The sequence below is a fragment of the Hyperoodon ampullatus genome, assembly GCF_949752795.1.
Source record: "Hyperoodon ampullatus genome assembly, chromosome: 3".
NCBI classification, from domain to species: Eukaryota; Metazoa; Chordata; class Mammalia; order Artiodactyla; family Ziphiidae; genus Hyperoodon; species Hyperoodon ampullatus.
Window position 1 is genome coordinate 143,472,380 of NC_136916.1, and position 144,179 is coordinate 143,616,558.

The following is a 144,179-nucleotide window of genomic DNA, read 5'->3' on the forward strand; positions in this document are numbered from 1 at the left end:
TAAACATTGTGTGTGCTACAGGAAATAAGAATGAAAATAGAATTTCACAATTTCCACATTCTAATGTAATCATCTAAAAATCTTTACCAGAGAATATTTACTCTATTGAAACTATTACTAAACACAAGTGTTATATATTAAAAGACCATCTTTGGGGGCTTCCCTGGTGGCGCAGTGGTTGAGAGTCCGCCTGCCGATGCAGGGGACACGGGTTCGTGCCCCGGTCCGGGAAGATCCCACATGCCGCGGAGCAGCTGGGCCCGTGAGCCATGGCCACTGAGCCTGCACGTCCGGAGCCTGTGCTCCACAATGGGAGAGGCCACAACAGTGAGAGGCCCGCGTACCGCAAAAAAAAAAAAAAAAAAAAAAAAAAAGACCATCTTTGGGAATTCCCTGGCGGTCCAGTGGTTAGGACTCCGGGCTTCCACTGCAGGGGACCCGGGTTCAATCCCTGGTCAGGGAAATAAGATCCCACAAGCCGCACAGTGCTGCCAAAAAAAAAAAAGCTATCTTCATTAATAGATTAGAATGAATTATTCCTTTCCTATTTTCTCCCACTATATTTTGTGTGTGTATTATGTCTTATTTTATGTCTATCTCTATTTATTATTTTATATTTACATTTTGTATGTTTACTTTATTTATATTTATACAGTTTCTGTATTTATTAGCTAGTAAGCTCCTGAAGGGTAAGGCTAGTATTACGTTCATTGTCATCATCTTCTACAGTATGTTACACAAACAAGCACTCAAATGTTTATTACAGGGACTGGAAATCATTTGAGTCATTTAACTTATTCAGTGCCTATTATGTGCCAGAGAATAAGTGATGAACAATACAAAATACAGCTTTCCCTGAGAGCTTACAGTCTAGTGGGAGGAAGACAGACAGTAAACAAAATAAATACGTAAGGTATAAAGTCTGTCAGCTGGTGGTAAGTGCTGTGGAGAAAAAGAAAGCAGGGGAGTGGGACAGAGTATTAAAATCTGAGTAGAGACTTCAAGAAACGGGAGGGCAGGCCTGTCTACATGCGGGGCAGGCAGAGCATTGCTGGGGAGGGGACAGCAAGCATGACCGCTCTGAGGCTGGCACACGCCTAGGGTGGACACAGGACAGCCGGAGGCCAGTGTGGTGGACAGAGTGAACTAGCTGGCAAGTGCAAGGAGAAAAGGCCAGGTCGTGGGGCCTTCTAGGCCAGGGTAAGGACCTTGAGGTTGACTCTGAGATGATAAGAGGGCTTCATTTGCTTACACTGAAGAAGTTCAGTCTGGCTTTTGGGTTTGTATTAGGCTATAGGAGGACAAGAGTGGAAACGGGGAGCATAGTTAAGAGATGAGTGTAAGAATCCAAGTGACAGATGGTGGTGGCTTGGACCAGGACCTCAGCAGTGGAATTGGTAAGCAGGGGTTAAATTCTGGATGTATTTTCACCAAGATTTATGAGAGAGAGCAAGAGAGCCATCAAGGATGGCTCCAAGGTATTTGGAGGAAAGTGGGAGGATGGAGTTAACTGAGGGAGGAAGGCTGAGGGCACAGGTTTGGAAGAGATACCGGCAGCTCTGTTGTGGACACACTTACCACATGAAGACCCCTACATACGAACCTTCAAGTTGTGAACTTTCAAAGACGCGAACATGCTATTCGCACGTCCAATCACGTATTAGTTCATGTGTCTGGTGTACATTGCCACGTGTAGCTCGCCCTCCATCTCCTATTGCTGACGATCCTTCAGCTCTACCATCTCCCACCTTCTCTCCCTCCTCCAGTCAGTAACTCTTCTTGCCTGTTCACTCGATGCCAGCCCCTGTATGCCAGCTGTTGTACTGTACTACTGTACTTTTCAAGGTACTGTACTGTAAGATTAAAAGTGTTTTCTTTATTTTTTGTGTTTGTTTTTTATGTATTATTTGTGTGAAAAGTATTATAAACCTTTTACAGTATAGTACTATATAGCTGATTGTGTTAGGTGGGTACCTAGGCTAACTTTGTTGGACTTAACGAACAGGCACTCAGAACGGAACTCGTTCGTATGTAGGGGACTGATTGTATTAGATATCTAAGTGGAAATGCAAATAGGATATGAGAGATGAACTCGAGTTCAGAAGAGAGATCCAGTTTGGAGATATAAATGAGGGGGTTTTCAATCTACTGGTGGTATTTGAAATATTGGGACTGTCTGAGCTACAGGTGAGTGATTGTAGACAGAGAACCCTGAGGGACTCCAAAGTTACAGTGTGAGGGAGATGAGGAAATAGCAAAGGTCGGTGCCAGACACTATAAGAAGAAGGTATTTCAAGGGGAAGGGAATGATCAACCCTGTCACATGCTGCTAGGAGGTCAGGTAGGAAGATGAGACAAAGGCTGAGACTGGCCCTTGGATTTAGCAATTAGAAGTTTAACAGGGACTTGACACAAGCCGATGGGGAAGCCAGTTTGGAATGGGTTCAAGAGAGTGGGAGGAGAGGAACTGGAGCGACTGGTAGAGAGGGAATGGGAAATGGGGAGGTAGCTGAAGAAGGAGTGGAATCAAGAGCGTTAAAACTGTCTTTTTTTCCCCATGAGTGGAGAAGTAGCCTGTTTGTGGGTGATGAGCATGATCAAGTACAGGAACAATTTGATGTCTTAAGAGAGTCAAGGGAGCATGGGCATGAGGGGGAGGGAGGGATTGGCCCTAGGTAAGAGCTGGGTAACACTTGTATCCAGGAGACAGGAGGGACTGGGACTGGGAAGGCAAAGTAGGAGACCACAGATGCAGGGAGAGAAGTAATTGTGGGGGAGAAAAATTAATTACCTAGCAGGATAATGCATGAGTTCTTTCCATTTTCCAAACTCTCCAAAATATGTATTGTTACATAGATTTGCAAGATATTAAAGGAAACAATCCTTGCTGACCTATGGACTTGTGTGAGTAATGCAGTGAGAGCAGTTTTAAAGCTTACTCTAGAAGCTACTCTAGGGTCAGAAGTGCCCTCTAGTGGTTCATTTAGATCTTTACTTTTTTTTCTTATTTTCTTGCTCTAGATAGAAGTGCAAAATAACACTATCCACATTTTATATTATTTTTTAAAAAAACAATTACAGTTCACAGTTTAATTTAGAAAAATATCATACATTGGGTAAAATATACCCAAACCATCTGCAGTCCAAGCTGGAGTGACTATTAATTAATTATCATTGCTAAGACTTTCTCTTGTAAATACATCATTCTCTGCCATACTGCCAGTATTTATGTACATTCTGCTTCTTGAATGAGTCATTTTATTAAACTCAGAGGAAGGACGACTGGTGGGCCGCCGCCGATCCAAGGCTGAAAAATCTTCGTGATGCTACGAAGAGTATAAATTCCTCATATTTTCCATTCCTTGTTGCACTTGGTTTTGTTGTCATTGGGTTTCTACTGCCTGGTATGTTCTCTCAACCTGGGTGAGTTAACTCATTTCCTCATGATCTTCCAGACTACCTTCAGTCTCCCCTGCTATGCAATCTCACAGTGTGCTGTGCTTCTTTCTCCCTCATGCCATTTCCCTCAACTGCAATAAAGCAGTCAATTCTGTAATGATTGTTTAATGTCTGTTTCTTCTGGTAAATCACGAGACCGGTAAGGGCTGAGAATGTGTGTGGCTTGTTCACCACTCTCTCCTCAGCACTTAGTTCAGTGCCCAGCACATGAACAGACACTATCCTGCAGGAGACTCTTGCCACGCCCCCATTAACATGGTTCAGATCCTACTGTGGAGGAGATTGCATTTCAGAAATAGAATTCTATTTCCTGAATACAATTGGCAATTGCTTTAGGTGTACCAGTAACAGATGTAATAATCTGTTACAAAACTGTTCCAGCTACTCTTTCAGTAGTTCAATTTAAATTTCTAGCCGGCAAAGCAATGCTTTACAAAGAAGGCAGAATCCTTAGATATGACCCAGACCTTAACAGATCATTTTTTCCAAAATAGAACTAAGGGAAAGACAATAAGATGCCAATGCAGAGGAAATAATAATGAGACTATTTCACATTGTACAGCCATATCTGTGACCCTAACCCACACAGTCCTACTTATTCCCAGATTTAGAAATATTCCGGCACCTCTAGGACTTAACTCAGCAATGGTATCTCTAAAATGGACAGGGCAATAGTGTTTATCTACCTGAGGCCCGTAGGCCATCCCAGCCTCATCCTTAGACACTGGAGTCTGAGAACAGGGGAATGGCTGGTTGTGAAGGATCGCACCACGGTTCCCTGGGTCCTGGACATGTGGCTTGGAATTTAGTGGGAACAGAGTAAAATGCTCCGAGCAGGAAGTTGGGTTTGTGTCTATCTAGAAAGTCTGTTATTATCTTATCTTCTCCCACCCCCAAAACCCTCACCCACACTCTAAATAGTTTAACCTCTTGGTGTTATAATTTTGGTGCAGTCTTTTTGTTGTGGGCCCTGAAAGAGGTCCTCTTCTATTGCTTGTCCAAAGGTAGCAGGGTTTTCCTAAAATCACTACTTGTACATTTAATGGAGGCATATATGATGATTAACCCCACTCAACAGGAATTTCTTTTATTCAGAACACCTTCAGATTAAACATCAGAATGAATACAAACACATGTCAGTATATTTATGGCGTGTTCTGTCAGGCTTGCTGGCCTTTCCCTCATGAGGCTCTTCCCCATGTTGTTCACACGGATGGCTCCTTGTCATCCTTCAGGTCTCAGCTTACATGTCACTTACCCAGAGAGGCTTGGCCAGACCACCCAATCTAGTTAGTCCCCTCCTCCTTTACTTTCTCTCATAGACCCTGTTATTTTTCTTCATACAATTCATCACAAGTGTTCACAGATTTTTTTGTGTTCGTTCACTTAATTCTATCAATTCCATTAGGCTGTTAAGTTTCTCAAAGGGGGGGGACCTTGTTTGTTTTGTTCACTTTGGTATTCTTGAGGCCTAGCACGGGTGCCTGACATGTAGTAGGTGCTCTATAAAAAAAATTGCTGAATAAATGAGTGAATACTTTCTTGGTTGTTTCACTTACAATTGTCCCTTCTACTGAGTTTTAGCTCCTGCTACTGCACTGTAACCCCTAAATTGATAGGAGAGAATTGCAGTGCCACTTCCCTCCATCACTGACTACTGAGATGGCAATTCCTTTGTGGAGAAGCTGCTGGCTTCTCCTGGGCGGTTGTCATGTACCCAAAGGTGCGCAATAATTCTGTTCATAATAGTATGACTGAGGCAATCAGGAGAGCTGTCAGAAATGCCTTTTTAAAAGTTACCCTCATTGGGTTCTTGGGCACCCAAGACTGTGAACTACTGACATAAGTGAGAATGTTGAAAAGGTGTGTGTGTGGGAAATGAAATTCAGATGTACACGTCCTTCCTTGCGCGCCAGGAAACTGAGCCTCTTGCAGCAGCTCCTCTGCCCAATGGGGGGCGGCAGCATTCCAGCAACTCACTCCCTGAGGTTGTGTAGGCGGCAGGAGCGATTCGCGTTCAAAATCTTTTGACTCTACCCGCTCTCCGTAGCGCCTTAGCCCGCTAGAGTTTCAAGGCGCGTTGTTCTTTGACGAAGCTGAGTCCTATACACCGCCTGCTGCTTTCCAGAGCATGGCTTCTCCGAGTTCCTTCACCTACTGTTGCCCTCCATCTTCCTCCCCTGTCTGGTCAGAGCCGCTGTACAGTTTGAGGCCCGAGCACGCGCGGGAGCGGTTGCAGGACGACTCGGTAGAAACAGTCACGTCCATGGAACAGGTGAGCTGGCTTGACTGGGCGAGGCGCCCGCGCGGGGGCTTCTGGGAGCGGGAGTCTGGTCCTCAGGGCCGCCGGGGTACGGAACCCACCCGGGAACTACAGCTCCCACAGTGCACCGCGGCGCCCCACCCCCACGCCGGGAAGCTCCCGGCGCCCAGGCTTGGGCTGGAGCGTGGAATGCTTGTGGGGCCGGGTTGGGGAGGGTCGTTGTCAAGGTTGGAGGGAGAGGACAGTACCTGGGCCCCCTCTGCCTTAGGGAGCGGAGAGAATCTTGTTCTGTGCCTGGAGGACTGAAGCAGCCCGTGTGGGTCGGACAGCCCACTCCATTTTGCCAGACATCGGGAGGTTCTCGTATGGATAATGCACTTTCCCCACCCTGCTTGTAGTTTTGGGACATAGAGGGGAAAAGAAGTGGCCAGACTGCGGTCATGCTATTCCATGATGTTTAATTTATGACCCACAGTGCCAGGTTTGATGCCTGCCTCGTGAGGAGACATTTTAGTAGCCATTCAATCATTTGAGCACCAGCAGTGTGTTGGTCACAATGTCGAACTCTGGAAATGCAAAGAAATAAAACAGCCCCTGATCAGGAGCATGGCACAGCCTGGTTGGGGAAGACAGAGAGGAAAACAGCACAGTTTGGGAAGTGCTGTAATAAGAGTGTGAATTTTGTACCACTTGCCATTCGCCGAGGCCTCGAAGTAGATGGGACCTATCACTTTGAAACGTGTTTGCGGAATGAGTAGTGAATTATAGTTTTGTTTTTTCTTCTCGTTCCTCAGTTGGAATTGGTCCCAAGTTAGTTATTGTGGAAATGGTTACCCATCTGTCACTAGGAGAAGTGATCAGAATGATTTTTTTTAGCACTAACAAGTCAGCATCAGGCTGCTTACTAAAATAAGATCTCTTAGTAAGATCAATCCCTAGACTTAATCTTGGAGGGACCTGCTTTGATTTTCATGCCTGAGGTTGGAAGCCTCAATTTTGGCAAAAATTAGTAATGATAATTATTATATTGTATATTTATGACTAAAATAACAAAAACAAGGGCTTGAATACACACGTATACACATAGTAGCAGAGGGAATATTTTAACTGGAGATTTAAGTTTCATGGGTTTTAGGGTAGAAAGGAAACTTACCTTTTGAATCTAGCTTCCCAGGTTAGTTAGCCCACCAGTGTGTCCTTCTACAGAAATCTTCTGCAAAAAATTGCAAAGAAATCTCCCATCAGTGAAAAAGCTACTACAGGATCTTTGCAGTATTCCTAAATGATGGATTGTTGAGTGGATTCAGGTCAAGCCTTTTTCTTTCTATCTGACCTAAGACTATAGGGTCACCTTTTGAGTAGTTAACTGAATTGACCCAGCAGATAAGGCTACAGATAAATAAAATGTTAGTGGAGAAAAGGGAATCAGAATTTGGTCTAATTTACACACCAGAACAGAGACTTCCATGGTTAGAGGGGTAAGTCAAAAACAAGAGCATCACCAGGAGCTTTACTGATCTGCTCTTTCTCTTTTGCTTACACTGTTTTTTCAGTCACATGCCCTGCTTAGTTCCTATGAGGGAAAAACCAGCACTTATCTTCTAAGTGCTTAGATATAATGAGCGATGGAGAAATGGATGCAACAAGGTACTGGCCTGCAAAAGGGTTGGCCAAGGTCTGGGCCAGTTGTGGAAACTAGGTTCTGATATGGAGCACTGGTACTGTAGGATGTCTTTCAGATCTAGGCCCAACTGTGCGGTGGATAGTAAAGCATCTTATACTTCTTTTCCGTGTCATTATTCCAGCTCACATTTTAAAAGTCTAGGAGAAACAGTTCCAGATCATAGGAAGATAACATAGTATCTCATTCTCATGGCTTCCTCAATGTTTTAATAATCATTATAGTGTCCACTTATTGGGTTCCATACCCAATAAATGCTCTCCATACATTGTATCATTCAATCCTTACACATTTTACAGATGAGAAAACTGAGTCTTATAGAAGGACTAGGTTGGTAGGTTAATGATGATATAGTCATAAGAAAAAACAACCTTGCTAGGAGTTGTTTGCAGAAGACACTGCTGTTATTCCTTTGGTTCTGACTGAAGATTCCATTTATTCTTAGGGGTTTACTGACAGCACTCAATTTTGTGCCATTGCCAATAAAAAATGCTTGTCACCTGCTTCCTATCTGATTATCAGGAGCCTATTTATTTGCTTAACAATGATTTGATAGTAGGAGTTAAACCTCTGAACAGTGGAAAGAGTCCTTAGCTATGGGTTCTTCTGTTCCATTCATTCATTTGCATTCATCCAACAAATACGTGAGTGCCTTCTTTGTGCCAGGCACTGTTCTAGACACTGGGCATAAGGGAGTGAACAAAAGAGGCCAAGTGGACGCCTTTACGAAACTTTTGTTCTAGGCCAGAGAGGCAGTCAATTAAAAAGGAGAAAAAATATCTAACCATCCATCTATCTATCTAATGTTAGAGAGAAGTGCTGTGGAGAAAAATAAAGCAAGATAAGGGAGATACATGGGTGGGATAGGAGCAAGGGAGGTTTTTATATAAGGTGGTAAAGGAAACCTCTGCTGATGTAATGTTTTAGCTGAGAGCTGAAGTAGGTGAGAGGACAAGCCATGTGTGTATCTGGGGGAAAAGCATTCTGGGCAGAGAAGGCAGCAAGTACAAAGGACCTGAGGCAGGGGGGTGCCTGGTGAGTGGAGAGCCACTGAGTAGAGAGGTTAGCAAACAGAACAGGCGATAAGGTTGGATCTCGTACTTTCAGATACCCTGATTGAGATGGGAAGGCATTTGGCTGAATAGCTTCCATTTACCTCCCCAGATTCACTCTACCCTTTTCTACCCTGCTCTGTAGATGTGCCCCAGGAGGTGGACCTGCACTGACAGGCAACCTTGCTTTCTGCCTTCTCTTTGCATTTGGCCATGGGGAGTATTGATAGGGGATGAGAGTGAGGGAGAAGGATGAGATTGGCGTATATATTCCCTTCCCGCAGGATTGTGTGGGCTGGAGTGTCTCTAGACTTAAGGTCACATCTCCAATTAGGTGCCTTCTCCGTGGAGCTCTCTGTCTCCCTCTCTACCCCTTCTCTTCACATTTCAGGTCTAGAAGGGCATGAAGTACCCTTGTGTTGCTAGCCCCTGTGTTATGATATGAACTCCCCTCAAATCACCCACTTTGAATGTGCCATCTGTTTCCTACCAGGAGTCAGACTGATCTATGATTGGAGGGTTTTGACACAATCTGTTGAGCATTTCAGCAGGCTCATTTAGGTCACTGTTGAGAGTAGATTGTGAGGAGGCCAGCGTAGGTGCAGGGAAACCAGTTAGTGGCTGTTGCAGTACTGCAGGTGACACGTGATGGCAGCTTCGCTCAGGGCTGTGGTAGTAGAGGTAATGAGCAGTGGTGAGATTCTGGGTATCTTTTGAAGGTCTCTGTTGTGACAGGCTGTTTTATTTCTTGACAAGCTGATGAATTTGATGCTCGGAGAACCTTTTATGACTCCAGAAAGCAAGATGTGGTTGTATTATTAGCGATTGTCTTCCTTTTTTGTGCCACCTGCAGTCACCCCATTGCAAATGCTGTGGGATTCAGGCCGGTAGGGTAATACTGGTACAATCTCAGAGGTAGCAGGTTTGCCAACAACAGTTGTTACTGAAGGTACTACTTTTGTTTTCCCTTTAGACTGCCCTTGAACAGGGGCAGAAACATTCTCCATTTGAAATGGCATGATGTCATTAGACGACATTCAGTCAAGTGCCAGTCAACTCTGAGGGGAATCTAGAAGAATTATTTGTCTCAGTCAAAATTCTTTTCTCTTAGAGGGGAAAAAAAAAAAGAATATGCCGGAAGCAATCACAGAATGACTCAGCAGAGCATGTAATGAAGTGCTAAATTATGACTGCATTGCATGAGGATTTCAGGGAGTGGAAGCCGATCTGGTGTGGGGTGAGGCGGTCAGGACAACTTCATGGAGGATGTGGGACTCGGGTTAGGCTGTAAAGGATAGAGTTGGGGCGGCAGCCATGCCAGTGGGAGGAGCCATTACGAGGGAAAGACCAGGTTGGCTGTGGTAGGGAATTAGGTCAGCTGGATGGGTGGGGCTGACCTGATGATGAATGAGTGCTGGTGGCCGGTGGGGACAGGATGGGGAGCCAGGCTAAAGAGCTGGCTGCAAGTGACGGGCATTGCACCACTGCAGATCCTGCAGGAGGGAACATTAGGGATCCAGGAATGAATCCCGACCTCCTGCTGTTGACTTGTTTCAAGTTCTAGTATCTGAAAGATTATTAAACAGAGGTGGAGAAAGTCCCTAAATATAGTCACACTAACTAGATTTTTATGCTTCTGATAGACGGGACCAGACCTCTGCTTGTTAAGTGGTCAGTAGGCTAGCTATGTGAATCAATTTTATCTTATTGAAATTCAGCATATACCATGTTACCCAGCTATTAGAAAGTGCAAATATCAAAATTTCCCCATTTTCCCTATGAATAAGTCCCCTAAAGTGTTTTTTGGTCAACTCTAGAATACACATACTATTAGGTATGTAGGTAAACAAACCAAATGCTTCTTTACACGATTTGCATTTTAAATTTAGGTACCTGTGCCTATTTAAAATCACATACTTTATAAAATCACACTAATTTAGAAATATTGTTCTTTCTCCTCCTCATATTCATAAAACATTTGTCTTCAAACTCTTCACATCCATCTTCGACCTTTGCGTTTATATCATCACTGGAGCTATACTTTGGATCAGTGAATACGTTTTTGCAGACCACACTTTCAGTTTTTTGAGATACATCCCTTTTAAATATGGGGAAGATATTGAATATTTTATCACAAGTTACAATTATAATTCTTTTACAGTGTGTCCAGTTGGTACATATCTTTGATCACCGCAACTTAAACACTTTATTAACTTTTAAAGTGATCTTTAAAAGGGTTTACAGTGGCAGTTTGCACATGCAAGTGTGAGTTCATATCCCCAGGAATTAAATCTGTGTTTAATTTGTCTCCTTTCATTGATACCATCAGCTGACTTCTGTAGGCAGCCAACACCAGACCTTGACTGAGGTTGTTTCAGGATGATGTGTCAACCCCAACTCATATTTTGTATTCAAAATAAGGAATTGAAAGAACTCCCCACAGCAAGAGTTACTTTGTAAGGATTTCTTATAAGGTGACTTGTTTTTTCTGAGGGATAATTTTTTTTTAGGAAGAATCCTTTTCTTATAGTTAATCTATTAATGATTCTTTTACCACATCTTCAGCATTAGCATGAGTCTCAGGCAGCAAATCTGCTTTCTGGAAGGGTCCTCCTCTGGGAGAGAGGGGGAGATGTAGGGAGAAGGGAAGGTCTGTGATACGGAAGTTGGTGCATCATGAGATTTGCTTTGGATAGAAGCTGTGAAGGAGAAAATTCCAAATGCATTTGTTGTTTTTTACCACTCAGCTATGAATGGATATTATTCTGTGCTTCCGATTGGATTTCTAGAAGAATTCCAGGAGCTATGTTTTAAACAGAGCTGTCAAGAATGCGGGCAGATGGTTAGATCTGCATCTATGTTGCCATGGCACCTAAGTCTTGGGGACGTGGGTGCAGTCACTTCATCTCTGACCCCTAGATTCTCACACGATCTCTCCATCGTTGAAAACCACAAAGTAATATACATACTAGTTTATATCATGTACACAGACTATACACACACACAAATATATATTTATTAGTTTATATTATATAAAGATACATGTGCATATACATCCATATACATATATAGTAGGGGAGGAAAAAACCTTTTCCTCTACCCAGCTTAGGTTCTCTAGCTGGGGCCCTGTAAATTAGACTGACCAAAGACAGATTAACAAGAGAAAAATAAACAGAAATTTATTAACATGTGCATTGTTGTGTACACATGGGAGCACCTATCGATGAGTCACCCAAAGGGGTAGTTAGAACTTGAGTTTATATGCCATTTTAGACTAAAACAAAGAAAAGGGTTTGGGGCTTCTGGGTTGGGGAGACAACTTATGTTTCCCCTAAGTCCAGGAAAAGTATGGTAAACAAGAGTTCTTTAGTGAGGTTTGTTATTCAGATTTAAGTCCGTGCCTTCTCCATAGATAAGAGTTGTTAGGAGTCCTCCACTTCTTGGTGTGGAGAGGGAGACATCTTTACGAAAGGAAACTTAATGCCCTGTTTTTAGAGCTTTTCCTTCACCTCCTGGTTATCAATGGCCTTTAGCTCAAAATAATCCATATGCCAACGAGGCATATTTTGGGATGGCATATTCCCAATATGTATAATCTTACTTCAGCAAACGTAAAACCATTCTGTACGTAGCAACACCTAGCCTGTGCCCCGTCAGAAGCAGGGGTAAACTTCTGACAAACTAGTAGGCTTACCTCTGAACTCTTGTGTTCCCCTTTCGCCATACCCTAAGTGATCAAGTGCCTCATGACTGGAAAAATGAGAGATGTACTGTTAGGACTAAGTTATGTTATAAAGAGGCTTGGGAGGGCAAGCAAGGGTTTTCTAGGTATGTCTCTACTGAAGTGTTAGAATTGCTGGGTTGTAGGGTCTGTGCCTTTTTATTACCTGCTACCATGTTGCCCTCCATAGTGACTCTAGTAATTTAAGTACTAGTTAGTGGTGTACTGGAGATCTATTTTGTCCACATCCTCTCTAAGACTTGATATTGTTAGTGGTCAGCGGTCTTAATTTGGGAAAAATAGTATCTTTTACATGTGTTCCAAGTATCTTCCCCTAGGCTCTTGTTTGCCTTTAACCTTGCTTATATTTATGTTCTTCTTTGTCTTTTTCCTTATAGTTTGAGCTTTTTGAAGAAATCTTTCTCTATCCCAAGAATATAAAGATATTCTCCTATATGCTGTTTTAATGACTTGACTCAAGTTTTTCATGTTCAAATTTAATCAACCTGGAATTTATTTATTTATTTTTAGGATGAGAGGTAGGCAGTAATTTTTATACTAGCAACACTTACTGTCCATGTTTTTTCCTTTGATATTAGATTTTCCCATCTCTGCCTTAAACCAAGTTTTCATATATGCATAGGCTTTTAGGAATTCTTTAATGAAAAATGCTGTTAGATGAGGATTATTGAATATTATAGCATAGTGATGATAAGCACCTGTCCTTTGAATGAGGCAGGTTACTGCTGATAACATAGCCTGTGGATCTGTAGGCCATTGGGAACTTTTTTCTAGTGTTCATTTTGGTTTATGATTTAAACTTAGTTTTCCTTCGTTACTTCTGGAACACCTGATGTTAAAACAAGGTTTTTTAAGGGAATTGGCAGTGAGGGCAGTGGGTCTCAAACCTGGCTGACCATTAGAATCACCCGGGGAGCTTTTGGTCTTCCCAACCACCCCGGGTTGTACCCTAGACCACTTAAAACAGAACCTTTAAGGGTGGGACCCAGGCATCAGTATTTTTTAAGCTCCTCAGGTAATTCTAATATGCAGCCAGGGTTGAGAACCCATGGTTCATAAAGGATCTCAGCCTTGATAGAGAGGAATGCCAGCTGGTTAAGGAGACTAGGTCAACTCTGACCTCCCTCTGAATTTTGTACTCAAAGTATTAGGATATTTGTTCAGAGGAACGTTTTACCTTCTCACCTTCGTTTATCCTTTGCTAATTAAGAAGAAGAAAAGTGTGGTGAGCAGGTTAAAAAAAAAAAACAGCAATAATTATAAGTTAAGAAAGTCCTATTTGAAGTCAAACTCAAGCATCAGCCTCTGAGCTGAAATCCAGTGACTGTTACCACTACTAAAAAAAAAAAAAAAACCTTTGATCCATCAAACATCAGCATGCATCAGAATCCTCTGGAGGAGGAATCCTCTGGGTGGGCCCCATCCCAGTAGTTTCTGATTCTATACGTCTATGACCTGAGAGTTTACATTTTTAACAAGATCAGCTTGGCTGCGGTTAAACTGCCTCTGAGCTACTAGATCTAATGGTTGCTGTTGCTGGTTTTTTAATCCATTCTCCTATTGATGGACAACTGAGCTGTTGCCAGATTTTGGATATAATGAATAATGCTGCTATAAACATTCTTGTAGAAGTCTTTTTATGATCATGTGTTTTCATGGGTAAAAACCTACAGGTGGAATTGTTGGATCACAGGGTAGGTGTATGTTTAGTTTTAAACGAAACTGCTGGCCTTTTCCAGAGTGATCAGACATGTTACACTCTCACCAGCAATGTGTGAGGGCTCTGGTTCCTCTACATCCTTGCCAACATTTGGTGTTTTCCCTCTTTTCAACTTTAGTCATTCTGCTGGTGGGTGTGGAGAGGTATTGTTAAAGAAAAAATTATTCATGACACTTGTTAAAGGAAGACTTTGTTCAAGGAGGACTGCTGTGATGGGGTTTTGCAGTAGGGGAGAGAGATTGGGCTCAAGTCTGAAAACAGCAAGGAAAGGTGGGAATTTATAGCCAAGGAGCAAGGTGGGGGGATTGGTGGATGGTAGATTAGTAAGAGGAATCATCAAAGGTAGGTGGGGAATCTGGCTAAACTGACTTAAAAGGATTCCTTGTGAAGGCAGGCCAAGGTGGTCAGACATCACTGGGGGATGGTGGAGGATGAGGAACCTGATCAGATAGTGGGGATGGGGGATTCTGGCTAAACCAACTTAGCAGGATTCTTGCTAAAAATAGGTGATACGATGATGGACACAGAAGTATAAAAGTCGAGGCCTAGGGCTTCCCTGGTGGCGCAGTGGTTGAGAGTCCGCCTGCCGATGCAGGGGACACGGGTTCGTGCCCCGGTCCGGGAAGATCCCACATGCCGCGGAGCGGCTAGGCCCGTGAGCCATGGCCGCTGAGCCTGCGTGTCCGGAGCCTGTGCTCCGCAACGGGAGAGGCCACAACAGTGAGAGGCCCGCGTACCGCAAAAAAAAAAAAAAGTCAAGGCCTAGTTGGGAGGAGGATTCAGAGGAGCCTGACTAAAGTTTGGTCAAGGAAAGTCTCTGCTGGTGTCACACTGTAGAGTATTTGCTTTTAAATTGACAGAAACACTCTCTAATTGGTTTAACATTTATTTAGCTACTATACATATAAAGTACTGGTGTGTGTGTGTGCAGATGTATTTGACTTTTCAAAAATCTTTCTTATACCTAGATAAAGTAGTTGTGATGGAATCTTGGTTCCTCCAACTTTTTATTACAAAAAATGTCAAATATACAGAAAAATTGACAGTATCTGTTTGCCCTCCACCTAATCCCCCCCCACCATATAAACTGTTCAAGGATAAATTTTAAAAGAAGATAAAATCATGACTCACACAACTATAAAATGAACACATGTCCAAGATTTTATTTGACTCATGGACCCAGTAAGATATTACAACTAGTTCAGACAGGAACTCAACATACCACCTTTAAAGTCAGATAGGGATGCTGAAGTAAATTTGCAAATGGATGCAAAACTGGGCAATATTCATTATTACTTGCATTTACAAGTACTTGCATTTTACTAGATACAATTTGTATTTCTGTGGACAGAAATTATTTGCATTACTATCAGTTTTCTGCAAATTCTACCTCTACAGAATTGTGAGATAGTCTTGTCAAGGATAAAAGTGGAGGGACTTCCCTGGCGGTCCAGTGGTTAAAGACTTCTTGCTTCCACCACAGGGGACATGGGTTCCATCCCTGGTCGGGGGAACTAAGATCTCACATGCTGTGCAGCTTGCCCCCTCCCTGCCAAAAAAAGGACAAAGGTGGAGATAACCCAGTTGAAACCATGCAACTCAGATTGGGACTCAAACCCAGCCAAAACTCGGATTGGGACTTGAACCCACGAGGCTGGGACTTGAACCTGGCCAAAACCCACAGTCTTCCAACTGAGATCACACACCTGGTTTCAGAACTTAATGAAGCTCAGGTTCTTGATGTCTCATCGTAGAAAGAATTCAGTGAGAGACAAAGTGATAGATAAGAAGTGGATTTATTTAGAGAGAAACATATTCCACAGACAGAATGTGGGCCATCTCAGAAGGCCAGAGTGGCACCAGGGTAAGGAGTTGTCAGTTTTTATAGGGGTGGGTAATTTCATAGGCTGATGAGTGGGAGGAGTATTTCAGCTATTTGGGGAAGGGGCGGGGATTTCCAGGAATTGGGCCACCGCCCACTTTTTTTTTTTTAATTTTTAAAAATATTTATAGTGGCTGCGTTATCTTCATTGCTGCGCTCAGGCTTTTCTCTAGTTGCGGCGAGCGAGCTGGGGCTACGCTTCGTTGCGTTGCTTGGGCTTCTCATTGCGGTGGCTTCTCTTGTTGTGGAGCACGGGCTCTAGGCGCAGGGGCTTCAGTAGTTGTGGCTCGCAGGCCTAATTGCTCTGCGGCATGTGGGATCTTCCAGAACAGGGCTCGAACCCATGACCCCTGCATTGGCAGGCGGATTCTTAACCACTGCACCACCAGGGAAGCCCCCGCCCACTTTTTGACCCTTATGGTCAGTCTTAGAACTGTCTTGGTGCCTGTGGGTGTGTCATTTAGCTTCCTGATGTGTTAACAGTGAGTGTATACTGAGGCTCAAGGTCTAGTGGAAGTTGACTTGTCTGCCATCTTGGACCCATTTGGTTCTAATCAGTTTATGTCATGTCCTCCGGCTATGTCATTCTTTCAAGGGTAGTGCCTTGCCCCCTTCCCTCCTGTTTCATTCCCCCCTCAGAGATTTTATCCCATATTTTTTGCGGTACGTGGGCCTCTCACTGTTGTGGCCTCTCCCGTTGCAGAGCACAGGCTCCAGACGCACAGGCTCAGCGGCCACGGCTCAAGGGCATGTGGGATCCTCCTGGACCGGGGCACGAACCCGTGTCCCCTGCATCGGCAGGCGGACTCTCAACCACTGCGCCACCAGGGAAGCCCCTATCCCATATTCTTATGGGAAGCAGAAGGGCGATGGTCCATCTTCTGTAACTGCTTCAGTAGGGGCGTTGACCCTGCCTGTCAGGGAGTAAAAATCTCTGGATGCCTGATCTAGGGGCCCCAGGGGCAAGACAGCTCCTTGTTCTAAGTCAGTATGGGCTGGAATCCTCACATAGCCATCATCTTGGTGTGGAACTGTTGTAACTGCTTCCAAGGCCTTTCTGTGAATCTCCTTGATGATGAAGCACTTTTTGTAACAGCATCAGAGTACAAAAATATCTGTAAATGACAAAAGGCTCAAAAGGCATGGTTAAACATCTGATAACAGTGTAATCGATAAAGAAACATGGTTATAATAACCAGAATTATCAATGATTACATTTAATTTAACATACCAAATAATCCTAGTTAAATATTTCTCTTTAAGATACCTCAGGGGCCCTCTAAAGTACCCCAAAGTTAGCTGGAAATCAAAAGAAACTTAATTAAAATTTGACATTTGGGAAGCTTGTCAAAAAGTTTCAAAACACTTGCTCAAATAAGATCATAGGTCACTGTGAGACAATACTTATTCCCTAACTAAAGTTACAGAAGATCTCAAAAACAAATACAGATCACTTAAAAGGCAAAGAAACATACCAAATCCAGTCTTGTCCCAGCCTATTCCCAGCAAAATCCATTTACCCAACTAAATTTAATCCAGTCTTAGAAAATCCTGATCATGTATAACTCTTTTCAGTATTCTTCATTCTTCACACCTAATTTTACTAAAAACACTTATCTTACTTTTCTTAAAAGTTTTTTTCACATTGAGTTACTTTTCTTGTTGACAAAGTTGTAACAGAAAAAGGTCTTATTTGACCTCTAATAAACCTAGGTACAACAGAAGGATTATACTTGACATTGATCATTGATGACTCTAACAGGTCTGTGTTAATCAAACCAACAAGCTTAAGCCACCTTCAATACCAGATATCAGTTTAGTACTGAATGTTTTTCAGATGACATGAACCTGAAATGCATTCTGGCCAGATTATTTTCTATTTCTGAGTATTTATATAAGCACTTAATTTTTTTTTTAAGCCAATTACGTAGAGCTCTTTTACGAATTCATTTTTGGCAATATCACACGCCTACAACACACATATAGATACATATGAACACACAAACAAACACAGAGGCCTTATAGTTCCCATTCCAAAATTTCAGTCCTGAGTCAGATACAGCATAAAACCTATCAGTTACAAGGGGTTGGATTCAAATTGGGCTTCTGGCAGATGGAACAAATCAAGGTCACCCATCTAGATGGCTAAACCCTTTTTACTAGTGTTTACAGAAAAGACACTTAGGATTTCTATTTATCCTTGACAAGTCAAGTTCTAAATTACTTTACCCTCTTTTTTAAAATTTGCGTTTAAAAAGGTGGCAGAGATAAGGGTTCCTGAGAAGACCAGATAGGACACTTGCATCTCAAAGATACGGGCAAGTTCCTCCTAGGATGACTGTTTCCCCTTTGTTTAATACTTACAAGTCTCTTAAGATAAATAGGGAAGGTTTGGGGAGTGGTAAAAGGATTGGTGGGTTTTGGATTATTTTTGGAGCCACACCTCTGGTCCTGTAAAGACTACATTTGTAAAACAAGGAGAGTTTTGTTTTCTTTTTCAAAGAATTGGGTGGTTACCTCAATGATATTGAAGGACTGACATACCCATTCATTTAAGTTGGAAAGTTTTACTTTTCCTCATTTAGCTTAGGGGAGAAGGCCTCTTCCAAAATTCCTATCAGGCTCTGAATATCAGCTATGGTTAGTTTAGTCAGACCCGTGGCCTCCTGTTTTGGTAATCTATTTACAAACATTTTTTAGGATCTTCCCTAGGTTTAAGAAATTTGTACCTTATATTTAGACACTATATAACCCTTTTTACTTAATAACCACTGGCTGGATACCTTTGGCCAAGCCCAGAACCTCGATAGTCCACATTCCAGGGTCTACTAAGTCTTCTATTTTAGCTTCAGATTATCTGTTCCTTTTTGCTTTTTGTTAGAACCATTTGGTGATGAGGGTGGTTCCCTTGGCCCTCAAGAAACAGAGTGGCCCCTACCTTAGTTAATAAATCCCTTCCCATTAAAGGGATGGGACAGTCAGGCACAAACAGGAAGGAATGTAAAAACAGCTGGCCATTGATCTTGCACAAAAGGGGTTCCAGGAAGGTGTGCCCCTGTCTCTTCCCTAACAACCCCATTACGTATTCCTTATGATTGCTAAGGTTTCCAATCCTTTGGGTTAAGACCAAGGTTGCACCAGTGTCTTTAAGAAATTCTGTCAAGTGGCCCACCACATCAGTGACCACCCAAGGCTCTCCATTTAGTTATGTAGATGGTATCTCTAGGCAGAGCCACTTGGGCCCCTTCAGTCTTCTGATTGCAAAACCATCAATGGCTGAGGGGCCCCCCCGTAGCTCTCTGGCGTATGGGGCATTCCCTCTTCCAATGCCCTGGCTGTTTGCAAAGGGCACATTGATCACAATCCTCCCTCCAGTCCGTTGTATCCACACAGGGTACACTGGCCTTGTATGGCTACCCGTGGGCCTTGTGGTCTGCCAGGGCCAGGTTGGCCCAGAAAAGCCAACTTCCCTTTTGGTGGTCTCTGAGTGGACAAAGCCACTGCCGTCATCTGGGCCTTTTGCATATTTCTCTGGGTGCGTTCAGCCTTTTCGACCATATCCCTATTACCGAAAACCAAATAAGCCAATTGGAACAAATTGTTCATCAGAGTCTGAGGACCAGCAGTTGTTTTCTGAATTTTGCTCCTGATGTCTGGGTCAGACTGGGCTATGAAATGCATAGCCAAAAAGGCCTGTACCTCGGGGGAGGAGGGATCCACGTTCCTTCGGGATCCATGACCCTGTAGGATGGGTCAGTTAAAAGGTACTCAGTGTACTCCCTAGAGGTATCCCTCCAAGCTACACATGCCTTAAATTCCTTTTGTGTTCCATTGCCTAGATACAAGGCCATGGAAATTTGAACATAGGGTACTTGACTCAATTTTAAATTTCCTAACTCATATTGTGGCCAAACCTGATTACATAACCTACTAAGTTTTTTTCCGTTTAATTCCTGTTGTCCAAATCTTTCCCAATCCCAGAGTATATGGCCCAAAGGGGTATTGGTTGGGATTGATGCAGCCTGACCCATTTTAGACAAGCTTCTGAGCTGTCCAAAACTCCACTCTTAAGTAAAATCCACCATGCAATTTGGTGAAGATTTGCACTTAAGATTTTAGATGCTGTCCCTTCCAGGGTAGTCTCCCAACCAGGTGTTAGTGCCCAAAAAGTTGTCACAAAGAAACAGCATAGAAGACATCCCCAATGGTGTTGATGATGAGTGGGAGTTGGTCTAGCTATAAGTTGGGAATAAAGGGTCAGCACTTATGGGGCTTCCCTGGTGGTGCAGTGGTTGGGAGTCCGCCTGCCGATGCAGGGGACACGGGTTCGTGTCCCGGTCCGGGAAGATACCACATGCTGCAGAGCGGCTGGGCCCATGGGCCATGGCCGCTGAGCCTAAGCATCCGGAGCCTGTGCTCCGCAGCGGGAGAGGCCACAACAGTGAGAGGCCCGTGTACCGCAAAAAAAAAAAAAAAAAAAAAAAAAAAAAAAAAGCGTCAGCACTTGTAAGGGTCAGAGGGAGGGGAGTAAAAGCAATAAAAAGTACACCTTGGTGGTCACACAGGTTTTCTGGGGTTAACAGAAGGAAGAAAGAAAGAAATAGAGTAGGAATGAACAAGAATGCAAGAATGTAGGAGAAAAACCTCAGAGTCAGGGAGATGAGTATAGAGATTAACAATTCTGTCCTGGATCTGCTGTTGCATGTGCACAAGCAACAGGATTGACCTACCGGTCAAAAATGAGCAGACGTTGGCAGAGCGTCCTCCCCAGTATACCTGCCTCGCAGCATCGCACAGGCCTCTTTAGGACCAAAACCTAACTTTCAACATTCTTACCTTATCACCATCCCTTCATGGTCGACAGCTGAAACCATGCACCTCAGATTGGGCCTTGAACCCACATGGCGGGACTCGAACCCGGCCAAAACCCTGATTGGGACTTGAACCCACGAGGCTGGGACTTGAACCTGGCCAAAACCCACAATTTTCCAACTGAGATCACACACCTGGTTTTAGGACTTAATGAACCTCAGGTTCTTGATGTCTCATTGCAGAAAGAATTCAGTGAGAAACAAAGTGATAGGTAAGAAGTGGATTTAGGGACTTCCCTGGTGGCGCAGTGGTTAAAAATCCGCCTGCCAATGTAGGAGACACGGGTTCAATCCCTGGTCCGGGAAGATCCCATATGCCGTGGAGCAACTAAGCCTGTGTGCCACAACTACTGAGCCTGTGCTCTAGAGCCCGCGAGCCACAGCTACTGAGCCCACGTGCCACAACTACTGCAGCCCGCGTGCCTAGAGCCTGTGCTCTGCGACAAAGAGAAGCCACCGCAATGAGAAGCCTGCACACCGCAACAAAGACTAGCCCCCCGCTTACTACAACTAGAGAAAGCCCCAGGCACAGCAACAAAGACCCAATGCAGCCAAAACATAATAAATAATTTATTAAAAAAAAAAAGAAGTAGATTTATTTAGAGAGAAACACACTCCACAGACAGAGTGTGGGCTATCTCAGAAGGCGAGAGTGGCCCTGGGAGAAACACACTCCACAGAGTGTGGGCCATCTCAGAAGGTGAGAAAGGCACCAGGGTAAAGGGTTGTCAGTTTTTATAGGGTTGTGTAATTTCATAGGCTAATGAGTGGGAGGAGTATTTCAGCTATTTTGGGAAGGGGTGGGGATTTCCAGGAATTGGGCCACCACCCACTTTTTTTTTTAAAGAAGATATTGGGGGTAGGAGTTTATTAATTAATTTATTTATTTTTGCTGTGTTCTTCGTTTCTGTGCGAGGGCTTTCTCTAGTTGTGGCAAGCGGGGGCCACTCTTCATCGCGGTGCGCGGGCTTCTCACTATCGCGGCCTCTCTTGTTGCAGAGCACAGGCTCTAGACGCGCAGGCTCAGTAGTTGTGGCTCACGGGCCAAGTTGCTCCGCGGCATGTGGGATGTTCCCAGACCAGGGCTCGAACCCGTGGCCCGTGCATTAGCAGGCAGATTCTCAACCACTGCGCCACCAGGGAAGCCCCACTGCCCACTTTTTGATCCTTATGGTTAGTCTTAGAACTGTCTTGGTGCCTGTGGGTGTGTCATTTAGCTTCCTGATGTGTTACAGCGAGTGTATACTGAGGCTCAAGGTCTAGTGGAAGTTGACTTGTCTGCCATCTTGGACCCATTTGGTTCTAATCAGTTTATGTCATGTCCTCTGGCTATGTCACTCTTTCAAGGGTAGTGCCCTGCCCCCTTCCCTCCTGTTTCACAGTGATGGGCACAACTTTTCCTTTGGGGGTGTGTGTGTGTATGTTTATATGTGTGTGTATGTACACACATGTATATATGTATATGACTGTTCTTTTTCCCCGAATCTTTGAAAGTAAGATGAAGATATTATGACACTTTACCCCTAAATAATAAAGCATGCATCTCTTAAGAATAATGTTCTTCTACATCAGCACAATAATGTCACATATAAGAAAATTAAAAGTAATTGTATAATATCATCTAATATCCAATTTATTTTTATTTTTTATTTATTTTTGTTTTGTTTTGTTTTCTTTTCTTTTTTGGCCAAGCTATGTGGCTTGTGAGATCTTAGTTCCCTGACCAGGGATTGAACTCTGGCCCTTGGCAGTGAAAGCACAGAGTCCTAACCACTACACCACCAGGGAATTCCCTCCAATTTATTTTTAAATTTCCCCAATTGTCTCAAGATTCTTTTTATATCTTTTTGGTGTGTGTTTTGAATCAGGAGCCAATCAAGGTTCCTTTATTTCAGGCTGTTTAAAATTTTTGAAGAGCTAATCCCTTGGGACTGAATTTTTTGGTGACTAGTCCTGATGGCATTTCTTATAACATTTCATGTAACAATGTTTCTGAAACCGAACAGATGCTTTAGGATGTCATCCTCCTCCCAAGAGAGCCATATCACTTTCATTAACATGGTCACAAACTGTGTGCTTTGTGCTCAAGGGAAATGAACCTATGGGCTTTTTGCTGTTTATGCAAGAGTAAATTATCTGCTATTGTAGGGCGGCTGTTAATAATCCTTTGTATTGTACTCAGTTGGTAACTGCCTTGCCTGTGGGAGCTCTCATGCGGAAAAGAGAAATTAACTAAAATAGAATAGTCCCTTCCTTCGGGATGGAAAGGAAACATGGAAATTCAAGATAAAATGAAAGGCCAGGGAAAGCAGACATGCTTTAGCATCCCTGTGTTGAAGCCGATCCCTCCCTCCTTCCTTCCTTCCTCCCTCCCTCCCTCCCTCCCTCCTTCTCGCCCTCCCTCCCTCCCTTCCTCCCTCCCTCCCTCCTTCTCGCCCTCCCTCCCTCCCTTCCTCCCTCCCTCCCTCCTTCTCGCCCTCCCTCCCTCCCTTCCTCCCTTCCTAATTCTGATTTGAGAGCTGTGTAGTGTTAGAGTTCTTCATGACTTAGGTAACTTTGTTTTTTAATAGTTACCCCCAATTCTCCTATATTTAAAGTGAGAATTTCGATAAAATTTTAAAAAGGAATTTAATTATAGATCTTGCTTCATAGACATTATGCAATTGTTGTGACTGCTTCTCTTAATTCTGTCCCAAAGGCTAAATTTCTAATTCTACTAATGTTTTGGAGGTCCCCAAGACCACTCCTAGGTTCACTGATTCACTACTAGTGTTACCTGAAAACTGGTTTGCCTCTTGGTGAGTGTTGAGCCAAAAGACACGACCGAGCCAAAGATAGGGAGAAGGAAGGATTTATTACTTGCAGCAAGTAAGGAGAACACTGGGGATCCTTCCCAAAGCAGTGTCTCTCCCAACAGCAAAATTGGGGAAGTTTTAAGTTAAGGGTACATGCATATTCATGATGGGGCTTGAGTGGTCTACAGAGTCCAAGCTTTAGTTGATTGAAGTCAGAAGTTCAGAAAAGGTCAACATCATCAGCCCTTAGGTTCCAGTACATCTGGTGGTTGAGGCTTCAGGCTACTCTTTACCATCGAAAGAGAACTCGGAGTCTTTATAACTAATATATTATCTTTGCTATTGTTATTTCTCTCGCCTGATAACAGTCAGTGTCTGCATTCTTTCTTCTCTTAAGATCATTGATTTCTAAGACCTATTAAAGGGCAAGCATTGTGGCCAGGCTTAGATCCCAGAATGGCTTAGGCCAAAATGGCCTCTCTTATGTCAAGAAAACCATGCCTGTTTTTCTTTCTCCGGGGTTTCCTTTCTCTTTCTTTTCTCTCTTTCTTTTCTCTCTACCTTAACTGCTTACACAAAGATTCAGAGAACTCAGCATATAGCTGTACTCATGGTTATGATTTATTACAACAACAGGCTACGGAACAAAATCAGCCAAGGGAAAAGGCTCATGGGGTGAAGTCTGCAGGAAACGAGGCACAAGCTTCCAAGAGTTCTCTCCCAGTGGAGTCACAGAGGACGTGTTTAATTTCTCCAGCATTGAATTGTGACCACACATGCAGAGCTACCAGGGCAGCTCATTAGAGATTTGGTGCTCATGGTTTTTACTGGGGCTGGTCACATAGGGACCCACTTTCTAGCATAATTCCAGACTCGCAGAAGGAAAAGAGCTGTTCACCATAAACCTCGTTGTTTATACAGTTTAGGCTCAGTGAGCCTCTCTAATCAGTTCTGGGAATGGTGAGAGCCCTCCCGAGATCCAGGCTCCCAGACTCCAGCCAGGGTCTACCTTTCAAGTAGGCCTTTCTAAGGATAGTAGTCTCAGGCCTGCTGTGTTAACTCTTTTGTATACAACTAGCTTTCTTCCTTTCCTTTCACTATGCAAATCAGAACATTCAAAGAATGCTTACATCTTCCCAGTGACAAAATTACTACGATTTATATCACACTGGCAGACTGTATGTGGAGAAGGAGAGGCAAAAAAGGCTGTTGCATATTTTGGGGATTACTTTCATTTTCTTATCCTCAGATGACTATTTTTTAATTTCTATATTAATCCATTACTATTTGTCAAAAAAATTACAGGCTTATTGCTAGTATTATTTTAAAAGTTGTACTCTAAAAATCATACTTTGTGCTCTGAAGTGATCTTTTTCTATTAAAAAATACACTAGTTCCTAAAGACAACCCACAGAATGGGAATATGACAAGGAACTTGTATCTATTGATAGAATATTTAAGGACTTATTACAATTCATTAATAAAAAGACAACCCAATATAAAAAATGAACAAAGAGATTAGATCACTCCCTAACACCATACACAAAAATAAGCTCAAAATGGATCAAAGACCTAAATGTAAGGCCAGAAACTGTCAAACTCTTGGAGGAAAACATAGGCAGAACACTCTATGACATAAATCACAGCAAGATCCTTTTTGACCCACCTCCTAGAGAAATGGAAATAAAAACAAAAATAAACAAATGGGACCTAATGAAACTTCAAAGCTTTTGCACAGCAAAGGAAACCATAAACAAGACCAAAAGACAACCCTCAGAATGGGAGAAAATATTTGCAAATGAAGCAACTGACAAAGGATTAATCTCCAAAATTTATAAGCAGCTCATGCAGCTCAATAACAAAAAAACATACAACCCAATCCAAAAATGGGCAGAAGACCTAAATAGACATTTCTCCAAAGAAGATATACAGACTGCCAACAAACACATGAAAGGATGCTCAACATCATTAATCATTAGAGAAATGCAAATCAAAACTACAATGAGATGTCATCTCACACCAATCAGAATGGCCATCATCAAAAAATCTACAAACAATAAATGCTGGAGAGGGTGTGGAGAAAAGGGAACACTCTTGCACTGGTGGTGGGAATGTGAATTGGTACAGCCGCTATGGAGAACAGTATGGAGGTTCCTTTAAAAACTACAAATAGAACTACCATATGACCCAGCAATCCCACTACTGGGCATATACCCTGAGAAAACCATAATTCAAAAAGAGTCATGTGCCAAAATGTTCATTGCAGCTCTATTTACAATAGCCGGGAGATGGAAACAACCTAAGTGTCCATCATCGGATGAATGGATAAAGAAGATGTGGCACATATATACAATGGAATATTACTCAGCCATAAAAAGAAACGAAATTAAGCTATTTGTAAAGAGGTGGATAGACATAGAGTCTGTCATACAGAGTGAAGTAAGTCAGAAAGAGAAAGACAAATACTGTATGCTAACACATATATATGGAATTTAAGGAAAAAAAATGTCATGAAGAACCTAGTGGTAAGACAGGAATAAAGACACAGACCTACTAGAGAATGGACTTGAGGATATGGGGAGGGGGAAGGGTAAGCTGTGACAAAGTGAGAGAGTGTCATGGACATATATACACTACCAAACGTAGAATAGATAGCTAGTGGGAAGCAGCCGCATAGCACAGGGAGATCAGCTCGGTGCTTTGTGACCACCTAGAGGGGTGGGATAGGGAGGGTGGGAGGGAGGGAGATGCAAGAGGGAAGAGATATGGGAACATATGTATATGTATAACTGACTCACTTTGTTATAAAGCAGAAACTAACACACCATTGTAAAGCAATTATACTCCAATAAAGATGTAAAAAAAATAAAGAAAATTTTAAAAAATAAAAAATGAACAAAGATCTGAATAGACATTTCTCCGAAGAATATCTACAAATGGCCAATAAGCCTGTAAAAAGATGCTCAACATCATTAGTCATCAGGGAAAGGCAATCAAAACTATAGTGAGGGCTTCCCTGGTGGCTCAGTGGTTAAGAATCCACCTGCCAATGCAGGGGACATGGGTTCGAGCCCTGGTCTGGGAAAATCCCACATGCCACGGAGCAGTTAAACCCATGTGCCACAACTACTGAGCCTGCACTCTGGAGCCCGCGAGCCACAACTACTGAGCCCATGTGCTGCAACTACTGAAGCCCGCACGCCTAGAACCCATGTTCCGCAACAAGAGAAGCCACCGCAGTGAGAAGCCCGTGCACCGCAACGGAGAGAGTAGCCCCCTCTCGCTGCAACTAGGAAGAAGCCCACGCGCAGCAACGAAGACCCAACGCAGCCAAAAATAAATAAATAAAATAAATAAATTTATTAAAAAAACAACTAGTGAGATACTACTTGACACACACTAGGATGGCTATGATCAGAAACATAGATAATAATGTGTTGCTAGGATGTGAAGAAATTGGAGCTCTCATATACTGCTGATGGGAATATAAAATGGTACAACTGCTCTGGAAAACAGTCTGGCAGCTCCTCAAATGATTAAACATAAAGTTATCATAATGATCCAGCAGTTCCACTCCTAGTGATGCCGAAAACTCGACCTCTGTGCACTGGGGCTGAATCGAATCTTGGAGATAGAGTTTCGGGTGAAGTAGAAAAGAATAGCTTTACTGCTTTGGCAGGCAAAGGGGGAAACAGCGGGGTCCTGCCCAGAAAAACTGTATGTCCAAACCTGGTAGGCAAATCCTTTTATTTAATGATCTTCCTGACATATGTTTCTCGTATTTTTTTTTTTTATCCCTTTCAATGTATAGCCAAGGAAGGCACGTCTGAAAAATGCAGTCTGTGTTTCATTTAGGCTGGTGCTTTGTATTAGTCCCACATCGGTGTCTGGCATGGAGAAAGCATCGTGAGGGGTCTGGGAGAACTTTCTTACTTCTTCTGAGTCGAATTCTCACAGTGACTTCAGTCTGTTTTTTGAAGTATTATAAATTCTTGGCCAGATAATCCCTGAAACTCATGTTCAAAGGCAAATACCAAAGCATATCCTAAAACCAAATATAAATGAATTTTAGATGGGCTGCCATTTTAGCTGATTCACATCACTGCTCCCCTCATCGTGATTTTTGCACACTTGTCAAAGGGACTGGAAGCTCTAACTCAGGTGTTTCAGAAACAAATAATGCATTTTTGATATTTCCCAGAGAGGACATTATTATATATCTTGAAATCTCAGCAAGGACTTGCCTCACCACAAAGCAGGGATGGCCGTGAAGGTGAAACCCTGTATCCCGTTGACCAGCCCCCTCCTGCACTGCCGTACCCCTTCCTTACAGAAGCTGTGCTGTGTGACCACATCATGGTGTGATCTTCAGAGGAGACAGGTCATCTCATTCCTTTTGTGACCTGACTTTCCGAGATCCTTTGTTTTATGGGACTGTGGAGTCTGGTGTGTGACACAGGTCCAATGACCAGATGTGCTATTTCTTTGGTGTTTCCATGATTGATGTTCCTATAAATCCCTTTGGGGATTTTAATACTGTTCAATCTATATTTAAACCATTAAATTTGACAATAAGAAGTAGGACCCTTGGCGGAAATTAATTGCATATTTGAGAATGGCCGGTTAACGAACACCTAAACAATGTCATAGAGCAGGCAAGAACAGGTCTTTCAAGCAAAAGGGGTCCATCTTCACCTGCTCCCTGAGTAACTGGTGCCAGGGTCCCAAACTCCAGAATCGCCATTAGTTTGGATATCATGGATTCGTTTACCGGAGAAGTCGGTTGTGATGCTAATGTGGTACAGGGCATTGTTTCTCTCTCTGTCCTTGTCCCAAGCCTGTCATCCTGCCCAGCCCCTGAATGCAGTCTTGTTATGCTGTGAGGTACAAAGTCACACCAAGGAACTCTAGCCAGTAGGCATTTGTGACAATAGGAACGTAAAGTTGATAAAGGTCTCATCTGTATTTGTTTTCTCTCTCCCATCTCCTGCATCCTTACCAGGCAAAAGTAGAAGAAAAGATCCAAGAGGTCTTCAGTTCTTACAGGTTCAACCACCTTGTACCAAGGTAAGCTGTGGTTAAGTGTTTGAGGGGATCTGGGAAATACCATCTCCCATGGGAGCCTTTCTTCTTTCCTCCTTGAGCTTGTCCAACCTCAGGGGATGAGCCCGCTGTGAGGCTCGTGTTCCCTGACCTTCTGGCTCCCTGGAGATGCTCCTGACCCCAGCTCCTGCCACTATTGGAATAGTGTCTAGAGGAGCTGCTCACTTGAACTGAGCCATCAGGTGTTACATGGGGATGCCCTCAGGGCCTGAACTCTGAGCTCTGAAGGTGGAGAGAGGAAGTTCATGATCTTGAAGCTTAGTTCTGACCTGCTGCACTGGTGTTCAGAACTCTCAAGTTTTTCATATAACACTTTGAAACAGATGTAGGGTCCAGGGGGATGGCAAAGGATGGATTCCTTTGATGTATATTATGACTTGACTGGGAAAATGTGAGAAGTTTGAGCTTCTCCCAGCCTGGCCTTTACTGGTGATTGTGCAGCAGATTCCCAAGGGCGACATTGCAAGTGAGAAATAAAATGCCTTTTGTTTTCCTTGGTGCTTAGTAAGTTGAAGCCTTCTGAGCTCTTTGATGTCAGAAATTCCAAAAGAAGAATTATAAGCAGAAACTTATTAATTTGAACCTTCATTTTCTCTTTTTTCCCCCAATTTTGTAATGTATCACACTAGAATTTCATAAGGTTATTTCATTTATTAGCATTTCTCTTCTAATCACAGATTGCTTCTCTGAAACTGTCCTGTGTTATCTTTCCTGATCAGTAGTCCAAATTGTGTTTGGTCATTATTTTATCTTAATGTTATAGCACTTTTCCTTGACAGTCTCTGGACGTAGTCTAGTTGGGCTGCTGGCTGATTCTCTCTGGATGGGAAGCTGAAGGGTCTGAGGTCCAGCCTGACCTCCTTTATCATGTCTCCCAATTTCCTGAGGCCTCCTAACACATTAACTCCTGGCAAGTCAGTCTCGGGGTACTTCTGCTTACTGGAGCATTACAGATATTTCTAGCCTGAGTTAACTTTGTGTCTTTTTATGCCACCATTCCATTTTGCCCTTATTTCCATGAGAAGAAATTTAGTTAAAATATTCTGATTAGCCAAGGCAGAAAACAGTTGGAAAAATGGAAAGACAGGTGGAAAAGTTCTCTTCATCTTTCTTCCCTGGAGCAGAAAAGGAAAGCATCAACTAACCAGAGGAGTCTTCTTCCAAACTGCTAACCTAAATTTTTACTTTAATCCATAGCCCAGACCTCAATAAATGAATTATTGCTCTTGTCGTGAGCCACAGTTGGAGCTTAGCAAATGACACCATTTGTGTAAACAGCTCTGGGAGAAGGAGCTCTCTGCCCAGTACAGGCTGTTTCCCCAGAGGTGGTAGGACTTGGTGATGGTGAGGGGCATGGTGGCTTCAGGAGGGGTTTGTGGTTAGAGTTGCATCGCGATGACTCACCTGATTGTGCTCTGAGTCACTATGCCCTGTCTCCAGCTCTGTGGACACATATCCTCTGTATTTCCAAAGGGACCTTTGATCATTTGACATTCCTTTTTCACCCACCATCAGAACAGAGCCCTTGGACTTTCCTTTTATTCTTACTGAGATGGGAAGGAGAATAGGAGGTTACAATCTGGGAGGAAGCTGTGTTTTGGGAGTGGTGGTAGAGGACAGTAAAGGAGTAAAATCCCCTGATTCATAGGTCTTAGGTCAGGTGTGGGTGGCAAACAAAAATGTTTCTGTTGGGTTTGTATCCTTTGTGGAAATAGAATATACCAGGGCTCTGGGTTTATGTCAGGAATCTGACATTTCCCATTTTGTCATTGTTGCCTATGAAAATGAGTGTTTTAAAGGATGCTAATTAGCATCTTATGTCACAGCAGGCTAATTAATATTAGAGATATTACACACTGTGGCCAATTGGCTGAGAATGTAAATCAACTTATCAATATAAGGCTGGAGCCAAACATCTTCACCATAGAATGAACTTCTGGGGTTTAAGAATAAATATGAAAATTTATCAGCATTTTAAATTACTATCGCAATTATACTATTTAACATTTTAGTAGTCAAATTTTAAAAGTCTAGTATTATATTGCAGGAACAGAACTTCCTTGTTAGCTAAAGTGAATATTCAGATAGAGCAGTTAATCTAGGTGACATGGCTTGTTTGTGTTTCTGAGGTCATGCTGTTGATCAGATGTGGCAGAATCACACACACTCCCAGGATCACTGACCATGCCCAGGTCCAGGGATGCCAGGAATGATGCTGAGCGAGGCATCCATCTCTTCAGCCTTTCAGAGCCACTGCCAAATAGAAGATTGGGCTGAAATTCAAGGCTGAAGCTGAATGCTGTTACATTCTACAGTTTATTCCCCATTTTCCTCATTCTCAGACTGTGAAACATGCATTCTCTCCTGGAGTGAGGTGGTCCCTCCCAAGGAGCTTTTGGACCATGTTTTGAACAGTTTTGTTTATCAGTATCCTGCTTTCCCATAAAAGTTAATTTTTCTTTCCCTGTGCTTAGTCATTCTCACAGTTTCACATGCTTATGAATTTACCCTTTTCCATGTATTATATTAGCTTTAGTAAGACACCTGAAATGCATAAACCACACACACACACACACACACACACACACTCACACACTCACACAAAAGTTTTAAATTGTCGGGGAGTTCCCTGGTGACCTAGTGGTTAGGATTCCGGGCTTTCGCTGCTGTAACCCAGGTTCAGTTCCTGGTCTGGGAACTGAGATCCCTCAAGCTGTGCAGCGTGGCCAAAAAACAAACAAACAAAAAATTGTTTTTTTCTTGGGAAAAAGTAGACTGGTGCTCCTTGTAAGGGGGAAATATTGATAATGCTAATAGAGCACTAACGGTTAAGTGTTGGCAGTTGCTCTGAAGCCAAAATGCTCTGAGTTAAGCTCTCAAAGCAGTTTTCATACGGGCACCTGCTCAGCTTCCATGTTTTCTGCCATTTCTGTATGTGATGATGCTTTGGCGTTTTCCAAATCCTGAGCAGTTAAAAGATGTGGTCCTTCATACTGTTGTTCTGTCCAAGGTTCATACAAGTAAGTTCATCTTCCCTCCCACCCTCTCTCAAGTGACTTACTGCTTATGTGCCAGAGGCTTACTTTTTTTTTTTTTTTTTTTTTTTTTTTGCGGTACGCGGGCCTCTCACTGTTGTGGCCTCTCCTGTTGCGGAGCACAGGCTCCGGACGCGCAGGCTCAGCGGCCATGGCTCACGGGCCCAGCCGCTCCGCGGCATGTGGGATCTCCCCAGACCGGGGCACGAACCCGTGTCCCCTGCATCGGCAGGCGGACTCTCAACCACTGCGCTACCAGGGAAGCCCCAGAGGCTTACTTTTTGACTGGAGAAGCCCCTGGCTTTAGTGGGTTTAAAACCCTCCCAGCAGCCAACAATGGACTGAATCCCTGTTCTCTCATCTGTCACAAACAAAGGCATGAGTCTCAGGGATGGTCCACGTTTAGGGGGAGGGAGTGTGTTTGCTGTCATTCGGTCTGCTGTGTTCCTTTAAAGTCATTCATTCCTTCACCCATTTGGCAGCAGTATCTAGGGGCTCAGGCACTGCTGGGAACAGGGTGAGCAAGGCTGACCCAGGTCCTGCTCCTGCTGGGCTCTCAGTCTCATGGGGAAAGTAGTTGTTAAACAAATGAATTCAAAGAACATAGTTACCAAGGGGTGACTGTCTCTCTCTGTCTTTTTTTAAAATAAATTTCTTTCTTTTATTTATTTTTGGCTGCGTTGGGTCTTCGTTGCTGCACGTGGGCTTCTCCCTAGTTGCCGCGAGCGGGGGCTACTCTTCGTTGCAATGCACGGACTTCTCACTGCGGTGGCTTCTCTTGTTGCGGAACACGGGCTGTAGGTGCGCGGGCTTCAGTAGTTGTGGCTTGCGGGCTCTAGAGCTCAGGCTCAGTAGTTGTGGCGCACGGGCTTAGTTGCTCCGCAGCATGTGGGATCTTCCCGGACCAGGGCTCAAACCCGTGTCCTCTGCATTGGCAGGCGGATTCTCAACCACTGCGCCACCAGGAAAGCCCGGGGGTAACTGTCTGAAGAAGGGAACGTGGCGCTCCGAGAGAGAGTAACAGGGAGGGTATAAATTAGGTTGGATGTAAATTAGGGAAGGTGTCTCCGTCTATTTGGGCTGCTGTAGCAACTTCCTGTAGATCGGGTGACTTAACGTTTGTTTCTCACAGTTCTGGAGCCTGGGAAGTCCAAGATCAAGGCACCAGCAGATCTGGTGTGTGGTGAGGACCCGCCCCTCTGGTTCATAGATGGCATCTTCTCACTGTATTCTCACCTGGCGGAAGAAGCGCTCTGGGGTCTCTTTTGTAAGAGCACTAATCCCTTCATGAGAACTCTACCCTCACCACCTAATCACCATGCAGAGAGGTCCCCACCTCCTAATACCGTCACACTGGGGATTAGGATTTCAACATAAGAGTTTTGGAGGCACGTAGACATGAAGTCTGTAGCAGAGGCCTCTCAGAGAAAGTGACTCTTAGGCTGAGACCCGGAGGGTGAGTAGGAATTGGCCAGTTTAGGAGGTGGTGGGGCTTTTCCAGGCAGAGGGAAAACATGAGCTACAGCTCTGAGACTGAAAAGAGCAGAGTGCACCCAAGGCAGTGTGACTGGAGCTTGGTGAGGGCATGGGACTGTACTGTACATGCTGCACGGTGCACAAGTATTTCTGAGTTACTTCTCCAACAGTGGAACCAGACTGCCCATATCCTAAATATATGTATTTATTTGGTCATTCCTGTGTGTCCCAATCTCCCACCCCTCTCTCCACAGCCACACAGATGCCCTCCTCAGCCAGTTGAGCACTCGTGCCTGGCAGTGTGCCCTGCCACCCCACTCCTGTGCAGAGCCTGGCTTGTTCTGCTCCACCTAGTTGAATGGCTTTGGGGCTGAATTATTCAGAAAGGAAAGGGAAAGAGCTCTAGCTTTTCTTTTCTAACGCCCTACACAGAAAAGAGTTTTAGATCTAGAGGTGACTTTAGAATAAAAGAATGGTAAGAGTATTAGTTTGCTAGGGCTGCTGTAATCAAATACCACTGATGGGGTGGCTTAAACAACAGAAATTTGTTTTATCACAGTTTGGGAGGCTGGAATTCCAAGATCAGGGTGCTGGCAGGGTTGGTTTCTCCTGAGGTCTCTCTCCTTGGCTTGCAGAGGCCGCCTTCTCACTGTGTGTTCACATGGCCTTTTCTCTGTGTGGATTCCTCCCCAGTGTCACTTACTCTTTTTATAGGATCACCAGGTCCCATTTAACCTTAAATACCTCTTTAAAGGTCCTATCTTCAAATGCAGTCACACTGGGGGTTAGGGCTTCAACATATGAAATTTGGGGTTGGGGGGAGACACAATTTAGTCCATAACAGTCAGGCTTTTAGTACAGTCTCTGGTGGACCAAAAGAAACTGGATATATGTCCCTTCAATTTAAAAGAATCATAAACCTCAAAGAAGAAGTTAAAATTCAATCAGCATTGTGGCCCTTGAAGCTCTAGATAAACAAACATTTCCCGAGATTTATGATTAAGTGGATGAAAGTGAAAGGACAGTTTCCCTTGTGGAAAAAGTCACTGAAAGAAATTTCTCTTCCCCTGCTTGTGGCTAAAGTTGGTCTTCAGATGAAACCAGCTAAAGGAATTCGCTAGTTCCCTCTTAGCAGGGCTCCCAGGGCCTGGCTATCTGTGAGGGAGGTTCGGGGTGGGAGGAGAGCTGTTGGGGAGCCCCCTTTGGGCTGCCTCAGGTCCCACCTCTAGGGACCAACTCAGAGCTGCAGAAAAGGTGCCTGAAGCTTCTTTCAGTTAGATGTTTCTGGTCAGGTGAGGCTTCAGGTAGCTTCTTGTCACTTCAGGATCCTGAGGAGTAGCCAGAGTCTCTTCCTCCCTACACACAGAAAACCCTTTGCCTCTGAGGTCTTTCATTTCCTAGGACTGACAAGCCCCTTGTCAAATGAGAGGAGTGAGAAGACAAGGGAAAGGGTTCATTCTCCGGGGTTGGTTTTTTCTTTTCCCCACAAAAAGGGGAAGGATTTGTTTGTGGCTTAATTCAGCTCTCTAGAAATACTGAGTCCTCCAGGGAAATTTAACCCCTGGCTGACGGGTCTCCTGCAGTGTGGCATGTGTGACCCCCTGAGAGACTGATAGGAAGCACCCCTGAGCCAGAGTGGATGCCATCTGCAATCTAACCAACCCCTCCTTGCCCTCTCTGCTTGCTCACATTTTAACTTTCCCTTTGAGGTTTGTCATTCTTTTTAATTGACAGGACACATACCCAGGGAGAAGTCTCTTTTGGCTAGTCAGAAACTGACGCTACCATTCCTCTATTCTTTCTCTTGTTCATTCGACAGTACATGTTGAGAGCCTGCTCTGTGCTGGGCCCAGGTGCTGAAGCTAGATGTGCGCTCCCTTCACGGGGTTATAGGGTATGCAGTAGGCAGGCAGACCCAACAGGGAATTCCAGTCAATACCTGGTCCCTTTCCCCAGCATTACACTTAGGATCACAAAATTTTATTCACAAGAAACCTTTAATGCTGTCTTGCCCGACATTTTAAATGAGGTGGAAAGTGTTCTCTTTATTGGAACAGAGTATTTTCCCTTCTCTCCTCTGTGGCTTAGCATCCCAGGGTATTTGGCGTTTTCAAATTCCTCTGACTATTTTTCAGACTGCCAAGAACTGACCTGTAGAAAACCCTCTGGGACTTGATCCTGTCATAGTTAGAAGTCAGGAGTTCTGCCTCCAAATTCTGTGCTTGCCCTCACCTGGATTGGGTTTCTCAGCTTCCTCTCACTTCTTGAGTGGGTCCCTGCCTGCCCTGTTAACGGTCTCCTGCGCCCTCCTGGCTTTTCTCGTCCATCACACCTATGCTGGCCACACTCAGCCTGCCCATCCGGAGCCAGGCCGCGCGGTGTGCTCTCTTCAGCTGTGCGCTGATCTCATTCCGTTCCCTCACACCTCAGCCTTTCTGCTCTTCCCATCTTACGAACCCTGACCGCAGTACCCCTGTCGCTGCTTCTGCTAAAGGGTCCTAGCAAGATTGCCAAGAAAAAAAATCGTACAACTGTGCCTTCTGAATGGCTTCATCAAAAGTTTATACTCCTCAGCTTCAGCTGGGCCTTCACTCCGGTTTATCATCCTTCATTCATCTTGTGTAGATTTCCTAACATATTCCCCATTACGGCCAACGCACACTCTCCCAGGTCTTGCTTCCTAATTCCTGAGAAAACCGAGGCCGTCCCACGTTTCCCTGGTTTCCCTCTTCCCCACTTCAGAGTCCTCTGTTTGTCTAACTTCACACTGTCCCATTGTTTCTGTCTCTGAGAATGTAGACTCATTCATTATTTTCAGACTCACCTCTCCTCCTGACGCCCTCACCTGAATACACCTCCAGTGCTTAAAGCCCGCCTGTCCCTGTGCTCACTGAGCCCTGACCCCTGGACCTCCTTGAAAGAGAAGTTGAGTCTGACCATCTCTTCTTTATGATCTGGAATCTGCTCTCCTCACTCCCTGAACTCTCTTGAAGGTCACCAGCCACTTTGTAGTTTGTCCTCTTTTTCCTCACTCCTACTGCACTGTTTGCCGCTGTTAAAAACCTCCGTGAGGGCTTCCCTGGTGGCGCAGTGGTTGAGAGTCCGCCTGCCGATGCAGGGGACACGGGTTCGTGCCCCGGCCGGGAAGATCCCACATGCCGCGGAGCGGCTGGGCCCGTGAGCCATGGTCGCTGAGCCTGCGCATCCAGAGCCTGTGCTCCACAACAGGAGAGGCCACGACAGTGAGAGGCCCGCGTACCGGAAAAACAAAAACAAACAAACAAAAACCTCCGTGAAATTCTCTCCTCCTGCTCTGCCTGTGAGGCGACACTGCCTTTGGCCTTCCTCTGCTTGTGCACTGCTCTTTACCTCTCTCCTCTGGCTCCTGGTCCTCCAAGCCCTTACAGATGGGACTTCCCTCAGTTCTGCCTTCAAACTTTGCTCTCTGCTCTGTCCTCTACTCCTGCAGCTTCACCTGTCACCTGCTTGCAGATAAATGATTCCCAGTTCGTCTGTGTCACCTGGATCCCTCTCCAGGGTCTCACATGGGTTTCCAGAGATGTGACTGACATCCCCACCTGAATACACTTCCAGTGCTTTAGAGTCCACCTGTCCACAGTCAGCTTGTCTTGGGCACCGTGCTAGGTGGAGCCCTCAGAACTCTAATTCTTCCCACCTGGTTGACTCTCTTTTTTTTTTTTTTTTTTTTTGGTACGTGGGCCTCTCACCATTGTGGCCTCTCCCGTTGCGGAGCACAGGCTCCGGTCGCGCAGGCTCAGCGGCTATGGCTCACGGGCCCAGCTGCTCCGCGGCATGTGGGATCTTCCCAGACCGGGGCACAAACCCGTGTCCCCTGCATTGGCAGGCGGACTCTCAACCACTGCGCCACCAGGGAAGCCCCACCTGGTTGACTCTTAACAGCATCTTACCCTGTCTACCCACCTCATCTCTCTCCCCACTTAGTGCTTTCATCAGTACAGTTTGTAAACACATATTGAATACCTACTGTGGTCAGATAATTTTTCTAAATTACAGTTCTGGTCATTTTTTCTCAGCTGAAAACCCTCAGGATTTTCCTTTGCCTATTTTTTTAAATTGAGGTATAACTGACATAACATTATATTCATTTCAGGTGTGCAACGTAATGATTCAATATTTGTATGTATTGCAAAATGGTCACCACAGTAAGTCCAGTTAACATTCAGCACCATATATAGTTATAAATTCTTTTTCTTGTGTTGAGAACTTTTGAGATCCACTCTCCTAGCTACTTTTAAGTACGCAGTACAGTATTATTAACTATATCACTGTGCTGTACGTTACATTTTCATGACTTATTTATTTTTATTTATTTATTTATTTATTTTTTGTGTGTAACGCGGGCCCCTCACTGTTGTGGCCTCTCCCGTTGCGGAGCACAGGCTCTGGACGCGCAGGCTTAGCGGCCATGGATCATGGGCCCAGCCGCTCCGCGGCATGTGGGATCCTCCCGGACCGGGGCACGAACCCGCGTCCCCTGCATCGGCAGGCAGACTCTCAACCACTGCGCCACCAGGGAAGCCCAGACTTATTTATTTTATAACTGGAGGTTTGTACCTTTTGACCCCCTTCACCCATTTCACTGCCCTCCCCCTCCACTTCTCACTTCAGGCAACCACCAGTCTGTTTTCTGTATCCACAAGCTCAGGGCTTTTGTTTGTTTTTTGTTTTTTTGGTGGAAACCCTAGAGTGCCACATATGAGTGAGATCGTGTAGTATTTATCTTTTTCTATCTGACTTATTTCATGTAGCATAATGTCCTCAAGTTCCATCCATGTTGTCTCAAATTCCCTTTGCGTATTAAATTGAGTTAAATTCCTCAGCTGGCATCCCAGATCCCTGTAAAAAGGGCCTCAGCTGCCTTCTTGACCATTCCTCTTTCATTCCTAATAGCCAGGCCAAATCCCCGACCTGCACTCCCTCTGCACGCTTTATACCTGTCTGCATGATATAGTAGCCGTTAGCCACTTGTACCTGTTTAAACGTAAATTAATTAAAATTAAATAAAGTTTTAAATTCAGTTGCTCAGTCACACTAGCCATATTTCAAGTGCTCAGTACGCACATGTGGCTCGTGGCTACCTATTGGACAGCACAGACAAAGACACTTCCATCATCACTGGAAGTTCTTTTGGACGGCCCTGGTCGGTTCCTTTTGTCTTTGTTCCTTCTGGCTAAACTGTCCTCCCACCAACTCCTCACGTCCTCTGCCTGTTAAAATATTCTCCTTCTTCCAGGGCCCCTACCTCAACTTCCACCTGTTCACACAACCTTCCCTGATCGTTGTTTTCTGAATGAGATGCCCTCCCCCAAACCCTTTAGAGCCTCTAGTATTTTATCTGTTTTCCCTTTATGAAAACTACCCAGTTTTCCTCATTTTGTAGCCGCTTATGTCCTTATCTCATTTCCAGTACTGAATTAGAAGACTTTTTGAAGTAAAGACTCCTTCTTCTGGGCACAGTACAGTGGGAGTTCAATAAACAATTGTTGAATTGAATACCTAGGAAAGAGAGTGGTTCTTCTTTCATTTTATTTCTGGAATCAGCAAGCACAGTGAATGTCTTAAATTCTTTACTTTTTTCTTTCCTTCCGTAATCACACAGACCCCTTCTGTAAGACCCAGCGAGAAGCGCAGCCCCTGTCCTCTGCCTGCCTGTGCAGGTGGCCATGGCCAGCACAGTCCATCTTAGAGCCAGTGTTGCTGACATCAGGGCTGAGGAGAGCGACTGGTTGCAGAATACAGACATGATCCTCAGGCCAGGGCTGTGGGTCAGCATGTGGGAGGTGGAATTTCGGGGAGGGAACACTAGACGGATGAGTGAGGGGCAGGCAGGGTACAAACCACAGACTTCAGAGAAGTGACCCCATAAGAAATGACCAGAACGACAGAGGCTAACCAAATCAGGGAAGTGGCGAGGCTCAGATTTAAATTGCTTACAGGATGGGGAGCTGCAAGGTATCTGTTCTCAGCTAGACCCTGGAGGAACTTTCTGGGTGGTTTGTTACTGCCTGGCTAAGTGTGCTCACAGTGGCATTTCTAGCCCAAAGCTACCGGCCACGAAGGAGAGTTTGTTTTTAACATTTTATTTATTTATTTATTTATTTATTTTTTGGCTGCACGAATTTATTTATTTATTTTTTTTGCAGTACGCGGGCCTCTCACTATTGTGGCCTCTCCTGTTGCGGAGCGCAGGCTCAGCGGCCATGGCTCATGGGCCTAGCCGCTCTGCGGCATGTGGGATCTTCCCAGACCGGGGCACGTACCCGTGTCCCCTGCATCGGCAGGCGGAATCTCAACCACTGCGCCACCAGGGAAGCCCTAATTTTTTTTTTTTAACATTTTGTTTGTTTATTTATTTATTTATTTTTTGGCTGCGCCGTGTGTTTGTTTCGGCACGCCGGATCTTCGTTGAGGCATGCAGGATCTTTCGTTGCAGCGCACGGGCTCTTTGTTGGGGCCCAGAGGGCGTGGGCTCCACAGTTGGCAGCACGCAGGCTGGCTCTCATTGAGGCGCGTGAGCTCGGTAGTTGTGGCGCGCGTGCTTAGTTGCCCCGCAGCATGTGGGATCCTAGCTCCCCGACCAGGGCTCGAACCCGTGTTCCCTGTATTGGAAAGCGGATTCTTAACCACTGCCACCAGGGAAGCCCCGCCCCAAACATTTGCCAGCGCCATTTCCAGACACATTAAGGACGGTCAGAGGCTGGCCTCTCTTCTCTGGTTTAGCCGCCCTGGGGAGCTAAAGAAGTTGCTGTTTTCTACTCATTGACTGTAGGGGGATGACCAGAAGGTGTGAGTGAGTGTGTGCGTGTGCATACCGTGTTCTGTAGTGGGGGAAGCCGAGGCTGTTAGAGTAGGTTTACAAAGCTCTTTATCTTTCCAGGCTTATTTTGCAGAGGGAGAAGCACTTCCATTATCTGAAGAGAGGCCTCCGACAGCTGACAGATGCCTACGAGGTAAACACCTTGCCCAGGAGCTTTCTCTATCAAATTATCAGTCAGATCTTTCTCCTTTTTTACTGTTTGGATGTAAAAGACACTATGGGCTTGCCCTGTCGCAGATTCACTCACCGTCCTGTGTGGCTCTGGTGGGCACCGGCTCTGCAGCAGCTCTGCCCCACAGAGCCGGGACTCCTGCTTCCGAAAGGACAGAACCCAGTCTCTAGTCTTGTCCTCCCTCAGAGCTAGTGGAGGCCCCAGATGGGGTGGGGCTTTCACCCCCATCGTGGCTGAGGGGGGTTCACATGCTGTTCTTCTAGACACTCCTTGACCACTAAAAGGTGGTCTAGATACCTGTTCATCCCCACCCCTTGGCCCTGTAAGCTGATCTAATTTCTCTACTGGCCAAAGGACCAGTATATAAGTCCCAGAGGGTAGTCCTGCAGTTTAACACTGAAAAAAATGCCCAAACGTGGAGTGGATCTTAAATCAATATACCTGAGAGCCCTAGGGGTCCAGAGAGGGGCTCAGGGGAGGGCAGCGGAGGTGGAGGGGAGGGGTGTTGGGAATAGGGGTGAGTAGCAGCCAGAGGGTAAATGTGAACCAGAGGCCGCCAGTTTCCCTGCCCCACTTTACATACAGCAGCTCTGCTTTTAGTTTGCTTTTATTGGGGGGTTCTACATTTGATTATTTACATCAGGAATTTGAGCCTATAGACCCAAGCGGGTAGCATAAACGAGAGATGCGGGCTTGGTTGGGGGAGGGTGTGCGGGGTGGAACTGAGGCAAAGCAGAGGACCCAGTTGCTGCCAAACAGCAGTGCAGACCCAGGGTTGCCAGATCTCTTGTTTTTTCAGATGAAGCCAGAAATTCAGATTTCTCTGTGGATCTCTCAACATGTAAATGTTACAACCAATTCTAATTAAACAAACAAAACACTACAGGGAACAAGCAGGACACATCCCTGGGTTACGTTTGGCCTGTGGACTTTCAGTATTCAATCCTCAACGATTAGGGTCCAGGCAACCCTGATACAGTTAATACCATGACAGCTAACAATTCACTGAAAAGTGCGCTAAAAGCTTGCTGTTCATTGTCTCATTTAATCCTCACAGCTATCCAGGGGGTAGGTAAGTCTTTATTTCTTCATAGATAAGGAAATAAGCATGGCAAGATTAAGTATTTGCTCAAAGGCACATAGCTAGTGAGAGGAGGAGCTGGCACTGAAACCCATAGCAGTGTCTTCTGTCACCACACCAGCTGCCCCCAGGTGGGGAGCTAGCACATTTATGTGCACATTTATGAAGAGGGCAGTTTGGGCCAATGGAAAGAGCACTGGACTGAGAGTCTAGAAACCGGCAGTCTTGTCTTATCTCTGACATTTACTCTCTGTAATCTGGAAAAAGTTCATCTCTCTGGATCTCATTTATACACTTTGGATGTGTAAAACTGGGGCAGTAATACTGCCTGCCCGCCTAGCCTTGAATGCTTGAATATTTATGGCTTGAGTTAGGATCAAGACCTGCTCACATGTCACCTTTGGAAACCTTTCCCAGCTCCCCAGGCAGAGGTAGTCAGTTTCTTCCATGTGCCCATTATTAGCGTTTATCCAGGTATATGTGTGCATTAGTTTTGTTCTGCCGTGTTCCAGAGAGGCACTTGTACTTACATGTCTTTTTTTTTTTTTTTTTTTGCGGTACGCGGGCTTCTCACTGCTGTGGCCTCTCCCGTTGCGGAGCACAGGCTCCGGACGCGCAGGCTCAGCGGCCATGGCCCACAGGCCCAGCCGTTCCGCGGCATGTGGGATCTTCCCGGACCAGGGCACGAACCCGTGTCCCCTGCATCGGCAGGTGGACTCTCAACCACTGCGCCACCAGGGAAGCCCCTTACATGTCTTTCTAATTGCCCTCTTCCTCTACAGAAAACCACACACATCCTAAACAAAGTATCTTAAGAGTAGGAACTGAATTTTACTCATTACTGTGCCGCCAGAGCTTGGCATGAGGAGATACTTACTGAATGAGTTACTCCAGCAAATCCCTTCCTGAGGTTGTGTATCTTCTTGGATCTGCACTGAGAAAATAGTAGCACTTAACTTTCTGGCGTGTGAGAAGTCCTCTGCTTGGCTTCTTTGGATGCCTGTGAGGGAAGGACCCATTGGATTCAGGTTAAACTCCTTTGTCCCATTGTCCTTTTCTCACATATGGTCATTTCAGCTCCTGGCTAAGGCCACCAGGCAAAGTGTCCTTCATTCACTGATTGTTCATAGGTTGTCCGCCTCCTCCTTGCCAGGCTGCCAGGAGGGAGACAGATGTCTCCCCTTTCACACTGAACAGTTGGAGACCCTGCTGCCTTTTCAGCAAGGTCTTGGAATGATTCTGAATAAGGGGTGTGTTTTCTGCCCTGTTCCTTTTGCAGTGTCTGGATGCCAGCCGCCCATGGCTCTGCTACTGGATCCTGCACAGCTTGGAACTCCTAGATGAACCCATTCCCCAGATGGTGGCGACAGAGTGAGTCTGGCTTTGGGGAACCCGGGGTGTTCTCTGAAATTGTATTTTGACTTTGGGGTTCTTTTTGTTTCGTTTCTGTTTTATTTATTTTGAATGAAAACCACAGAGCACTACAAAGACACCGTTGCCCTTCTCTTGACCTCCAGTAACTTCCTGAAACTCTTCCACTTCAGAAGCCCATTGTATGCTCACAGGTAGAATAAGACTTTGAACTCCCAAGAGAAGGATTCTGTCTCTTCTGTGGCCTTTTCTTTTGGCTCTTGCTCTGGTCTTTGAGAAAAGTCTTCATCATCAACTCTGGAGAAATATGATTTTGCCAGAAAGTACAGTATGCATTTGAATAGCTTCTGTGGGGAAACGCGTGGCAACCCAATGGACAAAAATGTCTTTGCTTTCTGTAAACACGTCCATAGAAGTCCCTCCTCACCAATGCCTGGGAGTATGGCTCTTGATGGCAGTGGATGTGTTACCGTCTTGGTGTACAAATGTCATGACATCGTTTTCCTAAGCTTCTGATTTATGGTTAAAGATCTAAGCAACTAGGATTCTTCCCAAAGTGCTGGTGCAGATGGTGTCCTCAGTGTGGCTTCTCATCCTTAGACGCTCATCATAGTTTGTATTTTTTTTTTTTTTTTTTTGGTGATACGTGGGCCTCTCACTGTTGTGGCCTCTCCCGTTGCGGAGCACAGGCTCCGGATGCGCAGGCTCAGTGGCCATGGCTCACGGGCCCAGCCGCTCCGCAGCATGTGGGATCTTCCCGGACCGGGGCACAAACCCGTGTCCCCTGCATTGGCAGGTGGACTCTCAACCACTGCGCCACCAGGGAAGCCCATATAGTTTGTATTTTAAAGAAGAAACCGATCATCACTCTAGTCTGAGGGGTACCTGAGGTAGCAGAGAGCCGCCAGGAATTGGATCTAATGCTCCAGTTCTCACTGAGAGAGATCGCGTCCCCTCAGCAGCACCTCGACCTCATCTCTCCCGCTGCTGCTCCGGAGGGAGAGAGTCAGAGGGAGGCCCCTGAGCCAGGTTCGTTTGCCCGCAGCACACGGGCAGCTGTGCCGGGATGCGTGGAGGCCAGCACATACCCCTCCCTGGCCGCAGTCCCCCTGCCTGGGTCACACTGTCAGGTCAGAAGAACAGAGCCACACATTGTCTCATTCATTCCGTCTTAACAATAACCTCTCATTCTTGCCTTCCTGGGCAGGGTGTCTTGTGATGAATGTGGATAGGGAAGATAATAAAGAATTAGGCCATTAACCCTTGTGATGTGTACGATGCTTTCAGAGGGAGAGGAAAAGTATGCATTGTCTTCCACATCACGGAGCTGCTGCAAGCCTAGTTGCTTCTAGCTCTGGATGTAGAGTTGGACACAGTTTCTGCAGTAACAGGAATTTAATTGTCAAAATAAAGGCCTGTGTGTTTTTGAAATACCAGTTGGGGGTTGTGGATTGTTTGGGAAGTTCCCCCCCGTCCTCCACATACACAATCAGGATGCACGCTGGGGGAATGGGAATGGGAAAGTCGTATGTGAGAGAAGACAAAAGACATGGGAGGATTTTGTGAGTGAAGTGCAGATACCCCCTAAAGGAGCAGTGGTTTGGAGCAGGAAGGATGCCCCCTAGAGGTGGACGTAGACCGGTCTGAAGTGGGAAGATGGTGATAAGGGGCTTCTTGATGTGGAAAAACTCGGGTCAGCATCGATTTTGAGTTTTGTCCAGGTTGTATACTTGGCGTCTTATATGTAAGGCTTTTCTGAGGGAATAAGTGTCAGAGCAGCTTTTGTGGCAACATCAGATAGGAAGAGAGGACCCCCTTAGAGGGCTTTTCACACTGAACAATTGGAGACAACCTAAATATCAACAGTCGGGTATGCTATAAGTGTAAAGTTTAGGTAAAGTACCTGTGTCATGATACATACAATGAAATACTATGCAGCCACGTAAAAATGTAAAAGTTAACAGGTGTTAAATAGACTTATTGTGGTGATCATTTCCCAGTATATACAAATATCAAATCATAATGTTGTCAGATCATCTGAACCTAATATAATGTTACATGTCAATTATACCTCAATTAAAAATTTATATATATATATAAATGTGTATATCTGTATATAAAAATGTATGTATTTATATAGAAAGATATTTAAATGAAAAAAGGTAAAGATTCATTTTTTATGTATTAAAAATAAAGGTGGTTCTATGCATAGAAAAAAACAAGGATAGATACACACATGGTAGTTATTTGTGCAGATGGTGGGGTTGAAGGTGATTTTTTTCTTTTCTTTTTTAAGCTGATTTGCATTTTCTAAAATTTCTACAATGAAACTATTGTTTTGTAATTACAAGAATGTTTTAAAACTAAAAAGCTGATTTGTCCTGATTTCAAGAACCACTTGATAGTTAATGACCAAAATTTTCTGTTTCACAGCCAACTTAAAAGCTTTACCTATGGTTCTTCTGAGCATTGATTTAACAGACTTTTAAAGAATTACTTAGACTTCCCAATAATGTACTTTGTTCTGTGCCTAGCAGGCAGTTAATTCTAGGTGCAGATAATATTTGTAATGAACAGAGCCTAGTAGCTCTGGCTTATAAGGGAATAAACTATTTTTAGTAAGAAACAGAAATCTTAATGACTTCTATAAAAATATGGGGATTTTTTTTTAAAAGACTACCTGATTTTGGATATTGCCTTTTTATTTATTTTGCACAGGGAAAAGAAATGCTTTGAAAATGTGATTAGGTTTTTTTGGTTTCCCTCTTCTTTATACAAATATTAAGGTGACCTAGAGCTTGAGTTTAGCTGTAGAGTTTAATTATTTTTCTGCTGTCTTCTCTTCCCCCTCCCCAGCCTAGTGTGCAACACACTCACTCACACACACACACACACACACACACGCAAGTTTCTCTCTCTTTCCTATTTTGTTCACTGTTGTACTTCTGTTTGTTCTGGGAACAATATGACAAGCTGAGTTCCCTCTAGTGGACAAAACCACTTTTGTCAGCTACTGTGACTGCCGACCAAAGCCAGCAAGGCCAGGCTTTTACTGCTGGTTTCAGACCTTTCAAGAATAATATATTTATAGGTAGGAATTTAGTGTGCCTCTCTTAAGAGATTGTATCCACAAATTTATACATGTGTTTACCTAAAGTAAATTAATATTTTGGAACCAGACTAAGTGCATTTGCTTTGTTAATGATTTTAGAACTAAAGGAAGCATCTTTTAATGAGAATCCCACGCGTTGTTATTGAATGCTACATTTATGAGACACACAGGGTAAAATGAAAACCACAGGGAAACTACTGTACTGTTAGGTCTTTTAGCTTCTGTAAGATCTGAAAACTATCTTTAACTTAAAAATTGTTTTAGGACTTTTCCACTCGTAAAGTTTTTCTAAAGATTAAATTTAAATTTTCATGTGTCAGTGTTTTATTATTTCCCTTTTGAAAGGTTATTAGTTGCTTGTCCCCTGGATAGCTCCTGAAATATCTTTCCTTTTAAATTTAATTTGTTTCCTTATCTTTCAGTGAAGATACCTTACGTGGTCATTTGTCTTCTGGGCGTTTTTTGGCCAGGTGTTGCTGGCATCTAGAAGGTGGAGGTTGGGGAAGCTGCTAAATATCCTCCACAGGACAGTCCCCACAACCAAGAATTATCCAGTCCAGAATGTCAATAGTGCCACGGTGGAGAAACCCTGCTCTAAAATAACCAACTTTAGACTTGACCACACTTCCAAAACAGCAGCACACCAGGCATCGCCAGCTCTTGATGAAATCAGATAACCTGTCGTCCTCCCCAGGGCGACACTGGCCTCCTGGAATCAACAGGAGAGCCTGCTTGTCTTTCCCCTGTTCATTGCTCTCCTCTGCCAGGGAAGGAGTTTTCCTTTCCCTTGTATCAGCTGAAGCTGTCTTACAGTATGAAAATCGGAAGACTTAGCATAGATGTCTTAGCCTGATGTCAGGTCATCCATCCTGCCTTCGTATATGCTCCTGAGTCATCTGCTCAAGGATGACTGTGCCTATTTCCAAAGCTATCATCTTTCTAACTTATTCTAGGCCTTAAGTCTATCTGTGGTAACCTGTCTGGTGCTGAAGTTTTTCTTAAATCTAACCTAAATTCTTCTTGCTGCAGATTAGCTTCAATTTTTGTTTCTTTACTAGAAAGTTTGCATAATTACCCTTTGTATACTTGAGGTATTTTGCTGAGTAGCTTCCACACTGTGGTTTTCTCTAATGGTAAGCCTTTTAATCACTTGTATACTTAGCCATTTTTACAACTCTATTCTGAAATTCCTTTGAGTTGGAAAATGGAGGCTTGAGCCAGATATAGTTTTGACCAATACTATGTTTATGATGCTTTGAAAAAGCATTTTCTTTATTGTTTACAAGTCCTGGACCCTAACCTCTGGTCCTTTTTCTGCTGTGTTCCTAGTTATTTCTCATATTTATATGCTTTATTCATCCCCCTACTCCTGCCATCTCTAAGTATATTACTTGCTACTTACACCTGTTTCATTTGTTTTGTTCTTATTGGCTTCTGATTTGTTTTATATTATTCTGGGCTTTCTCTCCTTGGAGGGTTTCCCTGCTCGTTATGTATTATTTGCTTATATACTGTGCATGCTTTTGAATCCTCCATCCACACTGGTGACAGTGATGTCCAGAATCAACCACTTTAAGGGGATGTCCTCAACCATCCCCTAAAAGTCCAAGTAAATTATCGATAATCTTGCTTTGAACTTAATCCTCTTACAGGTTTTACACACTTTTTAATAGTTGAATGATAAAGCTGTGGTGTCCAATAGAACTCAACAAGGTAATGGAAATGTTCTATAATTTATCGCAACCACTAGCCACATGTAGCTATTGAGCAGTTGCAATGTGGCTTGTGTGACTGAGGAGCTTAATTTTAAATTTAATTAATTTAAATTGAAATTTAAAAAACCTCATGTGGCTAGTGGCTACCTATTGGACAGTGCAGATATATCACATTGCTACCCAAAATGTGGTCCCCAGACCAGCAGCATTGCCATCACCTGGGAGCTTGCTAGAAATGCAGAATCTCGGGTCCCTTTAGTTCTACTGAATTAGATCTGCAGTTTGACAAGATACTCAGGTGACTTCCACGCACACTCGAGTTTGAGAAGCACTGATACTTGGCTGTACATTGGAGTCACATGGGGAATCTTTAAAACTATTGCCACTTGGGCCCACCCTCAGCGACTCTGATTTAATTGGTATTAGGTGTGGCCTAGGCTTGGGTTTTTTTTTTTTTTTTTTTTTTTAAACATCCCCAAAGTGATTCTAATTATACAGCAAAGACTTGTGGTATTCAAACTTCGTGTGTATCCACATCACCTGGGAATTTGGTAAAAATACAGAGGCCCAGCTCTTTCCTGCTTCAGCAAGTCTGGGTCTGTGTTCCTTATTAGCCCTCCAGTGATTCTCATCTACACATTTGGGGTTTTTAAATCCCTGACCTGGAAGATAGTTTCCCACTTTGTTGGAAATCATCATGTAAGCGAGGATGAAACGCCTTGCTGACTTGAAAGAAAATTGATCTACTAGATCTTTCAGTCATATGACTAAATGAGTGATTTATGAATACTTGTTTTTCACAAAGTGTGCCACTCTTGGTGTTTGCTCAGTGTTTCCCGCATGTGATTTTTAAAATTAGTTGGCAAATTTCTGGTCTCTAAGACAAGTTTTTCTTCCCCTTTGGATCGTTAGAAGTATCATTCACATTTTGCTTTTCAGAATTGCTAGGAGTTCTGCTCACGACAGCTGGTAGCTTCACTGTCAGTTTGCCAGTTCCTTAAGGTACAAGTTGGAAAGACTCTGGATCAGAATGTTCTATAGTACGGAAGTGTCTCAGACTCAAGAAGAGCCCAACCCCTGTTCCCCACATAGCCCTCAGTCAGTCAGATGCAGCCTGTCAGCTGGGGGCAGTTGGTGTGGAGGGGTGATTTAATGGTGTCTCTGGTACATTCAGATCCCAGCCCATTCCAGACTTTAGGCTACAGGGTCAGGAGTATTGCATTTGCCGTAATTCTGTCATGGGAGCTGGGGAAGGGAATGGATAACTAGATGACTCTTTTCCTTTTTCTTTTTTAAAATGTGCTGTTAAGTTTTATGTCAGCCAAAAAACGTTATTTTTGTGATCAGAAAGCTTTTTGTACGCTAATGCAGCCAACTTTTGTTAGACCAGGAGTTTATTAGCTCTTTGTTTCTGGGAAATAGGATAAGAATTGATGAGGGTTTGGGAAACATGTTAGTAAAAAACTCATTTTTCTCTGCAAAAATTAATTGCTATTAAAAACATGTCACAGAACTGTCTTCCTTCTCTGATTATCAACTTCAGTTTCAATCCTTGTGTTTCCTACAGTAAAATTGTGGGTGGAACGTGAAGTGAGTGTGGATTGCTTTTAACCTGTGATGATTTCAGGGCTTTACTAGGAAGTCAGCAGCATTTTCTATGGCTGTCCCTGCCCAGATAATGGCAGGTCTGAAATCAAAAGTCATCAAATATGAGGTGGGTGAGGCGCAATCAGCTTGTGTCTTAGTGGAGATTAAGTAGACTCTGTGCCATCTCTCTGGCAGCAGTAGATAAGAAAAAATGAGACAAAAGAGTCCAGGAAAAGAAGACTGTCTGAGCACTAGAAGGACACAGATTTGCAGCTGGTTCTCTTAACTGAGGACTTGTCCTAGTAGGAAGCTGTGATCCACTACGTTGTGCGGAAACAGCTTGAGAACCAGGGGGCACCCTCCGGGGGCACCCCTTTCCAATGAACTTTAGAGGACCTTAGACAAAGAGGGGTTCTCTTGGTTTCACTTAAAGCAAGAAGATAACTTCTGGGCAGACTGATGCCATGCTTGGAAGCAAAGGCTTGGAGGCCAACCCTCAATAAACAGCTTCCCTCAGTGAAGGAGCTGGAGCCTCTGTGAGAAACTCTCCAGAAGCCTACATACAGCCTGGGATGCATTCCTGTGATAGGAGTCAGCAGTGCTTAAGTTTGCCACAGTGAGCGGAGCAAGCAGAAGCCCACCTCTTTCTTATTCTCCTAACCATGGAGGCAGACTCCATTGGAAGCTTGTTTCTTGTCGGTGAACAGAGTAAAAATCAGTAGCCCTCTGAGGCTTACACGGCAATGGGGGTGAGAAGGCACCGTTTTAAATTTTCCTGGTAGGCCTAGGTGATGGCTCTAGACCAGCAATTGAGTATCACCATGATTTAGGCAAAATCCGAAGCCTGGGAGGTACCCTAGAGACAAGGAGAATGGGCTGGTTCCATAGATCCAGGGTGGCAAATTGAGAGAAAAATATGGGAAAGATTAGGTCAAGAAGCATGAGACTTACTCCCAGTTCTAAGAAAGGCTGTGTATTTCTGCCCGGCCTTATGTTCCTTGCTTCACGACTAGGCAAATGCTTAAATACAAAACTCAGAAAGGAGGGCACACAAAGCTGATGATAGCAGAGAATCAGGCTATCATTAGAGAATTAGGCCCTTCACAGGTGTTAACTGTATTCAGTATATATTCACTAGGTGGGGAGGGGAGGTTTCTTCCCTTTTGAGGAGGGCGGAGGCTTGGAAAGGCATGGACTGGTGGAATTCGGTGTTTTGAAATTAATGCTGTCTGACCTTGTCTTTCCCTTTGGCTGTGTACCTAGCGTGTGTCAGTTCCTGGAGCTGTGTCAAAGCCCAGAAGGTGGCTTTGGAGGGGGCCCTGGCCAGTACCCACACCTTGCGCCCACGTACGCAGCAGTCAACGCGCTGTGCATCATTGGCACCGAAGAGGCCTATGATGTCATTAACAGGTACAGTCAAAGCCAGCAGGACTGGACACCCAGCTGGGCTCCCGCCTGCTGACAGCGCACTGACCATCGCCATCTCCTGCCTCTCTCCTGTTCGTTTCTCAGAGAAAAGCTTCTCCAGTATTTGTACTCGCTGAAGCAACCCGATGGCTCTTTTCTCATGCACGTTGGAGGTGAGGTGGACGTGAGGTGAGTGGGGTTTTTCTCAGGCTGCTGCGTCATCAGATTCTCGTGTTTATCTGCCATCAGAGATACCAAGCCCGGGGAACAACACAGGGAAGCTGCTGCCTTGTCTCACCGAATGACATGCAGAGTAAAGTGTCAGTGACACAGTTCATAATCACTGCAAATATGACACAGATGTCCTCAGGGGTCACTGTCACTTGACTTCTTTTATGTAAATGCCAAAATATGAATAACACAGAAACAAAATCAAATGCTTTTGTTTTAAAAATGAAAAATACATTTGTTTGGTATGAAAGGATATACTGTAAGATGTAACTGTATAGTGTAATATAATCTTTCATCTCTCTGGCATGGGAATGGGAGATATTTTCTGAATGAATTTGATGAAATCATGAGAATGTTTAACAACTGTGTGAGAATTGCTTTGGGTGGTGCAGAAACCCTTAGGGACCAGTAGGGTGTATGAAAAACAGTTGCATGAACTGATGGAACCAGCTGGCTCAAAATGATCACTTTTCTCAAGAATTATAAGTACCTAGCAAGTAGTTTACTCACCTGGCAGGAGGTTGCCTATGAAGCATATAGGGAATTCACTGAATTAGTCATTATTCAAAGGCAGTGTGGATCATTGAGATTTTATACCAGATTATTATTCTTTAGTCTGATAAATACATTTTTATGAGGTTTCTGTATCAAAGCCATCTTATTGCCTATTTGTAAATGTATTCTCCTCTACACAAGTTGATTAATATTCTGGCTTAACTATTGGTTTGAAAGTATAGGGGAAGAAAAAAACATGAAAGTTGTGGAGCACAAAACACGTTGCAGATAAAAGTAGGTAACCAGGCTGCAGAGACCTTCAGTGAAGGATGTTCTTCTGTCTGGAACCTGTCTGTTCAAACCATAAAAGTAGGCTAGGTATCTGGAAACCTAGGTACCTGGAGAACTGTTTCTCTACTCCCAACGCTTCTGACATGAAATGTCGGGGTGTTTCTTCCTCGTATTAAACAGTTCCGACCCTAACTACCCAGAGTTAGCACAGACATCACAGGTTAAGGGCTCAGTCCCACAAGACTGCCCCCATCTCAGACACTGGTCACAAGTATTGGGTTCCCAAGTTACCCACACTTCTGCCTGACTTGGCTACAAACCAGGGGTTCCTACGACCCCCTCCTCATTTCAGTAATTTGCTAGGAGAGCTCAGAATACTCAGGAGAATTTTTTACTGTTTAACTAGTTTATTATAAAGGATGTCATAAAGGATACAAATGAACAGCCACATGAAGGGGTATGTAGGGTGAGGGCTGGAAATGTCCAAGCGTAGGGACTTATGTCCCCGTGACGTTCGGATGTGCCACCCTCCCAGCAGGCACAGGGGTGCGTCCACAGCCCAGAAGCTCCCCAGACTCCTTCATCTAGGGTTTTTATGGAGGCTCCACTATGTAGGCATGATTGATGAACTCATCGACCACTGGTGATTAACTCAGTCTTCTGGGGAGTGGGCCTGGAAGTTCCAACCCTCGAATCCCATGGTTGGTGCCTCTGGCAACCAGCCCCCATCCTCCAGGAGTCACCTCATTAGCATAAACTCAGGTGTGGTCAAAGGGCGCATGTTATGAATAACAGGACTCTCCTATCGCCCATCAGTCAGGAAATTCCACGGGTTTTATGAGCTCTGTGCTGAGGAGAAGACCAAATACATATTTCTTCTTCTATCACAGTATCCCGGTGTCTGTTGTTAAAAGATAAATGGAGGCCTATTAACAATTTTTTGAATTTCTTTGAGCAAAAATTGATTCGAATGAGGCAGCATCCCATCTAGCAGACAGAAAGGAGCCCTGAGGAGCTGTACAAAATGAGAAACTTTTATGGGCAGAAGGGAGCAGGGACAAGGAAGTTAAAGCAGGCAAAAAAGCGGGTTGGCTATGTCCACCAGGCAGATTCCCTCACCAGTGCTGATCAGGTGATTCCTGATTGACGGGTTTAAGATTCCATTTCTGGGAGGGCAGAAACCATAATGAAGTCGGGTTTGGCAATGTGGAGTTTAGCATAAGGGACTCCCTTTTGGGCCTGTGGTCTTGTTTTTACACTGTGTATGCCAGTGAAGCCAATATAACTATTGAGGAAAAGCAGTATTGTGTTGACGTCATAAGAAAAAAGTTTAAAAATGTTTTCCCCCTCTTGGTCACTACATTTTCATCCTGTTCTACAGGTACTCCAAATTCAGCTTTTTAAAGTTTCCTGGGATTATAGGTGAAAGCAAACAAACCCTGGCAAGATTGCTTTGGCATTTTATCACATACCTTTTTCAGATATGATTACTCTCTAACTTATTCGTTCTGACACCAGTTTCCTTCTGTTTTCTTTTTTTTTTTCCTGCAAGAGGTGTCCATTGAATTCTGTAGTTCAAAGAGACCCAATAATTGGGGTTTTTTTTGTTTGTTTTTTTACTTACAAATAACCTGTGTATGTTTATTTTTTATTTATTTATTTTTCTTATTAGTTATCCATTTTATACAGATCAGTATATACATGTCAATCCCAATCGCCCAATTCATCACACCACCACCACCACCACCACCCCGCCGCTTTTCCCCCTTGGTGTCCATACGTTTGTTCTCTACATCTGTGTCTCAATTTCTGCTCTGCAAACTGGTTCATCTGTACCATTTTCTGGGTTCCACATATATGCGTTAATATAGGATATTTGTTTTTCTCTTTCTGACTTACTTCATTTTGCTTGACAGTCTCTAGATGCATCCACGTCTCTACACATGACCCAATTTCGTTCCTTTTTATGGCTGAGTAATATTCCATTCTATATATGTACCACATCTTCTTTATCCATCTGTCTGTCGATGGGCATTTAGGTTGCTTTTAGGTTGCTTCCATGACCTGGCTATTGTAAATAGGGCTGCAATGAACATTGAGGTGCATGTGTCTTTTTTTTTTTCTTTTTTAAAAATAAATAAATTTATTTATTTATTTATTTATTTATTTATTTATGGCTGTGTTGGGTCTTCGTTGCTGTGCGTGGACTTTCTCTAGTTGCAGTGAGCGGGGGCTACTCTTTGTTGGTGAGCAGGGGCTACCCTTAGTTGCTGTGCACGGGCTTCTCATTGTCGTGGCTTCTCTTGTTGTGGAGCACGGGCTCTAGGCACACAGGTTTCAGTAGTTGTGTCACGTGGGCTCAGTAGTTGTGGCTTGCAGGCTCTAGAGCTCAGGCTCAGTAGTTGTGGTGCATGGGCTTAGTTGCTCCGTGGCATGTGGGATCTTCCCAGACCAGGGCTCGAACCCATGTCCCCTGCATTGGCAGGTGGATTCTTAACTACTGCACCACTGGGGAAGCCTGCATGTGTCTTTTTGAATTATGGTTTTCTCTGGGTATATGCCCAGTAGTGGGATTGCTGGGTCATATGGTAATTCTATTTTTAGTTCTTTAAGGAATCTCCATACTGTTCTCCACAGTGGCTGTATCCATTTACATTCCCACCAACAGTGCAAGAGGGTTCCTTTTTCTCCACACCCTCTCCAGCATTTGTTGTTTGTAGATTTTCTGATGATGCCCATTCTAACTGGTGTGAGGTGATACCTCACTGTAGTTTTGATTTGCATTTCTCTAATAACTAGTGATGTTGAGCAGCTTTTCATGTGCTTCTTGGCCATCTGTATGTCTTCTTTGGAGAGATGTCTCTTTAGGTCTTCTGCCCATTTTTCGATTGGGTTGTTTGTTTTTTTAATATTGAGCTGCATGAGCTGTTTATATATTTTGGATATTAATCCTTTGATGATTCATTTGCAAATATTTTCTCCCATTCTGAGGGTTGTCTTTTGGTCTTGTTTATGGTTTCCTTTGCTGTGCAAAAGCTTTAAGGTTTCATTAGGTCCCATTTGTTTATTTTTGTTTTTATTTCCATTACTCTAGGAGGTGGATCAAAAAATATTTTGCTGTGATTTATGTCAAAGAGTGTTCTTCCTAAGTTTTCCTCTAAGAGTTTTATAGTGTCTGGTCTTACATTTAGGTCTCTAATCCATTTTTAGTTTATTTTTGTGTATGGTGTTAGGGAGTGTTCTAATTTCATTCTTTTACATGTAGCTGTCCAGTTTTCCCAGCACCACTTATTGAAGAGGCTGTCTTTTCTCCATTGTATATCCTTGCCTCCTTTGTCATAGATTAGTTGACCATAGGTGCGTGGGTTTATCTCTGGGCTTTCTATCCTGTTCCATTGATCTATATTTCTGTTTTTGTGCCAGTACCATGTTGTCTTGATTACTGTAGCTTTGTATTATAGTCTGAAGTCAGGGAGTCTGATTCCTCCAGCTCCGTTTTTTTCCCTCAAGACTGCTTTGGCGATTCGGGGTCTTTTGTGTCTCCATAAAAATTTTAAGATTTTTTGTTCTAGTTCTGTAAAAAATGTCATTGGTAATTTGATAGGGATTGCATTGAATCTGCAGATTGCTTTGGATAGTATAGTCATTTTCACAATATTGTTTCTTCCAATCCAAGAACATGGTATGTCTCTCCATCTGTTGGTATCATCTTTAATTTCTTTCATCAGTGACTTATAGTTTTCTGCATTACAGGTCTTTTGTCTCCCTAGGTAGGTTTATTCCTAGGTATTTTATTCTTTTTGTTGCAATGGTAAATGGGAGTGTTTCCTTAGTTTCTCTTTCAGATTTTTCATCATTAATGTATAGGAATGCAGGAGATTTCTGTGCATTAATTTTGTATCCTGCAACTTTACCAAATTCATTGATTAGCTCTAGTAGTTTTCTGGTGGCATCTTTAAGATTCTCTATGTATAGTATCATGTCATCTGCAAATAATGACAGTTTTACTTCTTTTCCAATTTGTATTCCTTTTATTTCTTTTTTCTTCTCTGATTGCCGTGACTAGGACTTCCAAAACTATGTTGAATAATAGTGGTGGGAGTGGACATCCTTGTCTTGTTCCTGACCTTACAGGAAATGCTTTCAGTTTTTCACCATTGAGAATGATGTTTGCTGTGGGTTTGTCATATATGACCTTTATTATGTTGAAGTAGGTTCCCTCTATGCCCACTTTCTGGAGAGTTTTTATCATAAATGGGTGTTGAATTTTTTTTTTATTTTTTTTTTTTTGCGGTACGCGGGCCTCTCACTGTTGTGGCCTCTCCCGTTGCGGAGCACAGGCTCCGGATGCGCAGGCTCAGCGGCCATGGCTTACGGGCCCAGCCGCTCCGCGGCATATGGGATCCTCCCAGACCGGGGCACGAACCCGTATCCCCTGCATCGGCAGGCGGACTCTCAACCACTGCGCCACCAGGGAGGCCCATGGGTGTTGAATTTTGTCAGAAACTTTTTCTGCATCTATTGAGATGATCATATGGTTTTTATTCTTCAATTTGTTACTATGGTGTATCACATTGATTGATTTGCGTATATTGAAGAATCCTTGCATCTCTGGGATAAATCCCACTTGACCATGGTGTATGATTCCTTTTAATGTGTTGTTGGATTCTGTTTGTTGGTATTTTGTTGAGGATTTTTGCATCTATATTCATCAGTGATATTGGTCTGTAATTTTCTTTTTTTGTAGTATCTTTGTCTGGTTTTGGTATCACAGTGATGGTGGCCTTATAGAATGAGTTTGGGAGTTTTCCTTCCTCTGCAATTTTTTGGAAGAGTTTGAGAAGGATGGGTGTTAGCTCTTCTCTAAATGTTTGATAGAATTCACCTGTGAAGCCATCTGGTCCTGGACTTTTGTTTGTTGGAAGTTTTTTGTTTTGTTTTGTTTTGGGGTTTTTTTTGTGGTATGTGGGGCTGTCACTGTGTTGCCTCTCCCATTGCGGAGCACAGGCTCCAGATGCTCAGGTTCAGTGGCCATGGCTCACGGGCCCAGCCACTCTGCAGCATGTGGGATCCTCCCAGACTGGGGCACGAACCCATGTCCCCTGCCTTAGCAGGTGGACTCTCAACCACTGCGCCACCAGTGAAGCCCCTGTTGGAAGATTTTTAATCACAGTTTCAATTTCATTACTTGTGATTGGTCTGTTCATATTTTCTATTTCTTCCTGGTGCAGTCTTGGAAGGTTATACCTTTCTAAGAATTTGTCCATTTCTTCCAGGTTGTCCGTTTTATTGGCATAGCACTGCTTGTAGTAGTGTCTTAGGATGCTTTGTATTTCTGTGGTGTCTGTTATAACTTCTCCTTTTTCATGTCTAATTTTATTGATTTGAGACCTCTCCGTCTTTTTCTTGATAAGTCTGGCTAATGGTTTATCAATTTTGTTTATCTTCTCAAAGAACCAGCTTTTAGTTTTATTGATCTTTGCTATTGTTTTCTTTGTTTCTATTTCATTTATTTCTGCTCTGGTCTTTATGATTTTTTTCCTTCTGCTAACTTTGGGTTTTGTTTGTTCTTCTTTCTCTAGTTCCTTTAGGTGTAATGTTAGATTGTTTATTTGAGATTTTTCTTCTTTTTTTTTTGCGGTATGCGGGCCTCTCACTGTTGTGGCCTCTCCCATTGTGGAGCACAGGCTCCGGACGCGCAGGTGCAGGGGCCATGGCTCACGGGCCCAGCCACTCCGCGGCATGCGGGATCTTCCTGGACCGGGGCACGAACCCATGTCCCCTGCATCAGCAGGAGGACTCTCAACCACTGTGCCAACAGGGAAGCCCTTTCTTGTTTCTTGAGGTAGGCTTGTATAGCTATAAACTTCCCTCTTAGAACTGCTTTTGCTGTATCCCATAGGTTTTGGATTGTCATGTTTTCATTGTCATTTGTCTCTAGGTATTTTTTTATTTCCTCTTTGATTTCTCCAGTGATCTCTTGGTTATTTAATAATGTACTGTTTAGCCTCCATGTGTTTGTGTTTTTTACGTTTTTTCCCTGTAATTGATTTCTAATCTCATAGCGTTGTGGTTAGAAAAGATGCTTGATATGATTTCAATTTTCTTAAATTTACTGAGGCTTGATTTGTGACCCAAGATGTGATCTATCCTGGAGAATGTTCCGTGTGCACTTGAGAAGAAAGTGTAATCTGCTGTTTTTGGATGGAATGTCCTATAAATATCAATTAAATGTATCTGGTCTATTGTGTCATTTAAAGCTTGTGTTTCCTTATTAATTTTCTGTTTGGATGATCTGTCCATTGGTGTTAGTGTGGTGTTAAAGTCCCCCACAATTACTGTGTTGCTGTCAATTTCCTCTTATATAGCTGTTAGCAGTTGCCTTATGTATTGAGGTGCTCCTATGTCAGGTACATATATATTTATAATTGTCATATCTTCTTCTTGGTTTGATCCCTTGATCATTACGTAGTCTCCTTGTCTCTTGTAACATTCTTTATTTTTTTTAAATTAATTAATTAATTTATTTTAACATTCTTTATTTTGAAGTTTATTTTATCTGATATGAGTATTGCTACTCCAGCTTTCTTTTGATTTCCATTTGCATGGAATATCTTTTCCCATCCCCTCACTTTCAGTCTGTATGTGTCCCTAGGTCTGAAGTGGGTCTCTTGTAGACAGCATATATATGGGTCTTGTTTTTGTATCCATTCAGCAAGCCTGTGTCTTTTGGTTGGAGCATTTAATCCATTCACATTTAAGGTAATTATTGATATGTATGTTCCTATGACCATTTTCTTAATTGTTCTCGGTTTGTTTTTGTAGGTCCTTTTGTTCCCTTGTGTTTCCCACTTAGAGAAGTTCCTTTAGCATTTGTTGTAGAGCTGGTTTGGTGGTGCAGAATTCTCTTAGCTTTTGCTTGTCTGTAAAGCTTTTGATTTCTTCATCGAATCTGAATGAGATCCTTGCTGGGTAGAGTAATCTTGGTTGTAGGTTCTTCACTTTCATCACTTTAAGTATATCATGCCACTCCCTTCTGGCTTGTAGAGTTTCTGCTGAGAAATCAGGTGTTAACCTTATGGGATTTCCCTTGTATGTTATTTGTCATTTTTCCCTTGCTACTCTCAATAATTTTTCTTTGTCTTTAATTTTTGCCAATTTGATTACTATGTGTCTTGGCATGTTTCTTCTTGGGTTTATCCTGTATGGGACTCTCTGCACTTCCTGGACTTGGGTGGCTATTTCCTTTCCAATGTTAGGGAAGTTTTTGACTATAATCTCTTCAAATATTTTCTCGGGTCTTTTCTCTCTCTCTTCTCCTTCTGGGACCCCTATAATGTGAATGTTGTTGCGTTTAATGTTGTCCCAGAGGTCTCTTAGGCTGTCTTTATTTCTTTTCATTCTTTTTTCTTTATTCTGTTCCACAGCAGTGAATTCCACCATTCTGTCTTCCAGGTCACTTATCTGTTCTTCTGCCTCAGTTATTCTGCTATTGATTCCTTCTAGTGTAGTTTTCATTTCAGTTATTGTATTGTTCATCTCTGTTTGTTTGTTCTTTAATTCTTCTAGATCGTTGTTAAACATTTCTTGCATCTTCTCGATCTTTGCCTCCATTCTTTTTCCGAGGTCCTGGATCATCTTCACTATCATTATTCTGAATTCTTTTTCTGGAAGATTGCCTATCTCCATTTCATTTAGTTGTTTTTCTGGGGTTTTATCTTGTTCCTTCATCTGGTACATAGCCCTCTGCTTTTTCATCTTATCTGTCTTTCTCTCCTTCTGTTTTCTTATTCATATCTGCTAGACAAATGCTAGGAAGCCCCTCCAATAAAATATGTTTGTTTCACTAAAGAGCACTGTAGCCATATTCCTCCTCTACCCGAGCTCCTCTGGTAATGTTCTGCCATTCGAGCCATGCTTTTCATTTACAGAGGATTAAAGATGCGAATGATGGATGTAACCTAGCAGGTCTCATGCAGTTTCCCTGCTTTGCGTGGTTTCTAGTGCCCCAGTTCCATCACTTTTCACTTTGTCTTCCTTTAATTGTCTTTGCCTGGAAGCATCAGCAGTTACTCCTGAGTGCTGTTGAGTGGATTTGACCTGAAGAGAAGCAGCAGTTGATGGGGACAGTTTGGCATCTGGAGGCCAGCTTGTCTCATTCTGGGTTAGGCAGAACTGGTCTCTTGATCTTTCAGGTCTGTCGCAACTCCTTCCAGTTTCTGAGATGAGCTTATTCAGGCATTCACAGCTCCTGTGGGCTGCCACTAATCCAGTTGCAATGAACTCATAGCAAGCACCATTTTTTCCTCAGATCTTAAGAAAAAAGCAGTTATGTACTCCTGATCTCCTAATCTAGGTTATATAACCGGAAGCATTCTGGGTGGGTAGTGGGGAGATAGGGACCCAGCATTTGCAAAAGTTTTGGTGACAGAGCATAGAGTGTGTTCAGGAAAGGAGAAGTTCAGTGTTGCTGAACTGCAGAGGCCCGGTGGGCAGGGGGAGAAATGAAGCTGGACGGCCAGGCTGGGAATAGCCAGAGGGGCCCCGAAGTCTCCTTGAGAAGGCTGGAGTTTATTTTAAGGGAAGTGGGAAGCCACTGACAAGTTTTAAGTAGGGAGTGACACAATCTGATTTGTATTTTATTACAAGTTCTGCAGTTGCAGTGAATAGATTGTAGTGTTTTATTGAAAATCCTCTGGTTTCAGGGCTAGAGGGAGACCGACCCAGGTTAATGGTGACTTGGATTTGGGTAACAGCAGAGAGGATGGAGGGTAGTAGACAAATCTGAGAGATGTGATGACTGGATAGAGGGAGAGAGGAAGAAGATGCTCAAAAATGGTGTGTTTTGTTCACTCCCGGTCTCAGTGTGAGGTCTGGCAGCAGATCTCAGTTCTTCCCTTTATGAGGCGACCGCCCTGTGTTCGCCGCCTCCCTACCTCAGAGGTTATGTTCGGATTCAAGAGCAAATACCTTTGAAGCCCTTTGAGAGGCTTGAGACCTGAGAGCAGTTAGGTCAGACTTTCGAAGTTAGCTTATGGTAGATGGTAACATTTGGCAGAAAGGACTCTCCATGCTTCTGATGCCTGCTGGTAGAACTCAGCCTCTGCTGTGCCTTTGGCCGGCGTGAGCAGGCTGATAAAAATGCTGGGAGGAGAATAATGCCTGTGGCTCACTGGAGAGCCCCAGTGCACTTGGCTTAGTGTTATGTCCATATTGAACAATACGGAAGCTGGACCCTTCTCTCTCCTCCCTTTTATATTCCTTAGGAGCCCTTAGAAAAAGGATCTGTAAACAGAATTAGAACAGACTGGTTTTGTCTTCAACATAAAACAGAGCTGAGATGTTGGATGTTTGAAAAGACCCTGGAAGGGAAGAAAAGACAGTTTGTAGACATGTTCCATAATAGAGGGATCAGCTGAAATAAAAGGTGTCCTGAGAAGAATTAGGGCTGGCAGGATGGAATGGCAAGAATTATTCCAAATCATGTAGGATAACATGGGGGGGAAAAACAGACATGTTCTTTCTTTTCCCTTGAAAGAGAAAGAGAGAGTGTGCGTGTGTGTGTGTGTGTACTGGTGGGATGCTTGAAATCAAAACCGTTTTCTCGCTCTAGAAGCCTGAGGAATGGATCTGAGTGGGCTCATACATTTCGGTTCCTCTTGCCTGGTCTAAGCAGCCAGTGTGGTCTGGCGGCCTGCTTTGGAGTTGTGTCTGTTTGGAAAAGATACACTTAACCTTTAACTTGTCCATGCCGTAAACAGACAAGTCCTGGATCTAAAAACAGTACTGACAACTGAATGAGCATGTCAGAAATACCTGAATGACAGCATGGAATTTGGGGAGCCATTGTAGGTCTTTGAAAGAAGAGCTGAATTCACTGTCCACAGGAATTGTTATGGCTGTTATTTCATCTGGTGTAGATTTGACCATGTGGAGGGAGGGAGACTAGAATGTCATGTTCTTTCACTGAGGCTGTGCCATGAGCAACTCTATTGAAATAGAATGTCAGAACTCCTGGTTGGAGACCCAGGAGGACTGACCATGGGCTTGGAGTGAGGACAGGCAGTGATTACAGCTTACAAGGCAGAGAGCAATCCGTCCAAAAAGTTCAGTGAGCCTTGTTCAAGCTCCTCCTTAAAGCTTAACACTTTCCCCTCTATTTCTGTCCTTCCAGAAGTGCGTACTGTGCCGCCTCGGTAGCTTCTCTGACCAACATCATCACTCCAGACCTGTTTGAGGGCACTGCTGAATGGATCGCAAGGTGAGAGAAGCTGGGATGTGTCCTGCCTCTTAGACAGCAGGCGGTCAAGACTTCCTGAAAAATAAAGTGCAGAAGGACCAGAGAAGGGAATATAAAATTACAAGAGATGTCTGGGTTGAAGGATTGTGCATTTCAGAAATACTTTAAAAGTTTTCTTCTTTTCCAAACTTTCTTTAATGCGATTGGCAAGGATCAAAACCTTGGGTAAACAGTATTGGTCAGAGTCTAAATGGATTTCAACCAGTTTGGAGAGCAATTTGGAAATATCTCAAAGATGCCCTTGCTGATGACCCTAAAATTCCACTTCTCCAGAAACTCACACCACATGCATGAGAGAGACAAACATAGGACTTGTTTATAATAGTAAAACGCTGGAAACAGATTAAATGTTCACAAGCACAAGATGGATAAGTGAGTTATGGTGTAGTCATATTGAAATATAATATAGCATTTAAAATGAATGAACTAGAGCTACACGTATCAATATGGGTGAATCTCAAAAACACTGTTGGGGAAAAAAAAGGATGTTAAAGAAAACATGCAGATCACATTTGCTTAAAATTTGAGAACATGCAAAACAATTCTATACTGTTTATGGGAAGAATCACATGTAGTAATATAAAAACATGCTGGGAAGGATAAACACCAAATTCAGGATGGTGCTTACTTCAGGGGAGAAAGTAAAGAAAATGAGATTAAGGGAGGTCTGTACTTCTACTCAGGAGACTTCAATTGTATCTGTAATTGTTTGTTTAAAATAAAAAAACCTGAAAGCATATGGCTAAATCAAAGCTAGGTGTTAGGTACATGTATGTTCTATATATTATTTGCTATACTTTCGTGGATCCTTCAAATTATTTCATAATTTAAAAAAAAAAGGCATAGTAGATTTATACATACTATTGAGGAATTATATCCAAGCTGTATTTTATTTTTTACATTTTAATTTTTATCAAAGTAGTACTTACTACTATGAAAATACAATTTTCAGCTAAACCAAATGAGATACTATGATCATATTTACCTTTTTGTATAACTTTTACTTTCCTGGAATTAATTATTACCTCTTAATTCCCAAATTTTCTGCCAGCGCTATAAAATTATTCTCAATACAGTTAAACACTTCAGGTAATGTATCAGTTCTCTTGTGTGTGTGTGTGTGTGTGTGTGTGTGTGTTTGTGTATGTGTGTGTGCACGTGCATTTTGAGTTATCCCTCCTGGGGCCTCTGCCCTCCTGCTTCAGACTGGACAGATTGCTCTCAGCTTGCTGCACAGCAGGCATCCAGAAGCTTCCTTTCAGCAGGAAATTCGCTTCACTTCTCTGTTTTGTTAAAGCCCCATCCTCCTTTTTCTTGGTTTACTCACTCATTTTAATGAATCACATATCGTATTCCAACAGATCCCCAAAAAGAGAACTTCGGAGGTACATTTTAAAGATTTTGCATGTATTTTTATTCTAGTCTCATACTTGATTTATAGTTTATTTGGTTAGAGACTTCTAAATTGGAAACTGGATGAATTGTATTCCTTCAGAATTTTTAAGCATTGCTCCATTATCTTCTGGCTACCAGTGTCATTGTTAGACAGGCTGATAATAATGGTAACCAGCATTTACTGAGGATTTGGTATGTAATACTCAAGAGTAAGGGAGCGATAGTTTAAAGATTGAGAGTATATAGCCTTTTGATCTGGACTACCTGGGTTTGGTTCTTTTTTATACTTTCTGTTTTTCTCAGTTGAGATTTCCCATCATTTCATTCATTACAAGTGTATTTTTCTTCACTTCACTGAGGTAAATATAAAATTATAATATCTACTTTAAAATTCTTGCCTGGTCATTTCAACATCTGGCTGTCTTGGAGTTGACATGTCTCACTTGCCTGAGTGTCTATGTCAAGTAATATTTGGACTGTACCCTGGACATTGTGATGTTATATTGCAGAGATTGGATTCTGTCAGATTGCTTTGAAGAGTGTTGATATTTTTCCTTTAGCAGGCAATCAACTTGGTTAGACACACCTGCAGTGGGCAGGGGCTCAGGTCTTGGATCAGTTCTTGGTCAGAAGCTGCTTTCATTTTGCCCAATGCATGTGTGATTCAGGGTCAGGTAAAATTTTAAGCGAAGTTTAAACATGGAATTTGGGTTTTCCTTCTCTGGCTCTCCTCTTTCTGGGATTCCTCCTCAATTACTGTCAGCCTGGTTCTTCTTGCCAGAAACATGGTGGGCCTTCTGTTAGCTTCAGCTGCCTTCCCCTGACCTGCTGCTGCCACTGTTAGGTGACTGTAGCCATCCTCAGGGCAAATCAGGAAGAAAAAAAATAGGGTGGGGGAGGGGAGGGACTGACTGCTCCAACTTTCAAATCCCCAGCTTTTTTCAGTCTGCTGAGCCCTCAGGAAGTTGTTTTAGTGTGTTTTGTCCAGAGTATATAGTTATTTGCAGGATTGGTTTGTTAGGCACTTAACTAGATGTGAAATTCTGACTGCCTGGGTTTGAAGCCCAGTTTTGTCATTTATTAGCTTTGTGCCTTGGATAAATTGTTTAACTTCTCCATGTCATAGTTTCCATATATAGCAAATGATGGGATATTGAATTTGACATTAAGCTAAAATACAAAGAAATTAAGTGACCAAAACCTGTTAGGGTAACCACTGTGCTTTACTGCCTCCCAATCTACTGTATTCCCAATCCATTGTTGTTTTTGTTTTGTTTCTCTTATTCTTGCTGTTTGAAAAATTCATGATGATGAACCATGATACGGATTTCTTTTTTCATTCATTGTGCTGGGCACTCAGCAGTTATCTTCAATCTAGAATTGCATGTGCTTTACTTCCAAGAAACTTTATTATTTTTTTGATAACTTCTTCCCCTCCATTTTCTTTGTTTGCTCTTTTTGTAACATCCAATAGGTGGAATTGGTCTTCTAATTTTTCAAACATTTTTTGCCTATCTTTCATCTCTCCATCTTTCTTATTGTGCTTTCTAAGAGATTCCCTTACCTTTTATCTTCTAATCCCTCTGTTAAGTTTTTATTTCTGCAGTTCTATTTTAACTTTTAATCTCCATTTATAAAGAATACTTCCTTTTTATATTCTCTCCTGTTCTTGTTTCAGGGATATTTGTCCTTGCAGTGTTTTTATTTTGTATATAATATTTTATCTAAAGATATAACTTAAAGTTTACTTCTGCTCCCTACATTATTTCCTCCAATTTATTTTTGTTTATTTGTCTTATTTTTGTTTCATGTTTTACATAAAAGTCTCTTTCATGTAAGAGACTTTGCTCAAATGTCTGGTGTTCATATTTAAGTGTCAGGTGCTAAAACACTGTGTGTGTCACGGTGGGCTGGGATGCAGCCATTCATGGGGGAATTCTCATATATCAATATCTGTAGGGTTTTTCCCTTGGGTTTATCCATTTCCCTAGAGAAGAATCTTCCAGATTCCTGGTTGGGCTATGAAGTTAGCAGCCAGCTTTGTGAAACACTAATAGGGAAAGGGGTTGAGGGTGCTTGTGCTCAGATCTTAGACTCACTTAATCCCCCTGCTCAGTACAGTGCCTCTGCCTGCTCTCAGCTGTGCTGGAAATCCTGGAATTCAGTTCCTCTTCATTCAGCCCCTGAAACCTCCCATCTTCTGCTGGGTACCTGGAGGTATAGCTGATTCTCTTATAAATTTACCACCAGTCAACTTGGTTCAAACTCATCCCACTTTAGGGGTACCTTGTGTCCCCCGGCTTGTCATCGGAACATATCACCTTGCTTTCTATTTCTTCTTTCCTCCTTTCCTCCCAGGGCTGGTGTAGGTTTCTCGGTGCTGTTAAGTCAGTTACGTCTTACCTCTCTCCTTTTCCAGCTTTCACAATTTTGTTATCTCCTGTCTGTATTCATATCCTCTCCTATTCTCTTTACCCTTGTGGGTTTATCCTTTTTTAAAATTCCTTTACTTTCATTTTACTGGACTCTTGTGTTCAATCAGTTATATTTAACTAGAAGATACTCCCAAAGAATTTTACTAAATTGCTCTCATGCATGTAAAAACAAAGGGATGGAAAGTGGAATATGTAAATAAATGTATATTGTGTGTGTGTGCATGCATGTATGTGTGGAGAGAAGGAGAGACTGAGACATAGAAACTCATCTGGTGAGAGGAACTAGGAGGCCAAGCTCAGCAGGAGTTGTAACTTTTTATTGTTTATTCTTTTATACTGTTTTATTATTTTTTTTAACTCAAAAAACATTTTTAAAGGTAAGTTAAGAAAAAAAAAATTCAGGGGTTCCTTGCATGTTCTTCACTCATCAGACCTTTCAAACTTGAGCTGTTCCTATGCTCCATGAAGCCAAATGCACTGGAAAGAAAACTTGGATTGTGTGTCTTTGGGTGGTGGTGGGGTTAGGGGATAGAGGATGCTGAAGAATCTGTTCAGGGGATGGTAGCCAGTTCTTGACTCTGCACTCTGCTGTGATCTCCCTGGGCCTTGGGCCTCTTTGAAAAGGGCCTCTGAGTTCCCAAGGCCTCTCCTTTAATGAGAGGTACCTGGAAGACAGGAGGTGTTGCAGGTTCCTTTCTCTTCTACCCAGAAGTTGGATTAAGTGCTCATCCACCTGTGCACCTGTCAGGATTTGTGAGGCAGACACACCTGGAGGGAGTGTGACTATGTACATACCTGTAGATCATTGGAAGTAAAGTTCTATGTTGTATGAAAATATACTGAAAAGAAAATCTCTTATTTCACAGATAAAACATGTTTATTATAAACGAGCAAAAAGAAAATCTAACTGCTTGTAATCCACCACTAACCACTCATTTGCTGTATACGTTTCCAGAATTCCAGAAAAATCATGCAGTATATTATCATTTTATAACTTTTTCATGTAATGTATTTGGAACATTTTTAAGTATACTTCTGTAGCATTATTTTAAATGACTGTGTAGTATTCTGTTATATGGATATACCATAATTTATATAGCGAGTCCCTTACTGTTGAGCTTCTGAGTTGTTTCTAATATTTCACTGTTATAAATGGGAATACAGTAAACATTCTTACAATCTGATTTTTGAACACATTTCTTACTTACTTTATAAGATTAATTCCTAGAAATGACCCTATATTGCTGAGCCAAAGATTACTCATGTCTTTTGCTAGAAAATATACTCTTAAATATATAGTCTAATCCCAAATAATTATTATGATAATAAAGTAATTTGAAATTGTAGGAAATTGTAATTAAAAAAATAAGTTTACTTTGAATAGTTATAAAAGTATGTATTTTCACTATAGAAACTTTTTGAAAATACAGAAAAATAAAGAGGAAAAATATCAGCAATAGACCTGTACTAAAAGATAACCAGAATTAGCAATTATTTTTCAATTTTATTTTAACCTGATGGTTATCACACTATACGCATGATTTTATAACTTTTTCCAAAAAGTAATGACTTGAGGTACTATGTTTGTTACATTAGTAGACTATGTCTGAGTTTCCTTTTTTTTTTTTTTGAGGAAAAGTCATTTCTAAAAGTTAATTAGCATCTTTCCATTCATAGTTGCAATGTTGTTTGTTTTTTTAATAGAAGTATAGTTGATTTATAATGTTGTGTTAGTTTCTGGTGTACAACAAAGTGATTCAGTTTTATATATATATTCTTTTTCATATTCTTTTCCATTATAGTTTATTACAAGATATTGAATATAGTTATAGCTATTGAATATAGTTGCATTAAACTAAGCAAACTAATCTTTTGCCATCCAGGGTGGTCCTGCACTTGTGCTCATTGGTTGACACTCAGTCTGCTTTTCTCAATCTCCTTCCAGGTGTCAGAATTGGGAAGGTGGAATTGGCGGGGTGCCAGGGATGGAAGCCCATGGCGGCTATACTTTCTGTGGCCTGGCCGCACTGGTCATCCTCAAGAAGGAACGCTTCTTGAACTTGAAGAGCTTATTAGTAAGTACTTGGTGATCCATCTTCCTCTCAGGCCCCAGGCCCCTGAGATGTGACTGCTCAGGCATGTCGGCTTAAGGGACGGTTGGCTGTGGGAAGGGCTAACAGTTCCTGCCTGGAGCTGTGAACTAACAGTTCTGTAACGAAGCTTCAGATGCAGTTGTTGGAGTGCTCAGCACTGTACCAAGAAAGTGCAAGGGGTGAACATCTGTGCTCAGTTTCAGTTCCCTTCTTCCTGCCTTTCCATCTTCCTGCTCTGAACTTGCTGTACAGTGTGTTCAAGAATTCCAGAGGCTTCTTGAATCCCTCAGACATCTGGTATGGGCCAGAGTACCTTCCTCCTACTTCAAAGAGAAGCATAGCTTCAGCCTCTTAAAATTAGAGGTTATCATGTGCCTTAGAAAGATTCTCCTGGGAGAAGAAGTTATGAGAAGAGCTTTGAGGCATTTTAAAGCCGAGCTTTTATTACCTGCTGCACTATGTGAACATTTAGTAACTACCTTTACATGAGCTAGGCACAGCCGGTTAATGCACAGAGCAGGTGGCCCAGGCATTTATGGTTCGACTCCAAGCTCCTGCCCAATATTCAGAATGAACTCAGAGCACAGTCAGCTTCAGGGACTTGTTAGATTATAGCTAAATTATCATTGGAGGCCTAGTACATAAACACACACACACACACACACACAGAGCCACGAAGGAGCTATCTTTGGGGAAGCATTTATTCCCTCACCATGACCTCAAAGCAAACCAGCTGCAACTGATATTCATCTCCTCTCCCCAAGTTCAGATGTCAGGTTCCCATGATAGGAACCATTGTGAGACCCATCTTGAGCTTCCAAGACAGTTTCTATTATACTCTATACAGATATGACCAGCAGCATTTTGTCCTCACCTTTAGGAAGCCTCCTATAGCATACTCTTCTTGAAGGTTCTTACAGCCTTGAAGGTTTATGCCAAAATGGCCAACCTTGTGCACAGACTTCGAGTTTATCAGACATTTTGAAAACTGATCACCAACAAGGTGTGAAACATAAAAGCTCCATCTCCCAGGCAGAAATAAGGAATAAGCAGATGCCTCAGTTACAATAACAGTGTTCTGGATTTGAACCCTGTCTGTGCCACTTCACAGCCATATGACCTTGGGAAAATGGTCTAGTCTGTTTTAACTACAATTTTTTTCCTCTGTAAGGTAGAAGTAACAGTTGTTTGGAGGTCAAAGGAGAGAACAGGTATAAACAGCCTGGTACATAGTAGGTGCGACCTTCTTATCCAAACTACTCCCTCCCCTCTGTTCGCTCTGGGAGAACTGGGACCCATATTTGAAGGATTTTATGAATTCATATAGGCAAGGGAAACAGAATAAATCCATGGACTTAGGCACTAGAAAGAAATAATTAGTTTAGGTTAGAAACACGTAATCTGTGGGGTAAGTAAAAGTGAAGAATGGACTCCGTGCTGTAGTGGCTGTTTTCTTGAGTAATGCTTCGCCTCCTTTCATTAAATGGCATCAATCCTAAAGTGCTGGTTCATTTAAGACTGACTGGAGATATATTAGTGCCTGCACCTGCAGTGCAGTTTTTCTGTCTTTTTAAGAATTTTGGATTGTGACTCTCTGTGGGTGGGTGTTACTTTGAACAGGGATATAATCTAAAGTCTACAGTTATTAATTAAAGGAGGGCTGGACTCCTTCTGAAGAGGGTCCTTAGTGACTCCTTTCAGGAACTCAGTCTAGTAAGAATGTAGGTACAGGGGAAATACCGTACTCTGTACCTTTCAGTTTGGTGAGGCTGCTCCGTGAGTCGCTGGCAGGTGGCTGGAACTGCCTTGGGGGGCTGGGAGGGAAGTGGAGATATTATCTGCTCGGCCTCGAGGCCAAACCCTTCACCATCTCCATATTCATAGTAGAGTGTGTTTAGAAAACTTGGAGATAAGTATGCATCACGTGTGACCACCAAGTGACACCAAGAGCCATCTTACAGGTTCAAAGTAAACTCTTTTCTCCTGTCAGCCAGCCAGTTTCCCCTGGGATTGCAGAGAGGCTAGACCACACAGAGCCATCCTCATTCACCAGGGCTAACGGCTTCTGCCCCCAGTCCTGCGAGGGACAAGGGCCATGCTAAGAAATCTTGGATTAATTTCCTCAGGTGCCAAGTAAAAGTCAAGAGTAGTTTCAGATCATCTGATGACTTGTAGCACAAAATTCCATTTATCTGCTTTTAATAAACTTCCCCGAGCAGGGAAAGTGAATAGAAATGAGCCACTGGAGGTCTGGCCTTAAACTTCCTAGTTACACCTTATTTATTAAGAGACGCTTGGGCTTCCCTGGTGGCGCAGTGGTTGAGAGTCCGCCTGCCGATGCAGGGGACACAGGTTCGTGCCCCAGTCCGGGAAGATCCCACATGCCACGGAGCGGCTGGGCCCGTGAGCCATGGCCACTGAGCCTGCGCGTCCGGAGCCTGTGCTCCGCAACGGGAGAGGCCACAGCAGTGAGAGGCCCGCGTACCACAAAAAAAAAAAAAAAAAAAGATGCTTGCAGGTTTCCTTTCAGGCCAATTTGGCGCACTTGTTCTCTCAGCACCAGAACCCACTTGGAACCCGGGAAAAGGTGGTTAGTTGTCTGTTAGGCCCTGAGCAGATATTCATGCTGGTTGCCTGAAGAGGGTTAGACCAGATGTTGCACTGTAGTGTAGTCTGCGGCAGTGAGGGTGAGGAAGTCCGAGGCCAAAGCACCAGAACTCGGGTGCCAGGAAGCCAGGAGATGGGACCCCTCCCTCCCAGATTGGCCTCTGGGGATCTGGGCTTGCTGGATTTCGTGTCTCTTTTAACCTACAGCTGCCTCTCCCTTCTCTGTCTCACGCTCAGCAATGGGTGACAAGCCGGCAGATGCGGTTTGAAGGTGGATTTCAGGGCCGCTGCAACAAGCTGGTGGACGGCTGCTACTCCTTCTGGCAGGCGGGGCTCCTGCCTCTGCTCCACCGTGCCCTGCACGCCCAAGGTGAGCCCAGGGGCTGGAGGCAGGGCTGGGTGACTCCCCTCAGCTGCTGACCGAATCGGAGGCCAGGGCGCTCTGTTAGAGGGGTTGAAATAGGCTGTCTGTCCTGGATTTTGAGGTGCCCAGTGTGGACCTTCCCGCCTCAGGCTAGGATTCCATCCCAGTGGTTTAGGGGCCACTGCTGCTTCACTCTGGCTGTGGCTAGGAGGAGGCAGGGGCCTGGCTCCACGGTGACCACCACCTCAACTCCGTGTGAAGCCGCAGTTTCCGGTGCAGAACTCTCTATGTGTCACGTCAGAACTGAAAACCCACACTACGCACATGGTCACAGGAGTGACAGAAAGGCAGTTGCGTAAGCGGGCAGAGAACCAGAACCCCTGGAGCAAAGACCCACCACGCCTGGCTGGCTGCGTGGTTGCCGCCATTAGAAGTGTTGTATTTTAGATTCACTGAAGAATCCTGGATGCGGGTTTGTCCCCCCTGCCCCGCACCACTGGAGCGGAGAGACCTGGGTTCATCTCTGTGGAGCCTCAGATGGGAATGCAGATCTAAGCAGTGAGATAGAGAGCAAACTTCTGGGAGCCTTCCCTTGTTACCTCTCGACATCGCAGGCCACTGGCTGCCTCCGGAATCACCTTTTTCATTTATTTTATGTGAGAACAGGGTGTCTTGAGGAAACCAGTGGGAGAGGAGAGGTCTGGAGGCCCTGCTGGGCGCAGATCTGGTCTTGGAATGAGATCCCTTGGCCCAGAGGGAAGCTTTTCTTTGGGCTTAGTAGTTGGGTTATTCATTGCTCAAATGTAGAAGATGAGAATCTTTTCTGCTGCCCCCGACCCCCGCCCATCCCACCCCCGCCCTGCCCCACACACGTTTTCTTGTTTGGCTGTTCTTTTCTGAGCCCCTTTCTTTCGTTTCTTAATTTCATTTAAGTTGTGGCCACTTTGGGTACTGAATTGAAGTCAGCAGAGCCTCTGTCCTGTCTCCCCTTCGCCCCATCCTCCCCGTCGCGGTCTGTCCTGAGAGTCCTTGGCTTGGAGCCCCCGGGCTTTCAGCTTCAGGGTTTCAGGGTGCTGAGATATGTCTCAGCTGAGATACGTCCCCTGACTCTGGAACCTGCACGATCTCTGGCTGAACACTGTAGTAGGGAAGTCAGAAGTCCCCCGAGAGTCCGGCGTTTCAAAACAGAAATAACTTGGGGTTTTAGTGATCTCTTTGTTTGGAACTGGTGAGGTCAAGCCTCTGGGTCACACCGTCAGCCTTTCACAAACCTGTCCCTGGCAGGATTAAGATGCAGTCATTCTGCAGCTGCCAGGAAAATCTAGTGAGAGCGTAACAGAAGGGCTACCTGCCAAAGTCTTCAAGGGGGCCCTGGTTCACATTTTGTTTATCGTATGCAAGTTCTGGAGGACTAGTCACATTCAAAGCTCTGCCTGTGGGAAAAGTTAGTTGCCTGTGAATCTTGGTGCTTCCAGCTTTTTTCACTGCCTGTAAGGAGGCCCATGTTAGGCCCAGAGCGCACGTCTCAGCAAACAGTGGACCTGGACTAGGCAGGGCTCCGGAAGACGGGAGTGTTTTGAGTGGTGGGCAAAATGCTGACATTAGGAGTCAAAAGGAGATGCGACGTAGAACGATATTCACAATATACTGTGATCAAAGTTAGGTTTCAAAGCAGTATGTATGTAATTCCATTTTCAGTGAAGAGTTGACTCCAAAAAATTAATGGAAGGTATCTGGGTTGTGAAATGACAGGTGATATTTGTTTTCTTTTTTTTTTTTTTTTTTTGCGGTACGCGGGCCTCTCACTGTTGTGGCCTCTCCCGTTGTGGAGCACAGGCTCCGGACGCGCAGGCTCAGCGGTCATGGCTCACGGACCTAGCTGCTCCATGGCATGTGGGATCTTCCCGGACCGGGGCACGAACCCGCGTCCCCTGCACTGGCAGGCTGACTCTCAACCACTGCGCCACCAGCGAAGCCCTGTTTTCTTTCTTTTTTACTTCTATTTTCTAATTTTTCTACAGTAATATATCTTTCTTCCATAAATGAGAACAACAAAAGTTATTCTACAAAAGAGAAATTCTATAAACAAAACTAGTAGCAAGGTGGGGAAAATATTTGGATAAATGATGAAGAGCTTAATTTCATTTGAGAAAGTCATACCAAGCAGTAAGAAACATGAACAACCCAACTGAAAAACAGGCAGAGGATCTGAACAGACAGGTTCAGAACAGACAGAAAAAGAACTGATATTATTATAACTTCTACTACAGCTGCTACAACTACTGAGACTTACCACGTGCTCACCGCAAGCCAGGGGCAGAACTGAGTATTACACGTGTATTTTCTCATTTGATCCTCCAAACAGCCCTATGAAACAAATACTGTCTGGGAACTCCCTGGTGGCCTAGTAGTTAGGATTCCGGGGTTTCACTGCTGTGGCCCAGGTTCAATCCCTGGTCGGGGAACTGACATACCTCAAGCTGCATGGCCAGAAAAAAGAAAAAGAAAAAGAAACAGGTTCTATCATTATTCCCATTTTACAGGTGAGGAAACAAAGTACAACATGGGTAAGTGACTTGCTTTATAATACCTGATTGCCACCTATCATGGTATCAGAGCCCTGCCATCTGTAGATGGCCATTAATCAGATGAAAAGGTGATAGTTAAGGAAATGCAAATAAAAACAGTGGGACCCTGTTTTTCACTGTTAGAGGGTGTGTAAATAGGTGCATCATTTTTTGGAGGGTAGTTTGGAGACATCAGTTTAAATTATTTAAACCCAGTGAGGACGCTGGCAGGAATCTACCTGCACAGACATTGCAAAGGATCTGTGTTGAAGTGGAGTTTTAATAGCAAACAACCCAACTGCCCATCAAAAAGCTAACAGTTAAACAAATTATGATCTCTTCATACAGTAGCTGCATTACAATGGGCTCACGTGGAAAGCTCTCCAGGACACAATGGAAAGTGTCAAAGGCCAGGCCAGGCCGAGAACAGTCTGTCTGTGTGCACACAGGCTGGCATCCACCCAGCTTTCCTGGAAGTATACACAACTCCCCTTTAACAATGGGTACCTTTGGGAGAGGGGTAGGAGATGGAGGGAGGGAAATGTACTTTTCCTATTGTACTGTAGGCTGCTTTTTTTTTTTCTTTTTCTTTTTTTTTTTTTTACCATATGTGTTACTACTTTTATTTTAGTAAGTGAACAAATACATTTTTAAAAGGTGATGATGATGATCATACTAATAACTAAAAAGATGACATGGGACCGGCACACTGTAGCACATGAACCCAGGCCAATCCCTATCTCTTCCGTAGTCCATGTGGTGGCTGCCTTACGTATAGAAGACGGTATTTGAGTACAAGAACAAATTGCTATTAATATCTTTAAAATATCAAATGCTGACTAAATTAGTGAGTCAGTTTGTTTTTGTGGAGCAGTAGGATAGCAGCAGGCCTTTGTGTTTGGATTGATAGTTACCAGTCGCTGCCATGTTCTTTGGGATGTACCACAGGCTTTATTTGTCCACCTGTGAAATTGAGCTACATGTGGCTGTACCTGTCAGTTACTGTTTGAAAAACTTTTGATTTCTCAGATAAAAGGAACCTTTGAAATGCAAAATGACATTATAATGGGGATCTGTATTTTAAGGGAGAGATGTAAAGGATTTAAAAGGCGGACTCCAGTGCACAGTTATCAGCCTGTAATCATATCTCCCTTCATCTCACCGTAATTATGTGTGTTGATGTGCAAATTCAAGATCTCAGGAAGTTCCTTGTCGAGTTTATGAACTTTGAGCCTTTAGACTTCAATAATGTAGGGGTAACTGAAACACTCTGTAATCTTTTTAATAATAAACATAGCATTTTCTTTTCAGATTCCAATTTTAGCGATAGGTTATCATTTATCTTAAGGTAACAGTCTTTTATTTCTTATAGGATATGAAGTATATTTTGTACAGATGTTTAATGCAGTTACCCTAAAGTTTAGTAAATATGCTTTTAAAAATAACAGCTTTGTTGAGATGTAATTCACATACTGAACAATTTACCCATTTAAAGTGTACAGTTCAGTAGTTTTTAGTGTATTCAGAGTTGTGCAACCATCACTATAATCAGTTTTAGAGTTTTTGTCACCGCCCGCCCAAATCCCTGTACCCATTAAATGTGCTTCTTAAAATAAGAAATCACAAAGGAAAAAATCAACACTGTGATTACAGCATATGTGTAAACTATATTTATGCAATTAAAAAAACCCATATAACCAAAAAAGTAGAACCAAAAGGGAGAAATAGGTATACCATATGATACAGATAAAGAATAAATATAGTAAAAAGCTAGATTAATAAAATTGACTCTTGGATCTCAGAGGACAAAAGGACAGACACTCTCAAAAGGAAATAGAACTAGTAAGCAAAAGTTAGGGGAACAGTTTACCCTAATTAGTAACTAAAGGCATGCACATCAAAACAAATGATCAGGTACTGTTTCTTTTTAACATTTTAATTGCTGAGAACTTTTTTTTCAAAGTAACCAGTGCTAGAGGTAGTACAGGAAAATCTTAAATTTTGCTGGCAGCTATATAAAGTCTTAAAGCAGTTTATCAGTATCTATTAAAAGCCTTAAAACTGTTTATTCCCTTTAACTGAATCATTCCACTCCTGTGAATCTACTTGAAGAAAATAATCCTAGACATAGAGGAGATTCACAAAGATGTTTATTGCGGCATTTTTTATGATTGCAAGGAACTGGAAACAACCTTGGAAACAAGATAGAGTGAAGTCCCATCATATATGTATGTATCTCCTACAGAGTCCACTGTGCTCACAGGTGGAGAAAGAACAAAGAGGAAAGTAATTAAAATAGTGTGAGCGCTTCCTTCAGTAAGCCTGTGTGCCAGGCTGAGCATGAGAGGGGGGACCTGAAAGTGCTCCTCCTTCCTTGGGCTCAGTTCCCATGTGCCTCTTCTAGTGTGGGCATCTCAGGGGCAGGGCGGGACTCGGGTGTTGAAGATGAGTGGTTTTTGCATGTGGCCCCCAAACATCAGCTGACCGTGCACCTCATCCAGTGCTCAACCCAGGAGACGGCGATCACTTTCCAACTGCACCCATCTCTCCTCCCATCTCTCATTTAAGAAATCTAAAAATGATTATTTTCTATAGTATTCTATGTATATAAATATTCCAAAATTAACTATTTTGCCTACATATTCTCTTTATATACCACATTTACTATAAACTTTGATGAATTTTTACCACAGAAGATTCTCTACTCATATATATGAGAGTTTGGATCCAGAGCCTATATTGATGTCATTACCTTTTGCGTCCACTTAATGAAATGCTGTATGGCTCTTTAGAATGATGGTCATGAAGATTATGTAGCAGAACAGAAAAATGGATGCCTGTAGGGTTAAATGAAAAACGTAAGATACAAAATTATCATACCTGTATAGAAAAACGCATAGAAACACAAAAAGACTGGAAGAAAAATTAGCTTTCGGTTGTCACTTACAGATTGTTTGCTACCTTTGTAGCCCAGGTATCAAAGTATAAAATTAACCAGAGACTTAATGCACACTCTATATGTGTATTCCCACATAAATGTTTCCGTGCACATCTATCTATTGATTGTTTGTCCCTCCGCCACCCTTGATAACCGAGTGGTCCACAGGGGTCTCTGACTGCTGATTGGCCGTACTTTAATATTATCACCAGAACTGTCCGTTTCTGCTTGGGCTATCATATTATATGATGCAGGAGGGTGGTTATTAGAATGCTTCTTAGGGAAATTTTTTGAGCCAAAACGCTAGTTGGAGAATTCCCTTTAGAGATAGACTAAATCCAGGCTAAGACAAGTATCAATAGAAGAAACAGACACTATTACCCCATTAGAGTTCTCTTGGCTAATTAGAGTCTGGTTAACAAGTTTCAGAGATGCACTGGAGGAAGTGTCTTAAGAAGCCCAGGGAAAGGAATTGTGAACCAAGTCAGGAGCAGTAGCAGAGGTCAGTCTGGTAAGCTGAGCTAAACAGTTGGTCCATGCCTGCAAGGGACATGGTTTAGGGTGGTCATCCAGGGTAAGGGGACACCTCAAGTAAAGCCAAGTGCCGCTCTGACCTGCTGCTCTTTGACTCTTCAAGGTTCAGGAGAAGGGACGTGTCTCGGGACTTGGGTGAGAAATCAAGTGTCCCAAGAATGTAGTTTTTAAGATTAGTCCAAGGAGAATAGAGGGAAACCCTGACAGTTCCTAATGGATCCTAAAATACAAAGAAGTCATTGATCCTTTGCTGGGCTTCTCCTAGGCTCCAGCCCACACTGATCCTTTGTCTTCTCTAGGTGACCCTGCCCTCAGCATGAGCCGCTGGATGTTTCATCAGCAGGCCCTGCAGGAGTACATTCTTATGTGCTGCCAGTGCCCCACCGGGGGGCTTCTGGATAAACCTGGCAAGTGAGTGCCTTGCCTCTGGGGAGGGAGGGGCGGGGCGGGGAGAGAGGGGTGAGCACCTCAGGCCTACTCGGAGCCGGACGGGGTGGGCCTTTCCATGTTGCTGCTTAGTGCACGTGTGGCATGGGAGGAAGCAGCGCAGCTGGGAGCACCCCCACCCAGCGCCGTCCATCCCTCCTGGCCCCTCCAGTGCTCTCCTCTACCCAGCTGACTTGCACCCCCTCTCCAGTGAGGTACACAGATTGCTGTGTTGGTAGCTTTTCTTTCCTCTTTTTAATGTTTATTTATTTATTTATAAATTTATTTATTTTATTTATTTATCTTTGGCTGCGTTGGGTCTTCGTTGCTGCGTGCAGGCTTCCTCTGGTTGTGGAGAGGGGGCTACTCTTCGTTGTGGTGTGGTGGCTTCTCTTGTTGCGGAGCACGGGCTCTAGGCACGTGGGCTTCAGTAGTTGTGGCTCACGGGCTCAGCAGCTGTGGCTCACGGGCTCTAGAGCACAGGCTCAGTAGTTGTGGCACACAGGCTCAGTAGTTGTGGCTCGTGGGCTCTAGAGCACAGGCTCAGTAGTTGTGTCACGCAGGCTCAGTAGTTGTGGCTTGTGGGCTCTAGAGCACAGGCTCAGTACTTGTGGCATGCAGGCTCAGTAGTTGTGGCTCGTGGGCTCTGGAGCATAGGCTCAGTAGCTGTGGCTTACGGGCTCTAGAGCACAGGCTCAGTAGATGTGGCGCACAGGCTTAGTTGCTCCGCGGCATGTGGGATCTTCCTGGACCAGGGCTCAAACCCGTGTCCCCTGTATTGGCAGGCAGATTCTTAACCACTGCGCCACCAGGGAAGCCCCTCCTCTTATTTAACCAAACTGATTTAAATAGAAGAGGATACAGGATTTTAAAACTCCTGAGTGTCATAAACAGAGATTATAATCAAGGCGACTATTACCGAGTAGATTCAATACCTTTAGGTGCCATACTGAAAGAAAAAGGGAAACCAGTCAAGTCCTGTTGCCTTTGCTGCTCACTCCCCACTCCCCCAGCACACACACACACCCTGCTGCCTCTGCATCCTGGTCCAGCTGAAGGCCAGTCCCCAGCAATTTATCAGGAAGAATTTGGCCCATTCCTAGAAATTTTGATGTGAGATTTTTTTTTAAAAAAACGATATTAATTTAGCCAGCACTACCCTGGAGAGCCCTTTCTGGAAGACAGCTGACAGGACTGACTGTAAGGTTACAGTTCCTGCTGTCAAGCAGGGCGGAAGGATGGGGCTCTGGAAAATGCTGCTGGGGGAAGCCAGGCTTCGAGGTGCGTGGAGGGTGGGATGGGACGCGTGAGCGCTCCCCGGGCCTCTGCGTCTGTGCGGTGGCCTTGTTGTCAGAGGCTGTGCTGGGGCCGGTGGGGAGCAGAGGACGCCTGCTGAGAGTCGCCCCATCCTTCCAGGTCCCGGGACTTCTACCACACCTGCTACTGCCTGAGCGGACTGTCCATAGCCCAGCACTTCGGCAGTGGAGCCATGTTGCACGATGTGGTCCTGGGTGTGCCCGAAAACGCCCTGGTAAGGTGGGCTGGGGGGCTCACCACTGCTTCTCCACGGGGCCCCCAGGATGGGGCTGGCAGGAGAGCACAGCACCTGCTCTTGGCCTGCAGAACCGGCTGCAGGAGGACATGGACGGGCTGGTGAACTCACTGTCCCCACCCTCTGTCTGCAGCTCGATCTCCATTCATGAGCATCTGGCTGGCAAACTCGAGGTTCCAGGCGAGGGTCCAACCTGTGGCAGAGGGTTTGTGCTTTTGTCCCACAGCCTAGGACCCAGACCACTTGTCGTTAGTTCCCACCTCCCAGGAAGCTGGCTCAGAGGTAGCGAGTTTCTGCATCTGCAGCCAGCAGCCCTCCCCATGTGGCTGACTGTCTTCTGGAGCTCTCCGCTTGCGGCCATCCCTCCGGAGAAGCCCTCTCAGACCACCTTCTGTAAATGAGATGCCCCGAAACACTCTGCCAGAGCCTGGTTTGTGCCCTTCATAGCACCAGCACGATTTGTCATGCGTGTGTTTAACTGGGTTTTATCTGCTTCCCTCAAATACTGTCAGCCCCGTGCGGGCGAGCTGTTCACCACGGCATCCAGCCCCAGGCCAGCCTGGCCACAGGAGATGCTTGTGAGCCTAGTCACGATCCTGAGACTCATCTCCGGCTAAGACTGTCTGCAGCTGTCAGATGATGGGGCCTGTGCAGATTGTCATGAAATATTCCAACAGAAGAAACACAAATGGCCAGTAGGTGGATGAAAAGATGCTCAGCCTCACTAGTAATTGAGAAAATCCAAGTAACAACCCTTCAGCTCTTTCAAGTATTTGCCTCCTATGCAACCCTCTTCCGTTCTTTTCCCTCCCTCCTTCCTCAGCGTAGCTCCATCCTAAATTTGACATTTATCATGCCTGCAAATGTTTTTTTGCCATTACAACATAGGTATGTATCCACAAACTATATAGAGAGTTGTTTTGTATATTTTCAAATGTTTTATAACAGTATCTACCCCACCATTTATTCTGCATCACTTTTCTCACTGACCATTACCCTTTTGAGGCTTAGTCGTCTTCATATGTGTTGCTCTAGTTTATTCATCTTCACTCCTATACGGTATCACCTTGTCTAAGTGTCTCCTTCACTCCTGTATGGTATCCCCTTGTCTAAGTGTCACCTTCACTCCTGTACGGTATCCCCTTGTCTAAGTGTCACCTTCACTCCTATATGGTATCCCCTTGTCTAAGTGTCACCTTCACTCCTGTACGGTCCCCTTGTCTAAGTGTCACCTTCACTCCTGTACGATATCCCCTTGTCTAAGTGTACCCCAGTTTAATTTTCTAGTCTCCTGTTGGTTAACACTGAGATGGTTTCAGATTGTGCTATTACACAAGGTGTTGCAGTGAACATTCTCGAGTTACAGTTTCTGAGAGAGATACACCTTCATCCTCACCAGATGGCCCTGAACCTCGCCCCTGTGTGCTTGGGTTATTTAATGCTCACGTGGCACCAAGATGAGTTGCTCCAGTCAGACTTTTCCTTTCTGCCAGCTTGACAGATGTGAAATGGTGTCTCAGTTTTGTTTTGCATTTCCCTGATTACTGGTGAGGCTGAGCATCTTTTCAAACGTTTGTTGGCCATTGTGTTATGTCTTCTGTGAACTGCCAGCCAGCTCCTATCCTTTGCTCATTTTCGTATTGATTTGTAATTTTGTTTGCTCTTTTCTTATGTAGTAGGAGTTCTTTGTGTGTTCTTGATACTAATCCTTTGTCAGTGGTTTGTGTGTGGTTAATCTCTTCCAGTTTGTGACTTGTCGTTTCACTTTGTTTTTAGTGTTTTTGTTGAATAGAAGATTTTAACTCTAAAGTGAATAATTTTATTTGCCTTTTTGGTTTTTGAGGCTTTTTTTTTGGGGGGGGAGCGTTACTTAAGAAATCTTTTCGTACCCTGAGGTCATAAATATATTTTCTTCTAAACAATTTAAAGTTTTGCTTATCCCATCTAATTCTCTTGGAATTGATTTCCATCTGTAGTGGGATATAATTTTATCTTTTTCCCATTTTGGTTAACCAATTGACCAGCACCATTTATTGAAGTTTACAACCTTTCCTATTGATGTGTGTCACGTGTGTGTCACATACTCAAGTTTCTGTATATGCGGTGACTGTTTCTGGACATACAGTTCCATTGGTCTGTTTGTTATCTTTGCTGTCTTAAGCAAATCTTAAATGCAGGTAAGCAAGTCTCACCTACCCGCCTCATTCTTTTTCTTCAAAACTGCTTTGGATATTCTTTGCCTTCTGCATTTTAGGATTTCCTGTGCATTTTAGGATCAGCTTATCAAGTGACACACACAAAAAAAACTAGTCGAATTTTTATTAGAATTACATTGAATGTAAGATTAATGGGAGGGAACTGACTTTAACATTCAGGCTTCCCATTTATAAACACAATTCTTCAGACTTTTTACGTTTCTTTTAATGGTCTTTTATCATTTTCTCCCTAAAGGACTAACACATCTTTTGTTAGACTTACGTCTAAGAAATTTATAGTTTTTGTGTCTATTGTGACTGGAATATTTTTTTCCATTTTATTTTGTAATTGGTTGTTACTAATGTATAGAAATGCTATTGATAATTATAGTTTAATTTTGCACCCAGCAGCCTTGCTGAATTCTTTTCTTTTTTTTTTTTTTTTGGCTGCTCCGCGTAGCTTGCGGGATCTTAGTTCCCTGACCAGGGATTGAACCCGGCCCCCTGCAGTGGAAGTGTGGAGTCCTAACCACTGGACCGCCAGGGAATTCCCTCTGAATTCTCTTGATAGTTGTAATAGTTTGTCTATAGAATCTCTTGGATTTCTTATTTAGAATGTAATGTCATCTTCAAGTAAGGAGTTTTGCTTTTTCCTTCCTGATTCTTAAGAATTTTCTTTCTTTTCTTGCCTTGTAATGTTGGCTAAAACCCCCATGGAGTGTTGACTGGAGGTGGTAATAGAAAGTGTTCTGATTGTAATGGGAAGGTTTCTATAATTCCATCATTAAGGAGGATGCTTACTGTGAGGTTCTGGTAAACATTTCATATCAGGTTAAGGATGTTTCCTTCTGTTCCTGGTCTACTGGGTTGTTTTTTTGTTTTATTTCAGTCATAATCTAATGTTAAATTTTATTGAATGCTTTTTCCTCATCTGGCTTTTCTCCTTTAATCTGATGTTGTGTTTTGTTAATACATATTCTGATGTGACCTTGACGTTACGGGATAAGCCCTGCTTGGTGATAATAGAGTGTGTGGGGGGTGTATGTGCTGTTCTAACACCTGCTGGATTCACTCTGCTGGTATTTTTGGCTCGTATTTTTATTTAGGATTTTTTGCATGTGTGTTCATGAGAAAGACTGATCTAAAATTTTGTTTTATTGTATTCTTTTCCAGTTTGTGTTTCAGGATAATGTAGCCTCATAAAATTAGATGGGTGTCTTCCTGCTCTACTTTTTCTTTGGAAAAGTTTGTATAAGTTAGAGATTATCTTGTAAGCTAACACTTGCTTGAGAAACCATGTAGGCCTGGTATTTTTTTGGGGGGAATGGTGGTAGCAGAAAAAACAATTGTTATTGATTTAACTTATTCATATAGGTTTTAAAGAATTTCTTCTTGAGCAATTTTGAAAATCCGTATTGTTCTATAAAACTATTCAGTTTATCAGAATTTTTATGTTTTCGCATGTAGTATTTTCTTAAAATTTTTTAAATCTCTTGCAATTATGTCCCCTTCTTCATTGTCCCAGGGTGGAAGAGTCCTGAATACTGGCCTAGGATTGTGCCCTGTCTGAGAACAAAGTTTATTTTGGGTTTCTGTGGTGCAGTGGGATAATATAAAATAATTTATATATGGCCTGACACCTTTACTTAAGTGTAACAGGGTTGTGGTCCATTTTCTTGATTATAAATATAGATGCATATTCATTGTTTTAATAATTAGAATATATATAAAAGTATAAATAAATTTTTTTTTAGATGTTGGGGGTAGGAGTTTATTAATTTATTTTATTTTTATTTATTTATGCTGTGTTGGATCTTCGTTTCTGTGCGAGGGCTTTCTCTAGTTGTGGCAAGCGGGGGCCAGTCTTCATTGCGGTGTGGGGGCCTCTCACTATCGTGGCCTCTCTTGTTGCGGAGCACAAGCTCCAGATGCGCAGGCTTAGTAGTTGTGGCTCACGGGCCTAGTTACTCTGCGGCATGTGAGATCCTCCCAGACCAGGGCTCGAACCCGTGTCCCCTGCATTAGCAGGCAGATTCTCGACCACTGCACCACCAGGGAAGCCCCAAAAGTATAAATAAGAAAATTTAAAACAGTCATGTCACAGTTCCTATCTGGGCATATGTCCATTTTTTGCCTATTTATATAAATCACATCTATCAACACTTTAAAAAGTAAGTTTGGGATAATATCACGCATACTGTTTTCCTCACTTAATATAAGTATTTGCCAATATCGTCAAATATTTGAAAGCATGTTTTTTAATGGCTCTATAATGTTCCTTTGTGTCCCACATACTGTAACATGTTTTTACCAATACCCTGTTGTTGAACATTAGGGCCTTGTGAGATCCTAGTGCATCTCTGATGATTCCTTATGTTACATTTTTTTTTTTTTTTTTTTTTTTTTTGCGGTATGTGGGCTTCTCACTGCTGTGGCCTCTCCCGTTGCAGAGCACAGGCTCCGAATGCGCAGGCTCAGCGGCCATGGCGCACGGACCCAGCCGCTCCGCGGCATGTGGGATCTTCCCAGACCGGGGCACGAACCCGTGTCCCCTGCATCGGCAGGCGGACTCTCAACCACTGCGCCACCAGGGAAGCCCCCTTATGTTACATTTTTACAAGTGCATTTAATGGGCAGAGGCTGTGCACATTTCCAAGGACCACTGGGGTGATTAATTGGCATCTGTTCTTCTCTTTGCAGCAGCCCACTCACCCTGTGTACAATATTGGACCAGATAAGGTGATCCAGGCCACCATGCACTTTCTGCAGAAGCCAGTTCCAGGCTTCGAGGAGCATGAGGATGAGGCAACAGCAGAGCCTGCCACTGACTAGAGGACATGGTGTCCCGCAGCTCTGTGTTCACCCACCTCCCCAGTCAGACCAAGGTTTATACATTTCGATACATACTGCATTCTGTGCTGCACAAGCCTTGGCCGCTGTGAAGCTCGGTTCTCTGTCCTTTCTTGTTAAACAAAACAAAACGGATGGCTCTGTGTTTAGAGGACACAGTGGTGTGGTTTTTAAAAAAATTCTTTCCACTCCTGTCCAACCAAAAATCTCCAGCCACGTGGCCTCTGAGCCCGCTCTGGCCTGGCCAGGGTTGGTGGGGGAACAGTGCAGCTCTCCAGTGCAACTGTCGCGTCGAAGTGAACGATGTTTATGAGGGTTACAGCATCTGGAGTCGCTGCTGCGATTCCTCCTTGTGTCGCCGTTAAGTCACCAGGAAGGTGGCCTCCGTGGGTGGAAATAAATCTGCTCCATGCCTAGGCAGGGGCTTTGGGTCCCACCAAAATGAATTTTCCAGGAAAAAAACATGGTGGCACTTCACTCAGAGGTGCCCGAGGCGCTCACCTCCCAGCCTGGTTACTTGCAAGGGGAAGGAGCTGGGGTGGGAGGAGAAAGGTCTCGGGAGGTGTGAGTCCCTCCCTGTCCACACTGGGCACTGACCACATATCTCCAAGGCCAGGTAGGGCAGGTGCGTGGGCAGGATTTGCTTCAGCCCCACTTGTGGTGACTTAGACCCGGGAAGCCAATTATGAGTGGAAAATGAACCTCTAGTTCAACTCTGTGCCAGAGGAAGCAGCCCCAAGCCCCCAACCCCCGACTCAGCCCCGCCCCCCCAGGTGCCCTGAAAAGGCCCTCTGAGGACCGCAAGGCAGCACCTTCAGCCCGTGGCCAGTCTGTTTCCATCTGTCTTCCACCGACTCCCAGCCCACCCTCCTCAGAGATGGTGTTGTCTTCTCTCACCCCAAGTATTAACACTACTAAGAAAGACTTTCACCTTAATTTCTGACTCAGGATTTATTCACATCCTGCCCACTCCAGGCTCAGAGAAATAAAACCAAGCGCTAGATAAGCTGGGTGCTGCTGAGGCAGTAGCCGTGTAAACCTGGCCGGGGCAGGGCTGAGCGCTGCCTGATGTGTTCAGCCTGGCAGGGCCTCTGCTGCCCTCACAGAAGAACCCTTTCTCAGTCAGTGGGGTCTTGAGGAGTTGGCTCACTTGTCCACTGCTACGGTCACAGTGAGCTCCATGTCGCCGGTCTGGCCTTTCCATAAGCAGCCGTGGGCTGTGGGCAGATGGGGGCCTGGAGATGCAGCATAAGGCTCTTCTCAAAAACTCTGGCCATCTGCTGCCTCTAATTCCCTAGTGCTTTGGTGTATTGGGCTATGTATTACCTCCTTGAAATAGTAAAAGAATAACCTTTTCTATGATGTCTCTCATTTGTGACTGGTACCAAGAAAATTCCTTCCGAGTGCCCAGCGTTTGGAGTTCTGCAGCTTGCTCGTGGGTCGCCAGTCTCCTCCCGTGTGCGACTGCAGGCCGGGCGAGTCTGTAGTTAAAAAGAGGTCTGACTTGCCTTCCTCCCTCACATCCCTTCTCCAGTCGAGGACAAGGAGGGGAAAAGCCCCCCGAGCACTTCAGTCTGTCCCAGCACTCCACACACAGTTTCAGGGTCTGGGAGTCTGTCTCCCCCACCTGGCTACGAGCAGCGACTGCGCTCCCGAGCCCTCACGCAGGCACTCAGCAGCAGGTGGGGTGGGTGACGGACGTCCTGGCCAGAGGCAGGGCTGCTGTCACAGGGACAGGTCGGAATCCTGTGTCACCTGGCGTTCCTCGTCTGGGCAGAGACCCTCTCCCAGGGAGAAGCCAAGAAGGCGGGTGCTCTGTGGCCTGCCCCCTCCTTGACAGGAAAGGAGCGGGTACCCTCAAGAGGTGGACCATAAGCCAGAGCCACATCCTGGAAGGTAATTCCTGCCCCCATGCTGTTTTTTGCTGGGATAACAAAAGTTCAGGCTACAAAGCAACATATTGAAATGCACCCTTCCCATCGCTACAACAAAAGGCCAGACCCTCTAACACCACTAGCCTCAAGGTATTACGAGATTAACTGCAGTGATAATTGGTGTGGTTAAGAGACAGAAGGGATTGCTTCAGTCTGAACTGGCTTTATACCAAGGAGGGAGGATTTGAGGTGGGCCCCAAAGGGTAGGGGAGTTTACGCTAGCAAATCCATGAGACTTCTCTCTGCTCCCATTTGGGTCTGGAGCGTTTCCCAACTTAAAGAGCATTCAGAGTGGGTCCTGCAGGTAGATTCTCAGATTTATCATGTGGATCCTTAAATCGGAGGCACTTACATAGCATTCAAGGTAGGTTGCCCCAAATAAATATTTCCCCTATCAATAAAGAAATAAGCCGACTACAGATCTCTATATCCAGATGGGCCCCAACGTCCCCCTTGGAACTGTCTCAGACCCACCTTGAATGCTGTGTAAGTTGGGAAGCCTTCCAGACCCTACGGTGAGCAGAAGGGGGACCTCGTGGATAAGCCAGCATGGACTTGCCTGAGATAACAATACCAGTCAACAATATTCCTAAACTGCCCTCTGTTCGTGGTATCGTTTCTGAGTTAGAAGCCACCAGTTAGATTCTGGCCACTGTGTTGTGACAACGCAGGAGTGTCCTTGATGAAGCCACTTCTCAGGAAGACCTCACACAAAAGCAGAGGTCATAATATTAAATAACAGTTCCACGATGTCCTACCATGGAGGACTAGCCTTAGATTTTGGTATGTTGCCTCCTGGTGATTTAACTTAGCAGAGAGATGGAGTTTAGAAACCCCTGGCAGGGTGGTTGCTTACATGACCCTGGCTATTTCACCGGTAATAATTATGCTGTGCTTCTGGCAGGAGCTTGATAACCAGGAACTAAACATGGAGCTTCTTGAGTGCACTATATTGTTGGTAGGAGTGGAATCCATTGGCATCAGAAGTCAGAGATGTACAGATAACAATGCTGACATTCCATTATGAAAGCTAAAGAACTTGTCTCTTCTTCCCACCATGTTTACATTGATCCCACCTCCTTATGGAAGAGGGTCACTGGGCTACGTGCAGGAATAGCCAGTAGCTTCAGCATCCCGAGTCAGAAGAAAGGGTAATGGCTGGGGTGGGAAATGACTGTTCTTAGGCCTGCAGGCTTCCTAGACCCTCTGTGGCCAGGGCTACTAAGATAACAGGCACTGCAGAGACCAAATCTTAACAAAGACATAGGATGTCTCGTTCACCGTCTGGGATAAGTTCAGTACAATGAAAGTCTGCTCTCCTAACGCTGATAATAGGGCTTGATGTTAATACAAGGATACAGAGGTCTATGATGGAGGGCTGTTCAGTGTTGCTTTCATTTGGGGATGCAGGTATTCATTTTGGGGAAGTATTTTGCTAACATTTTATTCCACGATTTACACCAGGGGGCAGCAAACTTTCTCTGTGAAGGGCCAAATTACTAAATATTTTAGGCTTTGCAAGCAACTATTCAACTCTGCTTTACCACTGTATTACAAAACAACTGCAGACAAAGCATGGCTATGCTCCAGTAAAACTTTATGAAAACATGGTGGGCCAGATTTGGTCCATGGGCTGTAGTTTGCCTACCCCGATCTAGACTAAATCCCATCCATATTCATTTAGCATTCTTCTGCATCTTTTCATGGCTGGGATGCTTTCCATGTACATAATATTAGTGTTAAATGACAAAATGTACTTGGTAAATTTCGGCCCAAACATTTTAGCCACCCACATGCACTGCTCAGGGCATTCATTGCCCTTGAACAGGAAGGAGAATTGTATGATTTAAGGAATTGTTGCAACTGACAGAAAACCTGACCCAAACAGGCTTAAAGCAAAGAGGAGATGTGTTGATTCATAAACTGAATCGTCCAGGAATTAGCTTGGCTTTCTGAGTGGCTTCAGTGGCTTTCTTTCCATCTTTCTATATCGGCTCCAGTCTCAGGCTCCCTCCATGTGGTTCTAAAATGGCAGTAGCAATAGCTCCAGACCTTACATCCTCTTAGGGTCAAGTCCAGCAGACAAGAGCAGCTGGCACTTTCTTCCCAGTGAGTATCATTGCATTTCACTGACTTTGATCAAGCCAAGTGCCTTTCTGAGATGCAATCCTGTGGCCAGGAGATTACAGTACACGGATTGATCAAATGCTTCTCCCATGAGTGGGAAATGGGGCTCCATCAGAAGCACATAGTCCAAGAATGGGGAAGGAATGAAGCCCCAGTGCAAATTAGGGTTGTAGCCAAAAGGGGGAGATGGATGCTAGAGAGGCAAAATCACCACGTTCTCTCCAATGGTGGATTCTAGAAACCTGTAGTGGACACTGTGGCATCCATTCCTCCCCTCCCCAGCTGTGGCAGCCAAAAGGCTTGTGTGGGTGTGTCCCCCCTCCTACCTCCAGGCTGGGCCCTGATTGGCCTAAGCCAATCATTTTTTTTTTTTTTTTTTTTTTTTTTTTTTTTTTTTTTGCGGTACGCGGGCCTCTCACTGTTGTGGCCTCTCACGTTGCGGAGCACAGGCTCCGGACGCGCAGGCTCAGCGGCCATGGCTCACGGGCCCAGCCGCTCCGCTAAGCCAATCATTTTAATCCATCCCTCTGCTTGAGTAATTTGTTCAGGTTTAATAATAACCCAGGCCTAAGCCAATCAGCATGGTTTGTCCTGGCCTCAGTGATTGATTCAGAGCCAAGGATGTGGCCTAAAATAGACCAAAGAGAGAAGCCCTGGACATTTGATGACAGGGGAAAAGCAGTTCTCTCCTATTAGGGATGGTGGAATGTGTGGCTTGGGACTCCAACAACCATTTTCCTACCTAGAAGGAAGCCTGAGACACTTACCGAGAAACACGGCCAGAACCCTGTCACACGACTCCTGCAGCCTGGATCTGCCTCTGCATTTTTCAGCTGTGTAAGCCAGTTTGAGTTGGATTTACTATTTCTTGCAACCCAAAGCATCCTGATACATAGAAAACTCTATTCCGGATTAGCCCCAGAGCCATGAACTCCTTACCTGCTGCCTGAAGAATGCTGATCATTCTTGTCACCTCCATCCAAACAACCCCTGAGAGAGAGCCTCCTGGTCACTGTCTCTCCTCATTTGATCCTTGACTCAACCTCATGAGGTGGGTGAGGCAGGTGTGTGTCTGCATTTTACAGCTGGAGAAACAGGTCAGAGAGCTTAAGTGACTCACCCAAGGTTTCCTAGCTATCAAGTAGTAGAGTCTGAACCTGAACCCAGATCTGCTGCCTCCAAAGCCCATGTGCTTCCACCACCCCAGGTCTCTGAAATGGGCGGTCTCGGGGGTGGGGAGCAGTAGCTAAACATGCACGAGTCAGCTCCAGGGGTGGACGACCGAGGCCCTGAATGCCTGCTCCCATCTTCCACCAGGACAAGGATGGTGACAGCGAACAGCAGGGGCGGGCTCACCTCACCCTTCTAACCCGCTGCCCACTGTCAGGTCCCTGGCATAGAGCAACGCCCGCTGCACCACATGCGTGCCACCCCAGTGCAGAGTGTGACGCTGCGTGAGTCACAAGCAAGGCCCCCGTGAGTCAGTCTTCCCAGAAGCTGACCACAGCCAGCCTGCTCCACTCCAGCCCGGCATGCCTGACTGGTTCCTGGACATCTCTTTCACTTCCTCGTGATAACCTCTTTGCCTCTGCTTTTTACCAGCTGGTGCAGGAGGTTCAGAGGACGGGGCCAGGCGGCTGATGTTCCTCCCTCCTACTTCTCGGGCACATCCAAGAAGAAAGCCAGGCAGGCGGGCAGAGTGCTCATCACCAGCTCAACTTAATGGGAAGCTTTCTCTGCCCCCTGCAGAAACACAGATGTGGAAAAATAACAACAATGACAATAATGCATTTTAAAAAATAAACTTTCACTGAGTTCCCATATACCCCTGAGTCAGTTTCCCCTCTTGTTAGCATCTCATATAAATATGATACATTCATCCTAACTAATGGCCAATATTGATACATTAGCTAAAGTCCATACTTTGTTCAGAATCCTTAGTTTTTACCTGATGTCCTTTCTCTGCCCCAGGATCCCATCCAAGATACCTCATTACATATAGTCATTATGTCTCCTTAGGCTGCTCTTGGCTGTGACATCCTTGGACTTTCCTTGCTTTGAATGACCTTGACAGTTTTGAGGACTTGTTAAGTATTTTGCAGAATGTCCACCAACTGGGATTTGTGTCCATTTTTTCTGATTAGACTGGGTTTGGGGGGAGGAATACCCCAGAGGTCAAGTGCCCTCTGATCACATCCTATCAACATGCTATCAACATGGCTCATCACTAACGCTGTTAACCCTGGCCGCCTGGCTGAGGTTTGTCAGGTTTCCCCACCATAAGGTTCCTCTTTCTTCCCCTTCCCCTGCTGTTCCCTTTAGAAGGAAGTCCGTGTGCACAGCCCACATTTAAGGGATGGGGAGTTATGCCCCACATCCTTGAGGGTAGAGTAGCTACATAAATTATTTGGAATTCTTTGGGAGGTTTGTCTACACTCCATTTATTCAATCATTTATATCAGTATGCACTCATGAATATTGATTTTATACTTCGGGTTATGTATCAGTGTTCCAATACTATGTTTATTTTACTGCTCAGATTGTTCCAGCTTTGGCCATCAGGAGCTCTTTCAGTTGGCTCCGTGTCCCTTTGCTATACCCATACTTTCTTACTTTTAATAATAATGCATTTTCCATCCCTTTTCTTTCAAGAAGTATTGCATGTTGATAATCGTTGACATTGGGTAATGGGTACATTAGGGTTTTTTGGGGGGGCAGTGTTGGGTCTCTGTTGCTGAGTGTGGGCTTTCTCTAGTTGCGGCGAGCTGGGGCTACTCTTTTGTTGTGGTGCACAGGCTTCTCATTGCAGTGGCTTCTCTTGTTGCGGAACATGGGCTCGAGGTGCACGGGCTTCAGTAGTTGTGGCACCTGGGCTCAGTAGTTGTGGCCCGCGGGCTCTAGAGCACAGGCTCAGTAGTTGTGGTGCATGGGCTTAGCTGCTCCACGGCATGTGGGATCTCCCCGGACCAGGGCTCGAACCCGTGTCCCTTGCATTGGCAGGCGGATTCTGAACCACTGCGCCACCAGGGAAGTCCCTACATTAGGGTTTAGTACTCTACTCTCACAGCCTTTGGTCACATTAAATTCTTTCCATAATAAAAGGTATTGCATTTTTGTACTCTTGGATGTGGGACTTCATGTTGCCATCTGCTGTACCTGTGATGGCCTGGGCCAATGAGACAAAGTGGGTGACAGGAGCCTGGGACTTCAGCTACCAGAGTCAGAACAGGCTCAGTGGCACAGCTCTCTCAAGGGGAAGGCTGGGTGCACCCTGGGGCTGCAGGGACTCTGCTGCCCAGGCGTGCTGACCAGTGCCTGGCAGGAGCGTGGTGAGTGCCCTGCAGTGGCCCCTCTGTGAGGGGGATGATGATGGGGATGATGACATGAATACCCTGGAGACCTACACCACGCTCCCAAGGAAGGTGAATGCTTCACTGGGCTCCACCCCTGGAGTCCCTCCCCTCCGTCTCGAGAGCAGTGGCTGCCTTGGGCCTAGATCCCACGGTGGCCAGTCTACGTGGTGGGATATGAATGGTTAGCCAGCCCGGACAGGGGGGAGGCTCTGGCCCACCTTCCTTTCACCCATAGCCTCCACCCAGCTTCTCTGCCGGCTGCACCGGGAGCCCGGGGCTGGTTCTGTTCGGGTAGGAAGGAGAGCGCAGCAAGAGCTTGAGTAGCGATGACCTGGCCCTGTTCCCTGCCCCTCCCACCTGCCAGCCCTCTCTCGTCAAGGGCCGCAGCCTCTGAACTACTCTGGCATTGTAGCCCGGACATGCACACTTGTGCCACGTGCATGAATCTGGTCTTCAACTCCTCTAAGCTTCTTGGCGGCAGGGCCTAGGCTTCATTAGGTGCCCCGAATCTCCCCAGTGCCTGGCACAGGGCTGGGCTGAGAATACGTGCCGGTCAAATAACCATGGATTGAACTCATGCAGAGGCAGCCTCAGGACTGACCTAACAGTGCTCAGAGATGAACATACACACACGCTTGTGTCTGTGTGTGGTGCCTGTGACAGGCCAGGCGCTGTGCTTGGGGTGCAGTAGCAAGCAGGAAGACCACACCTGGCCTCCTGGGAGCTCCCAGATGGAAAGGCCTGTCGAACCGTTCACGGCAGCTCTCTGCAAAGGAGAGGGCCCTGGACTTACTACCTGGTTGGGAAACAGTCAAGTCATTTGAACCAGTTCCCGTACCTGAAGTCTCCCACTAGCCTGCTATGGATGTGACATTCCTCCTCTCAGCTGGCTGGCCTTGCTGTGGCCTTTTGGTCCAAAGCCGCTGGCCAGTGTCCTTCAGCCCCGGGTCTGTCCCTGCCACCTCCGAGCCGTTGATGACTCCATGTGTTTCATTTCCTAAGTTGATACATTTTCAAATGGTAACAGATGATGTCTTGCTGGAATCCCTTCAGAAGTCAAGCAAAGCCTGTTCGTCACCTCACCCTTTGGTATTCAACATATATTTACTGCTCCTTTCTTGTGAGGATTTGAACACACTGAAGGATAGGGTTTATTCACTCCATATTTCAACAAAACTCAAACGTTTGCGTGGCCAGGACCCATGCCGGCGGATAGACCTAAGAATTGTTAACATGTGAGTCCTTCCAAAGTGCCAGGCTTTCCAACTTATGCCTTTACACCTCACAATGGCACTTTGTGCTACTGCTGTCCTCATGCCTCAGGAAACCACGGCAGTGTCACCCAGAGCCAGTCCAGATGGGTGGGCTCAGAGCCTGTGACCTAAACCACCCAGGCACTGGTTCTGAAGCTTTCGGGCTCCCTGTCCCCCCCTTGACCCTAACGGAGCAAGGACAACACTTACCGGCTGGGTGATGGTGTTTGCTGGGAGAGCCTCCAGAACTCGAGCAGGGCCCGGTGCCATTAGTCCTGCGCACAGCTAAGCCTGCTTCTCAAACCCGGTCCAGGAATGAGTATTTGGCCAATTTGATCCTCTACCTGAGAAATGAACTAGAAAATATTTTTGTTTATCCCCTTCTCACGGCAAGTGTGGGGATGTATTAATTAAGCCCGTGCCTTAGTAAACCCCAAACTATCGAACCCCACAAGTGAAGGACACTGTCTTTGCCCGTTCATGATTCAGCAGTGCTTCAGAAGGGTCCTAGTTCCTACCATGGTTTTTCCATGGTTTTTCGGTGCATCCAAATGTAGAGGCTGCTAAACTCCTTCTCCCTAACTGGGTTTCCTCCTCAGGCTAGAGAAACTGTTTTGAGCAAAGAAAAGCTCTAGTTTCATGTTCCCGGAGGCTGTCCAGAACAGAGCCCGGCAAACAGGCCTGAGAGATAGCCTTGCTCTGGCTGGCTTATAAACCTGCCTGGTGACAGAGGCCAGCCAGTGTGTGGCATAAAAATGGGTGCTGCCCCACGGTATCACCCTTGCTTAGGGCTTCAAAAACAGGTGGCGGGGCAGCCCTCACTAGCGTTGGAGACCCACGGGGAGAAGGGAAACACCCTCGAGGCAGTCCTATTAATAGGACTGTTTAACAAGCCCCTCTCCGCCCCCTTTCCCCGAGTGCAGCCTTAAAGAGCCCGCTCTCAGACCCACCTGGCTAATTCAGCTGTGACTCACTTTCCCCAAGAGCTTCCTTTTGTTCCCTGGGTTACTTTGCTGTTGGGAGTCAAACCTGAGTGCATGAGAACCACCTGGGAGAGCTTGTTAAACAGCCCGACTCTGGCTGGTGGGCCGTGGTATGCTGCAGGTCAGAGCTCGAGCCCAGGAATCCTCTTAACAAGCACCCCCAGGGCATGGCCAAAGATCCACTTTAAGTAACAACATCACGGGGGCTTCTGAACAATTCTGCCAGGCAGAGCACCAAGTGCCCAAAGTTTAGAGAGGCCACTGGGTAGCAGAGGGAGGGGGTGACAGTCTCACTCCGGCTGACAAAAGATCTAAGGTACATTCTCCGGTTTTGAACTCTGGAGTGTGTCACTCCAGTTCTGGGGTCCCCTGCCGTCTCTTTATTCACCCTGCCTTGTACAGGGAGGGCACATCTCAGGGGTGGGAAGCATTTGTGAGATACCCAGAAGTCCACCCTCATGCAGTCTGGAGACAGCCGCAGGAGCCGGATTTTTCCATCTTGCAGGTTCAGCCCTGGTCACGTGCTCTATGTAGATGACGACAGTTGGCACCTGAGTGCTCCCTTGGTCCTGAGGTCAAGTGCATTATAAGCATTATTTCCTTTAGTCCTCACAGACACATCATGTGGTGAAAGCTACTATTATCCTCATTTTATAGATGAGGACACTGAGGCTGAGAGAAGTAACTCGCCCGAGATTACCAGCTACCGACAGAGCCGGGATTTTGAACTCAGGCAACCTGCCTTCAGAGCCCAGGCATAACCCACTACACTCTATTATTAGAAATCGAATTCCGCTCTCTTCAGCCCTAGTTCAGGGCTCTCATCTACTCTAGTCTTGTTTTTTAAACCTTTCCGAGTTGATAGCTCTGTGAGCTGAGGTAGTTCTTTGCTGAAGTGGTAGCTACTCTACAGATGGGATTAGCGTATCAAGAATTTAAAAAACTGGGCCATTAATACCCTTGACCTTGGGGCAACTGTAAAGGAAGGAAAATATCAAGCTCACCTCTGCAAGAGAAAGAGGTGGCTTTTCACAGGACCAAGCAACTCACCAGGGCGGTCTGGAGCGCAGTGCCGAGAACCAGCCACAAAGAATAACCTGAGTGAACCGTGGTCCAACCTTGGTGAACGTGGAGGACATACACTGGCTTCCTAGACACGCGTACCCGAAGGAACTCAGCTGTGGCTTTCATCTGTCCCCTTCAGCAAGCACAACCTCCAGCCCGGCTGCTCTTACCTGGTTCTCCTTTCCAGGCAGTTGCTCCCAGTGGCACCGCCTCCTCTCCACCACTTGTCAGTCAGGTGGTTTGGATTTTCCCAGGTGAATCAGCTATCCTGTTGTGGCCCTTTTCTTCCAACTGGTTTATTGAAATTTTGAGAAGCCTAAAACTCAACCCCTTGTCCAGCCAATATCCTGGAGCCAGGGACTGGCTCTCGGGGACGTCCCCTACCCCAGGGCTGGCTCGACCGTTTGCTTCACACTCCATCTCCTCACCAACACGGCCGCAGCTGCAGCTTGGTTCTGATGCCCAGCCTGACCAAGCCAACTGTGTGTAATATGGAATCTACAAATAAGTGCAGATATACAAAGGGATGTAGTAAAGCGCAATGAAAGGGGAGGAAATCATACTAACTTTGAAGGCTTAGGAAATCACCTGACCTCTCATTCCCATTTTTCTCCCCTTATTCGTGTCTCTTTCCGTCTTAGAAAGAATGACTTTAATAAATGGGACGCTGCTCTCTCCCAGCATCCTTGTTTTCCTTATCGTGATCATAGTTTTGGGGGGTTGGTTTGATCACGTTACAAAATGCCTCTTATATATATGAAAAATATATATATATAACTGAGTCACCTTGCTGTACAGCAGAAATTAACACATTGTTAAGTCAATTATACTTCAATAAAATATATTTTTAAAAAATGCCTCTTATGGAAACATGATCCACCACCACCCGTCAACTCCCATTAACCAAAACGAGATACCATGGATTTGATGTCCAATTGATAGGAGGCCCAGCACCACCACTCTAAAGAGTGACAAATCAAAGAACTGATTTGACTTCTCTCCCTCCCTTGGACTAGGAACAGCAGTATTTCCTGTCAGCCAGACAGGAAAACCAAAGCTGAGCTGTATTCTGGCCATAAATCCTTTCTTTCAAGGTCAAATGAGTTCAGGCCGGTGTTGGTCCCTAGCCCAAGTAGAGTTAACTGGATGCTGTTGAAGCCTCCTTGACTTCCAGCCCGTGGCAGCACTGCTGCCTCCTATTACCATGTCGGAACTCTCTAGAAACTGAAAAGTCCTAGAGCATACCAGTCACCCCTGGACTGGACGTTTCGTTACCAGGAGAAACCCAAACTCACAGCTCTGGGCTACCAATTCCCCAAGGGTCATTTATTTAGCAGGAACTGGATCCAGAAATGTTGCCCTGGGTAACCCCATCCCTGTTGGAGCCTTAAAAGCTTCTATCCAATGAGCGAAGTCACCACCACCGGGTTAGCCACCCTCCCCTGCCCAGGCTGGACTGAGCCCTTAGAGCACAAAGGGAACCACTCTGGCTTATGGTCGCTCCCAGCCTGCAGGCTCCTGTCTCAGGCTCCCACACAGGCCCAGCGGCCTCCAGGGGGCGCTTCCCTCTACCAAGATATCTTGGCCTCCGCCGGGGCAAGAAGACACCACCACCAAGAAGGATAAAATAAGTTTTTATTTATAGTCTTATAGTAAAGGGGAAGCCTTAACTTGCAAGACAATTCTTCAGCAGTATGTACAACATACTTTTTATCTCCATGGAATGGAATCAAACACGGACTGAGACTACAGAGTATACACTAGAAATCAGCAAATGCCAGGAACAGAGTAGGAAAAAGACAAAGAAATGAGGCCTAAACACACAAAACCCTTCACTGGGATCTGCGGACCGCAGCCAGAACCAGGGCTGGATCACATAATGGGGACAGGTTCCAGGACAGCTGGAAGGGGAGGGGGACGAGGGTGGGGAGGGGTCTGCACTGGGGTGTGGGTTTAGTATGAGGTGAACCGCTCTTGGTATTTACATAGAAAATCAGTTGGCTCTATTTCTTAGAAATACACACGGAAAGAAAGGAAGATTTGATCATTACTTTATGAATCTGTCGGTTTTGCAATACTGACATCATCAGAAATAGGGACAATTCACTCAGATTCAAATTTCAGTAGCAGGAAATAAATATCAAAACATCATCACTGGCCCTCAATACAAAACCTCCACCCCACCCTACCCTCCCTCCTTGTCCCGCCCCCTCCCACCCCCTGGCGGCTACCGCCTCACTGCTGCTGTCCCCCAACAAACCACACGAGTGTCACGAGGCCCTCCCTAAGGCTGGCTGAGAGAAGCAGGAGTGAAACAGGCCAAAGATTCTGCGCTGCAAATCTGTCCCCACTTCCTTTTATACCACAAACTTCTTCAAGGATCTGGTCTTTCAACAGGAGCGATAAATAGCCTTTCAGGGAAAAAAAAAAATCCTTAAAAAGAAGGGGGAATAATTCTGATTACTCCAAACTGGTCATCTTCTTAAAGTAGAGCAGTCCACAGATTCACAAAGTCTATCAAACAGAGGTGAGGGTGGCCCGGGAGGAGAGGCCTGGGAGGGGCAGGAGTCCCCGGGGCACATGCGCCCGGCAGGGCTGGAGGAGCTGGTGGGTGGTCAGGACACCATGTGCTCAGAGGTCTGGCCGGCCGTCTGTCCTCCACAGAAAAAGCTGCCAAGTTGGGGTGTTTTGGTTTGAATATTCCTGGTGGGGACAGGGAATCCCTGAAGGGAAACGTTAAAAAAAAAAAAAAAATAGTGGAAATGGGGAAGGAGAACGAGAGCTGTTGTCCAAGAGCTTCTACGTAAAAATAAAATTAAAAAAAAAAAAGAGAAGGAGAAAACAAGAGTCTCTTAAATGGTTCTGAGGGTTTTAAAGATGAACTGAAAGTAAGATAAGACGATGGAGGAGACAGACAGTTTTTATTGCTGGCCTGCCCCGTGGAGCTTAGCTGGCCTCCATCCGGAGCTTCTTCCTGCTTTGGGGCTCTTCGGGCTCCGACTCCGAGCTGGAGTCTGAGCCCCCATCGAAGGCAGAGATGGTGCTGCCCTTGGCGTTGGTGTAGAGGCTGTTGTCTGAGGAGGGGTAGTTGGTCTGCAGTTGGGCACTCGACCTCGCCTTCTCCAGTGCACGGACTGAAAGGCAACCAAGCGAGCGGGTTACAGCCTTCTGGAGACTGGGGGAGTAACCGAGTCTCAGGTCAGGGTCCAGCCTGTTCTTCCGAAGGGCTTGCTGGCCCCCGAGGCTCAGGGTGGCTCATAAGTAACTCCCTTCTGGTGGCTGTTCCACCTGCACACTTCATTTCCCTCCGCCTTTCCCAGCCAGAGCTGAGCGCTCAGTGGATGTGGCCAGCCACTCTGCAATGCCACCCAACCCTAAAGAGAAGGCTTGTGATGTCACTGTCCTGCTGTGGAAGCCCAGTACAGAGACAGGAGCACGAGCTCCCTGTGGGACCCAGCGGTGCAATAACAGCGAAGCTGGCCTGGCAATGCCAGGCTCCACAAGGGTGTGAAGGCCACACATCAGCAGGAAAGGATGACAGAAGATGTATCAGCCAAAGAAAAGTTTTGGCTTAGCTCTCATGTACAAGATCCACTTGGAAAGACAAGCTGGACACTTGGAAGCAAGTCACCAATACACACAGAATACCTGGGCTTTCCGACACACGGCCCCTACATGCAGGCTGCTCGGCCCGGTGACCAACCCGCTGCCGCCTCCCGCTGCCCAGCCCTCGTTTCAGCTCATCTTGAGCCTGGAAGGTCAGCCCATTTATTTTAGTTTAGTTTATTTGAGGTGTTCTAACCCAGGTGGTTACTTGCATTTCCTTTTACTTGCATCTTCCATGAGGGAGGAAGAGAAGTGAATTCCCCAGGAACAAAGAACTTGATCAGCTCTCGCTTTCCCCTGTGGTTGTAGGAAAAGGCGGATGTGAGCATTGGAGAACAGCATGGGCCTGGCCCAGAGGCTGCCCTGATTGGACTACCGTTGACAACGGGGAGCGCTCACTGTCCCTGAACACCTGGAGTCTCTGTGGCGCTTACACAGCACACTCCAATTCAAGGACCTCACAGCTCTTTTGAGACACCTGATGCCAGGTGTGACCCCTACGACAAGCGGAGCACCTGAGCCCCAAGAAGGGGAGAGAGAGCAGGTCAGAAAAAAGTCTCCAGTGTCTAACCCCTATACTCCACTGTTCCCTCACTGAGGGCTCAGGTCCTTCCTCAGGATGGCTCTACACTCGACTACTCAGGCCCAAGAAGCAGGGCCACAGCTGCTTAGGAGCACTCGCTCCGGAACTGGTTCTGGCTCAGCAGGCCTGGGTGCGAAGCCCTGACCTGGCTGGAGCACAGCAGGGCCAGATGCCCCACAAGCTCTGCCGCTCACCTTGCTGCTCCAGAAGAGCATTCTGCCGCTTGAGGTCATCAATATCTTGCTGGTGTGTGTGGTTTTTCCTTCGCATATACTGGATATACTCTGTGGCTTTGTCTAGGATTTGGGCCCGGGATGCCTGTTGCAATATGAGAAAAAGCAAAGGGGACAAAATAAAGACCTAGTCCACGCAGTGAAGAAACCATGCCTTTCAGCAAAGACGGCATGAGGGAATGGAAGCAGGAGGGGGAGGGGGCACAAGGCTGAGGAGACAGCGTAAGTGCTATCGGGAATCTTGTTTACACCAGTCAAGGCACCAGCTGCTTTACATAGCTTACCTCACTGGCTCTCTCTGAGAGAGGTAGCTCCACCAGGAACCCAAGGCTCAGAGACGTTTACTGGTTTATTCAAAATAAAAGAGTGTAGAGCCTGGATTCAAACGCAGGTCCAACTCACTCCTGAACTTGTACCCTGCCCACCCGCTTTGGCTCTTTAGGTTGCTTTCATGTCTTCAGCCAGGCTATTCTGAAAACATTAAAATGCTACTTAACTGAGACCTTGGGCCATTCACTCTCTGCTAGGGCCTGGCTGGCTACAGGCAGCTGGTCCAGAAAGACAAGATCAAGATCTCAGCTGGAGGTGGCTCAGGATGGGAATGGGTACAACGCTGTCAGGATGGGAATGGGTACAATGTTGTTCATCAAGGTCCTAGATTTCAGACAAGCTTTCAGACCGTTGTTAACTAGTTCCAACTGGGCCATGCTGCTTTGTCATGATTTCAGCCTAACTGGCTAAAGAGAATTTTGTGAAAGCTGTCAGAGCTTGATGTCAACACAGGAAGGGCATGAGATTGGGCCATTTCAGGAAGCAACCACACCTTTACCATGGCTGTCGGTAGCCTAGGCACTGCCCTGTCAGAGGAACAAGTTAATGAGCTAATAAAATGGATGTCAGGTTACTCGGCCCCTGGAGGTCAAAAGTACCTGGAAGACTCCCTCCAGGTTGCAAACACAGCCAGAGTTACTCATGGCCAGGCAGCCAACCAGCTGAACTGGTGGAATGGTACAAAGCCAAGAGAACTGAAGCTCAAGGCAGGGTAGTCTAGTAGCCGAAGTATGTTGGTGAGGCACCTCAGGCACCTGAACTGGAGCAAAGCTTCTGAAATGGCAAAGAAAACAGCCACACTCAGGCGAGCAAAATTAAATCCACCTGTAGTATATTTTGACAATCTCAACTCATAGACTTCAGCAGGGCTGGGTATCACAGAGGTTTGGAAGGCCTGGGTTTATTCACCAGTTCTCACAAGTACTAGAGTTTCCAGGCTTTGTCTTATAGCATCCCTAAGGCAACTTCCTCAAAAGGAAATTGTTCATATTCAACCGTTTTTATCTGGTGCGAATTATATACAAGGCACGGAGCAGACACTGTGGGGAAACAAAATGTATTAGTCATGGCTTCTTTTGCCCAGAAGCTAACTTACTATCTAGTTGAGGAGATAAATGTATTTATATACAGACAAATCACAGGGCAGTACCAACAAGTGCAATTTGAGTAGTACAGATTGGAAAGGCCACGGGAAAGATGGCTTCTGGCTGGGGTGATCACCTTCTGAGTGCCAGGCATTAGCCTCGGCTCGGCACACACAGGCTCCTATCTGAACCAGTGAACCCTGGGTTAGACTGAGGTGGAATCTGTGGGAAAGGGTTGCTCTGGGCAGGGAGAATAGCACAAGCAAGGGCATGAGGGTGGGGACAGGACCAGGCCTATTTCTTTAGTTGAGTAAGTCAGCTTACGTAGAAAAGAATGAGAGCACCTACCAACGGGGCCTTGCAACTCTGGCTACAAGGCCGCTTCAGAAGCTGTTTCCCATTTCTGCCAAAGGGGACTTATTAGGGTTAATTACTAGGTGATAAAATGAAAAAAAAAAGGGGGGGCACATATTTAGAAGGGACTAATTAAAATACCCTGCCTCTCTGGATGCTAGAGATGGGATTAAAAACAAGTATTGTAGGATAGGTGGCAGGGTGGCAGAGTGGGGAGAAGAGTTTAGGAATCCAGGAGACGGGTACCTCCTAGGTCTTGTCGTTAATGGGCTCTGTGACTGCAGACACAGTATTTCTCTCCGTGGCTACTCCTTATCTGATGAGAAATTCTCTCAGACCCCACCTAGCCTTCCAAATGCTATGCACTCCATCACTGATCTAATTGTTATACATATTTACATCCCAGTCTCTCTTTAAGTTTGACTATTTTTTCAACTAACTGTTGTTCCCAGAAAGCAACATTAACCCTTATTTAACTCCTCATTTGCATCTGGCACAAGGGAAAAAAGCAAAATCTCTGAACAAGAGCACTTGTGGGCTTCCCTGGTGGCGCCTGCAAACGTTCAGAGATAATTTTTAACAAATGACCACACCGAGTAGCAGCCTGAGTGCTCCCAGTTTCTTCTTCTCATATTTATACATGAAACCACGAAGTGAAAAGGGAGAAGTAAGCACAGCACAACAAACCCAAGAGAAAGATGCCATGAGAGATGGAAGTTTTTCCACCTCAAGGCAGTTTTTGGATGAAGATAAAATTCATAGATGCTCAGAAAACAGTGTCTTGGGATCAAGAGGTCTCCACAGAGGGCCAGATTGGAATAAACCCAGCACGAGGCCTCCAGAATGCTAATAAGCACCGCCCTTCCTCCAAACCCCCCTTGCCTAAGGAGAAGCACCTAGGCCACTTGGGGTATCCCTGACCCCCACTTACTAAGTCCAAAAGCATGGTTCAATGAACTTTATTTTGCCCCCTCCAGGGTACTCAACAAGAAGTCCCACAAGAAAAAATTTAAAGTACGAAATACAGAATTCCCCCAAATTTACATGTGCATCTAGTCCAGCGAAGAAAAAGCAAAAGGTTGAAGGTAGAAAATGCCAGACTCGGCTAAAATCCCCTCTCTTCCAGTTTTACAAACCATGCAAGGTCATGTGACCTGCCACAGGGTTAAGGTGCGGGCAGGCCCTTGCCTTTATGAGTTTATACTGTGAACAGCAGACATGAAGCCAGGAAAAACCCTGCGCTTTATGGCCTGGACTATGGAGTGGCCCTGGGCTTTCGGTTTCTGTTTTCTAAACCGTGCCCAGTTGGCTAAGTCAGCAATCTTCGTGTGTGTGTCCCTGAGCAGATAACACTTGGTAGGTCAACAGGTCCACAGATTGACTGTTGCCTTTGGGTACCCAGTAAGGACCTGAATAATTTCTTTCCTGCTAGTTTTTACAATTAGAAGGTACCAATTCTCATTCTGCCTTTCTAAGCAGAAACATATATCTCTTTAATGGTTTGGACACAGGATGGCCTATGGCCAAGGGCACTGAAAAGGCATTGGGCCTTCCGGGTAGTAGTTTAATGCACAGTGGCAGTCAGGCTTCTCTTTCCCTCTGGGAGCCACGCAAAAGGACACTGGACGCCCTTGCCCAATCGCGTTCCAGAGCCACGGCTGCACACAGCGATACAAACGATGATGATAATGGCAGCAGCTGAGTACTTACTAAATGCCAGGCACCCTCATACAATACTCTGATGTGTTATTTCCCCTATTTTATAAATGAGGAAACTGAGGCACAGAGCTGTAACTTGCCTGATATTACATAACCAGTGGGTAACAGTGAGTCAAGATTTGAACCCAGGCCTCCAGGACACCCTATTTTGGGACCACAGAGGAGGCTGTGGAACTAATGAAGAAGAAGATCAATGGAATTTGGAGAGTCTGAGCAGGAAGAAAAGGACTAGGGAAGAGTCACCCAATTTGTCTATAAGGACATCAATGAAGAGCCTGGTGAGGGTGACTTCCTTGAAGGAGTGATTTTAGGTAAATCGTCTTCACACAGGTAATGGGTGCAGGAGTGAGTTGAAGCTGAAGCAAAGATGAAGACTGGTTTTTAGAATGAGGCTGAAAAAGTAAGAAATGGAAAAAAAAGTAGCGTGTAATAACCTCAGCATTGAAGGAAGACTGTTTTTCTTTTTCTTTTAAAGGCAGGTGAAACTCAAAGTGACCCCTAGCAGAGAAGAAGCAAATACAGAGGAAAAGCCAGAAGATGCAAGTTAGCTTGAAAGAACTGACTGAACCTGGGCCTGGGCCAGGGGAAACGCTGGCCCCCCGCACTGCTCTGGCTTCATTACCTAAGAAGAGGAAACCCGAAATGGACAGCGGAGAAGACCCCAGCGTGGCAGAGGGACCCAGCGGTTCCTGTGCCACCTCTCCTGTTCGTACGCAGTTGCTGGCCTGTTTGCATCCCTGCCCAGAGCAGCAAGGAGATGGAGGAAAAGGCCACCCCAGCCTCCAGAGGCACCCACTTGAACAGAACTCTGTTTGGGAACAGAGTGTACTCACCTGGTGTGCTGCAGCAAGAATCAACTAGCTATTTCATGAGAGGCCCCAAACCCAAGAATTTGATTCTAATTAGTACCTTTTAAAGGTCCCAAATGATTCTTGAAGTAGTTAACACTGATGTTTAGGATGACATCCAAGGTCATTAAATCCCATTTAAGGTAGTGGTTCTCAAAATTTTTCATATAGGGCAAGAGTCCCACACATTTCTGGAGCTGTAAATCTTTGTGTTTGTTTAGACAAAAATCCAAGTTGTTTAGAAAGCAGGTGGGGAGAGGTGAGGAAGAGAAGAGTCGTACTAGCTTGTTAACATTAGGAACACCATTGCTCTTCCCTAGGGTCCTAATGCTGACCTGAGAAACAGTCATCTTCGCTGTATTTATCATTTTTTCCTCCTGTCAAAATCAGATCCTACCAGGCTGATGCTACAGCTGCCCTGTTCCGCCAAGAACCAAAACACCACATCCTGGGGAATGAAAAAAGAACTACTGCCTGACTCACCAGTTGACATGTTTTGTTATTTTAAAGAAAATAAAACCATTATTTTCTGAAACCTGCACAAACTTCTATGCATAGTAAGGTAAAGGGAGGCCTAGGGCAAAGCTGGTGTACATTTTCAATTGAATAAGCCATGTTCTGGAAACAAATATCAAAGCACAATAAATTCGGGTCTGTATTAAACTAGTTCATTCCAAAATGGAACCACCATCAATGCCAACAAGGGAGGCTGGAAGGCTGTGGGCTCAGAGCCAGCACAGCCATGTGGCCCCTCAAAGGCTTCTTGTGCCTGGCCCTTCCAAGCCCAAAGGACCATTTTCTTGATTACTAGGGGAAGGCAAAGCTATCATGCCCCATTAAGGGCTTAAAGCTGGGAGCCAGACATTTGTTTAAGGGTCAACACAAATCATGTTTCAAACTTTGTATTCTTTTATCTTGAGCCCTTGGTAGTCTGAAATGAAGGTGTGACATTTCCCCATCAAACTCTGACCACAAGGGACAGGAGCACAGGGTTTCCTCAAAGAGGAAATACAACTAGTAAATAAACATGCGGAAAAGGATTTAATCTCACAGGGAATAAACAAAATACAAAATTAATTACTACCTTTTGCCTACTAAATTAGTCACCCCCTCCAAAAAAAAAATTCCAGTGGTGGTAAAATTGCTACTCTCAAAACAATACCAAAAGACTAATCTTTAGAATTTGCTTGAAAAAGAAAGAAAAGAAAGAAGACATGAAAACAATCCTCCTGGAATGCATTTTGGCAACATACAGCAAAAAATCAGATGTTCTTACCACTAGACCCAGCAATCCAACTTCTGGGAATCTGTTTTATAGAAACAGCCACATGCATCAAGATGTTCATCACTACATTATTTATAAAGTTAAAAGACTGGAGGCAACCTGAATGGTTAAAAGAAACATGCCTAATGGCTAAATATGAACACTCTATCACTTGGGGAAAGGGCATGTTATGTGAAAGCATCAGGCTACAGCCTTTACCCATGTAAAGCAGGCGTATGAAGAGACCAGAGGGGATACACAGATTGATAACACCATTATTCTCTTGTTTCTTAGACTCCATCAATAAACACATGGATTTAAGAGCGGCCTTTGCCGGGGGAGGAAAAAAAAGGGGCGAGCTTTGTTTAACATCCACTTTAAGATGGCACCCTATTTCAGTCATGTTAAAATGGGGTGTGGGATGGGGAGAGTGCATCTTTGAACCACACTGTCCAGCACAATAGCCACCAGCCACAGGTGGCTAATAAGTACTGAAATGTGACTAGTCTGTAACGCACTGTGGTATCCTAAATGGGTGGGAAATCCAAAAGGGAGGGGATATATGTATATGTATGGCTGATTCGTTTTGCTGTGCCGTAGAAGCTAACACAACATTGTGAAGCAACTATACTCCAATAAAAATTAATTAAAAAAAAGAAAAGAAATATGACTAGTCTGAATTGAGATGTGCTGTAAGTATAAAACACACACTGGATTATCAAAACAGTGCAAGAAAATAATATAAAATACCCCACTAGTAATTTTTACTATATTGATTATATATGGAAGTCATACTTACTTTTGTATATTAGGTTAAATAAAATATATTATTAAAATTAATTTTACCTGCTATTTGTGGCTTACATTAAAATTCCACTGGATAGCACTTGTCTTAGAATCTTAGAATAAAGGAAAGGTTGTAGTTGTGTTAGAGGAATGGAAGGACTGTTTTTCTTCTTCCCATTTTTCCAAAGTTTCTGCAATTTTGTTAGAGGGGAAAGAAAAGAGAAATGCTGGAGGGAAGGCCCAGTAACCAATTCCTCTTCTTTCAAATCTCCAGATGGAAAAGCGGTAAGTGAGTTTCCTGACTCTCTAGTCTTCTCTATGGGAGTGAGCCCTCCCCTACTCTGTAGTGCAGAGACTTCCAGAAGGATGGACAAAGCTTCTGCCCTCAAGGAGTGCACCCTTCAGTTAGGTGATAAGAACTGTCACAGAAAAAAGGAAGACATAGGAGAGGCCCCATAAAGGGCCAGTGGGGTGTCAGGGAGAGTGATAACCCAGGGTTCTCAGGGTGCTGAGGCATTTGGTACAGCCCTTGAAAATGGGCAGGTGGAGACTGACTGGCAGGGGTGGCCTCATTGGGGAGAAACACAGGAAGGCACATGGGCAGGAAACACGGGGAGGTGGGGAGCCCTTGTAAGTGGGTCTCTTCATTGTGAAACCCCAATGTCATCTGGGTGGTGAAGCTGGAGTTGGGACCTTGGTGGAAGGAAAGAACTCAGATAAACCTGAAGATGACATTCCTGGGGAAACAGAGGAGGGTGTACACTGCTTCATAATAAGGGAAGGAGCAGAAAAAGCAGGAGGACAAGTTGGGTACCTTATTCAGAGAACATGGGATGCCAGTCCTTACCTTGATGGGCACTGAAAAGCCTTTGGAGGCTTTGGCAGTGCAAAAATACAGTTAACAAAGAATTCAATGAATCAGTACATTTACAGTTGCTGAGCCTGGAGCTTAAGGGAGACCTGGACAACTATGGACAACAACTTAAGATGTAGAAAATTTAAGAATAAAAGAACTGCCCAAGTTGGAGTCTGGCCAGGTAATAACCCTGTTGAGTAGTAAGGTGAAATGGGTAGGGCTGTAGTTTACATTTCATTTAAAAGACAACCCCTTTAGCAGCCCAGATATGATGTAGAAACACTGCTGCTGAATGAACTGCCTGCCTTAAAGGGTGTCCACTGGAGTGAGCTCCTCCCAGTGTAACAAGGCCAGGTGGAGGGAGGGCTTCCTTCCTTCAGTCCATAAACACTCGCTCTGCTCCCTACTGTGTGCCAGGCACCAAGGGAAGAAATATGACCAAAGGTGTTCTCCCTGCCTTCAGTACTTACTACAGTGTAGTACGGGAGACGGGTAGACAGTCATCAAGTAACCATACAAATATGTATACAGTTACACCTGGGATAAGCCCGGGTCTCAGTGCTGAGTGAGTTTAACAGGGAGACTGACCTTCAGCAGTAAGAACTACTATGTTCCCTGGTATAAGGGGCTATTTGGTTTCAACATCTACCTGTTAAGGACACTGGGCTTTAATGAAGATGAAACAAATTAGCTCCGTGTTTTAACCTCTTACTTGATGCTCAGCATGTTATATTATTGTTAATTGTTAGGTATAATCCTCTCCCCCAACAAGAGAGCAAGATTCTCAAGAGTAGACACCATGCATTAAACCTCTTAAATCTCTGCGGCGCTCACATATAAAAACGTGAGCACAACCATGTGGGCTGTGGTGGTTTTTGTCAAAGAGCTGAGCAAGCCCACCGTTTCCTCTGGCGCTCTCACTCCTCAGCTCCTTTCTGGGAACCTACAACGAGCCGGAGTCTGTGACAGCAGCCGGCAGAGGCAGTGCCTTCACAGTCTCACCTAAAACAAAGGGACTCTGACTCACTGACTATAAGAACTCTTACTTGCTGACTAGAAGAAACACTTTTCTTCTTTATTTTCATCTTAGGTTATAATCTCTTTTTAACATAGCATAGCTCTATCCAGAAAGGAGAAATCCAGAGCACAACTGCCTGAGACAGCAATTAAGTATGATAAATAGGCATTTAGGAAGAGACTTAGAAGATGAAAAATTACTATACACCACTATTCAGCTACATATGGCACTACTGAAACAGAACCTTCTTTCACTAAAGTCAGCCAGGCTAAGGAGACACTGTGATTGGATACAGTCACTCTGGTGCAGGTGCTGGGGCTAAGTCACCGGGGGTGGACACAGAATTACAGCCCCACGCAAAGGCAGACTGATGGGCTCGCCACCACGTTTGCCCCCCACATAACAGCGTGAGCTCAGTGCCAGCAAGCCACTGGGCAACACTCCCTAGCACCCAACCAAGGACCCTCAAAATAAGGAACAGTTCTGTTCAAGAACAGTAATATCTTCCTTTGAAAAGTGGGACCACAGTCGTTCTTGCCCTTGCTCCCTTACTCTGGTTGACTGGCTGATGGTTCTAATGCCATTCCATCTTTCCTGTGGGCTCCATGTCCAGCTGAAAAACTATGGGAAACAAAAGGCTCAGGCAACAAGAGTTCAAGAGTCTACTTGTGAATAATGTGACCTATGGCAAAACCCAGCTGGACTGCCAACTATAATGATCTATTTCTCAGAACAGCTACGTGGACTCAGACAAATTTATAAACTTTCAGTGACCCTTAACTCTGCACTTTGGTGTTGTCTACATATGCTACTTCAGGGGATAATATTTTAGTAGCAACCCTAGTATGACATACTGCCAAGATTACTGACCCTATCCAGGGGAAGCTCCCAATATAAAGACAAGATATAAGAATTTAGGCAAGATTTCTTTAAAATATCCTTAAATTGTTTACCCCTATGGTGTGGTAGAAAGATTGAACTTGGCAACCAGCAGTCCTGAGTTCTAGTCCCTGTCCAGCTATAGACTGATCTGGAGCTTGTTTCCTCATCTCTGATACATTAAGGATGCCAGGAGCCCTAGCAGTAGTAATTATCCAATTATAATAGTGTAGTACTCACCTCAGAGAACTGCTGTGCAGATTTCATTTTACATTGCAATACAGATATTAGTTAATACTGAATTTTTTACTTAAGCAAAAGGTGACCATTTTATAGTAGAAATATAGGAAACAAAGGATAAATAGAGTTTGGGTCTCATGTTTAAAGGGGTTTTTTTTGTTGTTTTTTTTTAGTACAAGTATCCCCATTCTTGGTTAGGATCCAATTCAATCAGTATTAGTTTCTCTTTAAAAAACAAAAGGCTTATTAGAACACATAGGACAGATAATCCAAATACTAAGTGAGAAGTCACTTGGAACATAAAGGTGAACAAGTCAAAGGAGACTGGCGGCCTTCGCTTCAAGAAACTGATCTAAGCACCCCCAAAACTCACAGGGCAAAATGATCATTTCATGATTATTTACATAATGTCAGAACCTTAATTACTGCAATCCAATTCAAGAATTACCCAATTCCCTTTGGTTCAAATACCACTTTTTAAAAAACTGCAACATTTAGGGAGAACTAGGAAGTCTGAGGGACCAAAGTATTCTGTTAGACTCACTGCAGCACCTGTGAAACAGTGTTGGCAGGGAAGGAAAATAATGAAGATTGTGGAACTTAGTGGGAAGGGGCTGGGGTCCAACCAAAGCTAACAGCCACTTACTTCCTTTATTCATGTTCAACATGAACATTTGGACTGGAACACACAAAAGCATTCTGAAATCAGAAAGGCACCTGGTTAACTTCCACTGGGGCTTTGATCAGCTAGAAGAAACCTGGCCCCTCGACCACTCCCTTCCCCTAGTCGTGCTACTTCTCTGACCTCATCTCCTGCTATGGTCCCTTCACTCACTCTACTCCAGCCGCTCTGGCCTCTGTCTCCTTGACAGGCCCAGGAATGCTCCCAGGTTCCTGCCCCTGGACTATTCCACTCGCCTTCCCTGGCCTGGAATGCTAATCACCAGATAGATGCATGGTTCTTTCCTTCACTTCCTTCAAGTCTTTGCATAGATGTTGCCTTGCCAGCATGTTTTTTCATCTGCCCTAATGAAAACTGCAACCCTTCCTTCCCTGTTTTTCTCCATAGCACTTATCTGACATACTATATATATATTTAATTATTAGTTCATTTTCTATCTTTTCCTCACCACACTAAGAGCTTCTGCTTTTGTCTACTTTGTCCACTGCCGTATTCCTAATATCTAGGACAATGACTGGTATGTAGCAGACCCCCAGTATCTGCTGAATGGAGTAAGTGAATAAATGAATAGGCCACAAAGAATGACAACTGTTTGGTTTGTAAGGTTACCAAATTCAAACTGTCATCTTCCTTGAAGAAAGGAGACAACAGGATTTAGGGTAATGTGATTTTAAGGATTTAAGGAAGAATGTTATAACGATGTAAAATAGACTGGATAAAGAAAAAGGTATAGTTGAGCTCTTAAGACTGACCTCTCACAAAGTGTTCTTGAACTTAAGAAAGCCTAAGAATCTCCTGACTGCTGGTTATAAATACAGATCTCTAGGCCTGCCTCCAGAAAGACAGATTCAGTAGTGATTCTGATGGGGGTGATCCACAGGCCATTTCTTGGGATATGCTGCCACGGCGCCACTCCTGATTAGATGTGAGACTTAGAAAAAGGTAGCTCTTGTCCATTTACTTCACCAAAGCCATTTTAATTGATACCATGGCATATGAATAAGCACCTACTGTCAATAGTTCAGACAAACACAAGAGATAATCCTTTGTACATGTGTACTCTGACTAAAAGGGTGATCCTCTCCCCCCATCATAAAGATTTCCTGTGGTGCTTAACAGTGTTGTATCCAGGAATGTTGTTATTCCAGGTAAGCACCTTGGTCCAAGGCCATTAAGCCAAGTGCACACTAAGTAGGCCTAACCCAGGGCAAATTCTGGTTTTGCAATGCTAGGTATTTACATGGCCTGTTTTATGTTTTTCATAAAGGTCAGACCTACCCCATCCTTTATAGCCACACAGCCACACCTTAAATAACGTATAAAGCAAGTGGCTTACCAGACTGGCAGTATAAATAATATGAAACCATAATGGTCCCAAGTTTAATTCTGGATAACCAAACAAAACCAGGACTCCTACCACAGAGCTAAATCTGGAAAGCCATTCAAAGTCCACCTGAAAGCAACAATTTTTCTTAAAACGGTTGCTTTTTTTTTCAGTTGCTTCTCTAACACTGCATTATTGAACCAAAACCCAAAAACACACAGGTCTTGGACTTCCAAGTTTGCCACTTATACACTGAATAGCTGCAGAGAGCAGCCAGTTATATTGTGTGAAAAGGATGGAACTAACTGTGCAAACACATATTTTCTCCAAATTCCAAGGAGTGACCCTAACCCACAGACTTTTTACTCAAAGCTTCGGACTTTGTTTTTCAAATGTAGAAACAGCTGGTGCCTACCTCTCCAGGGAAAACAGTTTCTGGAAGGCCACCAGTGGGGTAGAGGGATGGTGGAAGAAGAGTAGTTATTTTTTTCTTCCATTTCGTATGAACACATCTCTTTACTCAAGTCCCACATTTAAAATGCTCTTTACATGCCTTTGAAATAATAACTGTTGGACTGGGAGATCACTGGTGTCCAGATTGGTTCTAATACATTCCTGGGAAGTTTCATTTAAAATAAGTACTCACTTCGAACCATATAAAAGGAATTCTCATGGAGGTCCAGAGAATCACTGACCTCAGGAATCCTTAGCATTATTCCAAACTACTATATGCTACTCTCTATATTACACTGTATAGTTATAATAATTTCTTGAATGAGTAATTTATTATACATAATACTAATTTTAAAAGAGAGCTCCTACTGATGTCTTAACAAGCAGCTCCATTACATCTGACATCGTTTACTAAGGATGAACTACAGTAGGTAAGGTGTGTGATGACTCCCCGAAGAATCAAAGATTAAGGAAACCATGTCACCCAAATATCCCTGACTCCATTTCTTTCCAGAAAGGTGAATGCCCTGCTAAGCCCCACAGTGAGTTCCAAGTTAGTGGTGGTTAAGCTAATCAGCTTTCTCAATAAACTCACCTTCTCTCCTTGGAGTGATGGGACCGAGTCCCGCAAACTGTGAAAGCTGTCTTTGATGTGGTCCCTACGTTTTCGTTCCAGTGCATTATGATGAGCCCGTTTGTCAGCCTGGAAGAATGGGAGAAAGAGCACATTAGTGATGTCAGTCCTTCTGCTTGGTACAGGTGAGTGGGTACAGCCTGGAAGTATATGCTGTCAGCGCTGTCCCAGGTGACTGGACTGGGAAGGATTTGTCCAGGTGGGCAGTTAGGAGTCTCCAGAATTAGGCTCTGTTAAAGGGGGAGAAAGGGGTGAGCAAGGCTTTCGACAGGAACATCCAAAGTAGCTCGATGCATCCAGTTCATGCATAAGTAAAATAAAAGTTATTCATGGGGACAAAGTGTGACTCTCCTGTAGCATCAGTTTTCTCCCACAACTTACTTATGTGACACAACAGCCGCCAGTCCGTGGCTGGGAGGTGACCAGGGAAAAGTTGCAGTGGGCCCCTTCATAAGATGTGATCACCCCCACTGTAAGAGATTCCCCATGGTGGGTACCCAGGAAAGGAGTTAGGTCACTGGTGCACTGTTTCTTTCCATGTGAAACCATCACCATGAGTCTGCTCTGGTCTCCAGCTCACTAAGAGGTACTAGTTTTAACATCTTCTTGCCAAATCATACAATAGAAACTAAAACCTCTAGAAAACCCAGATGCATGAATCTGCGATCATTATGACAGAGCTGATATAGACGCCAACTGCATTCCGAGCTCCTACTTTTTAAAGTGCATCTAAGGTGCTATTCAGCCAAGGGCTTCCCTCACACAGGCTGCCAGAAAGGCGGTTCTCAGACAGTAAACCTCTGACACTCACATATTCTCAATACATCTCATCAGGCACCTGTGGCACGTCATGCTTATTTGGTGGTATCTAAATACCCACAGACCAAACTCCTTATCCTGTCCTGCTTAGAATCACAAAGAACAATCAGCTGGAGAGGGACAGAGACGGCCAAGTAATCAGTGGCAAAATACACTGGCTTCAGGTGGAAGAGACAATGCTGGAGAACACTGCAAGAGAGCTTTGGCAGGTCCCCATTAAAGGGGCGGTCCCTCCAGTGAAGCACAAACGCTCACTTAACCTAAAGCAAGAACTTCACATCTGCACTCCGGGAATTATGGGAAATACTATACTCTAAGAATTTACCCCCAATACACAAGGTTGCACTGGGCTAACCTAAAGAGGAAGTCTGTACAGAGGAAGTTCAGGTAGTTTTAATCTACCCAGACACAGCACCAGGAATTTAAAAAATGAAGCAACAGGAGTAAATAACTTGGCTTAGCACAAGAATGCCTCAAATGAATCTTTATACTAGACAAGATGTTCGGACAAAAGTCTATAGAGACAAGAGTTATAGGAATGAAAGAACTTGAAATTCTAGTATCTAATCCTAAAAGTCTGAGTCATTACAGAGGAAGAGGCTGAGAGCAGCTGTGGTAATTTTAGTCACTTCCTGGTCTCTCGAGCACAACACCTCACCTATAGCTCTGTTGAACTGGACACATGGTTCCCATCACAGCCATGGTTCTCCATGGCATAACACTCATTTTCAGGGCAGATGCCTGGAACACTTCTAAAGCTCTGCTAATCTTACGCCTGGAATCTCTGTAAAAATGAGTGTCTGCTGAACTCCAGGGATATGTGGAATTTACAGGGAAACTGAGGGAATGATCAGATAACCTGAGGCTAGAGGAAGGTATCATACAGCATTAGAGCAAGAAAAGTGCAGGTGCATTCTATCAGCAGTATGAATAGCCTGAAAGAATTAAACATATTTAAGTACCTAGTCCTTTTCTAACTTACCATTCCCTCTAGTCATCTGTTGATACATAGGTAAGTTGGCTGGGTCTTAGACTAAAGACTTAGAGGGCTGAGAGATGGCATTTGGCTTCTATCTGTCTCTCCTGTGTTTGCTACACACTCCCTAGGATGGTTTATTTACATGCAAAATAATCGCCCAGCTTTGGTATCCAGCAGCAGCCCAAGATACTCCTGTCTACTAAATCACCCTGATTCCTGGCCCTCGTCCCAGCTTAAGAGCTGTGCACAGAAGCAGTGACACCAGTTACCCACAATCCCTCTTGTTGATACAAATAAAATTCTAATTGTCTGTTTTCTTTCTGGGAGAGCCCTGCAAATCTCAAATGGCTAGAATCAAGTTGGACTTGGTTTCACTCAGGCCTGCAGTAGAAGGGTGGAGCTAAGTATAATCTAACACCAAAATCATCCCCACAATGCACTACCCCCTTCCCATTCACTGAGCCCTGAAAGGACTCAAATGGACAAGTCTTTCGGTTAGAGGATTGTAAGTGAACTTGGCTGTGGACCATCAGCAGAAATCTTGGCTTCTCATCTGGGAAGCCAGCCAAGTTTGAGAAGTTGGCTCAACAAGGAAAGGCAACAGTCCACTGCCTGGTAGAAAGCCTGGGCTGGGGACTGTTGTTCTCAAAGTAGTGGATGGAATTTCTGTGGTGGTTCCAGGCCCAATTTAACCAGCAGAAGAGTGGAATCTTAGACCATTCCCTGCTGCCATGTCCATCCCCAAGCTGCTACACTTAACCAGAGTCCATTTTAAAGCTCTCAGAGACAATGGCAATGAGGTATTTTTCTTCTTCTCCAGCCTCATTTGAAAGAGCAAGTTAAAAACATGCAGAACTAACATGTCTAATTCCAGGCAACTCTGAACTAAATAATACCTCTAGTGGCTTGAAAGACCTTTAAACGTATGAAAAACCTTTACACAAGACTGAGAATTCTGTTTGGGAAACATTTCCAAATGTCCAGCCGGATGAATTCCCTTCCCCCGCGACTCATCCAAATGGAGGGCCAGTTGCCAGGCTTATCACTGCTTTGTTAACTATCTTTGCTTGCTGGCAACCCTTTTTGAAAGGGACAAGATTTGAAGACTCCCAGTGTAAGGCACCCGAGATCCTCCCACAAACTCAAAACTACTTTAAAAAAACAACAGGTGGGGAAGGGTCAAACAATTGTGTGTCTTGAACAAATAAAGCTCAACTCAGATGAGTCAGCTTTCTCTCAGCTATACTGAGAAAAATGTTTGATAATGAAAACGGGTGATACCAAACAAATTCTAGGAGACAACAGAAACATTCTTGGGCTGTACAGCAGGCCCACAAATACCTCCCCTATACATCCTACAGGAGCAGTGGCTGGATGCTGTCATTCTTTAAGTACGCTGGATTTGCAGTTTCCAGCAGACAACCCTTCCTTCAGGGCATCCTAGGCTAACAGAAATACTAAAGAGCCGTGTGATCTTAAGAGTGGCCCACAGATGCTCAACAGGAACTCCGACACCAAATCGATTCCAGCTTTGACATCTCTGCCAAGGTTTTTATTCAGCCTCTCAGTATTATTTCCACCAAACTTTCCATACTGGCAGCCAGAATAAAAATCTTCACCTACAATTTGTCCATCTCTGACACTAACAAGCACATGTTATCTTAAGTGTCATTAAATGTTGAAGGCAAACGTTATTTTGTTAGCCAAGAAGTTGCTAAACCGGCAGTAGGTCATTCAAGCTAAGGAGGGCTGCTCAAAACTGAAGAAATCTCTTTAAATTATCTCCTTCCAACTTACTGCATAGAGAATACATCTTCCTTCAAGGCATTACATCAGTCAGCAGCATTATTTCCTGCAAGTTCTAGGTAGGCAAATCACAAGGGGAAATGAATGATCCATTATTCAAGTATGACCAAGGTTCTCCAGAGCAATGTCCTCTCTTGCAGGTCACGTGACACCTAACCCCATCTATAAGGGGAATCTTCTCAATTCCAATATAGAAAATTCCCACCATTTACTGCCTTTAAGAAATTTCAAGGCTATATTTTAGAAAGAAATAGTGTTGCTTATGATTACTTAATAAGCTACTCTTTTTTTTTTTTTTTTTTTTTTTGCGATACGCGGGCCTCTCACTGTTGTGGCCTCTCCCGTTGCGGAGCACAGGCTCCGGACGCGCAGGCCCAGCGACCATGGCTCACGGTCCCAGCCTCAGGGGTCCAGCCGCTCCGCGGCATGAGGGATCCTCCCGGACCAGGGCACGAACCCACGTCCCCTGCATCGGCAGGTGGACTCTCAACCACTGCGCCACCAGGGAAGCCCAATAAGCTACTCTTATTAAACACTAACACTGGAAATACACAGGCTCAAAATTCTCATCAGAAAAGATCTACTTACTACTTCTGATGGGAAGCAAATGGATAAATAAAACTGAAATTCTAAGCAACTTAATTCACTTTAATCAACATGAAAATTGCAACATGAAATTATGGGCAGCTAGGATGAGAAATTCACAAAAGTCCTTAATAGGAGATATAAATTGCAACTTCCCAACACCTCTCCTGTTTGAAGCCGACTGCCTGGTATACATTTTTAATATCCAATACATACATGTGTTTTCCAGGCTATTCAAAAAAATCGCTTGGTGCCTAAAAAAACTTGGGAACGCTATCATCCAAATATGCCATCATACTGTACCCATTTTCCTTGATCAACTATTTTACCATTACTGGAATCTTGAAAAAAGACTTTTAAATATAAGAACGCCCTTCAACAGGTATTTTTAGGAACCAAACCTGGCATCCACATCACTGTCAACACTCTAAGCAGACACAAAGTACATGTATCATGTAGCACTTCTGCCATGCAACTAATTCCGGGTAAAAGACAGTAGTTTCCTGAGTAAATTCCGATCTCAAAGGTGACCAAACTCATTCCCTTCTGAATACATTGCAATTTCTAAAGAAACAAAGAGCTCTGAGAAGTTAGAAATATTTCACACCAGAAAGGTCCAGAAACAGAATTGTACAAATCTGTTTCTAACCACCCCCCCCCCAAAGATATACTGTAACTGAAACACGTGCAGCTGTCATGAAGGATAAGCTGAAAAAGGTCTTAGGCTTCCAACTAACACACTAACCCTACGTTTCTTGTATACGTTCATTCTTTAAAACAAACAAAAAAAATCCCAAGCAGAAATAAAACAAAGATCACCTTGCATGAAATATACCTGCCCCAGAAAACTGTCTTTGAAATGCAACTTTTTCCCTCCAAAAAAATAATAAAAATAAGATAATATCAGTGGGATTCTGAGACATATTGAATTTAATAATAAAAATTATTGTTTGGGATTACTTCCTTTAACAAAGCTTACTGGTCACCGGAGAAGTTGTTTTCTGTTCGCACTGAGGCAACAGAAAAAAGTACTCGTCAAATCAGTTTCACTTTCTGTTACTGTTAGCCTCACTTCCTAACTCTGTTATTGCTGAGTATCCTACATTTCTTATGTAGTAAGGCTGTAGCTATTGTAGTGACATTATAAAACATGAATGAATACCTCTTTTTATATTAGGACCCACAGGACCGTTTCAAAATAACTTTTTTTTAAAAGTTCTTCTGCAGTTCTAAATATTTGGTTGTTCACAGTCCACAACCTTTTCTGAACTAAGGCAAAGCTTAAGAACAGTTTCCCCCAAATTAAAAAAATATATATTTATCTATACTAAATGTCAGGAAATAAACATAGTCACACAGAAAAAAAAATCCTTTTTACCCTACGTGTTCACAATAATTGCTTGATATGCTATGAAATTTGTCTATTGCTTCTTCTCTCTATGCCATTGTGATTATCTTGTAACAGATAATATTTAAATGTCTCAGCAAGTAGATGTGTCAAATTAAAAACAAAGGGTCAGAACCACTCCCTGTGCCCACCTTCCAAAATCAAAGGGAAAAATCCTAAGTGCCTTAACAGCGAACTGAAAACCTCCAGACCAGACAATGAGATGAGCACTCTAGGAGAGTGGGGACATTTTCATAATTTAATAAAACGATTTACATCAACAGCCATGTGGACGGGCATTCTGAAAAGCAGAAAGCGCTCAAGAACTGGAAGCCAAAATTTCACAAAGAAAATCCTTATCTCACTGCAAAGCCAATATAATTCCAATTTAAATAATGATTCTTCAAAGGAAGCCTAAACAATCCCTACCCTCCAATCCTGATCAAGCCCTAGGGCAGATTTTACAACCAGAGACTTGGAGGAAAAAAATGTTTTAAATAGACTGTGTTCCAAACATGAAATTCCATGTTTACATTATTAAGAATAGTAACCGACAAAAAGGAATTTAATTTTCAAACGTATGTATAAATATTAAGTATCTGACAATACTTCAAATATTCAAAGTACTGTCTTCAAATACTTCAAGGAAAAATAAAACAAATTCTTTTTTAGTGACTAGTACCCAGGGATAATTTTAAAACCCCTGGAACAACTGCATTCTTGGATTTTATGGAAATATCAGTTTTCCATAAGTAAAGTTTTTCTAAATGCCTAACTCCTTCGACAACCTTAGAATCTGTGCTCTAATGAAAAGCAGGTACAATTAAGAGGGCTTGCTTTTATCCTGTGATAATGAAATTATTAGACCAGAGGTCTCAAAGTGGCATCTTGCAAATTCTAACAAGCCCCTGAACAACTTGGTTGCCTCATACATTATTTTAAAAATCAGAAAAATAACATCAAAGTCTGGATTTGTAATCTTTCTTTTAAAATAGGAAGATAAGACAACACTAAGCCCTCATTCCCACATAACAGCAACCCACTGGACTTTAGTGACTGCCTTTTCAGAAGAGGCATGTGCTCTCTAGTAGCCCAGTCCTCACCTCTGCTCTCTACTTTATTCCTGACTATCTCACTGCCTGGGCCCCCCAGAGACATCTAAATTTTGGACCCTCATTCTCTACACTTCTTACTGCTCCCATCTATCAAATGTTAGATGCTATGGTTTTCTCATTTCTCTTCTCCTCTGATTCTGATTTGTCTCTATTCTTTTTTCTCCCTCTAATCTATTCATGGAACGCCCATAGTACTATCTCAGACTCCAAGGACATGTGATTTGTGTCTATCTTAATCCACAGAACCATCCACTGAGAACACTAATATCCAAACTCTGAGAAATTATTGACAACACGGTATGGTCTCAACCATCACCTCTTAGCAAACCTCTCTCTACAGTGCCATTTTTCTTCAACAGTTCTTTTATTGTCTTTATACTGCTCCTTCAACTCAAATATAGTCAGACCACAATAAGCGGCTGAATATGACACGTTCACATTCAACCTTTGGCCCCTCTACATTTCCAATTTCTGCATTAGAATAATACCAGGTTGTGCTAGATTCTAGGTCTACAGTAGTCACGTGACTTTTGGTTAAAGGTGATTACTGCATGTGGCTTCAACTTCACACAACTATGCAGATATGGTTTAGAACCTACTTGTTCCTAAGTAAATCTGGCCACTTTTCCCTGAAATAATACTACAATTTACTTCAGCATGACGTGTTTCTCATTTCCCACTTCTATAGTGACAGCTAGAGCCCCCAGCGGAAACCTACAGAAGGATTCATTTCCTTGCATACAAATTCTCACTCACCTACAGTCACTGAACCTCACCACCTGAGAACCTAGAATTATGAGGTTCGCAAACCCGCCCCCCCACCTAGAACCCCAGAACAAGGCCCCACCTCACCTTAGCGGTTAACAGGAGAGTTTACTACAATATTAAAAGTAATAGAACGATCTCTTTTTCTGACCCCAAAAAGGACTAGAATTGAACGGAAATGAAAATGAAACGGAGAGTAGGAGACGTACCGCAGATTGAAACCTCGGTTGCTCTTCCTGGAATAAGAGAGAAAAAAAAATAGAAAATATAGAAGTTATTTTTACACTTCATATTCAATAATAAGAAAGAAAATGCCGGCGGCAGAGGAAGCGGCGGGGGGGGGAGTCAGCCCTACCCCCCCATCCCACGCCCCCATCCCCCCTAGCGGGATCCGGTAGCGGGGCAGGGGGGTCCCGAGCGCCGCCCCTCCTTCCGGGAACCGACCCGGGACAGAGCGGGTCCAGAGCACTGTCTCCTCTCCTCGCACCCAGCTCAGGGCGTCTGGGCACTCCCAAGCCCTCTCCGCCCTCCTTCACCCGCCAGGATCCGCCGCGGGTCACGGGAGGAGGGGGTCGCGGGCCGAGGGAGCAGGTCCTAAGCGCGGTGCCCTTCCCCAGGATCCGGACAATGGGATCCCAGACGCACCCCGTCCCTGTCCCCCGGATCCTGAACTGGATAGGGTGGGAACGGGAGGCCGCAGCACCTTCCTCCACCGGGGGAGGTGGGGGTCCCAGAGGCCGCGTGTCTCCTCCCCACCTCCAGTCCCAGAAGGCCGCTCCGGCCAAGAGCCCGGAGGAGAGCGAGCCGGGAGCGCGACGGAGGCGGTCCCGGCCCAGGGTGAGGAAGGGGAAGGAGGCGGCGGCTGCCCGGCCCCCTACCGCCGTCGCCCTGCTGAGAACCCCGGCCGCTGTCCCCGCCTGACAACCCGCAAGGGAAGGAAGAAGCTCCAGGACTCACGTCGCTCTCCACCTCGATGTCATCGTTATCGCTCATTTCCTACGGCCCAGGGAGCGGCCACTGCAGCGGCGGCGGGGAAGGGGGAGGGGTGGAGGGGAGGGGGAAGTCACCGACAACAACAAGCCGAGTCCCCCCACACACACACTCACTCACTCACTCACTCGCTCTCACTCACACACACACACACACACACACGCACACACACAACACGGGCGAGAACCACCTCCTCACTGCAGCACCGGATCAACGGCGGCACGCACGCCCGGTCGGCCCCCTCCCACGTGACCAGGCTCGTCACGCTGGGGCCGCCGAGACTTGTAGTTCTTGTCCGTTTGACTGACGGCCCAGCTAGCTCCAGAGAAACTACAAATCCCATAAGGCACTGTAAACAGTCGTCGCCAGCCCGGCTTGTTGACGGAGCCCAGAGCGCCTGCGTGCCCCGTGGAGGGGGGCGGAGAGAGAAGCGGCGCGGTGCCTGCTGGGAGTCGTAGTCCGCAGACCGCGAGTTGTCAGGAGATTTTCTTCCCGAGGCAGCAGAGGTGGCTGCTGGGAAGACAGGACACGTGGAGGGAGCTGGGGCTCCCGGAGCCGGGCACAGGCTGAGCGCCGGGCGCCGGGCCCAGGGGACAGGGTGGAAGCTCTGGATGAGTAGCCGCCTGCCTAAATAACGCTGCCTCTCCTTGGTGCGACTGGTTTTACTCTGTCTTCTAGATGTGTGAGTCGCTCTGCATTGCGCCCTGGGGCGTAACGCCCCTGCTGCGGGGATGCTGCTGCGGCGAACTTGGGGGCGCGGCTCCGGATGCCCACGCGGACCTCTGGGATCTGGCTATGGGGATGTGTCAATAGTAGGTGTTAAATGGTATTACAGGATAGGCAAGATGACCGGCCTCGCTGAGGGATCACTCCCAGCCACGAGAATCGTGTCTTCATTCATCCGGGAGTGACCATCTTGTTACTCACGTGAGGGTCGTCCATTCACAAATACCCGCCCCTCAACAATCGTTTACGTAGAAATAAAAGCTCCTTCTGAATTTGTTGTAGCCTAAGCAGTTTGAGGAGTGCCCCAGTTCAGAGTACCATAATTAAGAATTGTGAAAAGTATCAAAATGGAAAACCGGTGCAGCTCCCTATCCAGTTAAAATCTTATTTAAGTACTGTGGCATGAGGTGTGATCGTATCCATTTCACTAATATATATTGAACGTCCAACATGTGCCAGCACGGGAATGCCATAATATCTAAGACTGGAACGGACCCTGTCTTCATGAAGCTCACGGTTGTGGAAACAAAAGTGAGACTGCCCTGCTGCCATCTTAAGAGTGTACATTAAGTCCCACAGGAGGAAGAATACTACTGATAATAAGACACTTTCAACCCTAAGACAAAGTATCCGAACTACTTTTTTAAGTCTGCTGTCTAGAATGAATGAAATCTTGAGCTTTTCCCATCAGTTACTGATTCCCTAATTAAAACCATTTTATCCCTGACTTTTGAATACAGAAATTTGAGAATATGTCATTTGTGACATATCTTCCCATGTGAGCATACTACCTATGCTGAAGAGATAAATGTAAACATGGTAATCTTTACATTTTTCCTTTAAATATGTTGTATTTCTTATTCAGTGGTCCAATCCTACTGAAGTCAGCACGTCTTTGCAAGTATACTTATGTTTTCGAAATGCTTTTGTCTCAGTCTTCCTTTTACACTAAGTGGGGGAAAGAGACATAAGCAGATCATTATAGGAGCTGCTGGGCTAGAAGGGAGACAGGGAAGGTAGTTCTTGAGTGAGTTAATTAGCTGGAACCTAGGGCTAATTCATGATTGCAACAATTATTGAGTGGCAGTTATGTGCAAAGCACTATAAGGCAACCCAGGCTACAAGTTAAAATCCCTCTGGGGGTTTTACAAAATCTGATGCCCAGTCCACACCCCAAACCAGTTAAGTCAGAACCTCTAGGGGTGAGAACCAGGTAGCAGTATTTTTTTTTTTTAAAGCTCTACAGGTGATTCCAATGTGCAACCAAGATGGAGGACCCCTGCTACAGAGGATGCCAAGATAAATAAGATAGTCTTCCACTGAATCGTACACTTTACAAGAGTGAATTTTATGGTTTGTCAATAATTTTAATAAAGCAGTTATATAGAAAATATATAGGAAAATCTTTGCTCATGTGGAGTCTAAAAGCTGGAGTAAATTATGAACACAAATAATTGCAACGAAGACAGACTATCTGAGTGTTGAATTAGCTGCCCAGGCAGTGAATGATGTAAGAGCTCAGAAGAGGGAGAATTATTTCCAGGTCTGAGGTGAGGAGGGGAGGTGTTGGTGACCAGGTAAATCTTCTTAGACTGTCAGCTCCACGAGGGGAAGGACTGGATCTGCAGAGATTGGGTCAGATTTTGGTCACCATGAGTCCCCATTTCTTGGATGGAAGACTGGGCAAGTAGGAGAGGTGAGGAGGAAAGGCTTTCCAGGTAGAGAGACAGGTGATTTTAACACATCTCTTCTTAGTGATTGATAAAATATGAAGACCTGTCAATCCAGTTAATAAGCACCCAATTGTAGAATATGTTCTTTTCAAGCACTCATGGAACATTTACAAAAACTGACCATGCTTTGAGCCATAAAGCAAATATTAACAAATTTCAAGGAATTGTGATCTCAGCATGTTCTTGGGCCTAATGCAATTAAAGTAGAAATAATAACTAAAAGATAACTAGAAAATCCTAATAAGTTTTGAGTGACCCAGGTGAAGGGACTTTCATGAGGAAGGCACATACATAGGACAGAACTAGACATATGAGTGAAGAAATTTCCTCTAGTTTTCCTTTTTAGTACTTTTCTGATGTGAATAATAATCTAAGACCCTAAGAATTCATTTTTATATCTGTACACTTGAGTGTCTTTGGTAAAGCACTTAATCAAGACCGGGCCTTGGCACTGGGCAGCCCAATCTAACCCCTTACTGCTTCAAGTTCGGTTCAGTGATATTCACATCACCAGGGAGCTTGCTAGAAATACAGAGCCCACCCCAGACCTACTAAATCAGATCTGCACTGTAACAATATGCTCAGGTGATTCATACACACATTAGAGTTTGAAAAAGCTCTGATGAGGGAGGAGGGGGACAGCGAATTGGGGGGCAGACTACCACCATTTTCTCCTCAGCTCTTTTACAATTTGGCTTCCACTCTACCACTTGACTAAAATCACTGGTTTTTTTAGCCATGCCAAGTGGCTTGTAGGATCTCAGGTCCCCAACCAGGGATCGAACACAGGCCACCGTCAGTGAAAGCGCCAAGTCCTAACCACTGGGCCGCCAGGGAATTCCCAACTAAAATCACTCTTATCCAGGCTACCAGCTACCTTTTTACTGCTAAATCCAAAGCCCTTACCTCCCTTGACCTGACAGTGGCCTTCTTCACCATGGACCACGCCTCTTTCTCAAAGGCCAAGAACTCTCCTTTCTCTTACTTCCTTAACTGTTCCTTCCCTGTCTCCTCTGGTTCTTCTTGAACTGTCAGTGTTTGAGTTCCAGTGGCTCTGTGGTGGCCCTCACCTTTTCCCCTCCCACCCTCTGCCTGATGGGATCCTCTGCCTCATGAGGCTTTCATGACCATCTCTCTACTCTCTGATGGCGACCTCAAGACTTGAACTCTAGATGACTATATTCAGTTTGTTTCCTGACAGGTCTACTTGGATTTGTCCACTGGCAACTCAAAACTTGAGGCTTATGGATGAGAAAAAGTAGGTTTGATTCAGCATTTGGAGTATGATTCATTCATATGAAGTCTAATGTATCTGTATAAGTATATATGTATAGAGAAATGTGTAGAAAAATATTCAGCAAAAATGTTAACAGCATTTGTCTCTGGGAGGTGAGATTTCCAAAGATTTTTCTTTTCTTTCCTTTTTAAGTGAGCAGCATCATTCTCACCAAAACAGTAGGGCTATTAAAAGACAACCACAGGGCTTCGCTGGTGGTGCAGTGGTTGGGAGTCCGGCGGCCAATGCAGGGGATACGAGTTTGAGCCCTGGTCCGGAAAGATCCCACATGCCACGGAGCAACTAAGCCCGTGCACCACAACTACTGAGCCTGCGCTTTAGAGCCCGCGAGCCACAACTGCTGAGCCCGCCTGCCACAACTACTGAAGCCCGCGCACCTAGAGCCCGTGCTCAACAAGAGAAGCCACCGCAAAGAGAAGCCCACGCACCGCAACGAAGAGTAGCCCCCGCTCGCCACAAATAGAGAAAGCCGGCATGCAGCCACGAAGACCCGACACAGCCAAAAATAAATAAATAAATTTATATTAAAAAAAAGACAACCACTATCTCAGTAAGACCATTATCTTTCTTAAGCAGCAAACTTCTCCAGTCATAATCCTGAGGAAGATGTCCCATCCTTTCCCCGTGTCACTTATACTTGCTTTCTCTTTTTCTGAGGGGGGCAGGGGGGATGTAACCACAAAGATACCAGCAGGAACCATCTGGCGTACTCAAATTAGGATCATTTGAGGAGTTTTAAATAACGAAGTTGTTTATAAATATGTGGGCAGGGTGTAAAGAAACTACAAGGGATTGCACACTACCATTGGGACTCTGTGCCCGCCCCTCAGCCTGTAGGGGAGAGGGAATGAGTGGTTATTAGAGCTGGGAGGGGGGCTGTGTGGAGAGGGCCCTCTGACAGGAGCTCAGACCGGGGGCCCAGGACAATTCGACCTGGAGGGCCAAAAGGAAGATCTCTAGCACAGCAAAGGACCCTTTCCTCCTTTTATCACATTTTCAGAGAGGGCTGGGAACTTCCAATCCTTCTTGTTTTCTCTACCCTGCAGCCAGATTGATCTAGCAGGAATAATATATCTTCACTCTCTTGATTAAACCTTACTATCCCTCTCAGTGCCCTCAGGATAAAGCCTAGACTCCATAGTTTGGCACATAAGGCCCTTCATGATCTGGCTCCTTTGCTAGCTTCATCTTTCAGCTGCTGATCTCTCACCCTCTATACTCCAGCCATACGGAAATTCTTGCCTTTCCCCCAAAGGACCATGTTTTCTTTTGCCTCCAGGAATTTCCACATTCTGGCACCTCCCCCAAACTACTCCCTCTTACTTCCCTTTTATTTTCATCCTTTGGGGCTTAGCCATCACCTCCTCTGGGAAGTCCTCCTGGATTCTCCAAAACTGGGTTAGTGGGAATGGGGTGAGCCATGGGCAATCAGTTTCTCCTCTTGTTCTCCAGGCTGATGAGTCACTCCTCCTCCATGGGGTAATAAAGGAGGGAGCACAGAACCAGAGTATTCCTACTATATTTTTTTCTCCCTGAAGAGTAGACTTCAGTGCCTTGAACTTTCAGCCTCCAGAACTGTAAGCAATAGATTTCTGTGGTTATAAACCATCCAGTCTGTGGTATTTTGTTATAGCAGCACAAATCAACTAAGACAATCACCATCTGTTTTTATTTGGTGTTTATTTACTTATTTATGGACAATCACCCCACTAGACCGTAAGCTCTGTGAGGTCAGGGACCATGCCCGTTTTGCTCCTAATCATATCGCTGGCATGCAGCACAGTAGCTAGCACGTGGTGGGTACACAATAAACAGTGTGGAACTGAACCTTGCAATTGTTTATTTCCATGCCATCATACTTTATAGACTGCATAGATAAATGTTAATTCATTCTTAGAAGTACCTGGAGAAAAAACACGAAGATGGTTTCACCTTTGCCAGAGAGCTGAGTAGCACTTCCCTGCCTGACCTGAACACCCAGGGTTGATAGAAAACGATGGGGCTATTTGTTTGGGTTTTGCTCCACATGTTGTGCTTGGCAGGGCAGTCCCTGCTAATAATGCCTGACTCTGAATTCCTCTCAAAATGTGTTTCAACAATTCTGAGGACTTAGGGGTCAGCGTGGAGAGGAGGAGATTATGTCAAGGGCCAATCTGTGTTTAGCCATGCCTTACTTGTAGTTCTTGAACTAATTTGACTCCTTTGTCAGAATACGAAAGGCATCTGTTCACAGCTTTCTTAAGAAAGGAACAGCAGAGGATGTTTTGTTTGATAGGGTTAGTTTCCTTATAGAGGTTGGAAGTTTGTTGATGGAAGTTGTTCCACTGATCACTTTGGCTACTGTTAGTGATATACAATAGTTTATATTAGGTAGGAGAAATTTTAATATAATGGAATAATATTTCTCATATGTTTGATCATATGATCAAAGCTCAATTTAAAAAGAGTAAACAAGCAAAAATCACAGATCTTCAGTGGAGACGTTTGAGGTTGAATGGGACAATAGCTTTTATTTAAAATAATAATTCAATCAGAGTCTTCATTGTGAGGCTCTCCAAAAGCAAAATGCATTCCTCAAGGCAGTTTGTAAGTCACTGCTAAGTGTGACAGATTCTGCAGCTTTGATCTGTTTTCTTGCTTACCATGCCAAGAATATTTTGCCTACCAACCCCAAGTTCCACATGTATGCCCCAGGGCACGTGGTTTCTTCAAAGAAGTGTCCTTTGTCTCCTCCCTGTGACAAAACTGGGGACCTTGGAAGGAATATGGCTCTCTGAAGCTTTGTGGTATTCAGATACCCACCACTAAACATTTAATTAACAAATTAATTGATTAATTCTTGGTGTTATTTAAACAGATGGCTCAAAACATTAGACATTTATGGGAAAGGAAAGATGGGAGAGAGAAGTGACTGCAGGGGCTATAATCTTGGAGCACCTCACAATCAGAGTGGATGTAGCTCTAAGTAAGGGGGCTTGTCCTGATTCTACTGGAGCTCCACGTCCCTCTACAAGCCTCACCTTCCCAGAGCAAACAGGAGAGAACCCGCCCTAGGTGATGGAGCTATGCAGATAAAATGATATTATGCATGTGCCAGTATTGCCTTTTTTTTTTAAGAATTGAGGTATAACTTACATAAAGTAAAATTCACCCTTTTAAGCATACATTTCTGACAGTCATGCAACCTAGCACCACAATCAGGCTATAGAACAGTTCTACCGCCCTCTAAACTTCTGTGCTGCTTTCTAGTCAACCCCTCCCACCGCCCCCAGTTCCTGAAAACCATGGCTGACCTATTTTCTATAGCCATAATTTCACCTATTCTAGACTATCATAGAAATGGCATCATACAGTATATAGCCTTTTGGGTCTAGCTTCTTTCACTTTGCATTTGGGATTCATCCAAGTAGTTGCATACGTCACCAGTCCATTCTTGTTATTGCCAGGTAGCATTCCATTGATGGATATACTAGTTTGTTTATCCATTCACCAGCTGAAGGACATGTGGGTTGTTTCCAATTTTTGACAATTATGAATAGAGCTGCTATAAACATTTGCATACAGGTTTTTGTGTGAACATAAGTTTTCATTGCTCTTGGATAAATACCTAAGAGTGGGATTGCTGGGTCGTATGGTAAGTTAATGTTTAACTTTATAAGAGACTGCCAGGCTGTTTTTCAAAGTGGCGGTACTATTTTGCATCCCCACCAGCAGTATATGAGTATGTATGACAATACTTTGAAAAATAAAAATTTCTACATATCACTTATAAAAGCAGGTAGAAAGTAACTTTCCCAGGATTGTGAAGGGCACCTCAGAGACAACTCTAAATTTGTGTGCTAAACTAGCGAACAGAGGCCACAGGAATCAGCTGAGAATGTTTACTGAGTATTTGGAGCAATGCTGCAAAGGAAAGTGTTTATTTAGAATCACAGTAATACTGGCAGACATTTGTTGAGCACTTTCCATGCCCTGGGCATTGGGCTTCCTGCTTTACATGCCTCTTCACAATGACTGTTGTTATTTTCCCACCTTACAGGTGAGGGCACGAGGCCCAGAGAGGGTAATGACATACCAATTGCAACCCAGCTCATAATAGACCTGACAGGAAATAAAATCCAAGTGTGCTGGATTCCAGACACTGTCCCCTTATAACTGCTCCCCTATGCTAGCCTCTTAGCTACTAACAATTACTACTAGTTATTAATGCTCCTCAGATTGTACCTTCTGCTTTTCTTTGCACACAGAAACCAGGCCAGAACATGGGCAGATATAAAGCTTTCTGCCAGGTAGCCCTGAACTTTTCTGCTGCTGCTCCTTCAGCCCAAACCTACAGGTCTTCCCTGCCAGGCTCAGCTCTCAACTCTCAGCCTTACTGGCTTCCTCTGAATCATGCTGTAAGTCGCACATCATGTCTTTGGCGATTTGGAGAATGTTCTAGGAAGAAAGCCTCTTGCCATTAAATGTGGGGAAGTCCAATGGAATGACATTTCTCTTTCAGTTTGAGAAGGTCAGGCTGAGAGTCTGCTGCCAAGCAAAGATCAGGTTCTTCCTCTCTAGCTCTTGCTTTGATGTGAGTCATTCCCACCAACACATGGAAGCACAGGGAGGCAGAGTTTTTAGGGGGATCAGCTTGTGCTCCAAATGTTGGGTGCCTCAGAGTATCTTAGAATCCTAAATCCTCAGATCCCATACAGCCATGATTTAGAGCTGACAGGGACATCACATTCTGACCCCTTTGGACCCACTGAATTAAATTGCTACCAGAATTCTGACTCTACCACTTGTTGGCTGTGTGACCTTGGGCAACGTGATTAACCTCTCTGTGCCTAAGTTTCTCTGCCAGAAAATAGGGAAGTGATACTTACACACAGAGTGTTTTAAGGACTGAATGAACAGTGATTCGAGCACAGTGCCAGGCAAAGTGCAAGTGCTTAATAAATGATAGCTTAATATTAGTACAACCCAGAGACTCTGAGTGACACTTCTAATACCAAGGTGTCTCAGGGCACAGTTAGAGTTAGGCAGCGTGGTGCCGCCAGCAGGATGCTTGACTGGGACACAGGAGAAATTTGAGGTTAGGAACACATTGGCAAATTAATTAGCTTTGTGACCTTGAGCAGTCATTTAACCTCCCCTCTCACTTTTCTTCAGTAATTACCTCTGAGAACCATACCTTATGGTTATCACTCTGACCCTTTAAAGTAAAAAAATAAAAAGAACCGTCTGACCAGTCCTCTTTCAGGTTGTCACACCCTCGTTTATTCTACTCAGTAACAGTTTCAGAAGGAAGGATCCTGGTGTCTAGAAAAACTTTGTGTGTTTTCCCAGAAAGAGACATTTCTTCATAATAATAATAATAATAACAGTAGCACAGTACTGAGCATTTTTGCTGTGCCAGGTGTTGTGCTAAGTCCTGCATCATCACATCCCATTGAAGATGAAGAAACTGAAGTTGAGCAAGGTCAAGTCACTTGCCCAACATCACTTAGCTGGTAGATGGCTGAACCAGGATCTGAACCCAAGCCTCTCTGATGCCGAAATGCGTGATTTTAACCACAGCGCTGCTGCCTTGGCTGGGAACATAATAGAGAACTTTAGAATAGGAGGGAACTTTGGAAATGACCTAGCCATATGATCCCAAACCATTCCTTTTGGGGCTTCCCTGGTGGCGCAGTGGTTGAGAATCTGCCTGCTAATGCAGGGGACACGGGTTCGAGCCCTGGTCTGGGAGGATCCCACATGCCGCGGAGCAGCTAGGCCCGTGAGCCACAACTACTGAGCCTGCGCATCTGGAACCTGTGCTCCGCAACAAGAGAGGCTGAGATAGTGAGAGGCCCATGTACCGCGATGAAGAGTGGCCCCCGCTTGCCACAACTAGAGAAAGCCCTCGCACAGAAACGGAGACCCAACACAGCGAAAATAAATAAATTAATTAATAAACCCAAACCATTCCTTTTAATCAAGCTCAGCATAGTTGTTGCCACCTCTACCAAGTTACATCAGCTCCCTGCCCGCTCCAATTGGTAGCGTAGTGAGTTGGAGAACTCCGGCTTGCAAATTCCTTATGTGGGACCCTTCTGTGATGAGCACAGTCTGAAGTTGCCACACACTTGACCGAGACAGGAGGTCAAGGGTGTCAGGGCAATGAAAGGCAGCAGTCTGAGATGCTCAGGCTGTGAAGTAGACAGTTATGTGTCTAGAGCTCTCAGGTGCTCTCTTTTAGGGCAAATAGGGAAAACGCTGCCGAAGCTGTCCTTTACCTTTCCAAAATCTAACCGTCTCTTCCAACTGCCAACACCGAAACCCAAGCCTCTGGCATTTCCCTCTGGGTTTGGTAGGGATGGCAGCTCCTGGCACAGCCTTTCTGCAGGCTGAAGTCAGCACAGCCACCTTGCCCCCTTCCTTCCCATCACTGCCAGTGGCTTGTTTGACCTTGAACAAGTCTCTCAAGGATCAGTTGACTTGTTTAAGCTCTAAGCATATTGATTCAAATAAATAAATAATTAGGAACGATGATGTTCTGTGTTCATAGGAAAATTTTCTTGCGGGGCCACACTCCCTTCTCCCCCCACCCCTGCAGTGCAATTACAGGCCAAGTGCTGTGGCCATTCAAGAAGTACGAGAGGAAATTCGCTTTGAAATAGGAGGAGAAACTGACCTGGCTGGTTTGGTAATAGGTCCAAGGAACACAGTGTCCTCTGGAGGCTGACAGCTGCTGGTATAAGTCTGTTCCTCTTGATGGTCAGGCCGACCCTCTCTGGCCAGTTGACTAATGGCAAGAGGAAACGGTCAACAACAATTATGGAAAGCCTACTGCATCCTTGACAGTGAGGTATGCTGAGGTGGGAGATGAGAGAGATTTTTATGTACTGGTAAACAGCAATGAAAAGTGACATGCATGAAGCAGGTTACAAAACAAGGCATAACATGGTATCACATTTCCGTATTTTTTAAAATGTAAGTGAGTATGCATAAAAGTATTTGAAAGAATATACACAAACTCTTAATAGAAGCAGGATGGAAGAAGGCAGAGAGGGGATTTTCATTTCTTATTATGTATACTTTGATATTATTTGAATTTTTCTAAAGAGAATGCATTGTTTCCCTCCTCCAATATTCTTTGGTATTTATTACAATTTCATTGTTTAAAGTCAGGTTTATTGAAGTAAAATTTACATATCATTATATAGTAATTATACATATACTATAGTAAAATCACTCTTTTTAAAAGGGTATGTCTAGATGAGTTTTGAAAAATGTACACAGTCATGTAAGCATCACCACAATCAATATATACACCATTTCCACCACCCCCAGAGAGTCTCTTCTGTCCTTTTGCAGCCAATCTCCTGCCCTTACTCCCAGACCAAGTGACCACTGCTCTGATTTCTATCCCTACTGTTTAGCCTTTTCTAGAATCTGAATAAATAGAATCATACAGTAAACACCTAGTTTTTTATGCCTGGCTTCTTTCATACAGCATAATGCTTTTGAGATTCATCCATGTTGTTGCTTGTAGTAGGTTATTCCGTTTCATTGCTGAGTAGTATTCCACTGTACTATAGTTTGTCCATTTGCCAATGTGGCTTGTTTACTGCTTTTGGCAATTATAAATAAAGCTGCAATATACATTTTTGTATAGTCATTGTGTAGACATAAGTTTTCTTTTGGGTAAATACCTAGGAGTGAGATTGTTGGGTCGTATGTTAAGTATGTGATTAATTTTTATAAGAAACTGCCAAACTGTTTTCCAAAGTGGCTGTACCATTTTGCGTTCCCGCCATGCATATCCCAGCTGCTCCACATCTTCATCAGCCTTTTTTATTTTTTTTTGCTGTACGCGGGCCTCTCACTGCTGTGGCCTCTCCCGTTGCGAAACAGGCTCCGGACGCGCAGGCTCACCGGCCATGGCTCACGGGCCCAGCCGCTCCACGGCATGTGGGATCTACCCGGACCGGGGCACGAACCCGTGTCTCCTGCATCGGCAGGCGGACTCCCAACCACTGCGCCACCAGGGAAGCCCTAAAGTTGTGTTTTTTTTTTTTTTTTTGCGGTACTCGGGCCTCTCGCTGTTGTGGCCTCTCCCGTTGCGGAGCACAGGTTCCGGACGCGCAGGCTCAGCGGCCATGGCTCACGGGCCAAGTAGCTCCGCGGCATGTGGGATCTTCCCGGAACGGGGCATGAACCCGTGTGCCCTGCATCGGCAGGCAGACTCTCAACCACTGCGCCACCAGGGAAGCCCCTTCATCAGCCTTTCAGATATGGGCAGCTTTGGATCTGAGTCATTCTAATAGGTGGGTAGTGTTATCTCATTATGGTTTTAATTTGCATTTCCCTAATGACTAATAATATTGAACTAATAATATTTCATGTACTTATTGGCCATCTGTATATTATTTTTGGTGACGTGTTTTTTGTCCGCTTAAAAATTTGAGTTTTCTTTCTAATATTGAACTGTAAGAGTTCTTAACATTCTGGATATAAATTCTTTATCAGAGATGTGTTTTTGCAAATATTTTCTCGCAGCCTGTGACTCATCTTTTCATTTTCTGAGCAGTGTCTTTTGAACAGTAAAACATTTTCATTTTGATGAAATGTAACTTATTTTTTTAATGTAGTTTTTCCTTTTTGTGTCATATTTAGGAAACCTTTGCCTAAGCCAAGGTAACAAAGATTTTTTCCACATTTTCTTTTAGAATTTTATAGTTCTAGCTCTTACATTTAGGTCTATGATTCATTTTGAGTTAATTTTTTAACAGCTTGAGATAAAATTCACATGCTACACATTTAATCTATTTAAAGTGTACAAGTCAGTGGTTTTTAGTGTATTTAAAATTGTGCAATCATCACCACAATCTAATTTTAAACATTTTAATCAAACCGAAAAGAAACCTCATACCTACCAGTAGTGACTTCATATTTACCCTCCCATCCCCTCAGCTCTAGGCAACCACTAATCTACTTTCTGTCTCTACAGATTTGCCTATTGAGTTAATTTTTATATATGATAAGTGTAAGGTTCATTTTTCATTTAAAGTTTATTTTTTGTACATGTATGTCCAACTGTTACAGCATCACTATTTGTTGACAAGACTGTCTTTTCTCCACTGAACTACTCTGTCAGCTTTGTCCATAATCAGTTGACTTACATGTGTGAGTCTATTTCTGAACTCTTTATTCTTTTCCATTGATCTACATGCTATGCGGATGTCAAAATCACCCTGTCTTGATTACAGTAGATCCATAAAAAAATTGAAATATGGTAATGTGAGTCCTCCAACTTTGTTCTTTTTTTTCAAAATACTTTTGACTATCTTGTGTCCTTTGCATTTCTATAAGTCTTAGAATCAGCTTGTCAGCTTCTAAAAAAAAAGCCTGCTGGAATTTTGATGGAGATTGCTTGAACCTTCAGGTTAATTTAAGGAGAACTGACATTTTAACAATATTGAGTCTTCTGATTCATGAACATGGCATATCTCTCCATTAATTTATGTCTTCTTTAATTTTTCTTAGCAGTATTTTACAGTTTTCAGCATTAAATCTTGCATATGTTTTATTAGATTTATTCCTAAGAATTTCATGTTTTTTATGCTAATGTGAATGTTATTTTTAAAATTTCAATTTGTAATTGTTTACTGTTAGTATATATATATATATATATATATATATATATATATATATATATATTTTTTTTTTTTTTTTTTTTTTTTGCGATACACGGGCCTCTCACTGCTGTGGCCTCTCCCATTGCGGAGCACAGGCTCCAGACACGCAGGCTCACCTGCCATGGCTCACGGGCCCAGCCGCTCTGCGGCATGTGGAATCTTCCCGGACTGGGGCACGAACCCGTGTCTCCTGCATCGGCAGGCAGACTCTCAACCACTGCGCCACCAGGGAAGCCCTTAGTATATTGAGATATGAATTCTGTGTATGGACCTTGTATTCTGTGACTTTACTAAACTCACTCATTAGTTCTCTTTGCTGTTTTATGGATTCTTTGGGATTTTCTACGTAGATGATAGTATTTTTATTTTTTCCCAAATGTATGCTTTTTATTTCTTGCCTTATTGCACTGGCAGTGAGCACCAGTTCAGTGTTGTACAGAAGGAGTGAGAAGAAACATCTTGCCATGTTCCCAATTTCAGGGGGAAGATATTCAGTTTTTCACCATTAAGTATAATGTTCTTTATCAGTTTGAAAGTTCTCTTCTGTTCCTAGTTACCTGAGTGTTTTTTTATCATGAAAAGATGTTGGATTTTGGCAAATGTTTTTTGCCTTTTTTTTTTTTTTTTGCATCTGTTGAGATGATCACATAGCTTTTCTTTTTAGTTTGCTGATAAGGGGAATTACAATGTTGATTTCTTTAAAAGTTGAACCAACTTTGCACTCCAGGGATCAACTCGGTCATGATGTATTATGCTTCTTATATACTGCTGGATTTGATTTGCTAATATTTTGTTAAGAATTGTCACATTTAGCTTCATAAGGCTATTGGTCCAATATTGGTTCTATTTTCTTGGTGAGTTTGTGTAAAATTGGTACTATTTCTTATTTTCTTCCTTATTTTTTAGTTTGAATATGTCTATATTATTTAAATTTTTTCTAAAGAGAATATAATACATTTGACCATTGAACACGTGGGTGTGAACTGCCTTGGTCCATTTACATGCAAATATTTTTCAATAGTAAATACTACAGTACTACATAGTCCGTGGTTGGTTGACTCCACAGAAGTGGGGGAACTATGGATACAGAGGGCCAACTATAAGTTATACATGGATTCACACCCGAGTTGTTCAAGTGTCAACTGTACTTAAAAAAATTTCTATATTGAAATAATTTTATACTTATAGAAAATAGTACAATAATAATACAGAAGTTTCCCACATACCTTTCATCCAGATTCCCCAATGTTAGTATTTTAATAGTCATAGTACAATGATCAAAATTAGGAAATTAACATTGATATAAAGTTACTAATGAATCTATAGATCGTATTCAAATTTCATCACTTGCCAAATAATAGCCTTTATCTGGTCTAGGATTCCACACTGCATTTTGTTGTCATGCCCCCTCAATCTCTATTCTAAAAAAAATTTCCTCAGTCTTTATCTTCAATGATATTTGCATTAATTTTTTAATTGAAAAATAATCAGGGACATATTTTCCTTATCTCCCTCCTTCCTTCTGAATAATTTTGGCCTATTAGGTTGGGCCAAAACAAAGTATGGACCAGTGGAGAGTGGGTAGTGGTAGTTTCAGTGGCCTGTCACAGGTATAGGAACCCAAATGGAGTGAGGCATCATCTATGAATAGGGGGTAGTGATTGCCCAACAGGGTTGTCAGGATCTGAGTTGAGTGAGAAGGGCCTCTATGCCAGCGTATGGGAGAAAGGGGGCCAGGTGAGGTGATGAGGGCATCTGTGAAGGGTTGTGATGGCAACAGAAGATTGGTTATATACAGGAGTCTTGATCAAATAAATGTATCAAGAATAATGAAGGACAGGTGTCGCCATATCAGACAGAGAAGTTATGATATATCTATATCTATATAGATATATAGATATAGAAATATAGGTCTCCTTAGCTCTATACTCTGAGAAATTCAGGGAGAAGCAGCACTGTAATAGCAATGAACATACCAGTGCCCAGCTCTCATCTTCTAAATACCATTCTCCACTAAAAGAACTCTTTAAAGAAATGGCTGATGTCAGGGCTGGGGCAAGGAAAGTACAAGATGAGCCTAGAATCCTTTTTGTGTCAGAAATTAAGGAAGATCTAGAAGAAGAATGGAGATATGTCAAAAGAACAGAGAAGCCAGTTTGAGGGACCCCAACTTCCCAAATCTGGGATAATTTGAGTATCAAGGTAAATAACAATAGTTATAGATTATAACCCACTTTATAAAATGAGAATTGATGAGTCTATACTGAGATAAATGAATAATAAATGGAGAGAGGAGAAAGTTTTGCGGTACACGGGCCTCTCAGTGTTGTGGCCTCTCCCGTTGCGGAGCACAGGCTCTGGACGCGCAGGCTCAGCGGCCATGGCTCACGGGCCCAGCCGCTCTGCAGCATGTGGGACTCTCCCGGACCGGGGCACGAACCCGTGTCCCCTGCATCGGCAGGCGGACTCTCAACCACTGTGCCACCAGGGAAGCCCCTAAAACCTTTTTTTTTTTAACCATGAAACGCCATCTAATGAATATGAAATAAAGATAGAATTAGAAAATCACTTTGGCAACCAAAATAATAATAAAAATTCAGCCAAAAAGCACGAAGCGGGGACTTTCCTGCTTGTCCAGTGGTTAGAACTCCTCACTTCCAGTGCAGGCGGCAGGGGTTCAATCCCTGGTAGGGGAACTAGGATCCCACATACTGTGTGGTGTGGCCAAAATATTAAGAAAAAAAAAAAAACAGCATGAAGGGATGTTTAAGTAATGGGTGAAAGTCGAATGAGGAATGGATATTTACATAACTTCAAAGTACCTCCCAACAAATATTTGATGATTACAAAAAAAAAAGTGTAACTATGGTGGGAAAGACGGGCAGATACCACCTAATCAAGTGATCAAGGTTAACATCACAAGCAATGGAACAAATCAACATCGAGCACCTCTTGATAGAATGTGATGAGAAGCACACAGCATCTTTTCTGTGATGTTCCAGACAAAAATGCATAAACTAAATTTAATCATGAGGAAACAACAGACAAACCCCAAAAAAGGAACGTCTTGAAAACAACTGCCCTATAATCTTGAAATGTTTCAAGGCCACTGAAGACCAGGAATGACTGGGGAACTATTTCAGGCTGAAGCGAGTTGAAGACACATGACAATAAAATGCTATGCATGATCGTGGATTGAATCCTTTTGCTATAAAGGATGATATTGGGACTATGAGTGAAACTTGAATGGAACATGAGGATTCAATAACAGTAATGTATTGATGTTGGTTCCTGATTTTGATGGTGAGATTACTGTAAAGAGAAATAATCAGAGAAAAGAAACAACTATTTATCTATCTACCCAACACCTGCTACTTCTCTGGTATTCTCTATCTTACTTGGTGTTACCACCATCTATCCAGAAATACAAGCTTGTAATAAGGGAGTCATCCTTGGCATCTTTCTTATAACCTAAAAGTCCATTTGGAACAACCTAAATATCTACTGATAGACTAATAATATTTTGAAACATCTATGCTTTGGAATATTATATTGTTATTCAGAGGAATGAAGTACATCTGTGCAACATAAAAATAAAAGGAGAAAGTTGTGAAATAGAATAGATCCCCAATCTTGTCAATTTTTATACCTGCAAAGACCAAGTGTGGTGAAGGATATATTCCAAAATGTTAAAAATATTATCTCTTTGGGATGAAGTTATGAATTTTCTTCTTTACTGTTTGGATTTTTTTAGGGTGATACATTTAAAAAAACACAATAGGGATTTCCCTGGTGGCGCAGTGGTTAAGAATCCGCCTGCCAATGCAGGGGACATGGGTTCGAGCCCTGGTCCGGGCCACAGCTACTGAAGCCCGCGCACCTAGAGCCCGTGCTCCACAACAAGAGAAGCCTCCACAATGAGAAGCCTGCGCACTGCAATGAAGAGTAGCCCCTGCTTGCTGCAACTAGAGAAAGCCCGCGTGCAGCAACGAAGACCCAATGCAACCAAAAATAAATTAAATTAAATTAAAAATTTTTTTTAATTAAGAAAAATTTAAAAACACAATAAAGATATTTTACTTTTGAAGAATCATTTAATATAAGTGATATGGTAGAGATTTAAAAAGGAGATAGAAGCTATTCACCTTCAAGGAACTTCAAATCTAATAGAACAATGTAAAAATTATGTATATGGTACAGAATACTTATGATAACAAGGGGAAACACAAATTTACAGGCAAACTGCAGCTATAAAAAAGAATGAGGACATAAGAAAGAAGAAAGACTGGACTTCCTTGGTAGTCCAGGGGTTAAGAATCCGCCTTCCAATGCATGGGACACAGGTTCCATCCCTGCTTGGGGAACTAAGATCCCGCATACTGCAGGGCAACTAAGCCCATGCACCACAACTAGAGAGAAGCCCGCGCGCCACAACCAGGGAAGCCCATGCGCCGCAATGAAGACCCAGCACAGCCAAAGTAAAATAAAATAAAATAAAATAAAATTTAAAAGAAAAGGAAAGAAGAAAGACTGATACTGGCGGACTTGGACAGACTGAACAAAAGGGGCACAACTGGAAAGGTCTTGGCTATGTGATGATTTTGAAGAAAAGAGGCTCATGGGAGGCAGAGGGAAGGCTGTTTTCTGAGAGTGGGGAAGTCGGTACCTGGTTCAGAGATTTGAGCCAGGGTGAGGGGCTAGAGGGAGATGCTTAGCTGGCATGAGAGGCAGTTTTCTTCCTGAGTTTTGTCTTTCCTTTAACTTCTCTCATTTTTGATTCCTCCCTCCCCCACTGTTCAGGGCCCTAGGGGTAAAACGTACCCCCTATTCACTCCAAGGAAAGCGTGGACAAAACTCCCTTAATAGAGTTGAAAGAGTTAATGGGAACAAAAGTTATTTTATGAAAAACCAAGGGAATATATAAAGAAAATAATGTCTGATAATACAACGTAAAAACAATTAAGCCACCTATGTCTGGTTTCTTATTCTAAAAAATTCTGTGAAAATATCTAAGACTTGTACATAGCCCTAAGTTTCCCTGCTCTTGAGATAATTTCACGCTAACTCTTAAAGGCCTAGCATAACTTTGCAGGCACCTGGTCTGTTTTCCTATCCTCCCAGTTCCTCTGCCTGCCTCTTAGTCATGTGTCCTCTGGGTGCCATCTTGTTTCCTAGTGCAGGGAAGCTGGTCCAACAAATACATCTTGCTCCACGCAGGGACAAACACCAGCTCTGTTAAAATTCAACCTGCTGGAATCTCTAGAAGCCTCTCATTTTCTCCTAGTACAAGTTAGTATATGGGCACACCTAGTTCACAGCTGAGCTTTCAGGCAATACGGATGGACATCTTTAAGCCCTTCCTACTTAAGTCTTTGACTCTACCTACTTTAGAAACATTCTGTGATGATTCACTCAAATGAGTCCCTACACACAAGGAAGGGTCTTGTAAAATCTGCCTATTATAGTTTCACAACCTGATAATAACCACATAGTAAACATACCATTCGTATAGTATGAATTAGTACATTTACAGCATGAGGGTCATTCTCGTTTACCAAGTGAGGTGGTAAAATCTTGCCTGGAGGGCACATTTTGGGGAGGCTTGGGAGTACCTTTGCAAGCAGGTAAAAGCCGGAGATCCTCTTTCCAGCTATTCGCTCAACTAGGTGGTTTACGGATTAAAAAAACAATTAAGTGAATTCCACCTCAATAAATTATTTTTAAAAATTGTGTCTGTATCCAACTCAACAAAGGGATAGCTATAAAACCCACCTCAAAATATAAGTAGATTAAATTCCTTTGGTTAAAGTAATTCTGTTTATAATAGTTTCAGGGGGAAGTTCATTTTGTACTGGGCTTACTTGAGAGTGGTTTTTGTAAAGATTTTTCTAAGACAAGGGTCTACAACAGGTGTAACCTCAGCTCATGATAAGTTTTTGAGCTTCTGTTATGCAAGACCCTTGGGAAATACCTTATGGGGCCTGAGACCTTCTAACACCACCAAGAAATGATTTTATGTCCTTGTGGGAGGCATATAAGATGAATAGACTTTATTTACTTCACAAACTCTTTTACTTACTAAGTGCTTAGTGTTGCATGAGTAGTAACTCATGTAAACCTTCTAACAGCCCTCTGAGGCAAGACTACCATTAGTCCAGTAAAGCCGAGGCCCAGAGCAGTTGAGTGATATACCTCAAATCTCACTGCTATTAAGTGGCAGAGTCAGGATTTGAACCCATGAGTACAGTCAGGCTTCAGAGTCGATTGTTGTGGTGCTTATCTACTGGGATTAGGCAGTGGAACTCCAAGATCTGAACACCCTTCCCAGAAGATAGGCTGACAGTTGCAATAAAGGAAGAGAACAAACAGTGTCTACACATTTCCTGTTAAAGTAGGTCTTTGTTTAGAAATCACACATGCTTTTTATGTTAGAATAGGGACGCACATCCTCTCAGGTCCCAATGTGTCCCCCCGTGACAGGATAGTGCCATGGGAGGACTATTTCTGCTCTGGGGAAAGTGGTAAACAAGAGGCAGACCATCCTCCCTCATTGACAGATGCCCCACTACGGGTATGCGCTGCCCCCTCTGTCCTCTACCCCCAGTCCCAGTGAGCTGCCCAGTTTGGGGGCCAGGGATCATTCAGATAATGGAAGAATTCCACCCTCAGGCAGAGGATAGGGAACTGTGGATATTGCTTGGGGCTGCATTTAATAGGAAATGAAGGGAAAGTAAAATTATTTTGGTCAGTCTTAGTCTTTAAGGCTCTATAATTACGTTATTGCTATAAATGGAAATGGAAGTACCATCTGGACCAGATGGAGAAGTAGTGTCTCTAATTTTGCCAGTCCTTAAGAAAGCCACGCTGAACGTATCAGCTGAAACTTAGAAAAGTCTTTATTATGAGGTGGTATACTCATGCCGCACAGTCTGTCTGGAATACACTTTAGATACTATTCAGAATGTTTAGAGTCATAATTTTTGCCCTCCCATTACATCTTACTATGGAAATAACATGTATGTATTAAATATGATTATTGATAATGCCTTTGTCATAAAGGTTTTTCTATGGCTATACAATTATCTTCACCTGTTCTCATGACTGAGCAGAGGCGTTTTTAGAGCAGGTGAGTTGAGTTTTATGTGAGAGATTGAAGTAGAGCTTTAAAGGCATTTGATGAAGACACAGGTATCAAAAGAAGAAAAGAATGAGCTCTGAGAAGTCTGACTACTGCACTAAAATAGGATCAGGTGCATGGTTAGGGATATCCAGTTCCTTTTATTTCTACTTATGTGGTCGACCACACAGACTGTCCCATAAGCAACAGAAGTCCCATGCTCTCCTGCCATCAGCAAAGATGGCTAAAGCAGCAGCTCCTCATTGCTTCTGACCCACACCCTGAGTTTCTTGGGAAAACATATGTTCAGAAGGGGCTTCCTATTAGGGGCAAAGGGTTGTATTGGCCCCTTTTGAGGGCAACCAGAAAAAAGGAAAGATCTTCTCAGTAAACATGGATGAGAATGGGAGTCAAATCACCACATTGTGGAATGATACATGACCCCCTTCATAGTCCAAAGACACTGGCATCTTCCTGGGTCTGTCTTTTAAGAGATGTCACTGCAGAGGTGGGTGAGACTTTGGTAGATCCCTACAGCCTTTTTCAGGTTTTAGTTTAAACCACTCTTTCCTTTTCCCAGATTCTTTGACAATGCCAAGCCCCCAGTAGCCATTAAAGGCCACATCCATGTCTCAGTAGTGCCTGCCTGACAAAATCCCACAGTGCCCAGCACACAGAGACAGGAGAACCTCTCTAGGTTGGAAGGCACAGATAGTTTTTTCTGTGTTTATTCTTCTCACGTCACCTACTGCTTAGAGGTAAGCACTGGCAGTTTCTGGGCCCAGGATCACATTGTCTGGGGAGAGGCGACCAGAGGGAGTGCTGGGTTGGGCGGCTTAGGGCAGGGATGAGGTCAGTTTGGGAGGGCAGCCTTGAGTCCAAAGAAGGCTGTGCCTGGGGCGGTGCCCTCCACATCCCTGCCAGGGAAGGGGAGCCTGCCTGCCCCAGGCTTGGGTGAGCCCACTAGCCATTAGAGGACCGCGTATCTGCAGCAGGCCTTACTTTTCCTCTCTCAAGACAGGGAAAACCTGGGGGACCCATGTGTGGCCCAGCTCAGCATGTGCCTCAGAACCACCTGCTGCGCCTGGTGGGGGGCGGGCAGGGCAAACAAGGTGCCAAAGGTATAGAGTTTAAGGAGGCGCTTGTTCTTAGGGTCGGGCAAATGCCCCCTTCCCTGAGTTCTGGCCCTTCTCCCAGCACTGGGCTGAGTGGTCAGGAGCCAGCCTTTCTTAGGCTTAAGCTTTACTGCCATCCTGAGGCCGCAGGCCAAGCTCAGCCTATCAGCTCGCCCAGACCCACTGCTCATCACTCACCCCTCACTTCTCCCTCCTCTGGGGGACTGATTCCTCTCTCTCCACATACATGTCAATAACCCTACCCAGGTGCTTTCCTTAGACGTGTTGAAACACTTTAGGATGACAAGGAATGTGATAAGGGTTCCTGCCTGGCACCCTCTCTGCACACTCAGGGCAGCTGACTGCTGACAAACCTGTCTCAGTCTCCAGGGTTTGCCAGGCATATTATCCCTTCTCCCTTCCATAAGTAACACGGGCTGGTGCCCATTTAGATGCCTCGCTGGGCTTGTTATTCTGAGCAGTTTACCTCCCGTCTCCTCCAGGGCAGTCGACAGGTTCTTTAGGGACAGAAAAAGGAAAATGCTTTGAGCTCCCAGCCAACAGGTGCTTTCCACATGTATCTGCTCTTCACACTAAGAAAAAACCAGGGCTGCTTTCCAGCTGCAGGGAGAAGCCTGCCTCCCTCCTCTGTTCCTAGACCAACAGTGACCGCCCCAGGGGGAAGCAGGACTTTTCATCACCTTTTAGCTCCTGTGGGAGATCACTGAGTTGTGCGCACCCCTCCTGGAGAAAGTGTTGGTTCTCTTGCCCAGTTCAGTTAACTTGGAGACTAATGGTTTAGCTTTAATGTTTTCACCTCTAGGAATAAACACAGACTTTTTTGCAAAACAAGGATGAGTTGATTTACTTCTTAGGTATAAGCAGGAGGGTGAACTGCACATTCTGCTCCCCAGAAGTGGCATCTGGAGAAGGATGCAACCTAGGAACTAGCCCTCCCCTCACATTTGCAAGGCCTGGGGGGAAAGGACAAATGGAGGCCCACACACCACATGTCTACATCTTCAAAAGTTATAGATCAAGCCAGGGAACTGCTTAATAAAATAAGTTGTATCCTCCTACTTTGACATGTATACTTTCATATTGACCTAGAAGGTCAAGTTCAAATTGAGAATTCTTGGACTTCTTGGACTTCTGCCCAGGGACATGGCAGTCCAAGGAGTGCCTGCCCAGCCGTTCCCACCCCCCTTCTCTTCCCGTTGTGGCTTTGCTCTGCACCGAGAGGGGCCTGTGCACACACATGTGGACACACCAGTCTGTATGGCTGAGCTCCATCCATATGTTGCCCTTGGCCACCCTTGGGTTTTGGGAGCATTAACCAGAGAAGGACACAATGCAGTCCCTGGAAGTAAGCTCAGGGCTGATTGGGCAGGAAATTTGGGGACTGTTGTCTAGAAGAGGGGGCTGGGGCTTGGTTGTGTGTGTGTATGTGAAAATATCACTTTGGCCCTGAGGGAGGGCAGCTCCCAGTGGAGGGCCAGAGAGGGGACTTTTAATAGGGCCTAAGGCAGCGGTGCCTCTTGCCCAGGTGCAAGGGCAGTACTACCGGGAATAAACAGCCCCCCCTACCAGGACCTTCCTCTTCTATGGAGACACAGTCTTCTCCAAGACCTTGCCCTCACATGTGCTCTGGATCACCAGGGAAGAGGCCAGTAGGGAGAAAGTGGCCCTAGTTCTGTGCTACATGGACCCAAGTCTACAAGGAATTCAGTGAACCACCTTCTTATCAACTCCCAGGCCTCCAGCGACTGCTCATGACTAATGCATTTGATTGGAGCCCCTAACCCAATGGAAAAAATGGCCATTCCCAGGTTCTATGGGATCCAGCCAAATGCCTTGTATGGAAAGGAGACGAGGGTAGAGGGAGTGTTGTTAATTATGTCAGAGCCTGCCAGGCTAATTTTTCATGTTTGGACCATTTTACTGTCTGGATAAAGAAGCAAAAGCAAGACATCTGATAACACCACTGTTTTTCCCCCTTGGCCCATGTCCCTTCACATACCAGTTTAAGATGTTCCTGCTATTCTGTAAAGAAAACAGAGAGGGCTCAGGTACTCCCCAAATGCCAGCCCAAGTCCTGAATGAGACTCCATGACTTTTCCTAGATAATCCACAGCTTCCTTAACAAAGTGGACCAGCATTCATCGTGTGCTTTTGTTTTATAGGCTGTTTTATGACTGGAAAGAACCTGCTTATTGTAAATCTCTCTTGTGGGATTTACAGAGGTGTTGTCTGTTCTATTTTCCTGACTCTTTCACACATTTATTTAACTTCATTTATTACTTGGCATTTTGTATTCTAAATCTTAATCATATAAGAAAGAAATATTGTCCAACAGACACAGCTGTCAGAGTACTTATTACGGCTTTATTCATTTAAAAGGTGGGGTTTCTCCCCCTTGGTAGTTCTCCAGCTTTTAAAATACATTTTCTCTGTGAAGCCCTAGAAGTGGCTCATAAAATTGGTGTGTTTGAGTCTGTGGGCTTCCAAGGGTGCAAAATGCTTTCTTCAAGGAATAAACTCAAGTTTATTATTGCTCCAGAATTTTACAAACTATCTTCTTTGCAAGGGAGGGACAAAGTACATTCTAGTTTTTGTTTTTCTCAATTTCTGACTCCTAGGTTGGTCCCTGATTTCCCTATCTGTCTTTGACCTCAGGGAGTTTTGGGGCCCTTCCAAACTCTCTCCTGGCATTTTTTTGGGGCGTGTGTTCGTAAAATCTACATAATGCCTAATTTACCATTTTGAACATTTTACAGTGTACAGTTCAGTGGCCTTCACTACCTTCACAATG

General features: G+C 44.2%; 2 protein-coding genes across 4 annotated transcripts; one reads left to right on the forward strand and one right to left on the reverse strand.

Moving 5' to 3' along the window:
• Positions 1–5,590: 5,590 nt before the first annotated feature.
• On the forward strand, positions 5,591–83,662 carry LOC307050725 (protein farnesyltransferase subunit beta; the record flags this gene model as incomplete). Of its 2 annotated transcripts, none has more annotated exons than XM_079700930.1 (12): positions 5,591–5,734; positions 28,468–28,532; positions 39,999–40,071; positions 42,471–42,562; positions 50,240–50,386; positions 50,489–50,572; positions 61,575–61,661; positions 67,476–67,605; positions 70,468–70,600; positions 76,933–77,044; positions 78,476–78,590; positions 83,507–83,662. In XM_079700930.1, 12 exons carry the CDS (start codon positions 5,591–5,593, stop codon positions 83,636–83,638), a joined length of 1,314 nt encoding a protein of 437 aa, XP_079557056.1. In that variant the 3' UTR covers positions 83,639–83,662. The 2 variants fall into 2 exon arrangements, with proteins under 2 accessions (XP_079557056.1, XP_079557057.1); XM_079700931.1 differs by having other exon boundaries at positions 83,510–83,662.
• Positions 83,663–97,161: 13,499 nt separating this feature from the next.
• MAX (MYC associated factor X) lies at positions 97,162–119,897 on the reverse strand. Of its 2 annotated transcripts, XM_079700933.1 has the most exons (4): positions 119,679–119,897; positions 111,227–111,334; positions 98,755–98,878; positions 97,162–97,505 (listed from the first exon to the last, which is right to left on the reverse strand). In XM_079700933.1, exons 1-4 carry the CDS (start codon positions 119,712–119,714, stop codon positions 97,318–97,320), a joined length of 456 nt encoding a protein of 151 aa, XP_079557059.1. In that variant the 5' UTR covers positions 119,715–119,897; the 3' UTR covers positions 97,162–97,317. The 2 variants fall into 2 exon arrangements, with proteins under 2 accessions (XP_079557059.1, XP_079557060.1); XM_079700934.1 differs by lacking the exons at positions 111,227–111,334; positions 119,679–119,897 and adding an exon at positions 98,190–98,274 and having other exon boundaries at positions 98,755–98,874.
• Between the last annotated feature and the right edge of the window lie 24,282 nt (positions 119,898–144,179).

Bases quoted from the DNA above. Each gene is read 5' to 3' on its own strand.
- MAX (XM_079700933.1), bottom strand. From the start codon at position 119,714: ATGAGCGATAACGATGACATCGAGGTGGAGAGCGAC. The intron at 111,335-119,678 runs GTGAGTCCTGGA...CCATTCTTCCAG, and splicing joins ACATCGAGGTGGAGAGCGAC to GCTGACAAACGGGCTCATCA. The intron at 98,879-111,226 runs GTGAGTTTATTG...ATATTGCAACAG, and splicing joins CATCACTCCAAGGAGAGAAG to GCATCCCGGGCCCAAATCCT.